General features: G+C 39.6%; 1 protein-coding gene across 4 annotated transcripts; it reads right to left on the bottom strand.

Moving 5' to 3' along the window:
* Positions 1–68,517: 68,517 nt before the first annotated feature.
* ERCC6L2 (ERCC excision repair 6 like 2) lies at positions 68,518–126,146 on the bottom strand (the record flags this gene model as incomplete). Of its 4 annotated transcripts, XM_082074916.1 has the most annotated exons (19): positions 125,673–126,146; positions 121,782–122,206; positions 118,695–118,814; positions 117,000–117,193; positions 114,742–114,903; positions 113,305–113,512; positions 111,719–111,859; positions 109,977–110,090; positions 108,345–108,464; positions 103,839–103,910; positions 102,558–102,703; positions 93,924–94,019; positions 92,477–92,576; positions 91,242–91,394; positions 90,024–90,104; positions 87,074–88,271; positions 86,220–86,374; positions 71,828–72,015; positions 68,518–69,749 (listed from the first exon to the last, which is right to left on the bottom strand). In XM_082074916.1, exons 1-19 carry the CDS (start codon positions 125,689–125,691, stop codon positions 68,813–68,815), a joined length of 4,629 nt encoding a protein of 1,542 aa, XP_081931042.1. In that variant the 5' UTR covers positions 125,692–126,146. The 4 variants fall into 4 exon arrangements, with proteins under 4 accessions (XP_081931042.1, XP_081931043.1, XP_081931044.1 ...); XM_082074917.1 differs by lacking the exons at positions 68,518–69,749; positions 71,828–72,015 and adding an exon at positions 85,574–85,776; XM_082074918.1 differs by lacking the exons at positions 68,518–69,749; positions 71,828–72,015; positions 86,220–86,374; positions 87,074–88,271; positions 90,024–90,104 and adding an exon at positions 90,196–90,290.
* Between the last annotated feature and the right edge of the window lie 18,033 nt (positions 126,147–144,179).

Genomic DNA, 144,179 nt, shown 5'->3' with positions numbered 1-144,179 from the left:
AATCGTGTGTTTATGTGGTCAGAATACAGAGAATCAGCTCTGTCTGTCCTTAGTTGTGGAACTCAGTTTTTCCATTTATTTGAATAGTTCAGTCTATTTCATCTAAAGTTGTAGTTCTCGCATGTAAAGAAGCTGGTTCACAACTGCACGTCTACATAGGTGCACAGAAATCTGGCCTTCCTTGCTTCAAAAACTTCATTCTCTGTAGCTTACAACCCTCCTGTTAAACTCTGAATATTACATGAATCAGTGAAGCTTGTTGGAGGAGATGTAACAAGTGTTCATTAGCTTGCTGCAGTGTTTTGTGGGAAAATCAGGAAGAGAAGTGCCCTTCTCTGAGAAGGCTGGTGAGTTGTGCTCTGAAGCCACTTCAGAGCTTCACTGGTCCCCTAAACACATGGGGCACAAGTTGGGGTTGCTGCTTCTGTTCTAGTAGATTTCAAAACTGACCAAGGATGTGTGCTTTGAGAATCAGCTTTAGTTTGTCTACTTCTCGCAAGAATAAGGAACAGAAGGCAATGCCTGCGTATGGTTTTCTATAAAGCCGAGGCTGACTGGTCAATAGTGGATGAGATAGACTGTGACTTGGGATAGTAAAGTCCAGGTCCAGAAAGATATTTCAATGCTTTGTGGGTATAATACAGCTAACCACTGCTGTTGATCCCAACCTATGGGTTGTGGCTAAAAAGAACACAGCATCAGGAAGCAGTCATAAACATTTTGGGAAAAAATATGTACTGCAGAACAGTATTTAAGTTAACAGGGAATGGTGAAAAAAAAAATAGTTTGTGTAACCCACTGTCTGATATTTATCTGTTTAAGTTTATGTAGGTTATTGAGTTTCAGATGCATATGAATATTTGCTGACACTTTCTTTAACCAGTGAAAAGGGAAGTTCTATGTCCTCTAATCCCATGGCAGATGTTTAAGTAAGTCACAGAAATTCCTCCCCACTGACTGCTGAATAAGTCCAGTTTAATAGTTCATATCATCTAATGTTTAGATTCAGCAATTATAAGTGAAAAGAACTAATTAATTAGATTACAAATGTTGATGTCTAAATTCCAGACCCCTGAACTTAAAAGATATTAATTTCATTTCCTGTGATTGAGAAAATGAATCTCTCAAATGCTGTGGAAACTGAATTGCAGTTGGTACTTCATTGCCAGTGTCCAAGTAGTAAAAAACTCTCTATTAGAGCGTTGATGAGTTGGTATTTAGAAGACCCAGGGCAAAACTTGATTCCCTGGTCCTCTTTCAAGTGTGCATCAGGTTTATGACAGGATTCAGGAAATTGTTTGCTCTTTTGCAAGCTTTTCTCATGATCAGGGTTCATGAGAATATGTTGGAGTGGGTATAGAGGAGTTTATGACATCTATCAGGCATCCTTAATGAGAAACTGCTCTCACCACTCTCTTAAACAGAGTGTCTGGGGCACCTCTGTTGGTCACAGATAGCAGGAGGAGAAAATTGAGTAGGGAAGTCCAAAGCCATTTAGGTATTTGTAGGTCAAAGTCAACACCTTCACTTCAATCTGGAAAAGCAGCAGGAGAGCAGCAGAGATCACAGAGCACTGGTGTCACACGTTGCCATGCTGAGGAGCTGTCAGCAGAAATCCAATTCAAGGCTTACTAGAAAAACAACACATAGTAAAAAAGTTTCTTTTGCTTCATTTCAGCTGAGTTCTGAGGTTACCAGCCATTTGTAGAATGACAATGACAATGTACATTTTTATAGTCCAGCAGAGTTCAGAGCCCTGGTAAGAAAGCAAAGCACTGCTTGGTCAGCTCCACACAGGCACAACAGTTCAAGGGTTCGTGTTTATTCCCCTCTCAGCTAAGCTGTTTTCCCAAGAACATCTTTGTTACTTTTTGCCATAAAACAAAAGGTCGGGTTTGATGTTGCTCCTAGAAATGTTCTTGTTGTTCTGTTTGTTTATACAACCCCCTTCTCCTTCCATCTGATGGAGAATGAGCTCTGCTGCTTAATGCCAGCTGCACACAGGATGGTGAGAAGAATGACAGCCCCCCAAAAGGGGGCCAGGGGAGGGGGAAACAGAGGGGTGAAGGAAATAAAGGGAAAACAAGCAGAGTTTTGCCTCTGGCCATTTGCAAACAGCTTGTGAGATCTTCACATCACACACATTGCTGGGTAGCCTGTGACGTTTCTGAACACACAAGCTGTCATTTCCTCCCAAGGAGTCAGCACCACTAAACCCTTTCAGGCAACGTGGGTGGGCGCTTTAGAAGACATACTGTCTCATCCCATTCAGGAACTGCCCTCTGTCACTGCTCTTCTGGCATGCTGGATGTTTGTTGTTTAAGTAAATAAACTGGCCAGTGTCTAAGGCTCGCTGTGAATGCTGTGTTCTCCCACCACAACCCTTTCCTGGCCACTCCAGGGAACGGATGGAAAAAACCCCAACCAAACAAATGAACAACGACAAAAAAAAAAAAAACCAAACACCAAACCCAACAACAAAACAGCCAAAAGCAACAACAAGATGAAAAAGTTCACAGAAACCTCCAATGCCACCCACTAAGCTGCAGCCTACAAATAATCAATGACCAAATGGTGTCATTAGAGACCCCAACATCCTGTCAGCACTCGGCCTTCCGATGGGAAGTCAATGGCAGAGGCGGTTTCGAAACCATCTTTCCTGTCTCTTTCAAAACAAAGATTCTGTGAAATGGCCATCACAAGATACTTTGGTTTTCCTTGCTTCTTCCAAATGAACCTTTCACCTTCCAAGTCAGTGCTCAGCTTTAGCAAAACTGAAGGAATATTGTTTGAAGCCCTGTTGTCAGCTTGCCTCCTTTCTAGGCTAAAGGATGTATTCAATGTAGAAGGGAGATACAAGATCATGAATTTCCACCTGTTTTATCAAGGGTGTACAAACAGATTGCAAACAGGTTTAATTTGTTTTATTGCATTTCCACTGCCTCTTTTTTCTATCTTGATGTTAAGCTGCAACAAGGAAAACAAATGTCTGCTACAATACAGATTCTCTCTAGAGTTAATAGGAACTTTCCATATTGGCTGGCACAGCATATAGTTTTTCATATACTTCAGTTGCTGAATCCCTGGGTATTCACATCACTCAAATGCAGAAACCTCATTGACTAAATCAGCTGGGTAGCCACCCTTAACTCCATGTGTCAGTAAGAAAAAAACAGGATAAATTACAATAATTCTAGTAAATCCTCTTTGAAATCACCATCTGCATAATTTTACCCTCTCTCCTTCCTTCTCCCTTCTCCCTCTCCACTGCCTCTGCACTGCTGGATTTGCAAAGTGACAGTGATTTAATAAATTAAATTACTGCTTCGCACATTAGTCTTTTTGTCTACCTGCTGCCTGGGAAGAAAGTTTCGCACTGCAACACTGCTTCTGGAGAAATCACTTGTCTATTCATTGTGCAAACAAAGTTAATTGAAGGAAAAATGTTGAAAGAAGACTGGTCACAAGGGATTTTTCTGCTGGTTCTGCTTTCCTCCTTAAACTTGTTCACCTGATTTGAGGGAGGGCTGATGAACCTCAACCACAATAGGAGTTAAGGCATAGATTAACTCTGTCACTAGATGCATCTTGCAGATGCAGGGTGGCTAAACTGAATGTTTTTGTAGGGTGCCTGGCAAAACTGGCTTCCAGAAGTGCTTGATTCAGTGAAGATGTCATAAATCCTGACTTAGCCGCAGCGAGCTATGGTGATGGTTCATTGATTTCCCCAGTCTCTCAATACAATTGCTCATAAATAATCTGAAAAAGACACTTGTCACAGTTATCAGAGCCTCTCAATTAGACAAGCCTGAGCCCACAGTCTGGGAGGGATCAGTCCCTGGAATTTGTCAAGAGAGTCAGCTGTGAACACCAACAGGTTACTGGAAATCTCTCTGAATCCCAGGCCCACACAAATCGCCCTGTGTCTCATCATACCACTTTTATCTCTTGTTCCCAAAAGGGCGAGTTTCAAACCTTGAAGGCAGATTCTCAGATCTGAGTTGCTCCCGAGTTCAGCATCGTATGCCACCATATGAACTCTGTCAGTTTGCATCTGAAACTCATACAAAAAGCAAAAAAGCCACCACCAAACCCTGGAAGCCCAACACTTAGAAGTAAGACTCATTTTTATCCTTCAACTTCTTTCCCACAATCCCCAACAGAGTGTCTTGTGACCGTGGAAGTGTTCTTCACTTCTACAAATAAGCAAAATGAAAGAAAATCAGTTTAATGCCAAATTTAGGACACATAGTGAGTAAGCAGAAAGAGAGAGTGTAAACAGAGTCACAAGTGCTTGATAGCAGTATCTTTAGCAGTTGCTGGGGGCCTGCTTTCAACTTTGCAAAGTCCTAGCTGTATAATCAATTATGAAACTGAAGTACATCCTGCATTTTCCAAAGATTCCAGTAAATTTTAGCCAAGCTTTGACATCACAGGAAGGAAAATCTATTGCTCCCAGGGAGAAATAAAGGGGCTTAATGAGATCACACTTCTCCTTCCTTCTTCCCTTCGAATCAAATTAATGTTTCAGTTGCACTCAGTTGTCTGAAACAAAAAAACAGAGCAAATGGGATCCACACACACAAAAAATCTTAACTTCATTTAATACAGAACTTCTAATGAAAGGTACAAAGAAAATCTTAGCTGTCAGATGTCCTCATGCAGGAAAAGAACCCTCAGGTGGTAGGTTAAACCACTACTGGCATAATTGAAGGAGTCTAAATAAGTGAAAGCATACCAAATAATGTGGCCCAAAGCCTTTTGGAATCATACTGGCTATGGGAGTCAGGGTACCACTGCTGCAATTACAAATAAGTGGGTTCAACATCCTTGCCAATGCAATAGGCAAAGAGCTGGTTTGGTTTCAAGACAGCCACTATCCTTCCTTTTAATAAATCATCCATATAAAAGTCATTAACTGGATGCTCAGTGTCTTTAGCAAGAGACCACATGTGCATTGATGCAGCTGTAAGAAGCTGAGAAAAATGTAGTTTTAGATCAAGTATGTCATGTTTTGCAGACAGCTTTTGTTCTGTGTTTTGTACTCAGCTTCAGTGGACAGTCAGTTCAGGAATGACAAGGTGCAGCTGGCCATTGACACCCATTCTCCAACCCCTTCAGAGTGGGAAGACACTGCTCTTCCCAGTGGCCAGGTCCTCTCTATAGAACTGGAGAGTGCTTCTGGTCCCTGTTATTGGCCAAGTTCCTGTCTTAGTGGCACTGCGGATTTCCTCTCCTGATCAAGCGTGGAAACATCTCTTCCCTTCCCCACCTGGTTTGAAGACTTGGCAGGAGGCAGAAGACCTTGGTCTTCTCAGAGGCCAGATCCTCCACCACCTCCCAACTCCTTCTTGCTTTACAGCACTGTCAGAGCCATAGAGTGATCTTGCTGGTCTGGAGCGTCTTGCTGTAGTGATAGGTAGGACAGTGGTGAAGCCAGATTTTCTAGCCTGCTGTGTGAACCCTGGCTTTGGCTGCAACACTTCAGAGCAGGATAAGTCCCACAACTCCCTATATAGCCCTCCTCACAGCCAAACCAGACACAAAGGATGTTAAAGACAAAGCAGTGCTGGTCATCTCATAGCCTAAACGCCATCTTTCTCTCTATTGGAGCAACATATTTCTGTTTCTTTGCTATTTTTTCAGTAAGCATAGGGTTTTTTTTTATCAGGTTCAGCTCCGCTTTAGAGAATGACTTTAAAATGGAAATGTGCTTTTTGTGTATCTCATGGATTGAAGTCAAATATGCTGTGTATATCCTTTGGCCTTGCAAGCACAGACTGGTAGCAGTGCACCAGGCAGAAGGCCTGTTCTGTGTGTGTATCACTGAACTAACTTTACATAGATTGACTTAGAAACACAGAATCTGTTCAATGCTGTGTTCAAACTAATATTTTATAGAGTAGAGCTGCAATTGAAGGCTGCAGTGTTGATGCTGAATACCAATTTAATCCCAGCTGAAATTTGGAGCTGTTCTTTGTAGGAATCATACCTTTTAATTTAGCTAAACCCCAAGTTTTACTGGCAATGTAACTATTCTATATGACTCCTTATACAATTTCAGGTGAAAAAGCCAAGCTGAGGTATGTTTAACGTAAGAACTACAATAATATTCCAGACTGTGAATTGTCTTCTTGTGATTTGCACCATGCATGCAGAAAAGGCGGGAGTGTTAAGAAACTGTGCTTAAACTGTCCCACATATGCACAAAAGGAATGTCTCTCCTCTTTCCCTCCTATCCCTGAAACAGTTTTATAGAAAAGCAAACCAGCACAGAAAGTATGCCTGTGAATTCATGTCAACTTAACACTATGCTAGTTACAAATGCAAACAGGTTCCCAAGAACACACTTTAGCTGCCCCTCTGCTCTGTAGATTCAAGTTTGACTCCTTGCTTTGTTCTAACAGAACAAAGAGAGCAAAGAACAATGTGACCCTGACCCTTCTTTACCCCTTCACACAAAAATGATCCCTTTTAATATTCAGATGAGCTGTGACATGAAGAGGTCCCATGAGAACAAACACCTGCCATTTCTCCAGACAGCACTTTGACCAGACATTGCCTATCTAGTTTTTGAACAACTTTCACATTCCTGTGGCTGTTTTGTAAAGAAGATAGCAACACCTGCATTCTTGGGACACAGGCTGTATTTCAAGGCGGAACCGCACAATGCACGGTCCCTTCACACTGTACCACACAAACATGACCCACCTGCAACCTCACAGCAATTTTCTTGCCTGGAGGACCAACAAGATAGCCTTGGAGGCAGGGATAGTCTGATACCCCAGCTGCATTTGAACGTGTATGCACACACGTGTTTGGCCTGAGATAGACATCCCCAGGCTCTACACATATCTCTCCCCCTTCAGACTAAGTCCAGGTCCAGCATGGAAGGAGGGTGTTAGGAAGGTGTGGGGACCGTCTAGGCCAAAGGTGCCTTTTTGTTCCTTACGTGTAGATAATAATGATAACACAGAGAGCGTTGCTGGTTCTTGCCCTGGTGAGAGCTGCGGACACTCATGGGCAGTGCGGGAGGCTGGTCCCCTGCCCTCTGCACAAAATGCAGCAGTCTGGCTTCTGTCTCTGCTCCAGCAGCACTGGGAGATGGGCTCTCATGATGCTGGAAGCTGGTATGAGGCTGACAGGATTTGTTGTGTCGTGATTAGAGGATACCCTTCCTCCCCAAAAGCCGTAGTGCTTCCCTGCCTAGCTCTACAGAGCAAACGAGATTTTTACCTGGGTTGTTTCTGAAAAGCTTAGTCATAGGCAGAGAAGCCTTATAAGACCCAGATATCTCCCTGAATTATGTTATTCCTGACTGACATTTGCCAAACCCACTCTTAAAACCCTCTGGCTCTAGGAATTCCTAGTCTCCCCTGCTGATCTATGCCAGTGCTTCACCAGCCCTACCATTAGAGATGCTTTCTTAAAATCATGTACAAATCTCTTGCTATGATTCATACCCAGTTGTGTCCTATCCATCATGGACACTGAAAGAAGATTGTTTAGAAGAAAGATGTCATACTGGATGGAAATTTTGCCCTCCTCAGTGCTGTGGCAGTGTATCTGCTCTATAACTCTTGCATCCAGTGACGCCTCAAATCTTTTTCCACCATTCGAGTTCAGAATAAGAGTTGGCTTTATGTTCAAACTTTCTTAAAAAAAAAAAAAAAGTTCTGCTGTATCTTTTATGGACAGAAAGCATGCAAAACAGGGTCAAAGACAAAGGGAAGAAAGACAAGCCTAACTCAAACAGTAGTGGGCTTTGAGCTTGATGTAGTCTGGACAAGATGGTTTCTTCCACAGTTCTCTCCATCTGATGGAAAGCAACAGTCCAGGCAGGGCAGGGCAGGTCAACAGAGGTGTGTAGGCTGCTGTTTGTTCTGAAAACCACTGTGTGTGTCATTGAGACTTGTCAGTCAGTCTTGGCTCTGGATTTTGACTAACAGTTGCAGGAATGTTCACAGTCCTTGCTGGGGATGGCAGCAAAAAAGCCAAACCAAAGTACTTAGGTCAAAACAGTTCTTGATGCCTCATATTCTGTTGAAGGCTCAGGCTGCAAGGAAGGTAGGCCAGTTCCTCAAAAAAAAAAAAAAAGAAAAAGTCATTGAAAACAACGAAAGTTTGGTACTAAGCACTTATGAGTAGCTGAGCACCAATCAATATTCTTCCCAGACAAAACCTGTAAGGTTTTCACTTTGTTTTCCTTCTTGAAACAATGAAATTTTGATATTTTTCCCATTACTTTGGATCCCAGCAAGAGATACAGACTTTTCCAGGTTAGGTGGTATGACAGCCAAACACTTATCTCATTGTGTAAGCCAAGTCAGAACTTTTCAATAAATGAATATATTTTCAGAATATTTAGACACAGCTCGCTGCTTGTCCTCACGTCAGAAATGAGCTCTCACCCATGATCTAACACTGAAAAGGAGCAACAGTTTTATCATTTTTCCCACTGTGAATGAGCAAGTTCCCAGCAACCCATGTACTATTGGCTGGGGTTCCGTATGGGCATGAGATGTCCAGCCGCATCTGACAGAGGAGGCAATCGAACATTCAAGCACCGTACCTGTGACTGTGTAGGGAACGTGTAGGAGACAAGGCTGTTTGCTCAGGAGTGGAAGTGACCACTCTATACCAACTTCCTTCCACGCAGGTACCCAGAGCCAAATATTTTGTAATGTTTGAAGAGCATGTTGCACGGGGCACACTTTCATATCTCCAGTGAGGGTGAGTGCCTCTCTGACAAGAATATTCCTGAAGAGAACAGTCACATCTAGAAATTAGAATATGTCTTTTGTCTATACTTGTTTCTCCAATCAGGTTTTCACTAACAAACGTATTCTCCAAGGCATTTGCAACATGCCACTAATTGTTTGTACATTCAAAAGGAAGGTAGCAGTTCTACTAGTCTTTACTTCAGTTCTGTTTGTGCTTTGTATTTTCTGCTTCCAGAGAAACTGGAAACCACACAGAAGAACGCTTATCATTCAACCAAGTTCCATAAGCCTCCACACAGATATCAGTAACATTGAAGACTTTTAAAGCTGTGCTTTATATTATGTTTTTGTGTAATTCATAGGCCTATATGAATGGCAATTAGTCCTTTTTTCATTTGGCAGATCAGAGAGCCAAGAGGAGGAAAAACGAGTGGCACTGGTGGTTGTGTCTTCAAGGTCTGAGTTTCTGAGATGGAGAAGATGTATGCATCTCCAGCTCTGCAGAGATGCACAAAACCACAATGTGCAAATAATCATCTCCTTACCTGGCTTGTGACATGATGTTTGACCATCAACTGTCACAAAGTGAAGAATGCAACTAAAATAGCCGTGACAGAGGCTAAGTTAGAATTGAGAGTGTCTGGTTCTCATTCCTCCTCACCCAAAAACTTCTCCTGAGCTTAGAACAGAGGCTGAGACTTCACAGTCTTCCTGTGAAGGAAGGGAGATCATGCTTTGAGCGTTAAAAGACAAGCAAAAGGAGCTTGGGACTGAAAAGACACCACAGTTACTCCTGGGCTGTGTTTTCAAATGTCCACTTAAATATGGCTGACAGACATTTGATGTTCGTGGCGATAATGGGCAACAGATCCTGGGTGGCAGTAAGACCGATATATACATTCCATCAGAAATCTAAAACATGTAAACAGACAGACAGAAATTGTCAGAGGGATGTGAGAAACTTGTAAATTAACAACAAATGCAGAGAGAGGAAGTCCAGAACAAAAACATTGATGCTTTTCACAACCATGGAAGAGTTTAATCCACTCATTTAAAAAACATATGGTACACTAAACATTAGATGGGTAACAGGCTGAGAGATACTTGGCAGTGGCCCATGGAAATATAAACACAAGGCATTTGTTTCATTGTGTTTCTTTTTCTTTAAATATTTATTTTCTGTGTTTTTCCAGGATGCAGTTTTTCATCCCATATGCATTTTCAAAAGCAGACTTGGGAGGTATCAGAGTCAGGGTCATCGGTTTGATTCCAGTGGCTCTTTGTTGGGATTTAGCCTGTTTTCTGAAGGAAAAATAGCCATATCCAACTTCCCTCCCCCACCCCCACGTTTACTGTATTTGATAGCCTTTTCGGCACAAACTGTCAAAAATGAGGACTGATTTGGTTTGGAAAACAGCAGCTGCTTGCTCCTCCCCTTTTGCAAGGGCTGGAGCATCTAGAAAGCACTTAAGCTTAAATTCCATGGCTGCATGAAGTAGGAAAGTAGGTACATGTCCTTTTCTCACTTCACTGCAATACTGTCCCTTAGGCCTTGGAGACAGCTTGGATGGTGCTCAGCCCAGTAAAATTTCATGGCATGTAACGGCACTGAGAAACTGGAAAAGGTACCTTTTCATTTCCACCATTGGCACACACTGTAAATTGTAAATCCTGCTCTGCGGAGTTTTAGTGCCATGCAGAAAGACTGGATTGATGTCTACGTGTTTGCAAGGATGGCATTCATGATTCTGAATATGTCAGGAAGCGTGGAAGTTGGAGGCCGGGTAAGGGAACTATAAGAGGCGGCGATGCTACCTAGAAGACAGGAACCCACACAAGGTCCTTCTTTGTAGTCCTGAGCCTCCATAGCTTTTGTTAACCCTTTGTTTTCCTGAAATGCTTCATTCTGGGAAGAATTCACCATTTGTTTTTTTAAGTGCCCACCCCTACCTTTTGGCCCCAGCACAGGAGTCTCAAGCAGCCATAGGACCATTTACTTTTACAATATTCTTAAATTGAGGGGAGTTGTCATGAGTCAGAATTAAGCATAAGACAGAATTCAGAGCAGACAGGGAGAAATTATTTTGCTCTGCTTCCTGTGGGATTTTGTGAATATTATCGATCTTCGTTTTCTCTCTACCCTAAGAAAGCGTCCCGTGACTGCAGTGATGTACCTGTGTGTACCCCAGCAGGGAGACTCCCTGTATGGCCTTGGAAGGAGGTATTTCTGACAGACCAACAGACCAGGAATGTTTAAGAGAAGAGGTTAGAGGGACTGTGGACAGGCTGGGTTTTGTAAAAATGTATCTGTTTTACAGTTCTTGCATTTTCTTTGAGATTGATCTGTGCTATAACCAGAAAAACAGTTTAATACCATGAGACACATCTGAGTTAAGTTTAAACTTACTAGCTCTGATAGTGCTGACAGTGTAACACCACCAGAACCATGTTCAGTGTTGCTGAATAGTTTCATCAGGAAACTGCAGCTGCCCCAGATGAGGACCATGTCCTTGGCTGCATTTCCACAGCTTTCCATGGAGCAATGTAACTGTGCCTCTGCAGATTCTGGACCTGCCTGCAAATGCATCCAATTTGAGATACACTGCAAATGTCTGTGAACATAACAGAATATTTAATGAGATTTCTAAAGATTCCTTAATGTAACAGAGAGGCAAATCTGGAGCAAGACTGGGTGTCAGGAATGATGAGAGGACGAACATTCATTTTGTCTGTCCAATGATTCCCTTCATATCAGCAAATCTTTGATTAGCACACTCTTCTGCAGGGCTATTTGACATTTTTCAGTGCAACAAATTCTTCCTTTGTATATATAATTTATTTTTTACTTCTAGGGAAGTAATTTTTTTTTTTTTTTTTTTTTTTACTTCTATTACTCAGTTGAACAATAAAATACTGGTTGTATGCAGGCTGGAAAATAAGTGGATGACGAATAAACACAGGAGAAGTAGATTCGTTCATATTTATTCCAGTATTCTCCATCCATCTCACATCTTGCAGAGGGGAAAACAAATAGTTAAAAGAAAGTACTACAAACACATTTAACTCCACAGGGGGGATTTCTTCTTCCTTGTTCCTCATTTCATCTGCATCTGATAAAAGCTGCAAGATAATCTAGTCCTTTCTTCTATTAAATTTATGACAATTGGAGAAGTCATGGCAAAAGTGGTTTAGATGACAGAAAGCTAAACACTGTAATGTTCAGAGACAGAAGAAGCATGCAGAAATGTTTCCCAGAAACACCCATGAACATTCATTTACCAGCACTTCAATAACTCACTCAATTTTTTGACCCTTTCTCTTTTTGGATCCTTTCTTGATTAGTGAAGCATGTTGTCCGTCACAAAAAAAAAAAATGTCTGTGGCAGGAAGAGTAAAATGACATTGTAACATTGCATTTGATATAATATAATATTCTGATATTGAATAAAACATTTTTAATACAAACAATGAAAAATGAAAAGCAGGTATGTTTCTGTTATTTTTATGTATCTATTAGCTTGCTTCTCACTAGGATACCTACCTTATTATAAATTTTAGGCACATTGTAAGAATATGTCTTACTATAGCTTGAACTTGTGTGTCTAGATTTTTACCAGTAAGGTGTCTTCCAGCAAAAAGTGCAAAGGAGGATGGCTGGTTTAGGGCAATTTCAAGTTTAATTCTTCTCAAATACTTTTTTTTCCCTGAGATTCAGAGAGTAATTTTACCTAGTGGCAGCATGTGGCAGGGTGCTGGTTCTGTTTCCACCAGATCACTTGCCCGTTGTATGCAATGTTCATAGCAGAGATGCATGAAGAGGAGATCAGGCTTCCCAAGGACATGAGGAGAAAGGTTAGAGCCATGAAAACACCTCATGTATGGGATTTTAGCATGGTCTGGGCAAAACTGCTCTTTGCTCCTGATAAAAATCAGAGTCAACCCTTTAATCAGAGACATGGTAAACTGTCTGTTTTCATGCCAGCCCTCCTTGGTGAGATGTGTTGCCACTGTAATCTCTAGTTGGGAGGACCTGCTGCCACCCGAATGGACACCCCAACAGCGTGGTGGGGCACACTGAATACGCAGAGTAATAATCAACTCTTTCATCTCTCACGACCATGCCTTCAGGGCAGGGCCAAGGCACCCTGGTTGCTGATGTGGTTTTTTGGGCTACCACCCAAATTCACAGTCTGATCATCTGATGAAAAACTTGTTCATAACAGATAAACCCCTTGTTCCGCAGTTTCTAGAGAAATACAAAGAGGTTGGGCATTTCAGTGTCTAGGCCCAGCATACATTGCCATGCTGCCAAATTACAGTGTTTTTCTTTCCTTATACAAATGACACCAGATCTATAAACTGGTAAGACACACAGTATAAAACTATGTTGCAGGAAAAAATTTGAAGTATAGGTTAAAAATTTGGCTGTCACTTTGAAGGACACTAAATAAATAATTCCTAATTCTTGTTTCTTAAAGAACTGTGAACTCTGCTCAGAGCTTATTTTGCGCTACATGCTGAGTATACGTTTAAACATCTCTGCAGCACTAATTGAATCATTATTTATATGTCTGTGGAAGCTGGAACTGTACATCCAAACCAAAACTCAGTTTTACTTTGTATGCAAATGATGCAACTTGTAGCGTAACTTGAATGTTATTTTTTTTCTTTGATTGTTGCTGAGATGTATTTGGACCATATGTAGGGAGCCTACTGCATCCTAAATATAAACCCTATAGACACTGAAAGGAGGAAGGATTGAAGAATGTGCCAATAGGCATGAGAAGACTAATCACTGTCAGGACCAGAAATAACAAAAAAGTTTACAGAACCAGCCTCGTCTACTTTTTCCCATAATAAATTGAGTCAGTCTCCCAGGCTGCCATCCACGTCTTCTATCTTCCTCCATGGGAAATTGTCTCTGGGAAAATGAATTTTTCTTTAAGCAAGTTATAAAAGCCATCAAGAAAATAATTTCACTCTTAGCCGTCATTGACAGGCAGTTGCTTTTCTGGGGGCTGCTCATGCAGCATTTGTAGATGCCGTTTGCATGCTGGTGTTGCCAAACCATCTGCATTCTGATACAGGCAGCTTGTGAATGTCAAGCTAATTAGCCAAGGCTAATGTCTGGTTTCCTGTAGAGAGCTTTTGTGGAGTAATTACCTTCCTCGAGGTCAAACTGCTGTAATTACAGGTCTTTAACTAATCGAGATAAACAGCCTTTGAATTCTTGCTGTGAGTCAGCCAACCACTCTAATGGACTTTTATCTTAACCTACACAATAGAGAGTATTATGACAGGTGATAGCAATGGTTTTTATTTATATGGGATCTAAACAATAACAGCTTTCACTAAAGCCATATAAATTATTAACATCTATTAAAGTCTCTCCCTAGGCTTATGAGCAAAGTCATTGTTACATGTTGTCCACCATTGACATTCATATTTAAATACACCAGAAAGTAAGTATTTTCACAGGAGTAGATAACATGAGTAAAAGAAAGAGGAAACTATTCTCGCCCTAATTTCTCACTCTTTGCCTGTTTTTATTATTTGCTTTTAATAGTAACACTGAATTGATCTTTGAAGCATAGTATAGAGACCATTGTAAATAACAATCTTCCAAACAGCCTGTTTCCTCTATTTGTGTATTTTCCTTCCTCTGTGTTCCCTTTGCTTCTCACACCTCTCCTTAAGACTCAGATATTTTGGCCAGCTATGGGACGTTAGCAAATGTTTCTCCACCTAACTTCATTATTTCTAAGGTTGATTCTCTGTAGGACTTCCCTCTTCAGAAACTGTTGTTTGTCTTACTCCCTCTCTGCATGCACTTGGGTGAATAAAACCTCTAATGCAACACCCCCTTTCATTAAAAAAAAACCCCAACATCCTACTTCTAGTATACTAAGGGTGTACCCTGATGAATGAAATGAAACTGAGTGTGAAAGCAAATTAATGGAGGCTTGACACCCATCAACTTCTGTAGGCTTCAGCTTAGCTTTGGAGTGCATAAAAAGTTTAGGTAACATATTTCCCTATTTAAGTAATCACTGTACTGCTACATTACTAGAAACACATGTAGTTTAGTTTGGATTCCTGCCACAGATCAAAACCAATATTTGGGAACAACCTTCAGAGCAATCCAAACTATTAGCCAACTGCCCAACAAGGAAGAAAAGAATATTCATAGTGCTGCTACCACTGAACTGATTTTCTAGATCTAATCAGATAAGTTTGCACATTTCTGGGGTTTTTCTCGAGGATGGGTAGGGTTTTTTTGTTTGTTTGCTGTGTGGGTATGTTTTAGTTTTTATTTTTGCTTGTTTGTTTGTGTTGGTTTTGTTCTTTGGTTTGTTTTGGTTGGTTGGGGTTTTTTGGCAAATAATCTAGGAGTATAATATAATACAATATAATTAAGTCTTTACAGTAAATTAACAAGGGACTGAAATACAGCACGATGAACCATAGAAAGGCAACTCATGACCAAGCCATATTCAGTGTCAGAAAGGAATACGCCTCGCATAAGGAACTAGTTTAGCAGAAATTGGGTAGTCATGTATGTAAAGTGACAAGAAACAGCACTTCCATTTTATTAATTTTACATGCATGCCACTCAGTGTGGATGTACTCTTCTTGCTTTTTGTGACCCTTGTCTCACATTGGGTCCATGTGAAGTTGTGCAGTGCTAACACTGTGCCACATCCCCGAGGTAATGACAGCCATAAGGATTAGTAAGGGATAATTACCTCTTATGAATCCAGTACCTGCACATTTACAACTCTTTTTCAAATCTCAAAACAAAATCTGACTTTTCATCTGCATATCTGTACATATAAATGTTTGTGTGTGTGTATGTATTTTATAAAAATGTGAGTATGTGTATATTTTTTCATTCAACCTCTGCCACTGGACTATCTGTGCATGAAGACCAATGGAAAGGGCTTGGAGCCCAGTCCAAAGACCTCAAGGAATACAGAAATTACTATTAATATTTGCCATGATGGCATTAAGGGCTCACCCTGTGTAAGGACTTAGGGAGGTCAAGGAGTGTATGAAGCAGTGCTAGAAGATGTCCCTGCAGTGTTGAGTTATTTTGGGTGGGATTTTATCTGACAAATTACAGTCAGGTGAAGTTTGCAATGCAGACATCTGCCTCTGAGCTAGTCACTCCAGAGTCTTTTTATAGTCCGTAGCTATCACATCAATATACAGTGTGGTGTAAGGATTGATTTATTCCTTTTTAAAGTAGGTTCTAAGACAGTCTAGTATTTCCCACAGAGTGCTGATTTCTCTCCATTATCTATAAAAGGTCAGTAGAGAAAACATTCTCAACATATATGGGGGCAGGGATGGTACAGGAGCGTAATTTCCTCCCTCTATCAACCCTACCCTACCTGCATTTGCAACAACCAAGCACCCTCTGTGACTGCTTTTCATAGGTTCTGTGTTCAATGAAATCTTGGGAACTTTTCTGCATTTACCCTTTGGCAGTACTTCTCCATTGCAGTACTCTGGCGGAGTAGTGCAGCATCACGCTGGGGACATATTATATCCACACCACTTAAAAGCTCCTTAAAGTTGCCAGCACAGGCTCTGTGCCTTTCTAAATGTGCATTGTTCAACAGCAGTCATCCTGTTCCAGCCTTTCACAAGCTATACAATGTGGTGACTCTTCTGCTGTCTTTCCCCTTCCCACCCTGTGTATACGCTTTCAATCACTGACAATATAGATATATATATAAAAAAAAAAAAAAGTATTCAAGAAATTAAAACCAGAATGAGATCCTTAAGGTCAGGATTCAGAACTCGGCTGCAAATGAAACCTCTAGTTGCCTTTAGACTATTGATGTGGTAAATATGAGTTCTAGCTTAAAGAGTGATTCATGTGCCAGGGCAGACCAGAGGGACATGCACAGTGATACAATTTGACTAGACTGTAAAGTGCTAAAATGTTCCAGTCTTAGACACTTGCAGGAGTTCAGCTCCCTGTGACAAGTTAGTTGGGACTTTTAAAGAAGCAGGGATCTGAGGCAGCTGGTGAAGCAGAGGAGACAATACTGACGCATCCATGCCAACAAGAAATGGGCTTCATTATGAACATATGCCAAGAGCAAGACTTCTGTGCATGACAAATTTGACTCATCCATGGCAGAAAATTTCTCTTGTCCTTTGGTGACAGGGAATGAAGCGCTGACCATAGTCAGTGCAATTGTAAAAGCAAAATTAATTCCAGCATTTTCCAGTATAAAGGCAAATTCCCAGAGTATTTCATCCTGAAGCTGCCACAAAGTTCATACAGTGACTGAATAAACTCTTTGATTTCTACCCATCTGCCTGCTGGCAAAACCAAGAGTCCCACGAAATGTATAGACCCATGAATATCACACAGTATTTGGGTTTTCTTCTTTTAAACTGCCTATGCCAATTCCAAAGGAAACCTGTGAGTCTATTGTTCTCCAGAGCACCCTCGGAAAACAAAGAAAAAGCATATTTCCAAGTAGATCCACTCAATGGGCAGGTAAATCTCCACTGACTTACTGTTATTAATATGAATAAAGTAAGGTTTAATAGTTACAGCAACACATTAGCAGAGGGATGAACTGGAATTGATTCTTTACATCTGCTCTGCCTTTCTCTAGGTCACTGGGAATCTAACACCTTCTCTCCTCCTCATTTCACACTTTCTAGTCTCCCAAAGGTATATGGAGATTTTTCCCCCTTCTGGAAATTTAGGTGGAAGGTGTTATATGTGCAAATTATTCTTTATAAAGGAAAAAGATGTTGATTCACTTCCTGGAAGCAGAAGAAATTGCTTTTGTTTGACATTGAAACGGGTGTCCAGGCAGTGCATTTATAGGCTGCTACACACTTTTGGTCATAGTTCACAGTAGAAAACATGTCTTTGTAATTTAAGGACATCGAAATCAAGAGTTCAGTTGAAAAGATGCTCATGGTCATGTGACAGTGTATTTGAAATTGTCAAATTGAGTCACATTTGCATTAAATTTTGTATTGCATCAAATATTTGTCTTGTACCAACAATTTACATAAGGCTGTTTCTCTTTAAGTTTGGGACTCTTTTAAAGTCATTTGAAGTTAGGATTTTTTTCTTCTCAGTGAAAAGATAGCTAAATCACAAGCCTCTTCCTGCTGATAAGATAGTTCCTCAATATGTTTTTGAGTAAACAAGATATTTTTCTAGATATTGGACTAACATTTTTGTAGTTTGTTTGTTTGTTGTTTTGTGGTTGGTTTGTTTTTGTTTTTTTTAACCACATTTTTGGTTGTGAAGCATGTATTTGTTGGCAGAAGTAGTAAATGACTAAACATTATGGTCAGTGCCTAGTGAATTGTAAATTTCTCAGAGTCTTTCCTGAACGTCCGTAAGCCCTAAGACAATTTGCTTTGCTCAAAGGTAGTGAGTTGTGAAAATTGTATGTGTTGTCTTCCTGGAGTCAGTAGTTATTTGGGAGCTAACAATTTATGTATAGTCACACCTGCCAGAATGACCCTCTGAAATTCACACCACCCCAGAGTGGAGTGTGTTTGAAAGCCTTCCAGAGTTTGACCAAGGACTCTATCAATCATGGGAATGACAGTGTGTTTGGATAAGAGAGCTGACAGGCTTGCTCGCCCCTTCTGGTTTTCCCTTCTCTCATCTTAAACCAGAGCCCTTGAAAATGCACCAGCTGTTACTGGGGAGAGGGACCTGAAAAGTATTTTCCAACTGTTGTTTTGAGAATGGGCTAGAGATTTAGAAGGCACCATCACTAGTGAAACACATGGAGCATATCTCTGTTTCTCTCACAATCAAAGAAAAAATAAAAAAACAAAATCAAAAACAAAAACCCCCAAACCGAAAAACCCTGCTGCAATCAAAGTCAAAAGCTGAAACAAAAGCTTTGGGCAAATGTGCTGTTGTCACCAAACATCGTACTTTGCAAGAAGCAGTCCACATGAAGTGGGACAGTAATGAAAGGTCTCAAATCAGAGACAATGCTGAGCACAGGGTGCTGCTCTGGCTGGGATAGTCCCGGCCAGCCTGGAGCAGGGAGGGGAGAGAGAAGCAGTGTTGACACAGAGATTCTACCATAGCGTTTTCACAGTAGCTTGCCATAGGGAAGTGGAAGACAGCTTCCAAGAAATATCTCACTCTCTGGGTGGGCGAGCCCAGCACCACACATAAGTTTATTGCATAGGGCTGCAAAGTTCAAAGGAAGCTCTGGGAAAAGGAGAACTGTGGCTCACAGTGCTGAGCCCAATCTGCTGCACCACACATGGCTAAAGTACACACTATCAGCAATCAAGGGAAGGACCTCCCTGAAGCACAAATGGCAGTGGGGGTACCCTTCTATAAATATCCTGAGAAATAGCAGTTTCCCTTTCCAGTTGCCTGAGTGACTCCACCTCCTTTGATAGCTTGCAAATGTTCCCTTGGTTTTAGTAGTCACCACTGTCACGTGTGCTGTAGATCAAAAACAAGTGCATGGGAAAAGGCAGCTGAACACAATAGGCATGGGTTGAATTGCATGCAGTCGGAGTTGCGGGTTGTGGTTGTGTCCCTTCCCTTTTTTCCATCTTCCTAATCCCTTTCCTGTTTCAGTTACATTCTGATTTCCTAAATTCAATCAGAGAAACCCAATACCAGCTACAGTTCTCAGCCCTAAGGAATTAAAAGCATACCTACAAACTAGTAAAGGACAGTTTCAGCTTTCTCTCCTGCTGCAGACAGCAGGAATGTAGAATCCAAGAAAAGCCTCCAAGCCAACTCAATACCACCCCAAAACCTCATTGGCATTTTAGAGATCTTTGTAAGTCTGAGTATTCAGTTCTGAGATCTGGGACTGGATGACAATGACCACAGTCCATATGCGAATTTGCCCTAATACCTTTCCACAAATCATTGGAAAATCTGATTTAGACTTCACGGAATTTTGTGAACTTGAATCTGTTTAAAATGATGCAATGCACCCCAAAAGCATGAATTGTGAAACAGTTTTGACTAAATACATACTTGGTTTCTTTAGAAGAAGAAACAGCAAGAAGTTCTCCTGGAAAATGGGATCTTTGTTCCATCATGTAAAGAGAGGTAGGAAAATTCAGTAATTATATTGCATCTGAGACCACTGAAGACCAGTGATGAGTGGCATTCTTTAGGGATCGGTACTGGGACCGGCACTGTTTAACATCTTTGTTGGCGAGATGGTCAGTGGGATCAAGTGCACACTCAGCAAGTTTGCTGATGGCACCAAGCTGTGTGGTGCGGTCGACACGCTGGAGGGAAGGAATGCCATCCAGAGGGACCTTAACAGGCTTGAGAGGTGGACCCATGCAAACCTCATGAAGTTCAACAAGGCCAAGTGCAAGGTCCTGCATATGGGTCAGGGCAATCCCAAGCACAAATACAGGCTGGGCAGAGAATGGATTGAGAGCAGCGCTGAGGAGAAGGACTCAGGGGTGTTGGTTGATGAGAAGCTTGATATGAGCTGGCAATGTGCTCTTGCAGCCCTGAAAGCTGACCCAATCCTGGGCTACATCAAAAGAAGCGTGATCAGCAGGTTGAGGGAGGTGATTCTGTTTCTCCACTCTGTTCTCGTGAGATCCCATCTGGAGTGCTGCGTCCGGCTCTAGGACCCCCAACATAAGAAGGACATGAATGTACTGGAGTGAGTCCAGAGGTGGGCCACCATGTTCAGAGGACTGGAGCACCTCTCCTACAAAGACAGGCTGATAGTGTTGGGGTTGTTCAGCCTGGAGAAGAGAAGGCTCCAGGGACACCTTATAGCGGCCTTGCAAGACCTAAAGGAGGACCTACAAGAAAGATGGAGAGGGACTTTTTACAGGGTCATGTCATGATAGGACAAGGGTTAATGGCTTTAAACTGAAAGAGGATAGATTTAGGTTAGATATAAGGAAGAAAATATTGACCATGACAGCGGTGACACACTGGAACAGGTTTCCCAGAGAAGTTCTGGATGCTCCATCCCTGAAAGTGCTCAAGGCCAGGTTGGATGGGGCTTTGAGCAATCTGTTCTAGTGAAAGATGTCCCTACTCATGGCAGGAAGGTTGGAACTAGATGATCTTTGAAGGTGTCTTCCAACCCAAACCATTCTATGACCCTGTGATCTATAGTATGAATTTGAAATGTCATGGCTCAAGTTAGAAACCAGAAAAAAACAAAAAAACCCCTTCTTGTTGTTCGTGTGCCTGGAAGTGGTTCAGTTGAGGAGTAGAACTTACAAATAGCTATAGGAGATGGCTTGTTGTATAGGATATGACATGAATACTGGTATTTCTTTACCAGTGTGACTTAACACAGACTAGTCACTTCTAGAAGTAGTGTTCAGGCCTTACACAATCCTAAGAGCTGACATATACCTGAATGAAAAGGGAGCCGCTTAGTACTATATACAGGATTAGTCTCTTGTGATCTGGATTTAAACCATTTAAAAGGCCAGTGATGACTATGAGAAAAGTTTTTATTTTGCGAAATGGCTGGCTTCTTCCTCCTATTCTAGGTCAGATTTAAATGAAGGCACTGGAGATCACTGCAGGTCATGCAAACCATCCAGTTAATTTTAAGTAATTTGAGGGACGGACTCGATTTGGAGCCATATAGCATTTCTGTAGGGGAAAAGAGGGAAGAGACCACACTTTTCTGGAAAGCTGCTATAAAATTTAGTAGAAGCCTTTGTGAGTTATCCGCTAGTAATATTGGATTATATCCTTGTTACAGAACAGGAATATGCAGGAGTCTTATGAAAGAATATTATCCCTTTCCATATAATCATATCATGTCACTGTAGAACCAAGGTCCTACTCAGCACAACAGATAATTTCTGACTTGAGGATTAGGTGGAAGAGTCAGTTGTTTCTCAGATCAGAAACTCCCCCACAGGTTTGTTTGGCATCTGAAATCTGAAAGGGCTGCTTCTTCTACATGGGGCAAAAGTACAAGTAGAATTTCTTGAAGGTAGTTTTACTTCTGAAGTTTTGGGGACAAGCAGTGGACGGCCACAAGGATGACTGTTAACAAGTGAGATTTCCAGTATTAATAACTTACAAGAAGAGTAATCTCATGCTTTCTGCATGCTCTATCGATGTGAAGTTCTGCAAGAACAGAAAAGGCGATTTTAGTCTGACCTTGAATTTACCTCTGAATCCAAGCTCAAATTTTGCCCAAAATATTGTGCTGAACCTACTCCGAGTTTGCCTATTTGGGCCCCACATCTTCCACATGGTATGCATATGTGGTAGATCGTTAGGTAGAAGCAGTGATAAAAATAGACCTGTTAAATATCCCTTTCATTTGGTACATCCTACTGAACAATCACATGGACATATTAAAGTTATTACAGAAGATATTATATACTTGCACAATAAATACTACTTACACAAAGTATAAGTTAAATACTCTTTATTATTACTCTTTGAGCAAGCTTTCTAACAAAGCCAAAGCCTGTTCTCATACCCACAAACCTCCCTTCATATTTAGCAGAAAAAAAAAAAAAAAAAGTGGCAGATGCCAGATATCTCTTCCTAGGAAAACAGTTCTCCTTGGCTCTATTTTTACCATCAAGCTATAATACTTAGACACACATTTACAAACTCTACCCATTGCCATATTTATCTACACCAGAATTATCTATGTTAATACTGTAATTTATTCAGGGTCATATGGTTGCCAAAAAGTAATTTTTCAAATATATTCAGAAGACAGCATTGATAATGTGGATACTAGCTACCCAAATGTCTCTTCTACGTGTTTCACAAAAAAATCAGGCTAACATGTGAATTCATTATCAGACTTCTATTCCTCCATTACAAGAATGTGATTCTCCTGATTAGAGCCCATCTTTATGTACACATTTCACTCAGATGTCCAAGGTACAAATTCTTTTTTTCTATTATAGAAATTAACACAACTTTTAGGCAGGCTTCTCAAGGCGCAACTCGCTTCTATGTATATACTCAAAATACTTTTTGCTGAAGAAAATTGAAGTACAGACAGAAAATACATTTAAATACCCGAGAGTGCTTGAAATTATGTACACTATTAGGCTTGTTGAACTTGATGGGATACTGTCACATTAGATGGTATGTAAATGTCGGATAAGGTACTTATGCTTCATACTTAAGATAATGTGCCTCCAAAGCCTCTAAGGCTTTGGTTGCACTTATATTTTTAAAATAAATTTGGCCTGGGTCATTTCTGGTGTATTTCTATGTGACTCATGGCCTTGAAAGAAATACTGTAAAGAAACTGAAATTCTATAACCATTTCCCCCTGCTTTTATATCACTGAAGTTCTTAGAAAAGATAGAGTTGATAAAAACATAGAGGCCTTCTAAGGTTTCCTTCAGACATACTTTAGAGGTTTGATCATGATGTATTTTTCAGGTACAGTTACTCTTTCGCTCAATGACTCTGATGTTATCTTCATCCTGTTGTGGACTCGTATCGCTGAGGGATGAAATATCAGTTGATCTCCTTGCAAGAATTACATGCTCTGCCTTTCCATGGAGTGAACCCGGTTATGACTTATACCTTGTGAGTGACCTTCTAACATGGAAACAGCATGTGGGAAGCAAGTGGAATTAAAAGGGTTATCTTCAATTAATGCTAATAAAAGAAAATAAATTAGATGCACCAACTGATGTAGTCAAGCTACCTTAACTCTAATATTACTACCTAGCAGGCTTTTTTTGAGGAAATTATTGTAGTTTGAAAATATAAGTTCCCTTTGAAAGTATAAATTTATAGAGAAGACTTTAACTGCACCACAAAAGCTATATCAAGAAGAAGAATCAAGCTGCACAAAACTTGTTTAGTTGATGTTCTGCAGTGATGGTACTTCTCTGACCTCAGTATTGATTTCACTGGCATGAGTGAAACTGGATTGTATTAATTGCTCAGATGGGAAAAAAAAAGAAAAAAAATGAGCTACACAGAGAACTTACTAGTTTTAAAATTTTTCTCACTTCCACAATTTAGGATATATTTAGAAATTCAGGAAGAATTTATCTTATTTCTATTTGCCCAATAACCTCTTCAGTATTTTTTTTTAATGTGTTATTTTTGTTATATTCTGCCAAGAGCACATCAGAACAGCAACAAACACCCCGATCAAAGTGCTTTAACATGGGCATTTCACATGAGTAGTGTAGAAGAGCGTAGGGGAGGATACAGATTTTATTTGGGGCAGGACACAGGAATCCTATGCAGAGTCTGGATATCACTGGACAGATACAGAACTAATAACACAAGTTAATTTTTGCCGTTTCGGGCTCAGGTCCCTCCCTTTCGCCTGTGTGCCACCTTAGGCCACTCAGTCCCCTTTGAGCTCTCTCCCTGCTGCTTCCTACTCGTGGCATTTTTCACTGGACGACAGTTCTCCAACATAATTTTGGTTTAGAAAAATGCAGAAAAATATAGCTAAGGAAAGCAGTGCAGGTTCCAAGCCAGCACACACTTCTATGCTCTCAGCAGAAGCAACACCGCTTCCCAAAGCACATCCAAGAAGCAGGCTCAGCAAAGGGAGTGACTTGTGGGAATTGCCTGGTCTGTGATAGCCTGGAGACAGCATAGATGCTGTAACAATCTCTTTGGACTTTAAAAGATCTGGATTTATTGATTAAAAGAGGAATGGTGCCTTTTTATTGCTTGGATTGGAGTGACAGGCCTTTCTGTGTCTAATGCAGTCCCTCAGGATCGCTGCAAGACCCTTGGACAAGAAGTGCTAAATACGCAGTAATTATTCTTGCTGTGACAGTCATACAACTGCAGCCTCAGTAGCTGATAATGTCTTCTGTGAAACGCCTTTCCAACAGGGGGCTCATTTAAAATCTCTACTTTTGCTGCAGTGTTTTAAAATGTATATAGATTTCTTTCTTGGCACATCATCCCTAGTTAGGTAAGGGCAACATAACTCCAAATTTGTGTTGATTTTTTCCGTACCTTCCATGTACATGTTGCCAAGTATACAACTTGCCATAACAGAGCTTAATACTTCTGAGTCATCAAAAAGAAATCTCTTGGAAAACAAACAAAAGCAGCCTCCAGTATGTTCATATGAACTCAGTTTTACCTGTATCGTTATTGTTATTGTTACTGTTATTGTTATTGCTATATTCTGACAATGATAAGAAAGATGTTTTTTCTGAGAGCCATCAAGGGAATTGTTGCAGCCATATCCCCCTGGGCTGTAATTTTCTGAGATTTGAAAAACAAAGCAGCCTGAGATTACTCAGCACTTAGTCTTTCATGAAATAATATTACACAGTTGTGCTTAGAAGTTGATTATCCACTTGGTTCTTTTCTTCCTTTCTATATAGCTTTAGGATAATTTCCTGCTAGAGGTCCTGGTTTTCTCTCTGATAAGTCATAAGCTGCTAGCCGGACTGCATGCTAAAATTAAATGCCTTTTTGCACTTGGGGCAAGAGCTGGGGATGTTCTTTCGGTCAAATTACAGTTTGAAAAATTACATCCTACCTTCTTAAATTCCAGCCGCACATTCAGCTGGATACAGTACTTATCACTTTCCAGCTTAAAGTGTAACAATGCTGGGTGCTTTTAAGCAGCTGCTGCTCTCCACTCTCCCTTCCCTCCAGGTGGCTGCACTTCGTTGATGGGTAAAGTGATTTCTGTTTACAGAAAAAGCAGCTTTTATAGTTTGTAAATGGTTTTAGGATCCTTTGGGAGGAAAGGCATGGTGCAGGAATGTAAGCTATTCTGATTCTTGTTAAGAGAGGGGGACAAAACCCCACAGGAGTTAGACGAAAACTAAACTCCTGTAAAAATCTCCAGGTGTGCAGCCTCTCAGAGTAGAAACACTGGGCCAATAAAATGATCAGTTTTGTTGTGGTTTTAATTGAAAGTTCTAAAGGGGAAAAAAAAATAATAAAAAAAGGTTAGCAGTAAATAATGTGGGAATTTTTTTTTTTTGGGAGGGGGCGGGCAGGGGCTGGTTGATAAGGAAAAGATCCCACCCTCAAGTATGTATACAAAAGCAAGAAACTTGTCTAAAGTGCTGATAACATGACCAGAAACAATCCACTTTGCAGCCAGAAGCTGGTTTTCTGCAAGCTCATGCAAACTGCACTATGTCACGTTTTCTTTTCAGGATCAAGGAGGGATCCACTAAATTGTGATCCATAGGGATTTGTTGCACTGAAGATGTTAATCAATGTCTGATTAACCGTGCATGCAAACACAGACAGCCCCCACAACTGCTGGCTTTGGGCTTTAAACTCAACCCAGCACCAAAGGCGAGCTTTAAATCCTGTCAGCAGCACTCTGAAGAGTCTCTCTGAGACAGAGCCAAGATGCAGGCAGCGCGTTGGGAACATTACCAAGCGGGAACTAGACTCTCCTTTCAGTACAGAATGTTTTCTTCAATTAAAAAAAAAAAAAAAAAAAAAAAAAGTGATTCGGGATTTGAACAAACTTGTTAGATTTTGATCTGCAAGCTTATGTCATGTTTTCCATGCTTCCCCTCAGAGAAATAGATTCCACAATTAAAAAAAAAAAAAAAAGTTCCATTTTCTTGTAAAAATATTGACATTGACAACATATCCCAGAATCCTCCCACAAGCCCCCCCAGCTGCTCCATGGTTGTTGGAACGGGCATTGCCGCAGCTGGAGCCTGCAGGGACCAGGGGGACCGCAGGAAGCTGCCCTGGGGGACCAGCTGTCAGCACAGACTCCCCGAGTGCTGGGGCAGGTAGGAACAGCACAGCGTGGAGCCCCTTCCCTGCCACCCGAAGTGGATCACACTTTACACGTCTTCAACAGGTTCACAATGAACAGACATTGAGTGAGTTGGGTTTAACAGGGAAGCTTACCGGTGGGGTCTGAAAAGGGTTTAACTTAGTGTTGTATCACTACCAGGGTATTTTCAAGACTAAACGCACACATTTTTCTTGATATACTTGTCTCAGTCTGCTTGAAATACATTAGCACGCTGTTGCCCAAAGGGATTGGACTCAAGTATACATGTTACTGCTCCTAGCCACAGGTTATCACCCTTCAGCAGAGCTGGTGGGATGGATGATCTAACCTGCTTCCATTGTTCGCAGCCCAGCTACTAGCGTTCACTGCAACAAGCTCATTAATTGGGTTTGCAGGGACATGGTGGGATGTGAAGCGTGGTGGTTCAGACAGCTCATTCTGCTCCTTGGCAGCAGGGCTGGCAGAGGGCAGGGGAGAAACAGGGCTGTCAGCTGGTACGTGTCCTGCCACTGCGAAATCAGGCAGAGGAGCATGAGCTGGGGTGCAGCAGGTACCTGCAGGGCAGAGCCTGGCCCCAGTGGTGGTGGCTGCTTGGTGCGACAGCTCCTGAGCAACTGAAACCAGAGCTGTAAAACCAGGGAACTGAGGAGATCAATCCCACTCTAATGACAAGTTTTAACGTGCGTGAGTGAGCCTGGCTTCAAAGCAGCATTTAGGCAGCTCAGTGCCGTCCTGGAGGAAGAGAATCTGAGAGCAATCGTTTGACAGTGGTTCAGAGGGCAAGTGCAGCTAACAAGAAATTTGGCACGTTTGCAAGGAAATGTGCAATTGCGTGGTTCGAAGAGCAAATTCTGTTCATCTGGCTGCATGATGTTTAGCTGTGTTTATTCACTGTACAAGACCAGGTTAAGGATATAAAAAGAGGTGATTGGCTGAATTATTTGATGCAGCCTTAGCAAGGCTTGCAGCAGCCTGTATACATTTCTGTTTTGTTACTGCTCACTGTGGCCTTTGAGGTTCTGTGCTATGCAGGTATAGCTGACGTACACCCTGGTGTTGATGTAATGTTGACACATCCCCAAAGGTCCCTTGTCATGGATGGATCCAGGAAAGAAGAAGATGAAATTTAATAAGCAACCTTCATGTCTGCAGGGGCTCTTCCCACCAGCCAGGTTCCCAGGAAAGGTCTTGAAAAAGGTTGCCACTATCTGATAAGTAGCAGAAGTGCCCTGACCTCACGCTGGACAGATGGTCTCAGAATCTGGTTCGAAGCAAACCCAATTAGGAAAAAAATTATCAAAGGAAAAAGTGACAAATGGTAGTTGAGCAAAATTTGTTCTTTGCTCACGATTTTCACGTAAGTCAGAATTGTAACAGTGCCATTCTTATGTCCTCTACAGAGACTGGGTTTGTTTAGGTATGAGCAACCATAATCCTAAGAGTGAAAGCTAACCAAGATGAGGTTAGATAGGAACTAAGCCTAGGTGGAGACTTTCAGACTTATTTTTCCTACAGATAATTCAGGTTTGGGTTGAGAATTCACTGCTCCAAGCTGAATGTGTTAAACAGTGTCAAAGCAGAAAAGAACGATGAGAAATTCTACACACAAAGAGGCACTGGCTCTGAGATTCTGAAATGTTTTTTTTTTTTTTTTTTTAAGAGATGTTTTATTACAAAATACACCTAGTTTTAAAGGAAGTAAAGATGTTGTGAAAGTACTCATGCTGCAGGGGTAGCACAGCGCTCCTCTCTGTGCCCAGGTCCCCACAGCCCAACTTGTTTAATGCTCAGGGCCCCCCGCAGCATCCTGGGTTCCCTCTGGCACAGAAGACATCACTCAGAGGGGAACCCATGTGCTACAGTGGAATGGGAAAAATGGAGGTTTGATCCCAAAGGCAGGTGGTAAAGAGCTGGGACACAGGATCTGTAACTGGTGCTGGTGGCCAAATGCTGGCTGGTATGCAGCTTTGCCCTTTTCTGCCTGAAATGCTCCCATGTGAAAGAGGGATAGCAAGTACTTCCCTACCGCATAGCAGCCTTGCAAGTGTAAGTGAACACATTTTTCAGAGCCCTGATGGTACTTAGGAAAACACTGCCAGTGTTATGAAATGTCCCGTGTCTTTCTAGCCAGGGCAGACTTGCAGGAAGAGGCCGGGGGCTGCAGCCGTCCCGCCAGCCACCGCTCGGTGTGGTGCAAGTGCTCCTGCTCGCAGTCCGGCAGCATGGCCACCGCCTCTTCCCAGCGTCGTGTGGCAGCCACATCCCCCTTGTTTATGGTGCCATATAAACAACAAATAATGGTATCAGTGGGTTGGTTATAAATTAAGCAAACGATATTAAAATTGATTTTGCATTGTGGGGAAAAACTAAATTATGAGGTGTTACAGTTGCAAGCATTTTGTTTTATACGTTACTTCCAAGAAGAAAAATATTATGCCAAATGAAAAAGAGGTGTTGGCCAATCGGATCTCCTGATGCCTGTCCTTTCCTCCAGTAGTAATAGTCCCGTCATGCTGTTTTACAAGGCAGTAAGCCAGTCACCAAGTGGAGAAACGACCAGACTAAAGTTCTTCGGGTCTATGCCAGGGAGGGAACCAAATTATGGCCTTGTAAAACAGTGTGACAGTGCTATTATTGTGCTGGTGCTACGAATTGCTTAAAATAGAGTTTTGAATAAGTTTTAAAAAATATTCTCAGGAGCTGGTCAGGTGAGAAAGTCCGTGACGTCAAGTAGTGTAAAGCAGAGCAGGAGACCTTGAAGTAACGTACGTCTGCTCAGGAAAGGCATCCATGAACCAGGACCTAGTGTGATGCTGCATGTCATTCCTCATGGAGGGCTGGGCCAGTAACAGGCTGGGGCTTGCCCACTTTCCTCATGGGATCTTTAGTCCTTTCTCACATTCTGACAGAATAGGAAATGGTCATTTCACAAGAAAAACTGTTATCTCAATTTTATGAGGATGAATTGGGGGTGTCAAGGTCAAAGACAGTTTGACTCATTTTGAGCACTACTACAAAATGTCCCACCTTGGCTTTTGCAGTCTACAGGGCCTCCCTACAAAATTAATGCTAGAAGGAGATGTTTTCCTGAAGTTCACCAAGGTGCTAACAATGATAAAGGCATGTTTGAGCTCCCTAGCCAAAAGATAAAGACTGGTTTAGTACAAATCACAAGAACAGTGTTTAAAACTAATTGGGTCAGAGAGCAGAGCAATGATAGCTCAGGGGACTTCTGCTCAAAGCTCAATTGGAGGAAAAATTAAGTTTCGACCAACAAATGTCTGCTTCCAGAAGAAAACATTGAATAATTTCTATTAGAAATAATAAAAATGTCTGCCTGACAAACCAAAACATCTGGGTTGATGGGAAGTACTCCCATTTTGGAAATGCTATGATAGCATGAATGCTGAAATGAGGTTGTCTCATGGCCCATGAGGCAGGAGTCCCCAGTACGTTTTCTCTCCCATGATGCAATATAGCCAGGGATTTTTAGTGTTTACAATTGTGCCTCATCAAGAAAGAGGCTGGTATGCAGGAGGGAAAACATGGCTTACAGCAGCAGCGTGTGCTCAGGTGAGAAATCCTTGCTAGCAGGATCAGGTCAGTGGAAAATGTGGAATGTGAGCATGGCAGCTCACCAGTTACTCAGGAGGAGACCTGCAAATGACATCCAGGTACCCCCTGAAATGCACCAGGCACATGCATCTCTCTGAAGCCTGGAGGCAGTGGACAGGACAGACTAGAGCTCTTGAGGTTGTAAGTTGGCACTGACTTAACCTCTGAAAGATCTGGGTTGCAAAGGAACTGGAAAAAAAAATAAAAAAGGAAATAAAGATCGCAACCCTCACTCTACTCTTGCAACCATGACTTATGCTCTTGTAGGCAAGCAAAACCACAATGGAATCAGGCTGGCATTGAAGCAGAGGTGAAGGCAGATTTAATGTGTCTAGTATTTGTAAATACACCACAGAGGAAATCTCATTGCATTTAATTCTAGTCTCTTCTTGTTTGTTGCCACCAGTAAATAAAATTTCCAGATAAAATTACCAATGGGCAAAGTTATTTTTAATGACATAATTACATAATGAATCTGGAAGAGCTTCAAATCAAATAAACAATTCACAAGGAAATCTATTGATTTTAATAGCTTGAATGCATCCATGGATGATGATAGGGAACGTAAAGCTTTGGTGTTTAGAAGCTCAGCAATACTTTTCCAAAAGAAGGCATAAACAAGGCCTACTCACATTGTCTGAAAAAGGGTAAGAATGAACTAAGAAGTGGAATTTTGTTCAAGGCCTCGGTGTAATTATATATTTTACATCTCTTTCAACACAACACTTTGTTTAAGCATGGGAACGTTCTAGCAGACTTGTAACAATATTTCCATACTGTACATTTATTGTAGCTACTCATTAAGTCAAATTGCTAGCACATGAAGTCATGTGGAAAAAAGGGGGATTTAAGACATAACATTTGCAGGATGCAAACATGAGAAGTGAAGACTTTTCATCAAACTCTGGTTCGCAGTCAAAGCAAAATTCCAACGACCATGCAGAGGCGAGCTAAAGGAAGGGAAATTACTATCAATTTGAAAATGATTTTGTGTTCAGTTTCTTAGAAAACTGCAACTCTTGCCTGGCTGGCTGCAACATATTTATGTGTTGCTACTCACGTGAAAACAAATAAAATCACATTAGGAAGCTAAGCTTTAAATCTTAAAAAAAAAAAAAAAAAAACCAAAAAAAAAAACCAAACCAAAACCAAACCAAACCAAAAAACACAGAAAAAAAAAAGAGAAGAAAAAGATAGAAAAGAAAGCAAAAGAAGCACTACTGAAACCAATTTGTTGATAATTACCAAAGTGTTGTTATCCTCACTCTAACAAAGATCCATGTAGAAACTCCATATTAAAGTTTTCTGAAAAAAAAAATATAAAACATGATGTAATTAAGCAAAAGAAGTACTTGGGGTGTGAAGGAAACCTCAGTGATGTTTTTCCCTCTTGAAGCCACCTGTGTGTGTGCTGCACATAATACTTTCACCTCGATTCGTTCTTCAGCTACACCACATTCGCACTGCCTTTCCCTGCTGATTTTTGGATCTTAGTGTTTCGTTAGTCAGTGTTCGTTGCACGCGGCCATATTTCACAAGTTATGCACACACAAAGCTGCAAGCTGTGCTGCTTGGTATCCACCTTCTCCTTAGCTGTATTCATCTCCCCTTTGCAGACGGATCTTTGCCAGGGTCCGAGAGCAGGCACGGGAAGGGCTGGCTCCCAGCCCTGCCAGTGAGCCCCCAGCACGGCCAGCTTGTCTGCCCTGAGCATGGCAGCTTCTCCAAGCGGGAGTCACCCCCCAGGCCAGCCAGAAACCTGCCCTTCGTGAACGCTATTGCTAAGCTGTGGACCAAGAAAACCAGCTCCAGACAGGTGAAGAGGAAAGAAAGTGGGGGAAGTATCACTGGACTTGAGGAGGAGCAGAAGGAAAGGCAAACTATGGGAACTATATATTTCTGTGTCTATGTGCACGTTATGTACATTTATCAGAGAAAGTGAGACTTGTGTAACTGATGGAGTTAAAATATTGGCAGCGTATCCCTGTTGGGGAACAACAGCTGTAGCAACACCAAAAGAAACAACAGCAGCCACCCTCCTGCCTAGCACCTGGGGTGGTCAGTAGTCAGACATTTCTCCTGTTCATCTCATTACAGCGTGACCAAAATATGTAGCTGTAAAAAGGCCCTTTCCACTCCCTGGTGCATATTACTTGTTATTCAGTACAGCAGAAGGGGGAGGCAATAACAGCTGCAGCAGAAATAGCTAAGTGTGAGGGTGAAACAGAGTTTCTGAGAGGTGAGTCCCTATCTCTGGCAATACTATGTTGCCCCAACACGGACAAATGTAGGAGTGAAAGAATTGTATATTGCAGGGGCAAACAGAGGTTAAGTATAGAAAGGAGACCGTGTTATTGAGAAGACAGCAGTTAAAAAGAAATTGGAGACTCCCCACCACTCCCACACTCCTGCTCGGGTAGGACAGAAGCTACTGAGGTCCCTGAACCACACCAGCTGAAAACCTCAGATGATGCACACAGAAAGAAATAACAGAGCATGAAGGTCTACCTGCCTTCCTCCCATCCAAGCAGTGTCACACAATCTGTCACCTGCCTACTTGGGGCAACACAGCGGGGAGTAGGCAAGCATTCCTCAGGTCTTTAGTGCGGGAAGAGTTCCTTGGTGTCCTGCCTCACTCCATTTTGCCTCTTCCTCTTCTTGCCCTAGCCTGCCAAAATTCTTCTACTGTTTTATTAAGAGTTTCACTCTAGAAGCTCATGATGTATCTCAAAAGTTTAATCATATGTTCCCTGCAAAGTAAAAAATGTGTGCTCTTTTCCACTACATCATCAGTGGATTTACTCACTCAGAATAGGGGTGGGGATTATATGCTGAGTGGGATGTGACAGTCTCAGGAGGCTCGGATTTTAATCTTGTACTTTTTATTAGTCAGTTATAGAAAGCCCAACTAGATGCCCAGGTGCTGCTCTGTTCACCCTTCTTTCCTCTACCTGTTAAAGAAAGGACACTCGCTTACCTAAACTGACCTGGTAAGTGTGTGTATTGCTGGTACACTTCCTCACTGTTCACTACTGAAACCAGCTCTGCTCCAGGTAACCTTCACAAGCGACTTCCAGACCATGCTGCAGTTTCCCCACCTGTACAATGACTTCTTTGTGAACTACCCCAATGCCTACTGTATCGCAGCTAGGTATTCGTAATATTACAGTTGATTTGTTTTCAAATGGAATGACTACATTTCAGACAGCATTTCTTCAAAGCATTGATGTATTATTTCTTTTTATCCCTGGAACGTATAAGCACAGTGGATTGCAAATTTAAAAAATCTCAAAGAGTAATTTTATTAGCTGCTGAAATACGTTACTGTTCCTGGACTTTGAACTAGGAATAATGATAATGGCCTTTGCTGAGAGTGGAATTTCTGGCAGATTTTTTTCTGATGTTAGATTAAATTATCTTTGTATTGCTTTAGCTTTAGTGGTACATAAATGGCTCTTTCTTAGTCTGACTTTATGTGAGAGGACAGTAAATACTGCTCGCTTTTTGATCTAAGTTACTTATTGCACAGTGATGTTTAGCCAGATGATGGCTGTTGTTGGGCAAGCTCAAGAACGAATCCAAGTCTGTGATCTTTCCTCTTGCTTAAGAGGCCTAATTTTTTATGATGGCTGCTAGACCTGGAAGGCCTGTAAGGAATCATGGAGAGGCAGAGGAAACTGGAATTGGAGGAATCACTGATGAATTTGTTGATATTTCTTGTTTCTGTCAGTGCTCTGTGTAAAACCTTCATGGCTAGTGTTCACTGTCTGTGGTCACTGAGTCCTGGTGCTACTGTACCAGCACTTAGGGAGAGCAAAGTAATGGAAACATAGGGCAGATTTTCATTCACATGCACCTCTGTGCTTAATATCAAGGCACTGAATACCTTTTACTTCTGTTGACTCTGAAGCAAGCTCAGACGTTCTCAGTGCTATAGAAGGAGGGTTTTCATTGTACAAGCTCCTTGTCCCATTTGAGGTGCTATACACCACCCTGGTAACTGTGCAGTTTGGAAAGAAACTGTCTGGGTCCCAGTTGCCTGGGATTGCAACTCTTTTGTATAGTACTTTCACACAGGGTCTCACCCAACCTCCATATGTAAAACCAAGATGCAATTCTTCTCGTGCTGGTGAGAGTGAATTCTGAGTTGCACACACATAGCCAAGTGCATAGAAGACTTTTTATTCTATAAGCATTCAAGTGCTCATTTAAATTCTTTCCCTCCCTCTCACGAGGGGTAAGAAGTTGTTTTTCTTAAGCTTGAACATTCAATATTTGTGGACACCAAAGGTTCACAGACATTCAGAATTCAATTTAGTTGGAATCTCATCAAATAGCAACAGTGAAAAATACCACAGTTAGTTTCACAGATCTGAGTCTTCCAGACTCAAACAAAAAAATTCAGAATTAAGAAAAGCCTGTGAATCAGCATGTATGAGAAGATCAAATAATGCTTCTTTAGAAATGCATTCATGACTCCTGATGGTACAAATAGCTGTTTTCCTGGACGCTTAAATGTACATCGCATAAAGCTATTCTAGCTGAATAATCAGGGGCCAGAGAAGAAAGCAGAAAAGAAAAAGAGAGGAACAATTACCACCAGGATGTAAAAAACCAAACCAAACCAAATCAAACCAAACCAAACCAACCAAACCAAACCAAATCAAACCAAACCAACACCAACACCAACAACAACACCAACACCAACATCAACACCAACACCAACAAAACAAAACAAAAACCCCAAACCGAAACAAAACAAAAAAAACCCTCAAACATAATTGTGGTTACTTTTACATGAATTTGAATCTGTATGTAATCACTACTCCCAAAATTGATCAAAATTAGGATTATCAAGAAGGTATACTGAAAAATCAACTCACACCACAGTATCTGGAAAGACAAAGAACTTTCTGGTGGTCAGTAGACCATAAGTTAGTAGCCCTAACTCTTATGGAAATGTTTTTGATGTCTTTATGATCTTATCACAGGCTTCCTGTGATCTGAATTTCAGAAATACGGAATTCTGCAGACCAGGAGCTGAGCATCACTCTCATGAGCATCCTCCCCATGGCAGCTGGTGTGAAGAAAACTGCCCGCGGAGATGAGACTGCACTGCACCTGAGTGGCCCCATATGCAATGACCTGGACACTTTGGTCACTACTTGGCCTGTTGGCTAGTCAAACAAAAAAACTGTGTAGAGGCAAGAGGCAGAATTTTGTCATCGGCACGGTGAGCAGCGTTCAGGCAAGTCAGTAAGGTCTTAGTCCGTGTGTCAGCGGTGGGGAGCAGCGTGGCTGGGTGTAAACTCAGGAAAATCCTTACCCATTTGAAGAAACCTTAACACCTGCTTAGTCCCAAGGAAGCTAAAGGAACCACTTGGGATTTTAAAGCATGCATGAAAGTCCCCTGTTAACCAGTGAGAGTGGGATTTCTAGGATGAAACTCTGACATTGGGCCTTCATATATGCAAATGACAAGTGGAGGTTCACATTAATGTTGATTTCCCCCCCCCCCCTTTTTTTTTACAGTCCTATACTGCTTCTGACTCTTCAATATTTCATTTTAAATCTTGGTCATATTCATTTTCAGTCTTACAAGATGCAATTTTTCAGCTGGAGACATATTTTGCATGCCTTTATTTTGTACTTAGCATTAGAAGGCAAGCTAATACTAAATCATTTGAACATTTACTCTCCGTCTGAATAAAAGACATTAAAAGAGCAAGTACTAAATAGTCCCAAATTTGGAACAAGACCTCACTCTGTAGCTGAACATCATCTGTGCATCCGTCGCATGGCAAATAGGAAAACACTCACAAAAATTAGCCTAAAAGCCCTGTATTTCCTCATGTTCTCCTGCTTCTCCAGCTGTAGCTCCAGCCTTCCCATCTTCCTGATTGAAGACTTTATTCAAAGCCTTCTCTGAGGCTGATGGCAATCATTACATTGTTCTACCAATGATTTCAGCAGGTGCTGGGTCACACATAAAGACTGAGAAGAACAGGGACTCCGTCCTTTTTTTTTATACAACTATGCAGAGACTGCATAATTGCTATTAAATCAGTTGGGTCACTGATGCATTTCCAGGTATTTTAAAGCTCGTTTTTATCTTTTTAGAGTTGCTGATGCATGATGTCATCCAGTGCCTCAGGATATTTCAAATCTCTTTCTTAAAGCTTCAAGCAGCTAAATTGCTGAATCAAGTGTTTTTTGTGACTAGGATATAGACTCCCTAACTAAAGTTCGAAGTCTCTGGTGCAGCCGTAAGCCTCAAAGAAAGAAGAATAGAAAGAACGTGACTTTCATAATTACATGTTGTTTAACTCTTTATTTAAGGCAGTTTCACAAATTTTTGTGGCTTAACCCATTACCATTAAATTTTTGAATAGGCAAACCCCATAATTTCTTCTCCAAACTTCTCTAAATTGCAATACTAGTAATAAATGTTCCCTAACTACTCACTCTAAACAATATCACGCTTAGTGTCTTTTCTGCTGATATCAAGCATCCATATTTCTTCTTCATATCTTCTCAAGGGGGCTCTCAAACTGGGCACTGACTGCTGACATCCTAACTCTGTCATGTAAGCAGCGTAAGCTATAAGTATTAAGCACTTGTGAAAAGGTGGTATATTGATATACATGTAAGTCAGAGCATCGTGTTAACCAATGTAGGGAACGCTTGTGAAAGGAGAAGGGAAAAAAAAAAAAAAAAAAAAAAGAGAATATATTCTAATTGGCAGTAGCTGCTTGACCACAGGCCATTTTATATTACAAGTGTGTAACAGAGAAACATTATCAAGAAACTCCACCATCTCCCAGCATCATACACAGAATGCAAAGGTTAGTAGCAGTGGATAGAGGAGGGTTACAGATGTACTAAATTTGGTTTATTAAACTGTCACAGACTATTTATACAGGATACTCAGGGGAAAACAGAATCTAGTATCTAAAGTCACAATGAACACACTGATTGCACAACAGAAACTGGTGAATTTAGATAATATTTTTATATATCATAGCCATTTCAGTATTTCCCAGTAACACAAAGGGCTCTGTTCTCATCTTCCTTATATCTCATCTGCCACAGAAGTAGATACAGAAACAGCATGTGTCTTTTCTGCTCAGTCAGTAGTAGACTAAATACAAGAAGACAAATCGCTTTTATTTTTGTGACTTTCATTAAACTAATGTGATGCTCAAAAAACACATTCTTGAAGGCCATTTGATAAACAGCAACCATTCTAAGCTATTGCTTTGCCAGTGAGATTTAAAGTCTACCCATCTTCATTGGGAGGCTCAGCGAAATTTGGTTCCATCTGTATGGCTACCGGAAAGGGCATCTGTTTAACATCCCATGCAGAACATGACCTTTAATAGAAAAAGACCTGTCTACAGCTACACTTCAGAGTCAGTGCAGATAGGAGCCCAGCTCCTAACATACAATCTCAGCTACACTGCCAGGTGGCCCAGAGTACCGTGCATGAACACATTCCCCCGTTTAAAAGAAGTTGGGTTTTTTTTCATAATGATGCAAGTGATACATTAACACAGCTTCTGCCCATGCTGAGCGCTAAGTTTAGGACAGTCACACAGAGACAAACACAGCAGGAAACTCTGTCAGGTTCCACATTAACACAGGATGATTGGTTTGAGTCTCTTAACGAAGAAGTAGGACACCTGGTCTGTGAGACTTTACACACCGTCATAACAGATAAATAAAGACCCTTTGGAGCAAAACCAAGGCAGCCTAGCCTTTCCACACTCTCCAACCAGTTAGGAAGATTTCAGAGCTGTGGGTGCAAAATGTATAAGGAACAGAGGAAGGGGACAAGAGACTAGGAAGAAGAGATAAACTAATTAGAAAAATATCAGAAGCAGAGACTCATATGTGAATATTAGTTTTGGGAAAAATATTTAGTTAAAGATTTTTTTTTTTTAATAAATGGAAAATGTTTCAAGTTCTAGTCATGCTTAAAAGCATAACCATACGGGACAAGAGAGCAACAGCTGCACTCAAATATTTTCTTAAGAGATGAACATTCATACTCACTCTGTGCTATATCAAAATAACATTTCTGTATATCAGCTTCGTTCACAAGTGGGTTTGAAAGGGAGTCATTGTTTGTCCTTTCCAAAACCATTTTTAGCTGGAGTCATCATTGCTCACTCTTCCCTGATGACTCACAGTATGCTGGATCCTCATACGCAGAGTAAAATATCCCTTTTCTGGCAGTAGAGAGGGCATTGGTCCCTCAATATCACCTGAAGAAGGAGAAATTAAAGGAATACATTCTGCCCACATTATTTAAATATTTATACATCCTTGAAATAAACACTCAAGTATAACATGTTAAAAATAAAATGTTCAAGATCTTGCTCATAAGTACTTTATTTATGGCTTTAAAAACATAAGCTGGAATGTCAAACTGAAATATGTTCTGCATTTACAATCATAAATTACACAGCACCATGAATTTACTGGACATTTTACAAATACAGATATTTCCTCTGTCCCAAAGAATTTAAATCTAAATCAGGCATGACAAACAGAAGGCATGGCAGAGGACAATGGTTCAAGACAGGAATGATGAGAAAAGAGTAAACATTGTCTGAAGTGATGGGTTTAAAGGAGAGAGAAGATGAGGTAAAAATCTCCTTCTTGGTGCAGGAGAATTTCAATTTTAAATTTTAAATGCACCTCTGTTGGCTGGAGTAGGATAAAATACAGCTCTGGACGTCTCCATTTACATGCTTACTGATAAGTTTACTTGCTGAGTTTTGAAGGTTTAGTTGGAACTTGTTTATGTTTTGATTGTTAATAGATTATTATTCTAAGTATACTTACAGAAGGACACTGAATTCACAAGTGACAGCTTTTGGCTTAGTAACAAAGTTAAAAAGCTCAGCCAGAGGTGGCAGGGGGCTTTGTTTTGCTCTGTGTTTCCAACCGGGAGAGCCTGTGCCAAGCATGGAGAGGAGCCACAAACATGGTGCAGAGCTGAGCTCACGGCAAGTATGGACACAGCAGCATCTGCAGGAACCCGGCTGGGGGCAGCCACCCGAAGCCAAACTCGTTGCAGTTTCTGACCGGCAGACACAGGGTTGGTACCACTAGACTGTGTGGGTGTACTGTGGGGTGGGATGCAGTAAACGGGGGCTGGTAGATCTCAGCGGATCTGCAGAGGGATGTGCCACTTCCATGGTCCCTTTTCTACCAAGGAGGCAAAAATGTGCTTTTAGTGAGGTGGTGGATGAGTGTTGTGGTGGGATTAAGCAATCTGGACCTCAGAAAGGTGGGCGATAGATACTTGCAGCTTGAGGCTGAACAAACCCTATGTGCAATGCTTTGAAGCATTCATTTTCCCAAATGTGAGCTAGAAGCATGGAGAATTATCCAGTTTTCTTTGTCAGTATTTTCATCCCTCTGCAATAATACATGAATTTCACCTTCCTAATAAATGCTTAGGACTGGTAATAAGCCAGAGCTATTCCTCTATACCATAGCAGCAGTGTTATAGCTAAGGAACCTCATGGGAGAGATATTCCAACAGCAGCAAAAAAGCCAATTGCAGTTGCTTTGATGCAGGAGCCCACTATGATCTGAGCCATCCTCAGACACATGAAAGGACTTGTGGGAACTCTGCAGACAGCTGGAACCACAGCTGTCCGTAAAGTGTGATACCTCATAGCACCTAAAATGAGGCTAGACATCTAAGTTTAAGCATCTGAATTTCTCTTGTTGTGTCAAACAAAAGCAAAAGAAAGGTAAAACAAAAAATACTTTAATATATGGAACTGAAATAAAACTTCACTTCAGAAACTGTTTCCTGATTACCTTGAAGCAGTGATAAATCTAGGTGAATTCTCAGGCTACAAAATACCCTATTTATCTACTGGCAGAATCTTTTGAAAGAGCTTCTTGTGTCATCATACCCACTTCAGCTTTAGATAAAACCAGTCTCATTTTGCTGGTCTTCAGAACTGAGTAGAGCAAGTGATGAAAGGGATATCAAGTTGCCAGAGGTGTACAGACCAGCCTGAGCCTTGGTGGTCTGATATGTCTCAGGGAGGTGCTGGACAGACTTGGAGCAGGACACACGATAAGATATCGTGTAAGGAGCTCTGGCAACTGATAGATTTTGGCAGCGGAGAAATGGCTCACCTTTGCTGTCCGACTGCATTTCATAGGCTGTCAAAGAGGTCAAAGCTCTCCCAACACTACTTGTTCTTCTTCCCAGAAGGGCAGCTGTACAGTGCTGTCAGTGTATAGCGTGGATTTCATCTGCTTTTAGTGCAGGGGACACTTACCCCTCTTGGTGGCAACAGATAGCCATGGCTACTGTTGACCTGATTACATGTCCTCATCTGTAATCTGCATGTTAAGGGCTCTGTTCACATTGGTGGATACATACCAATGCAATGGTTCACTTCTACCAAGAAAAACATGTTGGATGATTTTTTTGAGATATACAGATCTCAGTGATACCTTGTGATTTCCATTGCGAGACCACAGCCATTTATGGCATATGTCCCTTTTAAAAATGACATTGAGTACACAATTACCAGCACAAACGTGAGCTCCAGTTGCAGATCAGGCTAACTTTTCAGTCCTGAAAGGACAGAATGTATTTATACCTGGTTGATGAAATCTCTGTTTCCTGAGTTACTGTCTTGTTTAGACACAGAGACTATGCTTGAAGCTGTTTCAATGGTTTATCTGGGTCTCTATCTTTTCTGTTTAGTTTTAACCAAAGATTAGGACAAATGCACTGATCTCTCAGTACTGTCTGCTGGGAATGCAAACTAGCCAGTTTGCTAGAAGTCATGAAGCTGAAGCATCACAGCCCTACAAATATGTCTTTTTAGAAAACCATGGTTTTTGTTTTCCTGATCGCTGGATTCAGCTCCTGCTTTTGGAAGAGATGCACCAAGGTGCCCTTGGGCAAATCAGGGAAGAACTGTGTCTTGCATGAAATTTTCATTATGGATTGTACAGCAATATTTTAAAAACGTATCAGGGACATCTGAATTGCTGTTCTGGAGATATTTCAAAAATTAGAAGTTATGATAAATTACCTTTGCCTGTGACAGTGTTGGTGCTGTCTACAAGTGCTGTACCGAGGAACAAGCAGATGGGAAAAAGCCACTTCTTTCTGCTGAGATGGAGAGATGAAGCAGATGTCTGATCAGGCAGTAGTGCCATGGAAACTGCCCAGAACTCAGCACTTTGGTTTAACAAGCTGAAGAGAAGGAAATTCATAAGAAAACTGCTAATATGCTAAACCCTGCTCTATCAACTTCAATATGTGGGCTTAGCACAATAGTGCTGGATCAGTGCTATCAGGACAGCTCTTGACCTCCTATGGAGAGCAGCAAAGGAATTGCTTCCATTGGGCCACAGCTGTAAGATGATGGGTGCTGATGCTCCCACTTAGACGAGATAAAAACATGCCGTTTGTCAGAATGAGAAAGCTTTGTGGGAACGGGTTAGCTTCCACAAATTTGTCAGGAAGTGCTTGGAATATGTAGTTTACATTTCTCCATTTTGATTAACCTTTAGTTGTTCAGACTGTAACAAATATCAAGTTTATATAATACTGCAATCTATGTTAAATAGTTACACATTATGGACATTATCCATTACATGGGCTGATTTAACTTTCAAAGTTCCATAGGACTAAAACACTGATATTGAAATATTTTTTTTTCAGTAGTACCACAGTAATCAAACCCTGTCAGACTTTAGTTTGATGGGAGCATGTTAGCATTTTGCTCGGTTTTGGAATAAGCTTTGTTTCAAACCATTGGAATTTCCTTCAGAACAGAAATCCCAATTTCCAAACAATTTGTTCTCATTGTTCCTGCATTCCAGATCCCAGCACCCAGAGGCTAAACTTCTTTTCCAGTGCATGTCCCCGTTCCACCTCCCTGTGCCCGCATGTCCTGCTGTGTAGAGTCTCATAGGCTCTCTTTTGGACAAACAGGCTCTGCCGATAGCACGGGCACACAGCCCACTCTTTGGACTGCAGTTGTATTGTGTTAGGTTCCTGTGCCCAGGGCTGTTCGTAGCATCATCTCCCACAGTACTAACATGAACCATCTGGCAACGTTTACTCCAAGGAGAGACCTCATGGACTACATTACCCAGAATCCTTGACAGGATAGTTGATGAGCAGTTAATGAGTGAAGAATAAATCATGCTCAGTCTCAAAGTCAGGCTCTTTTTTCTTGCATAAAAGCTACCGCTCAGATGTACACAAGGGAGGATGGTGGTGGTGGGTAAAAATGTGAGCCAGAAATAGGTTGCATCTCAATAAAAAGTGAAAAATTCAGACCCAGTCTTTCTGTTCAGATCTGTTTCGCCAGCCATAATGTGAAAAAACTTACTTTTATTCTGTCCTCATAGAAATATCCAAAAAGTCACGATCATTGTAAAATCATAGTAAAAAGCCACAAGTTCTAACAACAAAATGCCTAATGAGATTAACCAGAGTTAACTCCACTAGGATAATGGGAGGCAGTGGTTAAACACAGATGACTCTCCAGATGCTGTAGCAAGACATCCATAATGATTTCATCACAGGCACAGCTGGGGAGATGCCAAACTTGCTCACTGCAACTGGAGCAGGTGACAGCGGATCTCTGGTTCTCCCCTAAGTGGCCACACCACCGACAGCTTGGCATTTGCACCCTCTGCTACCAGCTCTTCCAGATCAGAGCACTGCTGCTTCCAATGCTGACAGCAGGCATCCAGTTTCAGAGATGGATCACTACACTTTAAAAAAGCTTCCTTAAAGTTTACGATGGTGGAGATGTCACATAACATTTGGCTTTTGATGTGATGCAGTGTAAATGCTGTAATCATATTTACAAGACATGATTGATAACATGCTGTGCATGAACTCCTTCCTTTAAACTTTCCCATAAAACACATTCATCTGCCATTTCCCAATCTCAACTACCACAGGATCTCAGTGGAAAAAGAAAAATCAAATATGTCCAAGCAGGGCAAATAGGCCCTGAATGACTGTTCAGGAGCAGGAGAGAAAAGTTCAGCTCCAAATTTGAGTTTGCAGAATTATTATTATGCCCTTACTTTAAAAGCCTGTGCAAATTGGGTGTTCGGGATTTGTTTGTTTGTTTTTTTTTGCTTGAACGAACCAGACTTATACCCCATGTAAGATTAACGTGAGATCCCAGTGAATACTAAGTCCCACGGCAAAACCGTTCACTTGATTACCAGTTCAAGTAATCTTTTTTTTTTCAGCAGTGTGATCTCACTGTTACAGAAAGTTACTCCTGAGCTCCACTGCTGTATAGAGATCTATGGGAGATGCTGTGGAGGGAGCTATGGAGTTCCTGAGCTGCTTTTCTACCTGATAATACTCTCCCCTCAACTGCAAACCACAGAAAAATTACCTTAAGTGATTTATTAACCTAGGTTAATACAGTTGGCTCTGCTGGCAGGGAATTAGGGAGCACTCTGTTATCATTCTGGCTCGGGAGCTGGGAGGTGATAATCTCTGACATGGGGCAATCACAGATGGTGACAGGGAGCAGGCCTGATAGCTGCTAAAGGCTTCCACCGCAGCCGTAGGCAGCACAGCCTGTGTCTGGGGATGGAACACTTCACAACTGAGTCAATCAGTTGAGCTCCCTTACATTGCTTGAAACTCCCCTTCAACACCCACACAGGCAAAGTTTGACTCCTGTAGGAGATCATGAATGTGACCAGCTCAAGCAATTGGAAAGGAATTGAATTCTTGTAACTAGATTGTGATGGAAAAACTAAACCACCAGTAAAAATGCAAATTTGTCCTAGTAAAGGAAGAACATGGCAAATAAGCCTAAGTGAAATGGAAGAGCTTAAAATACAGTTATGTTGCATTAGGCTTTCTGAGATTAAGGCAACCAAACACAATGTATTAAAAAACTCCAGCTGCAAAATAATCAAATTCAATTTTTGTGTCATACAGAAATGTATTATCTTTGCTATAACAAGTTTGAATATACAGCCAAGTATGTCTAAAACATGCTAGAAACCTTTGGGCAAATAGGAGATGAGGTTAAAGTTGAAGAAAAATCATCCTCCGAGAAGTCTGGCAGGCGGTAAGGTCGTGCTGGAATCATTTAAGATTATCTTGTGTAGTAGTGGGAGACACTTTGAATGGTAGGACATCCAGTCCTCCAGATGTTCAGATAACAAATGTTTTCAAGGCACTTTGAAGATGAAGCACATAAATAGAAGGTTTCATTATTAGATATTAGGAAGAGTAATAAAAATAAATACAGTTCATACTAAAGAACATCTGAAGGCTCTTTTACGAGACACAACACAGGAGTCTTTTCAAAGTAGTGATTTATTTTTTTCACATTACTCCTTTTCATTAGCAGAGTTCAGAAATTAATTTGAAAATTTCTATTTCATTCAATCCAGCAGTGTCAAACATTTTTGCCAAAGAAAGACACAACTACTCAGACAGCGTAAAGAAGCTTGTAAAAAGCTACTAGACAGAGTAGTTCACTCAACCACTAGCAGCACTGATTGGATCCAGAGCCTCAATAAAAATGGACAGACAATATATGCCCTTACCTTAAACCATCTCAAATACCACACAAAGGAAGGGGTGACAAAGGAGCAAAAGAACGTACTGTAGAAAAACAAAATGAAAGCCATACACCCAACATCTCAATTTCGAACAGTTGTGTAAAAACATCTGGAAGTTGCAAATCTTGAAGAACCCAGCATTCCCCTGATTGCCTGCTTCACTCGAGGATACCATATTTGGTCTCTACGAACTGAAGAACAGGAACAAAAAGAAGCATAGCATGTCAAATAAGGCACATGCACAAGCTAGAGATTTGTTGTCTTTGTTACAAATTAATCCATCTTCTGAATGATGAATGAGAAATCTCCTATAGACTCAGGCTGTGAGAGCAGTATACTGCAAAAATTCCTTTGTGATATGGATGGGCACTGGAAGGGGATCTTGCACCCTGAGGCTGACACTCATAAATGTGATCTTTCAGCCATGTACCTACGGTCATTGTAAATGTATACTGTATCTAGTCACCTTTTTGATTTTCCAGTGATGATTATACGTAATGACAATTTTTATGGATATATCTTCAAGAAGGGAAATTCCAGTAAGATCGTAGAAGTACCTTTGAAGTAAGGAGTACACTGAATGATAGCCATTAAAAATTTATGAGGTTTCTTTTACTGGTAGAAGAGAAAGCTCTGTGGTATTTGATAGACCTAAAGTGAGACATACTGCAAATTTAAGTACCACTTACAAGAAAAGTTGAGAAAGCAACTCATACTGTGCTGGGAAAAGAATGTACTACCTTGTGCATAATACGAGGCAATTTTTGTGAATGTTAGTATTATCAGAGAAATCCTTTCATTGAAATATCAGACAGGACATCCTCAGAAAAAATAGGGCAGGGAGTAGGCAAACAGAAACAAAGCAGATGCTAAATAGTTGTCAAATGGATCAGTAAATGACCACTTACAGAACTGAGAACCAAATCAGGTAAGGACATGACAGTCCTACAGAATGCAAAGCTCTTGATTTTCTTTGTGATTCTGGAGGATGAAGGGTTGGTGTGTGGACAAATAAATATTTATTTCTCTGATTTAAACATAAAAGCCGACATGAGGTAAAAAACCCACGAACAGTTTTCTAGTGAAAGAGAAGCCTAGGAATATAAGGAATATTTAGGAACCTCCAATTGCAGTTAGGACTATAAGGATCCTGAAAAGCAAAGCCATTAGAGACAACAGCATTCTGCATGTGTGGTGCACACATGTAGAACTAAAAATACACAATGAAGCTGCAGATACAATTCTTTAAAGTGAAGAACACCAGAACTTCCCTCGCCCATAAAATCTTCCTTGGGTTCAGTTGTGTGTGTGCCTCAGGGTATGGTAAGGGTTTACAGACTGGGCTGCTAGTCATCAGCTTGTCCCATCCCCAGTGTTCTGCATAATTCAGAGACAGCTTTGAAGACAGAAGAGTTAAGTTCCTTGCAGGTCTCTCTGTTTTCCTTTGTATTATAATACTTGAGTGCTTCACAGACTGCATTTATAACAAGCCTATGAAATGAGGGACTACTATAAAAGATGGGAATTGAAGCACAAACAGATTAATGTCCAAGGGGCCCACCTCTTTTGTGTGCCTAAATTGAGGCTCCTGGGATTATATTTTTTTTTCAGACTTTTCGGCACTAGCAGGCACTTTACATTTTCCAGACACCACTTCCATTGACTTCCATGGCTCTTATGAGTGCTCTGCAGTTCTGCAAGTGAGACCCCTGCACACAGTGAGCAATTACCTGCTAAATTCTTGGCGTTATAGCTGCACGCTAAATGTGTTAGAGAGAGAATTCAGTTGTCAGTGGCAGCGTTTCCCCACTCCAGCTCTGCTTGATTCAGTAAATACCTTCTAGTTTCCTCAACAATAAAGGCTAAAAAAAAAAGAGAGATAACAAAGTCTCTCATTAAAGAGTCCCGTCCTTTGTGCTACTGCATTCAGTGTGCTGAATAGGTCCTCTCAGACTGTTGCCAGAAAGAGTCTCCACTGCAAACTGAAAGTAGCGGTTTTCTCCTGTTATTCCAATGAGGTGCTTCCCTTTCCTGGAGAATTTCTAAAATCTCCCTGAGAAAAAAGAGTATAGTCATGAACGGTGAACTCCATATTGGAGTTGCCACTGGAAATCCTGTTCAGCAATTTCAAACTCAAGCGAGGAAGTGGGATGGGGTCTGGAAAACATAAATCCAGCGTAGGTCCCTGTATTCCTGTATCCAGGAAAGAGAAAACAAAAACAAAAACAAAAACAAAAACAAAAACAAACTGGTTTACTGGAAATCGGTTTTCTTGGTTTTGACAGTTAGTGCAGATGAATAAGAATGGATGATGGAATGGTTCCCCTCATATATTGTGCTCTTGATAAAGCAAAATAATGTGGAAAACTGGTTTGCTTTCAGATACTCAGATTTGCTAATTAAAATGAACATCTGAACGCTATCTATGCACATGTTGCTTTGGCCAGTCTTGAAAGTATAAAGCACAGTGAAAGCTGTTTAAAGTGCCTATACTGTTAGTATACTTAATGCCCTAACATAAAGCAAATGACATTAAATGTTTGTGAAAGAAGCTAATGGTCCCTTCTGAACTCTACGAATCTATTAAAAAGTTACAGAAACATTAGTATTAATAAAACAAAATAAATTTCCCCCCTTAGTTGTATATGAATACCTGGTTACCTCTTTGAAAGACTTTTGATTCAGCATCTTCCCAACACCCTGACACTGCTCGGAGCATAAAAGAACTGCAACTTCAGAACAATTCTCTGAAATACAAATTAGCTACTCTAATTTGTTTCCAACTAAAAAGGCTACAAACAGTTTTTTCTCTACATGAGTCAGTCCTTTTGCCATAATACACTACAGTTTAGCCAATGTGGGGTCATACTAGATATTGCCCCATCATATCAGATTATGCCATGAAATGACTGTCCTTGTCCCCCACTATTGATACCTCCTGCTTCCATTGGCAAGCAACTAACACTTGCACTTAATTGATAGCTTAAAATTAATATCATAATAGCCGGTGTCATAAATGGCCACATTTATCTGGCATTTTCATAAGACCATTGCATGTACTCCCAGGGCAAGATTTAGAAGTTCATTACTTGCAACAGGAGAAAAAGATGTCTTACCCATCAGCCCTTAGTATCTGCTAAGTTCCTGTCAACATGAGCACAGTGACGTTGTGTTGATGTGGAAGACTGAAATGCAAGGACAGGAAAGACTTCCAGCACACGGCACACCTCTATTACATGTGCGAAATATCTACCACCGGCTTCTTTGGCATCCCAGTTTTGATCCAACACTGACACATCTGAAACTGAAGCACCATTTTTATTTAGTCAGGAATTTTCTTTTTTGCCTCTTTCTTTCTAAGCCCTCAGGCACTCTGGGCTATATTCACTGATATTGCATGCCTGTTACGACTTCCAAACTCAGGAGCATAATGAGTGATTTAGACCAAAGGCTGAGCGGGGGAAGGCGGTGAGATTCAGCACCTAAGTTAGGCTCCATAGTAAGCCATCTGGATATTCAGATGAATATCCTTTTGCCCCACTCTGCCAAAGACCACAACACTCCTGTGCTTCACAAGACAGAGTTTTAGCTTCAGCATTTTATAACTACCTGTGAACTTTACTGCAATAATGCTGAAGAGAAAGAGGTGCATTTCCCCTGTTTAAGTTGCTCATAGCATCAAAGATTTTTTGCATATTCATACCTCTAGGTTGCCTGTGATAGTCTAGCTGTGAAGTTAGAGGAAGCTCAGAGGTTTTACCAAGCTCTGTTTTAACTCTCATTTAATAACATCAGTGTTGTGTCATGTAGCAGTTGCAGAATTGCTACAACATTTTCAGCCTGTCTGTGCTGTCACCTCAGACCTTATGAATCCAAAATACTCCAGCATTGTCTTCCTTCCTGAAAGGCTTGCACTGACCTGCATATTTGTTGAATTTGTCCCAATTTCCAGCAGTTTCTTCAAGGTTTGTTCAAACGAATAAGCATTTGCATTGTGAGGCTGTTTCCCACAACAAAAGGACACAGTCTCTGAATGTGGTCTTTGTGCTTTCTCTTTGACCCCAGTTATTTGTTGCACAGACGACATGTCGCTGTTGCAGTTCCCTGGCATCTGTAGTTACTGTCACCACTAATCCAGTAATTTCTAGTGCACAGTTTTGGGCCAAGCCAGCCAATCGCTGTTTTGTAATTTCCTCCTTTTGCACACCACACACTAACCAAGCCTGCAAAACAACACTGAAACTCAGAAGCTCTACGCAGCTCCATTTTCTTAATTGAATCATAACAGTCAGAATTTCCTTTGTTTCATTTGTTCTCCATTTGGAGGTATTTTTCACTAGTAGTACATACAAACTGCATAGATTGAACGCCGTCTTTGATAATTGCAAATATACAGCCTCCTGAAGATTAGCTTTATACTGGTTACCTCATCTAGCTACCCAAGTGGGACACAGCAAGTGTCAATAGTCATGCAGATAATTTTAAAAGTTCTCACAAAATGTTTATATGTCACTACACTACACTTCAGTCTTTGGACCTGATTGCTTCCTATATGTGCTGAATAGTACATACAAATTTTCATAAATAACTCAATTTGCAGGACTTTGATGACGTATATGCAGAACAGCACAGAGAAGGAATGAGAGGAAATCTTTCCACTGGCTGCAGGCACACTGGAGTGATGTGGGATCTTTTGTTTTTTCCACACAAGACTGGAAGCCTAGCCCTCCTGGAGTCAAAATGAATTTTGCTGTAGCTTACAGCTGCAGGTCTTGATTATTACAGCATTTTGCTTCCCTCAGGGTTTTACTAGAATAAGGCTTAAGAGAAGCAAATCCCACGACAGATGTCTGTCCTACCGCAGAGGCTCTACTTGACTTTTCACTGTACTCAATAATATTTCCCATACATGGTTAAATGTTGCAAGGACTTTGTGGGAAAAACTGGTCAACAAGTATGTCAACTTAAACACTAAAATAGTGTTTGAGGTCAGGATGGTCCCTAGACAAGGCACCTCCCTACACTGAATGCCCCTGATAGTCACCTCAAAGAGAAAAGGAGAAGCTAATATAAGCATATTCTACAACTATCGTATCATTAGGCATAGAGGAATTAAAAATTAGTTCGAGTTGGTGTCCAGCGAGCTGACCTCACTCCAAGTGCAAAACTGACAATTGGGAGATGATGGAGTTATCCTGAGGAGACACAAGACATTTCAATTGGGAGAGAACTGGCCATCAGGAGTGGAGGCAAAGGACCAGGATGGAGCTGAGGACCTGGAAGATGTACACTATTGGTGCTGGATAAAGGGTATAGATGATTTTGGAGGAGTAACTCAGGCCTTCACATAGAAGTACCAAGATGCCTGCTGTGCTCTGAAGTTACAGAAAGTGCACTTTAAACATTAAGAATATAGGTACTTAATATTGAACAAAGCCACAAGATTCCCTGAAAGCAGTTACTGCTTACAGACCATTACCTACCTGTGGCAGAAAACTGTCAAACTTTCTGTTCAGTGTTTTTCCCAAATTTAATACATATATTCTGAAAAAAAAAAAAAAACAAAAGGTGGGGTCTGGGAATGAAGTAGAGAATACAGCAAACCCTTGCAGTGTGTAGAGAAACAGAATGCACAAAAAGCCAAAGAAGATGAGCTGTCTTTCAGGGATTTCAAACCTGTGATGGTTTTTGTTGGTGATGGTTTTCTTTTTTTTTTCATGATGTATTTATGCTTTCCAGTGAATATGACAGGATTCATGAGAGTTATTCTCAGTGTTTAGGAGATTTTAAATTATGGATACACAGTATACATAAAACACTGCATTCTCTTTTCAGCACTTCTCTCTTTCACTCACTCCTCTGGCACATTTTCCTCAGAGCTTCTCACTTCAGCAGTTGAAAGGCGTTTATTGCCAGGATCTTTTACCCTTATTTATTTGAGCAGAAGAAACACACCTTACATCTATTGCCCGGAGAGAAGGAAAACCACGGAAGTGTTTCCAAAGAGCTACAAAGCCTCACTGCCTGAAAGTCTTGCAAAACAGAAAATAACTACCTGGCATGAAGATCGAAGAGTAGGCAGTAACGCTTAAAATCCCTAGGTTACCGCTTCAGTCTGTGTATAAATTATCCCTCTAGAGGCCAGTAGAGTATAAAAAAACAGTTAGCATGAACTAGACTGTAATACCATTGTAGACCCAACTTTTCCCCAAATTACTGACATTTAAAACTTCTTCCAGTGTCCACAGGCTGCCTTTTGCATTGAGACTGAACTGTCCTGGAATTAGAGTAGGAATGTAAAAAAGCATGCCACAGTGTTGCCTTTATCATGGATCTAAATTCCTTACGTGGTGTCACGGATATTAGAAGAGTGCTCGCTAAAACAGATGCATCGCCTTCATTCATATAGGGAAGATCTGCTAATTTAAGCGCTTTGTTTGAGATTAGCGCATACTTAGCAGAAACAGCGTGTATTGCGGTCGGAGCCAGGAATGGGACTCTACCATACTCCAGCACTGATATGCTGTCTCTGAACTTTGTGTCTTGGTTTTGTCATCTGTAAAACCAACGCTGCACAGCCGACCTGGGAGAAACACCTCCTGCCTCACAGAAGTGACGGCAAAATTAATTACTGTAATCAATTACATGGAAAAGCCTCAAAAAAAGTGAAGTAGGAATGCAAAGCAATGAGACATTTGGCAAATGAAGCAGGTATACACATGCCTTAGTGTTTTTTTCTAATGAGTGCACTGATCTGATGGTTTCACTTTGAGCAGGTCTTACTTTAAGGCTTGTTCCTGCAGCCCTCACGCAGCCACATTCCCACAGAAGTTTGCTTGAGGAAGTCCTTGAGATTCAGCTTTGTGTGTTTTGTCTTGGTGCCAGGAAATATTATCCTTTTAATTAGCAGGTCCATTTCTTTGATAAGTGTTTAAGTGGCTTCACTGCAATTTCATCTCTTCAGTTGTCATCCAGCACCTGGGAGGTAAGGAAAAAGGAAGGAAGCACTGAATTTTTCCATCATTTCTACAGAGGGATATTTGTGAGACACTGTGCTTGTGTGGGTGGGCGGATGGATGGATAGACAGACGGAAAAGGGAGTTTCCTTTATGGGATTCCAATAATTGGTATGTGGTTTACATTCCATTCATCTGAAGGACTCTTATTTTAATCAGAAACAGGCTTGGGCTACTAAACTACCTCTAGTGTTTAAAACATGCCCTTGCCTTCAGCTAGTGAGTTTTCTCACATGCATCTTTGCTTTGGCACCCACAGGCCCCAAGGAGTAATGTGGTCATTTACCATCAAGAAGTCAGCATCAGGTCCTATAACAAGAGTTGGTTCAGAGCCCTCTGGTTTTCTGATTGCTGGCTTCACAAGCAGAAGCACTTTGCAGTGCATTATTTGAAATTGGCATTGATTTCTCAAAGAGGGTTTTGGTTTTGCCTTTTTTTTTTTTTTTCCTAGGCTCATCCAAGTCTGGGAAAGCCTTGTCTGGACAGTGTCATGGAGGTCTGGCAGCACAGCTTGGTCTTAGTAGCCAGACGCTAATGCAGACAACTGCAGAGAAAAGCCCCATATTCAGCAGCTGGACTCACTGCTGTGCATTAAGCACAAATGAACGAGGGGCTAACACCTTGTCCAGAACTAGTCAGACTAAATAAACAACAACACAAGACAAATTTCAGCTTTGGAGCTGTTGAGAATGTGGAGAATTTCAACATCAACTGCTGTCATCCAAGGGCACAGAACACATTAATGACTTTTGTACTGCATTGGTATGCTGTTATTCAGAACTCTCTCTGGACCATTTGTGATAGGCCTGTAGTAAACCCTAAAAATTTCTTTAAATCCCACCTTTGCTTATCAGCTAAGTTCTTCTGCTGTCCAGATTTGTTTACCCTTAACTTTTAGTTATGCATGCCCAGACACATTTATCTTTTCTGGGCATGAGTAACCTGTCTAGATTGTAACTGCATGCACTTTGGATATTTCTATATCATCCATCCTTGACCACACAAATGGCTTCTTGCCACAACCCCCTCCAGGGCTCACCATCCAGGCAGGTCTGTCAACCAGCCCAGCAGAATATCTGCTGCAGGATGCTCCGCAATGTAAGAAAGGAAGAACAGTTTTGCAGCTCATGTCCACAGCAATCTGGGTCCATCACAGATGTTTTGCATATGCCATTTACCTGTCTTATGCCTCAGTTTCGCCATGGGGAGAGGGTAACTAGGGACAGATTCAAATCCAGCATCGAAGGGAAGGCTACTCACACCCTCTCCTTCTCACAGGGAAGATGTGATGAGGGAGGTCTGTGGCGCTGGGTTGTGGACAGAGACGAGAACTGCATGGTCTCACGAGTTTGTTCTGGCTCTGTGCATCCTGCAAAGACAACACATGACATGGCTTCAGCAATTCATCAGTCTTTGGCCTGCACTGGGCAGGTAAGAATTGCTAATGTGATGAAGAAAGCAAAACCATCAAATTCCTCTTACTTCTCCCTTGTGATTCAATAGCCTCTTGGCAACATTCATTTATCCACTGTTTATTCAGAATGTGAGATTCTTGGGACCCAGTTTAACATTGGCATTGGCAGGTAAGAAGTATTCAGAGTTGCATTCTGGGTTGCAAAAGTCTCAGCAAAACCTTCCATCTAGAAGCTGAGTGTTTCTTCTCTCACACCACAATGAAGCAGGAACTTCTTTCCTTGGGCAAAGGCCTTTAGCCCTGCACTCTGTTAGACCTCCAAGAAGTGTGTGTCCATCCTGTGCATACCTGCCACAGGATGCCTTAACCAAATTATGTTACTGCATTTTGCCTCGCCTGGGCTTTCAGACATCCTGATCTCACAGGCTCCAAGATGTCTGTCTGAGATTCACTTTGAAAAAGATTCTTCCACCTTGATTTAGCATTAACAAAATTAATATTGTAAATACATGGGACGGACAGTTGGGGTGTCGGCTTCATTGCTAATTTGGAGTAAATCTATCAAGATCTGTGATATTCTGATCACTGAACACTGGATTGAAAACAGAATTTGCTGTAACTCAACCCTGTTCTGGCCACATCATTTCCAACTAGTTGAACAGATGAATAGCAACATTTTGTAAGGCTCCCTAGTGCTGTCCTGTCATTTGAGTTTCACCCACAGTTGCTGGTTTGGTTTATTAACATCCTGACTGCATTAGGCGATATTTTTTTTCCTGCCATGAAATGAACCATAATTTATTTTGGGTGCTGAGATTCAGTACAGAGATAGCATTTGCTACAATAATGCTTTGCTGATGGACACTGATGGTTTTCCAGGGTAGGGCCATTTACTTACGTTGGAGATCAAAACAGCTTGATACAAGGAGTCTTTGGATAATCTTTTTGGGGGTGACTATAATGAGTTTGCACCATATTCGATTAAAGGAAGATGAAATGCTGAATAAACTATGACTAGCACACCACAGGGGACTCCTAGCAGCACAGTCAGTTCATTTAATCATTCCCCAGTGCTCTCCCTGAACTGATCAGACAGCACCTTCACACACCAACAGCTATAATCCAGCCTTTAATGTTAATTAAGGTGTGACTGCTTAAACTTCTGTGTGTTTTGTTGGTTTTTTTCCCTTCTCTTCCCTTGGCTGGCCACAACTGTTCAAGTGTTGCTGAAGGTTATTCTGTTTAAGTATTAAAAAATGCTTAGCTAAATAGGTTAGCTTATTTGCTTTTGCTGATAGTAGCAGTCCACCCACAGAGCCCTTTCAAATCTCTTCAGTGTTTTGGAAACTGGATAAGGGACTTATTCAGTGACGTGCAAGTTTTGCCTGAGCCAGGAATGAAGCGTGCATTTCATGAAATGAGAAATAACCTCAGACCACACACACAGTGTAATTCCTGAACTCCAGCTCAGGCTCTCTTCCCCTTGTCCCCGCACACACATACACACGCTCCTGCTAAAAAACAAGATGATGACTGACATCCCTTAATCCTTTAAGCATTCTTTTACAGCTAAGAGCAGAGGCAGGTTTTTGGAGCTTAGGTGGCTCATTATTAGCAACAAGCTGGTGAAAAAATGGATTACTACAGTATGTGCATACCATGCCAAAGAGAAATAGCAAAAAGCCTATGCCATCCAAACACAGTTTTTGAGGGGAGAAAATGCTGATGCAAACATATTAAAGCTATTTTTACTGCACAGGGAGATGTGGAAAAGACCTCCCTACAATTTTCCTAAAGAATAACATTGGTTCTGTCACTCCTTGTTTAGTTAAGCTAAAATCACTGAGTGTCTCAAATATTATTTTCCATTATAATCCAGTGAAGTAGAAGAGACAGGTATGTTTAGTGCATATACAAAACTCACATTCTTTCCTCTCCCAAGCACAGGAATCATGCTGCATGGCTGGTGAGAACAAACTACACTCAGAATAGGCAAAGGGCAAACTTTTCCACAGCTGCACCTCCAGAGCTTAATTCTCACAACCTTACAGCAAGTGAGTGCACTTAAACACTGAAACACTGGCCAAACTCCTGCTCAGCTCTCCTTAAATAGTTCCTTTATGCTGGTCTAAAAGAAGTAGCTTCATTGTGTTCAGCAGGTAAAGAAGTTCTCCTGCATTGCAATTGTAGCACCCTTGCTGAATTGCTCCTGCAGAGCTTAAAATGAGCAAGTAAAGATGCTTACAAATTAACTTCTGTACCTCATTCACGGCTTTGCACCTGATTAAAAATACCATCATCCAACCAAACCACTGATATCTATCATCCTGCATACTCTATATCTGCTAATGTATACAAATGTACATCTATGCTTGTATCATACACACTGCTCTTACTTCCACCAATAGTTAACCTTGCTTAATACTTTCCATTATAAGACCTTGTTTTTAGTTGTTTATAACTTTGCCAAACTCTAAGTGCTCAAGCTGAAATTTTCCACGCTGAATGTATGCGTCAGGCTGAATTTTTCTGGTAAGTTTAAACTAAAATAGTACAGCTGTTCTGAATATGGGGTTAAAGGAGAGCAATCTCCCTTTTCTCTGTTTTTTTCTTACAGCTATTTCACTGAGAATCTGTTTTTTTCTGCATGCTTTGGGAGAGATACTGTGGGTGAGAAAAGGGGTTAACTTACTGTAAAGCATAGCCTGTCAGGGTCATGCCTGGTACTAGCCAAATTCTGAACAAGTTACAAAGTTCTCAAAACTGTGTTTTATTCGTGCTCCATGTAAGTCTCCTAGAGAGTAGTACCATTACTTTCTGAACACTTCGCTGAAATAGAAGATGACCCTGACCTTCCACACCCCCTCTACCTCCATCACCAGACTGTGTGCACATCCTTCCCACAGATGCACTGAGCATCCTCCCAATTAAAAAAGGGATCTTTGTGCAGTTGGGACTTTTAATGAACTTTCTGGTCCTGGCCCCCTGTGATACCAAAACTGACTGCTGAGAAATTCTGCCCTTTGTACCATCACTACTCGTTGGTGGTGCCCATAAAGTACACTAGAGGAAGCTCGTTAGCTTGGATACAAGACAAAGAGTTTGGGATAACAAGAAAGAATTGGAAAAGCAGAGCAGATTCAAAGAGACAGATGTGACATAGCCAGGGCTTAAAGATCCATTGTGTTAAATACATGAGCACTGTCCCCACGCTATAGAATAGAACCAAGAATTCACAGATGCCAGAACTCTCTTGTTTTCAACCAGTTTCTGTGACGTGTACAAGCAGCTACACCTTTCTTCACCTAACTGGCTGGTCCACAGAAGAGACTGTAACCTACTGCTTCCTGCTATTTCACTCCAGTCTGTCAAGTAACAGAAATTGTGATTCTAAATGTTGATGATGATCTGTATGAGGATCAATCACTACCAAGAGAATTCCTTTTACTTCTTGGTTTTATATGGAAGTTCTCAAAAAGCACATTGCCAAAACCACACTAGAAATACTGACATTATAAAAATACTCAAAATTTAGAAAATACCAGTATTAAAAACACTAATGCAAACTGGTATAAACACATTATTGTATAGTCTCCAACTGCATGCTCACTGATACTAACTTCTCCCCAAGCACATCACCCTTCTTCTGTGCAGAGGACACCACCTTTCTGGAAAGATCCTTCTATTTCTTTCCCTTTCTGATTTGTAGTTTTCCCTATGACTGTCCCAGCACAAAGCCAAGAATGAAGAAATTCAGGTCACACCCCAGATCAGCTGCAGCCTTTGTGGCTGTGAAGAGGCCACAGCTGCACAGGGGCTACCACTTCAACTCATCCAAAACAAGCTACTGGGCAGCTATAATCCCTTCCAGTTAATTTCCAGCTCCCTGCCTGAACAAAAACAAAAGGTGAAGCCAGACACATATCACAGACTTCATATTTGTCACCCTGTAATCCTGCAAGGCTAAAAATGGAAGCTCTCTGCCATCAGGAGGAATGGACTCACTGCAGCTTCCCAGAGGTCCTGAGCACCCATGTCTTGCCTCTGAAAGAATGAAACAACAAAAGATAAACCTGTAACATGCTTAAATGATTGTAATTCAATTACAGAGGGTTTCACTGCTCACTCCAAGTCTTAAACACAATGTCTTGTATCAAGATGACTCTTGGGATTTCCTTGGTAAGGAAAGTAAAATAAAAATGTGTCATTCTATTTTTTTAAGCTCTCTTTACCTTTCTAAAAGTATTTTCTTACCACGATATTTTTTTTTCAGACATATCATTCCCAAGACTACCAGGAGACAGCTGTCTCTTCTCACGGTAGAGGCTAGGACTTCATGTATGAGATGAAAAACTGTAACCACACTGCATATACCACCACAGTCTAAATACCTAACCATGCAGAGAAAACACTGCAGCAATGTAAAAAGGCCTAAACCTTTACCTTTCTTGGGGTAATGGTGGCAGGACAGTCTGACATTCTGGACATCGGTGTTCTCCAGTTGCAAACAAGTTCCATGTCTGTGGCTTTTTCAGTCACTAACTAGGATATTTCTGCTTTCAAGGGTGTTCACAAATGTTAATATGTAAGGTACCTGAACCAAAGGGTAAAGGAAAAGATTGTTTTAAAAAAAACCAACTTTAAACAGCTTTCCTCATTATTACTGAGGATTTTAAGCTGTTCATTCCAAAACAACAGCAAGACCAACTTTTCTATTTAAGTGCCTTCCTACAGCTTCTGTCTCTTTTAATGAAGTGGAATTTATTAAGAGAATCCCTTCATGCATATCCAGAAATGTTTCAAAACAAATACTACAGTCTAGGCCAAGCATATTTGCCTATTTATTCTCTTCTTCCTTGTTCATGTGTGCAGCTCACAAAGAATCAGAGACATCACAAAATCATAGAACAGTCTGGGCTGGAAGGGACCCTCAAAGTTCATTTAGTCCACCCCCCCTGCAATGAGTAGGGACATCTTCAACTCGATGAGGTTGCTCAGAGTCCTGTCTGACCTGGCCTTGAATGTCTCCAGCGATAGGGCATCTAACACCTCTCTAGGCAACCTGTTCCAAAGTTTCACCACCCTCAGTGTAAAACTTTTTTCCTGCTGTCTAGTCTGAATCTCCTCTCTTTTAGTTTAAAACCATTACCCCTTGTCCTGTCACTACAGAACCTGCTACTAAAGTCTGTCTCAATCTTTTTCATAGGTTGAAAGGCTGCAATAAGGTCTACATGGAGCCTTTCTTCTCCAGGCTGAACGATAACCAACTCTCTCAGCCTGTCCTCACAGCAGAGCTGTTCCAGTCCTCTGATCATTTTTGTGGCCTCCTCTGGCCCCTCTCCAACAGGTCCATGTCTTTCCTGTGCTGAGGGCTCCAGAGCTGGACACAGGACTCCAGGTGGGGTCTCACCAGAGCAGAGCAGAGGGGCAGAATCACCTCTGTAATCTGCTGGCCAAGCTGCTTTTGATGCAGCCTAGGATATGGTTGGACTTCTGGGCTGCAACTGCATATTGCTGGCTCATGTCCAATCTGTCATCCACCAATGCACCCAAGTCCTTCTCCACAGGGCTGCTCTCAATCCCTTCATCCCCCAGCCTGTATTGATACCTGTGATTGCCCTGACTTGGGTGCAGGACCTTGCACTTGGCCTTGTTGAACCTCATGAGGTTCACATGAGCTCACTTCTCGAGCTTGTCCAGGTCCCTCTGGACGGCACCTTGTCCCTCAGGCATGTCAACTGCACCACTCAGCTTGGTATCATCCACAAACTTACTGAGGGTTCATTTCATCCCACTGTCTATGTCACTGATGAAGATATTAAACAATACTGGTCCCAGTACAGACCCCTGAGGGACTCACTTGCCACTGCTGTCCATCCAGATATTTTGCCATTGACCGCTACCCTCTGGGAGCAATCATCCAGCCATTTCCTCATCCACTGAACAGTTCACCCTCAAACTAACATATCTCTCCAATTTAGAGAGAAGGATGTCAAAGGCTTTACAGAAGTCCAGATAGTCATCGTCCATAGCTCTTCCTTTGTCCACTGATGTAGTTACTCCATCGTACAAGGCCACTAGGTTGGTCAGGTAGGACTTGCCCTTGGCGAAGTCCTCATAGCTGTCTCAAATCACCTCCCTGTCCTTCATGTGCCTTAGCACAGCTTCTAGAAGGATTCATTCCGTCATCTTCCCATGCACAGATGTGAGGCTGACAGGTCGGTAGTTCCCAGGGTCCTCCTTTCTACTCTTTCCAAAAACAGGCGTGATGTTTCCCTCTTTCCAGTCACTAGAGACTTCACCATGACTTCTCAAATATCATGGAGAGTGGCTTGGCAGCTACATCAGCCAATTACCTCAGGACTCTGGGACTTGTATGATCAGGTCCCATAGACTTACATGTGTTTAGGCTCCTCAGCTGGTCTCAGACCTGATCTTCTCTTACACTGGGAGGGACTTTGCTCCCCCAGTCCCTGTCTTGTAGTTCATCCACTGGAGAGGTGTGGGAAGAGAGCTCGCCAGTGAAGGCTGAGGCAAAGATATTACCAAGTACCTCAGCCTTCTCACCGTGTGTTGTTACCACTTTTCCAGTCTTGCTCATCTGGGGGGTTACGCTTCCTTTGACCTTTTCTGTTTGACACATCTGTAGGAGCCCTTCTTGTTATTCTTTGTGTCCCTTGCCAAGTTCAGCTCCAGCTGCACCTTGGCCTTCCCGACCCCATCTCTGCACAACCTGGCAGTGTCTCTATGCTCTTCCCAGGACATCTGTCCCTGCTTCCACCGCCTGTGCATTTCCTTCTTGCTCTTTAGTTTCACCAGCAGGTCTCCACTCAGCCATGTTGGCCTCTTGCCCTCCTTACCCCATTTCTGAAACTTGGGGATCGAGAGCTCTTGTGCTCGATGGAAAGCAATGAATACTCTATAAAAGCAATGATGAATGCTGCTGATTTCTGGCATTTGCTGTGGATGGAAGTTATGATTTTTCAGTGTCCTCTTAGCAGCCTGAGGTTTCTGAGTTTGAAATTAAGTGCTGTCAGATGGTGAATTACCCAATTACAACAATTTGATAGAACCACAAAATTCTAAACTACAAAACTATTCTACATTCCCAAGGTTTAACCAACGATATGTAGGTAAAGCCTACATGTAGGTAAAGTACCTATTTGTTTTGCCACAGGCCTAAAATATGCATTTCATACAATCATAATTTCTTTCCACATATGCTAGAAGTCAACTATATTGTATAGATAATCTATAATACAACTCTAATTTATACTATTATATATATATAAAATATGTATAGTATATAATATAGAGTATCTATATTACATATAAGTGTATATATAAGTGTAGATATAGGTAAGTAGATATATATAAGTATATTATCTACCTCTAATGATTAGGACATGTAGTAATGTAAAGTAAAAATGTCCATTACAGGGTAACTTAGATTCTGGTTTTGTCAAATACTGCATAGAGTATCACATCAAAAGCAGAACAGAACATTAATACTTGATTAAACATAAGATATTCCTCAATATTCCCTCCAAGTATAAGACTCTAAAATTAGAAGTAGTGTATTGTAATCCAGCAATATATACAACCACAGCTACAAAACAGTGGAGGGCAGAGATGGGAAGAGGAGTCTGAATTACTCTAGCTATGCTGGTGCGGCATCTGCACATGAAAGGACCAAGCCAAGTTCACATCTGAGTCTACTGCGGATGTGATGAGACCAAAGAACAAAAGAGAAGTTTTAGAAAAACTGCTTTCTCAGCGGTACTTAAATTACATTCCCAATTAGACCACAGTATGAATTTGTTTTCTTTGCCATTGAATTATAAACCAGAAGGACTAGGAACTGTGCTGGAACTTCCATCACTGCCTGAATCATGGAGAGGCCAGTGCTGCCAACGGTTGTGAGCATTTACCTCAAACAATATAAACAGACATCTGGTATTTGTTTTTAAAGTAATTGGCATAGAATGATTTTCAGGGTGATATAGGAGATCATGTTTACATGAGTGTTCACTTGGTGGAAACAACCTAATATCAAACCATAGGGGAAGAAAATCTCTTTAGTATAAACAGTTCTGTTGAAGTAAAACACAGATTCATTCTGAGTTGAGCTGGTTTAGCATCCAAGCTATCCTCACTGCTTTGCCATTGTCTTTAATGGGTGCAGCATCAGGGATTGCTAACGTTGATATCAGATATACAGCCAATATTCATCCATTGGAACGTGCTACAACAGACCAGTGCAAATTCTAATGTAATTATGCTGTGTGTGTGCATTTTCAGAAAACAATGCTTTAGTGCAGCAGGCCTACTCATGCTCCAGTCTGTGTCAGTTATGTGTGCAATCTCAATTCAGTCATACTGCATGTGAACACACAGACAGAAGGTCAGGTTCTGGCTGTTCGATTCTATCCTCTCAGCTCAAGCAAACTCAAAGAACAACTGAGATAATCTGTCCTCAACTATCATGCACATAAGACATACCTAGACTCTATTACTTCTTTCATTTTAGGCCACAGTCCTCACCAAGCAAACAACTCTGAAGCTCTACAATCATCCTGCTTGGATGTGCTTTCCTTCTCTTTCAGAATTACCTGGCAGAATCACAGAAGAGACACAGACACAGTTAGCATCACAAGGACCCTCCTATAATCCACATGAGATCTATAGCAAAAGAGGTATACCTCTTAAATACTCTGAATCACTGCCTACCTCTCTCATCTGCACATATAGAGGTCCAATTTAGATTGTATACGTTTAGTTTCCTGACTTACCTTAAGTCATTTATGTACTTTCCAGTTGCCTTAATCAGGATGGTAGATTCCGGCACCATGTCTGCTTGGATGGTCATTACTCTTTTTCTGTAGGATGCATTCAGTCAGGAGGTACTGAATTGTGGAATGGGCAAACACAAGGAGAGAGAGTTTTCGTAAGGATATTACCTCATTTGTTGCATAAGCTGGAAGGTATGCAGTGAATAAAATATGCAGGGCACTGCAGGAGCAGAAAAATATGTAGCAGCAAAGGCAGTTAAATGCTTCCTTGGAAGAACATAATTCTCTCCTCCTTCTACTGTTAAGATTTGTGAGGAAGTAACTTAAACCATTTTTTTCATACATAGTAGCTGCATTATCATATGTAGAGAATCGACTGATACCTTGATTATGCTGTTACCAATTTCCCTTGCCTCCTATTAATGCTGCAGCCATGGCACTGGCGTCAGTCTGCCTTTCAGTGCTTGAAGTCATGACCTGCTAAAGCTGAGCCAATACATCCTTTCAAACTGCCTTACTGTGTTCACAAAATGTTTGTATGCACACTCTGACTTTCTCAAACATAGTCATTATCTGAAATTATTCATTCTCCCTCGTCCAGACCAAATATTAAATCTGTGTACCACATGGCTACTTCAAAATGTAGTTATAAGCACAGCTCCACTTTGCAAAACATGCTTAAGATCCTAACTACACTGCAAATCAGACCCAGGACACACACAGCGTTTTTAACTAGGTCTGGTGACAGTTTTGTAAACAGGTTGCTGACAGAGCCGCATTTGTTAGTGTAGGCAGGGTCAGATTTCTTAGTATTTCACTGGCAACCTATTTTTTTTTTCCAGTCAAAGAGTTTCCACTGAGGGCAACAGGAACTAGTGGTACCCCCTGTTAGGTCAGGGACCCAGAGCCGGACCCATAGGAACCCCATTGAGTAAAAGAACAAGGAAACTGCAGTAGGGAACAGTAAAAACCTAGCAAGCCATTTACAGCTGAAAGCAATGACAAAAAAGACACCCTTCTCCTCCTGGCTGATTTGTAGTGAGATTAGGTGATAACTACCACGAAGCTATTCCCCTATGCTGGGAGGCTGCTACGGTTTTCCTGTAGTCTGTGCCTCCCTGCAACCATGCAGGAACCTGTGTGCAGAAGCTGTATGAACTCTACTCTCCCACAATCCTAAATACAGCGTACCCCAGAGACTCCTTCATTAGCAAAGCTGATTTGAAGCATATGCCTTCAAATATAGGTCAAATCATTCCTTTTTGAATTTGTTCAGATTTTTTTTTTTTTAAATCATACAGACATCTTCTTAATGACAATAATACTTTATACACAGATCCCTAGAGCACTAAGTTGCACTATTTATGTCTTAGGTGATATTCCCTAGTAAAATACATTAAATTTGCCCAGGAGGCTATGGAGTGACATAAATCTCACTTCAAGACATCTTCCCGTAGCTCAGTTCAATTGCAGATAACAAATGTGTTTCCACAAATTTATCACCAGTACTTGGCATACATGTGAATAAAGCATGCACTTCTATGGAGGTTTTGATTTATGCATATCATCACCTTACAGATGAGAAACATAATTTCCTGATTACTTCAGGAAAATGATGAAGGCTTCATACTTGGCAACCAGCCCTGCAGTTCAGCGTTCTATCCACACAGTTCCACTGCTCTGAGGTTCTTCTAAAAGAAGTAAAATGAGAAATCTTAACTAACTCGATCAGATTTTGCCCTCCCTGGTATTTACTGGTTCAGACCATGACTGACAAACCAGTGGTACCTCTCTCTAGTGTCCTGCTATCAGCTGAAATCAACAAGGGTATTTAGCCTCTTCTGGCCCTCAGATGAGAAATTACCAGTCCCTCCTTCTGGCCTAAAAAATGGTCGGTTTTACCTATGCAACTTCTAACAGATAGTTGTCTCATCTATTCTTGATGACGTCCAATATTGGTGCTACCCAGCCCATTACACAACACCCACCCTTTCAGTGTTTCCCTGTTATCTAACTTCACTTATCTTTGGTCTGGTTTAACTCTTCTGTTTTGCTGTGGACATGAGGGGACTATTCCCTTTCTCAGTGCAGCAGCCTTTTAGTGTATTTGGTGGCTGCATTCTTTATTCCACCAAATCTTCTCTTCTTTAGCTAAGCAGCAGCTTGCTTCTCTAAGCAGAAGAATGCTAATCTGTACATGAAATAAATACTGATGCCACCAATAAAAGGCCATAATTTATGCCCTATTTATTAACATTAACAAGAAAGGTGCAGATATTCCTTGTCTCAAGTCGACTTCTTCAGCTGTACACAATTCAAATGTACCAATAACTAAAAGAGCTTATGCTTCTTTTATTTTCTTAGTAGACTATTTTTTTAAAAGCTGCTCCAACTGACTGTCCTAAATTTCACTTTATATTTTAAATATTATTTAGTATACTACTGTCACAACAGCATAGATTCAGGGGGACAAAAGCAGTTAGTGAACACAATCATTTTACTTACGTTATCTGCTTTTAAGGACCAAGGCTCTTACTATTTTATCATATATGTTAAATACTGAGCTCATTGTCCCAGGTAGTTAAGTTAGATTTCCCAATTAAGTTTTTAGATGGCTTCCACTTACAAAAAGCACATAATGGTTAACACAGAGACAGAGCAAAGTCTACAACAGCTTCCCATGACCTAAAGTAGAATCTGCTCCAGATCAAATTTAAGCTTATTTTCCAATGGGCAGTCATCCAGACCACAAAAACTACCACCATTCACAGGCTGCTGCTGTGCAGCTTCAGCGTCCAAGGTTTTAAAATTTCATAACATTTACTCTTCACATTAAACAATTTATACAATATACTCAATGTAAAACCCTATACTAATACAGTATTACATCTGAGATGTCGAAGCTTGCAAAAATCAAAGATTAAGGGTTCAGGTTTCCAGAGCAATAGGAAGCCCTGGCCTCTTTTGGTTACGTGTTATGATAAGGTACTCCTTTGTGTGATCTCAAAGCATTGAGAAATACAACAGATTATTTGGCAAATGAGATATGTTCCTTGTCTTATAACCACTCCTCCAATCTGTGAAGAACAGTTTTCATATGGAAATTTCATTACAGCCAGCATTTCAGGAATAATGTGATAACTTGTCAGTTTGTAGAAATTCCTTATTCCATACATACTGGATGGCATATTCCCAACAACTGTCAAAGTGAACTGTTCCTTTCTGAAATACTGGTAGTATATTAAGTATTGGAATAAAAATGAGATCCAGTAGCTTTTTCTCGCCCCCCCCAAGCACACCTTGGGAAGTATTTATGTTCTCAGAGATACCTAGATTTATCTATGTTTTGCATCCAAAATGCTAAGTAGAACCCTGAGGTCATATTCCTCACCATATTAGGAGGAAGAATGAATGTGTCCTGTTAGAGAAGTAGTTGAATGGGGTGCAGGCTGTTTATATTCACAACTGGGTAAAAAGCAACATTATTCTCTGTCATTCTATTTGATAACCACATGTAGGTGATACCTACAACAGAGAAGAGTTAAGGTTGTATTACAAATTTGATGTTGTAAGAAATGCTCACAAACCAGGCCCATTCCAATTCCAGTGAAGAGGATAAAGTCAAATGTGGAGGACACATGTAAACACATTTGTTTTGGTTGCAACACAGCAGCCAGAACAGGAACCCAGCAGCTGTCATGCCAAAACCAGAGGACCACACAATACCCACCGCTGCAGACAGAAATCTGCCTATGAAGCATAAAGCAGGGACTGACACCACAGCCCTCCTCAAGCATAGACTGCTGGATACACAGGTTCAAAGGGCAATGGAGTTAAATAGTTGGGACCAGGAACACAGATGATGTGTTCAATGGTAAAGGGATGCATGGTGTGCACATTCAGTGGGCTTATAGAACCATAGAATCATAGAATGTCCGGAGTTGGAAGGGACTCACAAGGATCATCGAGTCCAACTCCTGTCCCTGTATAGACCATCCCCAAAGTTCACACCATCTGTCTGATGGGGTTGTCTAAATGTTTCTTGAACACTGTCAGGCTTGGGGCTGTGACACCTCCCTGGGGAGCCTGTTCCAGTGCTCCACCACCCTCTGGGTAAAGAACCTTTTCCTAATGTCCAACTCAAACCTCCCCTGGCACATCTCCCCACCATTCCCTTGGGTCCTGTCATTGGTCACCAGAGAGAAGAGATCAGCACCTGCCCCTCCTCCTCCTCTTGTGAGGAAGCTGTAGCCACCATGAGGTCTCCCCTCAGTCTCCTGCAGGCTGAACAAACCAAGTGACTTTATCCACTACTCATACGGCTTCCCCTCCAAACACTTCACCAAGTTCGTGCCCTCTTCTGGACACTCTCCAGTAGCTTTATGTACTTTTTATCCTGTGTTGCCCAGAACTGCACACAGTGCTCCAGGTGAGGCCGCACCAGTGCAGAGCAGAGCAGGACAATCACCTCCCTCGCCCGGCTGGCAATGCTGTGCTTCACGCACCCCAGGACACGGGTAGCCCTCTTGCCTGCCAGGGCACACTGTTGGCTCATGTTCAACCAAAAACCCCAGATCCCTCTCCACAGAGCTGCTCTCCAGCATCTTGATCCACAGTCTGTATGTACAGCCAGAGTTGCCATGTTCCAGGTGTAAAATCTGGCACTTGCCCTGTTAAACTTCAGGCAGTTGGTGATTGCCCAGTCCTCCAATGTGTCCAGATCCCTCTGCAGGGCCTCTCTACCCTCTGGAGTGTCAACAGCTCCTCCCAGCTGGGTCATCTATTCCTTAAACTACTGGCCGTCTGCATAGATGAGACAAAGGAGTGGCTTGAGACAATGGCCTGACTTGAAAATGGGTGATCAACTGAACCTTCACAACTAAGTGTGACTGATCACTACAGGAGTTCTCTAGGTCGCAATCTGGGACAATAATCCTCTTCTGCACTTCACTCTCAGCGAGACCCCACCTGGGGCACCGCAGCCAGATTTGGGGTCCCCTGTACAAGACATGGACCTGTTGGAGCAGATCCAGAGCAGGGCCACAAAAATGGTCAGAGGGCTGGACTGAGAGTTGGGTTTGTTCAGCCTCAAAAAGAGAAGGCTCTGGGGAGACCTCATTGTGGGCTTTCAATACTTAAAGGGTGCTTATAAGAAAGACTGAGAAAGACATTTTACATGTCCTGTAGTGACATGACAAGGGGTAACGGTCTTAAACTGAGGATAGATTCAGATTAGACATGAGGAGGAATTTTTGTTTTTTATGATGCAGGTCGTGAGACACTGGAACAGGTTGCCCAGGGAAGTTGTGGATGCTCCAGCCCAAGAAGTATTCAAGGCCAGGTTGGACAGGGCTATGAGCAACCTGATCTACGGAAATACATCCCTGGTGACAGCAGGTGGGCTGGACTAGATGATATTTGAAGGTCCCTTCCAACTCAAACCACTCCATGATACTATGATCCTACAGTTCTAGAAATTCCATTAGGCAGCCAACTGCTGTACCTGCTCTAATTTATGTACTTCAAATGCAGAAAACAAAATCCTTGGTGAAATGACCCTAAGACACTCATAGCTTGTTCCTGCTGCAGAAATAACTCAGCTATCATACTGGAGCAAACTCATGTAGCATGGTAAGAATTACAATTATGTAAGCCTAATATGACTTGACAAACCTTCTGACTATCAGCAGAGCTGAATTCAAGCTGCAATACACTCAACAGTAATATTCAGTGTCAACAGCAGACTAATTAAACAGAAGATTACAGTTAATTTCCTCAAAAAGTTATGTCATTGGGTTTTAAGATTATGTATGTCAGAGTTTGAAAAATCTGGCCACACAAATGCCCATAAAATTGCTCATACTATGTATTTATGTTTTAAATAACTAAAGAAAAAAAAAATCAGCAATCTCCAAGCAAGAAATAAGTTCTCCTAGTATAAACCATATTTTTTTTTTTCCTATCAGATACTCAAAAGTATGAAATAAATGGAGACAATAGTGACTCTGAATTACGGAATGGCATTAGGTTCTTCCTGAAATTCACTAGGAAACAGGCTATTTTTTTATTATTTTATTTTAAAAGACTATTCCCTCTCTTCTTTCCTTGCATAGAAAAGTGAGTAATACAAATGTATTGTCCAGACCACATAATCTCAGAGACATGACAGACGTCTATAAAAATAAAATAGGCAGATGAAAGCATAATGAGAGATTAAATTTGACACCTAGCATCATTTAATGTGCTGCAGGTCTTGCACTGAAAAAGAGTGTATAATCAAAACTTGGTGATTCTTCACATCAACCAAGCTGAGAAACTCATTGCCACAGGATACTGAAGATAATTGGAAGCTCCACAGCAAAATCACATAAGGGGAAAAAGTCTCCATCAAAGGCTTACTAGACACAAGACACCATCCCTGTCTCATGAAATCCTTGAGTCTCTAGTAGCTCAGAAAATAAGTGGAATATCACTGTCGAATTCTGTTAATATCACGAGGTTCTGCCAAGATGACTGAGGGTGTCCAAATCTAAGTAAAGGGGAAAAATTACTTGGTACTCCTACTGAGTTCAGGAATATAATCAGAATTCAAGACAGCAAAATACACTCAGAACTATTTAAAAAGTTTAATTTAAAATTAATACATCATAGCTTACAACATATAGTACTTAGGCACTATTATGCACATATGTACTATGTATTACATACATAATTACATATATATTCACATCTGTAAAATGTAAATCTGTATCATCATAAATACGAATTCATCCCTTTGCTTTGATTTCATGGAGGTGTCACATTTTGCTGCACACTGCTGAAGTTGTAGATATTTTAATGTTCAACTACAATAACTGCAGTGCAGTCATTTTACTAGATTACAGGATGTAGCAGTGGATGGTTCACCTCAATCATCTGGACTGTATTTTTTCCATAGAAAATTTTCATTTTTTGTCCACAGAGAACTTTCACATACTTCTTTCTCTCCTGCCACTTGGGGATGAGCTGCTTGTTCACATAGCTTCTCTATGACTGCTACGTCTGTGAGCTTTCTGAGGCTCTCCTGACTCTGCTCATTCAGCATGTCCCAGAAATCTTTTGGTCTCTCCTTTGATTTTTCTACTTGCCCTGAAGTGAATCTCCTTGGTGATTCTGCAGGCCCACTTCCATCATTTCTGAAGAGGTCATTGAGAATAGAGGTATCTCCAAGTAAGTCCACAAAAGACTTTTTCTTGTAAGTCTGAGCTTTTCTCTCCTCATTTTCTGACTGAGACAGGGCTCTTTTTCTTGGCAGTTGTGTTCCTTCTGAGTCCTGCTGTCCTTCACAACCTTTTACAGGCAGCACCTCAATTATTTCTGATTTACTGCTTAATGACCCAGATGCCATAAAGTCTTTGAATGCCTGACTGTTTCTCCTTTCGATATGTTGAGTAGCAACAGTGGGTGATTGTTTATAATTTGCATCAACACACACATCTTGCAAGTAGGAGTCATTGTGAAGCTGCTCTACTTCTTCTTTACGGCTCCACCGGCTCTGTGCTTCTGTAGTTCCACTCAGAAGCAGCTGACCGTTAGCTGGTGAAGATCTAGATTGAGATTTTCCAAAATTAGCAATGGGTTTTCTTTTTCTGGAGTGTGTTGTACCCGCTTCTCCTTCCTCGTAGTCATGTGAAGCTTGTGCTGGCATTTCAACTGGGAAGAAAGGCTCCATCTCCGGATGCTTGGAAACATAGAATGCCTTCAATAACTTCTGCCTTGTTTCTGATGTAGCTCTTGTAATATGTTCTGCAAGTTCTTCCACTGATCTCATGTTAAAGTGGGATACCATTTCCTCAAATTGTCTCCTGTAATTATCAGGAAGGAAAATCGTGTTATTTTGACACCTTTAACTAGAAACAAAAGTAGATTTCAAGCAATTCATTCAATTCACCTGCTTCACATAGCCCAAAGAGTAATCACCGGAAGTAACTTCCTTATTAGGAACACTGGGGTTTTTTACCAGCAAAGAGAAGAAAGAATAGTGAACTTAGAAGAACTGGAGTGACTTCTGAATCCCAAACTCCAGTGTGATTTCCCCAGCTTATGATCCAAAGCCTTACTGACTTTCAGTGAAGGTAAGATATTGTACCAAAGGAACAGATTTCAGAAGGTATTTAGCTACCAAAAAGATACAGATGGATAGATGGCAGATTTTTTTTTTTCTTTTTAAAAAAACAATATTCAAACTCCTTTTAAAAGACATACTAGACAAAAGCTGGATAAACATATTCACAATAGACATGGACTCACCCTGCCATCCTATCCAGTAAACTATGGAATATTTTTTTTCTGCTAAGAGGCTGTCCTGATTTTATCTGGGATAGAGTTAATTTTCATTCTAGTAGCTGGTATAGTGATACATTTTTGGGTTTTGTGTGAGAAGAATGTTGATAAAACACACATATTTTGGCTGTTGTTAAGCAACGCTTACACCAAGTCCAGGACTTTTCAGTGAGAAGGCTGGACATGCACAAGAACCTGGGAAGGACACCACCAGGACAGCTGACCCAAACTGACCAAAAGGGATATTCCGAACCATATGACGTCATAGTCAGTATATAAACTAGGAAAAAATTAGCCAGGGGATCACTGCCCGGGAACAGGTTGGGCACTGATCTGCAGGTGGTGAGCAATTACACTGCACATCACTTGTTTTGTATATTCTATTATTATTATTGTTATTTTTATCTTCCTTTGATGAACATTTTTTACCTTAGCCCATGAGTTTTGTGCTTTTTTTTCCAATTCTCCTCCACATCCCACTGGGAGAAGGGAGGAGTGAGTGAGCAGCTGCATGGTGCTTAGTTGCCAGCTGGGGTTAAACCATGACATAAAGCCAAGCTCTGACTAAAGAAGATCACCCTGAGCTAGTCACAGTTTGTGGTCCAGTAACCTATATGGAAGACTGGAGAGATGGGTTTATACTCCCTTTGCAGAGAGAGGATGTGAAATGTGTTGACTTTCCTGTATGATGGCTCCAACAGGCAGCAAGATTTAACCCTATGTGGCCTCAAATGCCACTTGACTGGCTAGCTCCAACTACGCCCTGTGTGGTAGCTGCAGACAGCCTCTCACTCCACCTTACAGCAACACAGAGGCACCTACCTCATCATCCTCATTCATTGCACAGCACACCCAGATGTACTACAAAGCCTAGCTGTAAGCCCAGGTGCTAACAGATTACTTGCTTGACATTTAAGAGTGAATGTGCTTCAGCTTTTTCCTAGATACAGCTTTAGGATCTTCAAATAACAACCTTTATCACTTCATTGCCTTTGAAAATTTTACCTCAACAAATTACTGACAACTACGATTATGATCTTTTTTTTAGCATGAAGGCTTCTCCTCTACCTGCCTCTTTAACATTTAGAATTTTCAGTACCTATAATAGTAAGCAAGTGTGGCACTTCAACAATAACAGTTTGGATAGCTGAGGCCAGCTGGCTAACATGACAGATGCTGAACAGTTACAGGTATTAACTACACACCAACTCCTATGTAGTAATTTAATTGCCTCAACCAGTAGGCAGTAAGAAACTCATAGATAAAAAATTCTTGTTTCTATACAGTTTAAACAACGGTTTGTAGTACTGCATGATGCACATACCATGAATACTTGCAGTGATGACATCTGCACAGTTATGTAATACATGACACATTGAATCAACATGTTAAAGTAATTTGTGGGTTTAATTCATTATATTAATCAATTATGGTACACTTTGCATAGTGTGAGTGGAAATTTCCCATTAGTTCTGCTCTTGCCATGAAAAATAATCAGTATTCCCTGAGTATGGCTGAAACAAAGACAAAAGCAAGTACCCAGAGGGAAATTAATTTCAACCTTAGAATTTTACTTTCATCTCACCAGAAAGAGTCTCACCTGCGGATTCCTTTGGGCGTCTTTCCAACTAAGAAGGTGGTTGAACCTACTCTGTGCACTTGTTTGTTTTTCTGGGTCACAGGATGTGTAACATACAGGTAATGTTGATTCCTGCTCACTGATACTTCTTGCCCTCCCTTAACAATGTTCTTCTCTGCTGTGTCATCTTCTGGGTTTTCTTCATTTTTCTAGTAAAATGAGAAGTGGAAATTGTCAACAAAGCTGTGTCTGACATAATTCTGTCACTCTTAGCTAGCACTCAGTGGTTTGAATGCTAAAGACTGGGATTCAGAGCCACAGTGTAGACCCCCTGCTTGGTCACAGGAACAGAAAAAAAAAATTACACTTTACACTTTCATTATAATACTGATGGGATCAAAACACTAAAAAAATCACATGATGCTTCATAAATGGAGAAACACAATTTAAAATGTAATAGTCATAAAAAGCTAATGTTTTAATCAAACTCAAGAAGAGTGTGCTACAGATCAACACATCATGCACTGACAGTCAATGTTTTGCACAAAAATACAATCCTATTTACACCTTAGTTATTTTTCTGAAATCCTAATCAAAATTTCCCCTTTGCCAAAAGGCAAGCCAAGGGAAATATGAACATGAAAGAATATGTTTGAAGAGTGGGGAAGAACAGAAAAACAAACAAACTAAAACCAAAAAAGCAACATTACAATTTTTTTTTTCCCCAAGTGAGATCAGTAGAAAGAATAACCGCTTAGCGACGTCCTCAGTCCCCCTGCTAATACTGCTTTAGAGATGAAAACACAAACTGTGTTCACACCTTGTCATATGCAGTTCAAAATTTGGTTTTGGATCTACAGTGTTTCTTCCCAATGCGTTTCTATTTGATCCATGCCCACTTCCTCTATTTCCATGGGCTGTTCACAACATTCTCAAGCTTTAGGATCTCACATCTGTTCTCAATCCATTACTTTGGCAAGTAACCTCAAACTAGCAAACAGAGAGAGATGTTAATATTAAGGGACCTACAGGCATATATTTTCACTCCTTAAGCTAAATGCACAACTCTAAAGAATAGAATTTCACTGGACTATTAAAAGTTACACTATACAAAACTGAAACCAAGGCCCCAATTCACATAAAAATGCTATTCTCCCAATAATGTTATGATAATGGTAATGAAATTAACATTGAATTAGCAGATTTTATCTACAACATAAATATTCTACAGTTATCTTGCTAATGTGTATACATTTGTTTACATTTTAAAAAAATACATGGGTAACACAAAACTTTACTTGGAAAATTTTTTTTAATAGAAGAAAGCAATGATAGTTTTAAAATACATTTATCTTGATGCAATTTTTGCATGAAAAATATTAACAGTATTCAGATCTCACTATGATAAGACCTAGAGTATTTGTCACTCCGTCAGGAAATCAGGATTGTATAATTTAATTTAAGCAAGCATAACTTGCATAGAATACAAGCCTAACCATGTCAATGCCTGTCTTAAAAGTATTTAAAACCCTCATAAATGTGCATCCATTTACCTCTTATTAAACAAGACCAAAGTATATAAGGCAGCAATACTTTGGTTTGCACATCTGTTTAAACACAGAAGATTAAAAATCTTTTTGGGAAAAAAGCCAAGTGTTGTAAACACACTGAAAGTCGTAAAATTGCTTGTCTTTGCAGAGAACTAGAATGAATGTAAAAAGTCCTGCTAATTGCAAATAAACTCACGAATGGTATACTTAGTTCTGGGAGTACAACTACATTGACCCACACTGCCAAACCCAGAAGAACAACTCCAGAATACCACCATATATACACAAAGAGCTCCTCTTCTTCTGCCTAAATTAGCTGCTCAAAGTTTTTTCCATATAGTAGAAAAAGTTACTCTAAACAAGTTACCCCAAGAGCTGCAGGAGCTAATGCCAGTGAAACCTCATGGCCATTCTGAGTTGCTCCTGAAAACTCAGCTCCCTGGAGCGAAGCCAACTGGTTAAAATGGCACCCAGTTAGGTTGAAACACAATAACTGGCTGTGTTGAACTTGCGAACATTTTTGAAAGTTTGCCAACTTAAATTCAGCCCCCAACTCCCAAACCTACTGATTTATTAAAAACAAAACAACCCAAAACCCAAACCAAACCAAAACACCAACAACAAAAAAAACAACACACCAAAACACCCACAAACATTTTGTCAGTAAAACACTTATTTCATTTTTTCTTTGTATATCTCCATGTTCACTGAAGGTCAAATCTGAAGTTTGTTACTCTAAGTATCACAGTATCACAGTATGTTTGGGATTGGAAGGGACCTCAAAAGATCATCTAGTCCAATCCCCCTGCTGGAGCAGGAACGCCTAGGTGAGGTCGCACAGGAACATGTCCAGGCGGGTTTTGAATGTCTCCAGAGAAGGAGACTCCACCACCTCCCTGGGCAGCCTGTTCCAGTGCTCTGTCACCCTTACTGAGAAGAAGTTTCTTCTCAAATTTAAGTGGAACCTCTTGTGTTCCAGCTTGATCCCATTACCCCTTGTCCTATCATTGTTTGTCACCGAGAAGAGCCTGGCTCCATCCCCATGGCACTCACCCTTTATATATTTATAAACATTAATAAGGTCCCCCCTTAGTCTCCTCTTCTCCAAACTAAAGAGACCCAGCTCCCTCAGCCTTTCTTCATAAGGGAGGTGCTCCACTCCCTTAATCATCTTGGTTGCCCTACGCTGGACCCTCTCCAGCAGTTCCCTGTCCTTCTTGAACTGAGGGGCCCAGAACTGGACACAATATTCCAGATGTGGTCTCACCAGGGCGGAGCAGAGGGGAAGGAGGACCTCTCTCGATCTACTAACCACCCCCCTTCTAATACACCCCAGGATGCCATTGGCCTTCCTGGCCACAAGGGCACAGTGCTGGCTCATGGTCATCCTGGACCCCCAGGTCCCTTTCCCCTACACTGCTCTCTAATATGTAATCTCCCAACCTATACTGGAACCTGGGGTTGTTCCTGCCCAGGTGCAGGACTCTACACTTGCCCTTGTTAAATTTCATTAGGTTATTCCCTGCCCAACTCTCCAGCCTGTCCAGGTCCCGCTGGATGGCAGCACAGCCCTCCGGCATGTCAGCCACTCCTCCCAGCTTGGTGTCATCAGCAAACTTGCTGATAGTACACTCAATTCCCTCGTCCAAATCGTTAATGAATATATTGAATAATATTGGCCCCAGCACTGACCCCTGAGGCACTCCACTAGATACTGGCCTCCAACCAGACTCTGCACCATTGACTACCACTCTCTGGCTTCTCTCCCTAAGCCAGTTTGCAACCCACCTCACTACTCTATTGTCCAGACCACACCTCCTCAACTTAGCTGTGAGGATGCTGTGGGAGACTGTGTCAAAGGCTTTACTGAAGTCAAGGTAGACCACATCCACCGCTCTGCCATCATCCATCCACCTTGTTACATTCTCATAAAAGGCTATGAGGTTGGTCAAGCATGACCTACCCTTGGTAAAGCCAGGCTGACTGCCCCTAATAACCCTCTTATCCTTGATGTGCCTTGAGATGGCACCAAGGATAAGCTGTTCCATTACTTTCCCAGGGACAGAGGTGAGGCTGACCGGTCTATAATTACCCGGGTCCTCCTTCTTGCCCTTTTTGAAGACTGGAGTGACATTTGCTTTCCTCCAATCCTCGGGCACCTCTCCCGTTTCCCAAGACTTGGCAAAGATGATGGAGAGCGGTCCAGCAATGTTTCAGCCAGCTCCCTCAGCACCCGCGGATGCATCCCATCTGGACCCATGGATTTATGAATGTCCAGACTATTTAATTGCTCCCTAACCCAGTCCTCATCAACTAAAGCAAACTCCTCCATTGACCTGGCTTCATCCGGGGTCTCAGGGGTACGGGGCTCCCCAGGACAGCCTCCGGCAGAGTAGACAGAGACAAAGAAGGCATTCAGTAATTCTGCCTTCTCTGTATCTTCTGCCACCAGGGCACCCACCCCATTCATCAGTGGGCCTACATTGCCTCTGGTATTAGTTTTATCTGCTATGTATTTGAAAAAGTTCTTTTTGCTGTCCTTGACCCCTCTCGCCAGCTGTAATTCTAAGGAGGCCTTGGCTATCCTAGCTGCCTTCCTACATCCTCTAACAGCAGCCTTATATTCCTCCCAAGTGGCCAGCCCCTGCTTCCATGACCTGTAAACTCTCCTCTTCTGCTTGAGCATACCCAACAGATCCCTATTCAACCACGCAGGCCTCCTGGCTCCCTTCCTTGACTTCCTACGTGTGGGGATGCTCTGATCCTGAGCGTGGAAGAAGCAATCTCTGAATGCCAGCCAGCTATCTTGGGCCCCTTTTCCTTCAAGCAGTCTTGCCCATGGGATTTCCCCCAGCAATTGCTTGAAAAGGCCAAAGTTAGCCCTGCTGAAGTCCAGGGTTGCAATTCTACTTGCTATTCTGTTCCTGCCACACGAGATGCTGAACTCCACCATCTCGTGGTCACTGCAACCCAGGCAGCCCTCAACCTTTACTGCTTCGACCAGACCCTCCTTGTTAGTGAGGATGAGATCCAGCAGTGCACCTCTCCTAGTCGGCTCCTCCACCATCTGCATGAGGAAGTTCTCATCAATGCACTGGAGGAACCTCCTGGACTGTGGCTGGCTGGCTGAATGGTCCTTCCAGCAAACATCAGGGAAGTTAAAATCACCCACAACAACCAGGGCCTGTGACTGTGAGGCCACTCTCAGCTGCCCATAGAAGGCCTCATCAACTTCCTCAGCCTGATCTGGTGGCCTGTAACAGACGCCCACAACAGTGTCAGCCCTGCCAGCCTGCCCCTTGATCCTGACCCATACACTCTCAACTCGCTCGTCATCCGCTCCTGGGCAGAATTTAGTACATTGTAGTTGCTCTCTCACATAGAGACTGAGATGACTGGCCACCTTAAGCCTGTGATTTCCCTCTACCCCTCTTTAGCCCCTTCAAGTAAGGGAAAAGAGAACAATGTTCATCTTTTTTAAGCACAGCAGGATGAAAATGTATGGTAAAGTAAGTGAACACAAGCTAGAAGTAGGATGAGTAGAGAAAAAAAGAAACAGATTCAGGGACACTTGTTTTTTAAGCTGTTTCACATTTGTTGCAATTGCTCAAGTCACCAGACTTTGAAGATGATCATCCTTCAAAACCTGAATCTGAAGTTGAAAATATGTTTGCATAATTATTCTTCAGCCATAGTTGTACTGTGCCTGAGCATCTTCCTCTCTTTTATTGTCTGACTACCCAAAATCTCACTATAAAAGCGCCTTGCTAGATACTGAGTTCTAGTCAGCAACAATCCTCTCTCACTTCCCCACTCACAGCTGAAACTGTTAACAGGCTTTTCTCTTCAGGTATGCATGAAAGCACTGCTGCCAGATATCCAAGATACTTTCCATTGCACAGTTCCATTGTTTATTTTCATTTCTAAAACAAACAAAAAAAGGCATTCTCAAATCTCTAGCTGCCTTGCAGTCACCTAAATCATACAAAAGCATGAAGCACAGTGAATTCAGTATGACTGTCCTCTTAAAACATAGCTTGGAAGCAAATAACAAACCCTCACGCCATGTTCTACTTTATATTTTCCCACTCCCCTCAAAACTTTCCAGATATATTGTGAGTTGCAGCTGGATTTGGCTGATTGCTATTATTTAGATGAGGTGATACTTACTGCATCTTGGTGAATTTATCTACCCTAATTACAACTCTAGACTATTTCAGATCATCTTTTTCCCCTTTGTAGTTTTTCTTGCTTTTCCCTGGGAGCTTTTCCCATAATAAGTACGAATGACTATGACTTTTCTATATGCTTTTCTTGAAGATATGCGATTCCTAGATTTTTTTGTCTTACCTATGTCTTCCCTACTTGTCAGGACACAGATAAATACTCCGAAATGTTTGCTGCCCGACTGTTTGTTCTTGGTATCGTTTCTTTTTCTCTTCTACACTTACACACATACACGTCAACCAACAATTTCTTCTGCATGCCAAGGAAGACAAAGTATAATAGTAACTACATAAAACTTCATTGTTTTCTCTAAAATTGAGGTCCACACGGTCAAGATAATTAAAAAGTTATCAAATAGTGGGACTGTCTCAGACTGCATTTGTCTACTGCATTCAGCTCTGGAGCCCTCAGCACAGGAAAGACATGGACCTGTTGGAGAGGGTCCAAAGGAGGCCACAAAAATGATTAGAGGCTGGAACAGCTCTGCTGTGAGGACAGGCTGAGAGAGTTGGGGTTCTTTAGCCCAGAGAAGACAGGTCTCCAGGGTGACCTTATTGCAGCCTTTCAGTACTTAGAAGGAGCCCATAAGAAAGATGGGGACAGACTTTTTAGCAGGCCCTGTTACAACAGGACAAAGGATGATGGTTTTAAACTAAAAGAGGGGAGATTCAGACTAGATGTGAGGAAGAAGTTTTTACAGTGAAGGTGTTGAAACAGTGGAACAGGTTGCCCAGAGAGGTGGCAGATGTCCCATCCCTGGAAACATTTAAGGTCAGGCTGGACAGGGCTCTGAGCAACCTGATCTAGTTGAAGATGTCCCTGCTCATGGCAGGGGGATTGGACTAGGTGACCTTTGAAGGTCCCTTTCAGCCAAGGAATTCTATGATTCTATGATGCTGTTCTAACAAAACAGGATTGTAGAATGAGAATTAGAGGCAACTGTATACCTAACAGTCAGTAGAAAACAAAGCTAACCAGCTTAAAATTTTAGAATAGGACAACCACATTTATATTCAAACTTTCTGAAATAAACAAAGCTACTCAGGATGTTGGCTATGACTACAAAGGCATCTAATATTTGATAGTATCACAGTAGATTAATATTCTTAAAGCTATGAAAAGTGTTAGACTTATTCTGGGTCCAAATGACTCCTCCAAAATACTCTGCCAACACCAAGAGACCAGTATTTAGCTATACCTGCTGCTAAAAGTAAAGAAATTTTACCGGAGTTATACGTAATCATTTTCCCCTGGTTGGCATATCTAGATTTTCTGCTTGTGCAATCTGAGACCAAAGACATTCCTTAAACTCTAATATTTTGCTTGGTAGCAGAGAATTGACTACTAAGTCAATTGAGGACAGCTTTTGTTCTCTCTATTTCGACTTCTGTTTCTTCTGCAATCAGACAACAAAGCAAGAATTTCTCACTGGGATCAGTTTTATTTCATTTGTAGACTCTTTTAACAAAAAAAATTCGTATAAGCTACATCACTGTACCAAAAACCTGATCATAAGTCAATATAGTTATTACCAGTTTAGAGTGAGAGAAGATAATCAGCCTGTATCAGAATTCAAAGGTAAGGGAACTGCTTATTCCAGCAGGAGCCGGTGGCCTGGCACCTACCTTCTTTCACTCTCTCACCCCTCCATCTGCAGGAGTAAAACCGAAAGCCATGTGCATACACCACAATGAAAATACAATGGAAAGCCATACTGAAATGGTTAATTACACTGCAAACTGAAACAGTAAACTCAATAAAGCATCATTGCAGGCTAATCATTTGAGAACAATTATTTTAAAGTTGAATAGCATTCCCCATCCTAGACAGGCAAGGATAATAGAACGCTATCTCTCAAAAGCCTACTCTTTGCAGCAGCTATCTAAACTTGTTGAATCTGAAAGCTGTGCAAACACGCTTCGATCAGAGTTACTATAACTGATAGAAAGTCTTTGTTTAAATAATCTACAAAATGTTAATGTAATACAAATAAGATAAAGAGGAGTTCTTAATGACACAACTTTTGTATTTACAGTATTCTCTACAGCCCTTAAATCTGCATTGGAGATACAAAGGGTACGTTTTTTCCTAGGCTGACAGCATGCTTAGTTCTCTCATTTACACCACATTGCAATAACATAAAGAGGGGTTTACCATTAATCCAGGTTTTACTACAAAGCATCCCGTTATTTCTCTGTCAAACACCAGCAAGAGTGCCAAATGTCTGTCATCCAATTCAGAAGATTAAGTCTTCTTTTATAGTGTGATTCTTGTACAAATTTATAAAAATACAGATACAGTTTCTTAGAGCTGGTCACAGTCTATATTTTGGCCTGAATTCATGCCACAGAGGTTGAATATGACAGCTGGCAGGAAGCTGAGGGGAGAATACATCCTCCCCCTTTTCAGTCACCACATTTCTGTTGCCATAGTGATTAATCCTCAATTGAATGGCTGTCTTTGTACATTTCTTTTCAGTAAAACTTTAAGTAAACTTAAGTTGAAAACATGCAGCTGACTAAAAAAAAAAAAGACTCCACATATTCAACAGGTACAGTACAAGTTCTTGTGACTAATACTTTGCCAAGTATTAAAATGTGCATATTAGCTCTAATGTGGGATACCATCAGTTTTTCAAATTATTTAGTATGTCCTGTTCCCATTTTTTGTATTTTTTTGTGAAACCTTGAACCCTTCTACAAAGTTGTCCTCATGCTCCAACCCCCCCACCAAGAGTCCTATTGAAGAAACACTACACAAATTCAGCTTTAAAGAAACTAGAGAAAGCCTATTGCAGACTTCTGTACTTGTGTAAGACGTCTCACATAGGCCGTTTTTGCCAATTAACACAGAAATTAATTAGAAAATTAATTAAGGAATGCAGTCATTTAATTCAGAAGAGACTAGAAACATTAGAAGAAGATATTCAATCTTGCCTCTGGAAGACTTATATTTCTTACAGTAGCTAACAAAAAGCTTCGCAAATAACAGTGCAAGTTATCCAAAAACCAAAGTAAGTAAAAGGCTCCTGCACTGAAGATCAGCCAGGTTGCTTTGAAACCTGGAACCCACAAGAAAAAAGAAGGATCAAAAAATCAAAAACTCTAAAAATACTTAAGTGATGAAGGTCTTAGAGAAGTTGTTAACACTTTCATTTTTTTCTCCCAAATTAACAATGTCAGAAAAAATTTGAGCAAAATATGTGAATGACTCGAGACTGTTTTTTTATTTCCCCCTAAAAGGCTGTAGGTCTGCTCAGAAAGTTATAGTCTGGCTTTATATATCCACCATATCCATTCTACAGGTTCATTTCACATGTTTTCTTTTACAAGCTTCTGTTTTCAATATCCTTCTTTCTCTATTTATACAAGATAGTACTTCATTTTGATATTCAGCTATCTTCTTTACATGTTGTTATGGGTTAACAGAGAAAATAATCCTCCACTTGTTTCATTAAAACTACAGTGAATTTTTAACCAAGTCTACTTGCACACACGTGTAAACAAAAGACTTGGATTGAAACTAAAATGCAGAACACAGATAACTCAATGTCATTAAATCACACTAAACCAAACAAAATAGTGCAGGAAAAAGCAAGTTATTTATTCCAGTAGAGTAACTTTTAATATAATCTTCTTCTCTCACACTTGTACATGAAAGACCGGAAAACCCTTCTTACATGTACTCTTCCATGAAATAGCTTATCAAGTGTATGCTGTGGTCATATGCATAAGGAAGCAACAAAGACCAGCTCTCAGCAATCTATACTGGAGCGGATATGTGCCACACTAAATCATGTCAATTTTCTACCCTCAGATGTTTAGAATACGGAAGTCTGGTGTGATCCTCCCTGCATCACAGCATCACAGATCTGACTGCAATTTCTGCCTTAACACTTACGACTGGCTATGAGAGATTACAAAGATGCAGAGATCTTTGATTGCATAAAGACATGGGACTGCTTGAAACAGTCAGGTTCTGGGATGTAAAATACATTTTTAGAACTACAGAGGAGGTTGAGGTGTATTATTAACCTATAATACAGTATAATCTGTATCTGCAAAATTTCTTCAAGAACAGCTGACACATTTATGCATGGAACTACAATCCCTGGCTTTGTTTTGACTACTGAGGCTCTTAAACACCTCTAATTATTGACACTTCAGTGCATCCTACATAAGCAGCATGATCAGAAACATCAACTGTTTGAGGGAAGACTATCATACTGCTTTTATGTCCTTTCTTCTCAAAATCTACATTGATCTGGCACTGCCAGTTGTGGTCAATGGTCAGAATATGGACAATCTTCAGACATAAGATAATACGTGCAATTCAGGAACTGCTGGTAGTAAATTAAACTATTTTTACTGTTATTCTAAATATACTACATTTAAGGCATATCAAGTATATAAATGCCATGCCTATCTAAAAAAATAATGTTTAAGTACCTCTCTGATTATACCTGCAAAATAAAGCATAACCAGATCTCCACTGCTGCAGATGACTATGAAAGCCCCCTTCATAACAAGATAAAAGTATCTCTTTTAATTGGAAATGGTACTCCAGCTCATGTAACACCTACAGAATGTTCTTCTACTTTTATGCAACCCCATGTACTTTTGTGATAAAGGGAATATGTTCCGCCAAACACAATTTATTTTCCTCTTTTCAGGATCACGTGATAAAAAACATTTCACATTTGTTTGCTTCTCCTATTGTCATACACAATATTCAATCTTTCTTCTAATTTGGATACTGGAAAAGATTTGGGCTAATGATATTCAAGCAAAATATGGTTTATTCTCTTGCATACTTTAATGCATACTTTATACTGTTACTTTTAATACTTTTGGATTTCATGTCACATCTCATAGCTGACAGGTTGTGAGAGATCTCTCATGATGTCTTGTTTTTATTTCTAGACCAGAGACTTCATATCCTGGTTGCTGTTACTGAACTGTATTTTCAATAGTCATATAAAATTTATGGAAATACACACTAAACAAGCATTCAGTACTATAAACATGAACATTCTAGCTACACTAGTCAGTTTTCACAATTACTTTTAAAACAAACAAAAAATAGAGAGTATAACTGCTCTCCCTACTACCTCTGGAGAAAGAAGAGTCAAAGGCTCTGGAGCAGTCTTGAAGTCAAGCATCAGGACTGTTCTGGAACCTGGAGCACAAAGCATGTAAGAACAGATGAAATAGTAGCAAGGTCTATTTCTCATAAAGAGAAGCAAGATTTTGTTCCCTTAAGTCTTTAAAGGTACAGAATAATAGCAGGTTAAAATAATTTGTTCTATGAATTCAGAGAAAAAGTAGCTGGGGAATATGAATACTAGCACAGGTAACACTAAGGATAGACCGACTACTTACTACTGAGTAAAAAAACAGGCTTGATTGAAACCTACAGTTTAAAAAGTTAAGAGAGATTTGACTGTGAATTACATCGTGCCAACCATCCAGATCCAATACAGACCTTCTGAACTCAAACTGAGGAAAGAAACTACCATAAAGACAAACACCTTTTCTTATCCCAAAGTTCAAAGTTTACATTCTCTATAACCAATTTAAATCCAAGCTTATTTATTTGTTTAAGAACATGAGTAACTAACAAGATGTTCTATATACCTTTAAAGTTCTCTTTTGAGGAATAAAACTCCCTGCCCCCTGTCCCTTCTACCTTGGCTCTCAAGAATCTTCTTTCCACACAACCTCTCACTTTGAAGGCAGAGTCCTCACAGGTTTTACAGTCCGCTCCAGCTTTAAGCAGTTTCTACAACTTAAGTGACTACATTAGTCTCCATCCTTCAGCAATAAAGGAAAGATTAATACACCTAGTTTATACTCCTTTCAGTTTCTGCAGGCAGAAAACCTGGAAGAAGACATTTTTTTATACTGCTTTCCAGTAACTTATTTTTGCTGTTACTCATTCACCTAATTACCATAAATTAGCTACTGAAACTAAAGAGCTTAACCTGACATGCAAAAGTTCATGGGAATATAGTAAAGCCAAAATGTGTTTAGATGACTAGTCAACAGCAAGAAATCAACAAAATACCAATGTTCTCACAAGGGGCTGTCTTAATTAATCACTTTTGCTTATTGTTTGTTACATTTTCCTTACATCTTATTGTTTATTATAACATTGTTTTTTACGCCTATCGCTTTAGATTCATTTGTAAGCAGGAAGCAAAAACATTTCAATCAGTCTTCAATCAAGATTTGCAGGAAAAGCTGTATTTCCCAACTTATAACTCATCTACTTCAACAGAATACTATGTTAGTTTTTAAGTATTCCTGCATCCCTTTCCCAGAGATATTAGTAATGTCTTGAAAAATTTACTCGAACTTCATTAAGTCAGAAATGCGTTATTACAGACAGATTGCAGAGCAAACCTACAAAACAGGAAGACAGATTTGGCATAGGGAAGATTTTTTACTTTTGTCCTAGGAGGTCTATCTATGACATGAAAGGAAGAGATTATTTTTTGATCACTCCTACTTAGAAATAAGGCATTTAGATGGTGTGCTTGAAAAGGAGCATAAATATTATCAGGGCATTATTCAGAAGACTTCATAATGCAATCAAATAAAGCTTCAATATAGATACACCATTAAAAAAGCTTCTAATTAAGAATGTGATAATTGATACCCAGAGCGAACAGAAACAGCTACCGACAATTTCTGAGAAACACCGTTACACCAATGATGCTAAAAAGCAACATCAGTGAGAAACTGCAGCTGACAAAAATGTTCCTTTTTTTTATTCCAACGGCTACCAGTTTATGATTAACATTCCAGGATTTAATACTACTATTTACCTAAAATATGATGGAAATTTAAACTGTTCAGCTGTGTTTTTAAAATTACTTAGAATACTACTTCAATCTGTTGAAAAACTTTTTTATTAAATTTCACTTGAAATCAGCATTCTCTTTAAGATAACACAATCAGTTGCTCTGACAGTGTATGTCCTAACTTAAACTGATGGCAAATAAGTGAAAAATGACCAGTAATTACTGATGGCCAGTAAACCAACAATGATCATGTTTTTTTGCAGACCTACTATTTCCAAAGGGAAATAGTAGCAGTAACATTCTACATACATCATATTTCAAAGTTGTCTGTGAAGCTCTGGCAGCTCTTTTTTTAAGCAGAGCACAAAAAATTCAAAGCTCCACATTTAAGAATAGGTAGCCATCTAGGGATTATTTCTAGATTAGTGCCTCTGTGTAAAAGGAAAAACAGGAAGCAAAGGAAGCAGCAGTCTTCTCATAATTACTGACGGTTTTCTTCCCACTTGGATCTCCAAGGGAACTGATGCTACTGTTGCTTCTGAGTGAAAAAATAGATACCGCAGAAAAACAGACTGACAAGGTAATAAACATAAATTCATTTGTAATACTTGCAGTCACACAAACTCTAAATAATAAGAGGTAAGTTACATGAACAACACTAATGAACTCCCACAAACTAGTTTTGAACATAGGTGAATCAACAGTTACTCAAAGTTCCCTCTTCAAAAATTTCTGTCATTTATATTAAGTTTTAATAGTGTTGTCAGCCACTGCCATTAAATAACTACCTTTCCATGGTATTCTTGAGTATTTTTGACCAACTTTTCCGTTAATAAATGACATTCTAATGCAAATACGTTAGAATTGAAAAGACCTCACTTTTACTGGTTGTCCTGGTTTGATTTTCTCAACGTAAAATTTCTTCGGTGTCCCTGGTAATGCTTCGATTAAATACATCAACAACACTGTAAGAAACTCTTCTAGCCACTGAGGATGTTCAACATCCCAGAACAACATAGTCTGATGTCTACAATTTCTGTAGTGATTGCTAAAATGTTTGTAAAGACTAAACTGCACATTCACCGATTACTTACTCTATGCGTGTGGTTTATCTTAAGAATCGGTCTTGGAAACTGCACGTTTATTACAAGGCAAACAACAAAGTGTCCAGATAATCAGCGTAGATTAAAACCACTGTGTAATAAAAACAAAAATCTGGAACCTGTACCTGAATTTGTTCCAGATTTGTATGTATTCCAAATGCAATCAAACAAGATGCATGACCGACAAAGGCATAAAACGTACCTGTTACTGCAAATGAGTACTCCCAGCAAACTCTAATTTTATGTTTCAGACATTAAGCATAGACAATAACTGCATGTGTCCACCTCCAAAAAAAAAAAAAAATCTGTAAACTGATGTATATTTGACTTTCTGAACTACACAGATTCCAGCAACTGGATTTTTCTTAACTGGATCCAGGACAAGCTAAAGTTTTTTCAAGACTCAAATGAGAAAAACGTGGCACAGAATTTCGTTTCAAACACCCAATCTTTAATTGTACCTCTTCCCTCACAGAAAAATCCCAAAGAGGGTGCTGCACTGCTTAATTCCTAACTCTTTCAGAACTGGCCAATGTAAAAACCACCCCAAAAAACAAAACACAAAAGTAATTTATTAGACCTCCATTTGAGCCTCCTCCTCCCATCCTCAGCAGCTTTGATCATTCACGGTGGCCATTAGCAGAAAAACAAGTTTGTTAGAGCTTTTTAAGATGAAAAATGAGGATAAAAAAAAGTAAAGACAACATTTCCCAAACATTTCTCTTTACCTTGGCACTACAGACTGCGACATTAGCAGGGAGCTGGGAAAACTGCTTCAACTCAAATACATCTCGCACCGCCCATCGGCTCAAGCGATTCTCAGCCTTGCTGGATCCAACCACATTCTGATTCGAATGAATATAAGCCACTTCTTGAACACCATCTAACAGAAGAAAGATATAACCAAAGATGTTACTCCAAAACCCTGAAGGTACACAGTTGCACTGAAGAAGGATATTGTAATTTAAAAAAAAAAGTTTTACATGGAAGTTGTAAAATTTGTTAAGATTTCACTCAACACCAAGATTATCAACTCTATGAAATTAACAACAATCATTAGACTTATTCAGATATATCCAGACAGTTTAATACTGCCTTTTTCTTTTCCAGATGGACAAAGTAGTTTCAAAGCATCTATGATTTAATGCCTGCAATATTAATGTTTAAAGTTAAGTTTCTAACAGAATCAAATCTTCTAGACAGTATTTCAACATCCTGGATCACATAACTTTTCATGTACCTACATTTTTATTTAACAGCTGTGTCAAGACTTTTACGGTTTTACAGTTCAAATATTTAGATTTGCAAATGCTTAATAAATTCTTCATTCTTAGCATTTTTCAAAAGAAAGAGTTTAACAAAATATTACAAAGCAGCCAATCACCCCAGAAGACAGGAAAGCAAGATTAATAGGTAAAAAGAGAGATGCAAAAGGACATCACTAAATAATTTAGCAGAGCACTTATTAGTATCTTGTAACAAAAACATGTACAGCAGGAGGGACTCAAAATCTGCCAACAATGATATATTATACATATATTACTAATTCAGCTGCAATAAAATAAAATAAATTATTAGCTACCTAAATATCTGTCCATTGATTCCACTTCTTGCTCTTGATGTTCAAATTCAGTTTTACTTGCAGAAGTTCTATGCACAGCATAACTGCTAGACTTCATTTGTGCAACAGAGGTATCTTTAACAGGATGAAATGTTTTAGGCCCAAAACGAACTCTGACTCTCTGGCTTTTACACGTATAGCTTTGCTTTCTGGCACGATTTTTCTCAACTGGGAAGTTATCTTCAGAGGATGAAAATTCATCTATATTCTGAGAATCACTTTCCTTTTCTTTTTTATTGGTCTTCTTTGCTTGTAGCAGAGATTTGGAGATGTTACCTAGTCCACTGTTATGTGCATGTCTTTCTTTCCATTTTGGAAAGCTGAAAGTTCTTAACTTTCTTGTTTCAGAATTGTGGGAAATTTCAATATCATCAGACTCATCACTTACGTCGTTTGCTTCTTTTAAATCTTTTGTGCTTTTCTTGATATCTTCAAAAGACCTGACTGTGCTGAAATTTGACTCAGTACTATGGAATCCAAATTGCCTACTGTCTCCCTTAAATACAAACCCATCTTTTTCTTCTGCTAACTCTTTACCATTTTCAGATGTCGACTTGTCTATTTCAACTTCTTTACTAAGCATTGGTTGCTGGCATGATGGAACTTGGGTAGGAAAGATGATGTCATCATCCTCTTCAGAACTGCTTTCAGTTTCCATGACTATATCACTTTGCTTTGAAACACCTTGATCGTCACTTTCTCTGTCCACTTCCTCCTCAGAGCCCGATAAAATGAGCCAATCTGTCCTAGGCATATCTTGTTTATCAGTTACATCTGGTGACTGAGCAGCTTCTCCATGTGGCAAATCAGGCACATGGCTTTGACAGTTCCGAAAATCACCGTGCTTGCTATTTATAGTTGTTCTTATAGTCTCATCATCAGAACTTGAATTATGAGAGTTATAACTATTGTGTCCTTCCTTCATAGTTTCAACTTCTTTCTGCAACAACTTAGAGAATCCACATTGCATTAGGGAAAGCTGTCCCTTTGTTAACATTAAATTATTTGCATTAGAAGACTTCCTTCTGTCACATTTTTTCACGGCAGCCTCCAGAATATCATCGTCACTAAAGTCCTCACAAAAATCCATTTCTTCTTTCTTCAATTGTGCCTGAATGCTTTGTGGATCTCTATCTTCTTTACAGTCTGTTTGTTCACACTAAAAAGAAAAATAATTTACAGTAAAGGTATTTAAAGCATAAATATTATACAAAACATACACATTTCAAAGCTATATGAAAAGATGGATTTTCACTACATTAGCCATTCAAAAAATATACGAAATAATATTACAACACAAAAATAGAAAGCAAATACAAAACAAATCATAAAGAGAAATTATACTAAAATCTTTGGCAGAAAAAAATTTTTAGCAGAACAACGATGCTAAATAAAAATATTGCATATTTGAGGCAAGATATGCTGCATGATGCTAAAACAATTTATGGCTTCAAAATCCATACTCATGTTTTTTTTGTTGCAACTTTTCATCTTTCAAAAGTATTTTGAAAAGCCACTTCATGATTCAAACCTTAATACTGTGTTAAAAAAAATCTCACAGCAGTTGTCAACCTTCTTGTATATGTGGGCTAACACAGTTTAAATGAGCTATGAGTACATAACATTCTGCTCTAAAATTAGTTGAGGCCTACTGTAAGCAAACAAATTTACCCCAGACAAGCTTCAAACATTCTGAAGATACAGAATTCCAGGATATACCTCCAAAACTGTGTACTACTGCGACAAGTATTATGACAATATGTAAACGGAAAGTCAGAAGGGTAAACACAAGCTAAAGAAGTTACTGTTTGTCACCAAGTCCAATGTGAGATCATGATCATACAGTGAAGTTTCAGCAATGTGAGGTTATGAGCAATGTGATGGCATACTAATTTAAATTAATGCTGTCATTTACCCACAAAAATCTCCAAAAAGCATAAGATACAGTGGCTAATTTTCAGTGCCGTTCAGTGTGATTTAATCTAATGATATGTTCATACTTAGAGACCATATTGTACACCTAACTGGTGATTTCTCAGATCACCTGAACACAGTGTTAAGTCAAAAACATTCTTAAAAATGCTCCCACTAAACACAAGCTCTTCAGGGAAAAGAAAATATTCTAGAAGGAAAATATTAGCTACATTATTAAAAAAAACAAACAAAAAAAGAACATTGAAGAGACCACTGATTTGGTGGGAATCACTATCTGATTACAGCAAATAAATAGCCCATGTCTTCCACAGAGGTCCACAAAATCTGAAGCAAATTTTCAGTCTTCTAAACCAGGGGTGTCAAACTCATTTTCAGTGGGGGCCACATCAGCCTCGTGAATGTGATTTTAAGGCTGTATTTGGCCCTTTGAATGCAACCACGAGGCTGACGTGGCCCCCACTGAAAATGAGTTTGACACCCCTGCTCTAAACCAATGGCACTCCTTTCCACCATTCACTGATCAAAATAATCTAAACAACAGTAGGTGTCTGATTTTCTACTGACTTTTTGATCAGAAAGCTTTCATATCATATCATGTTATGTCATATGATAAGACACTACTGAGCAATGTTTCAGTAAAAAATATTGCTCTGTAGTAAAAGCATGGTACTAAATACCTTCATTCATACTGAGGATATCCAAGTGTTGTAAAGGTCACAGAATACCATATTACCAGATGTTCAAAATCTTGCATTTTAAATGCAGAAATACTTACAGTATGACATTAAATAATGCTTTATTATATGTAAAACCCGGGGCAAGCAGACGATAAAAGACAGCAATTGCAGCAATGGTAAAAGTATTATATTATCACTCTAACAACATACTGTCCATATTTGCCACTGTAGTAGCAGGAACCAGAGGGACTGTCATGCTCTGGTCTGTAGTTCAAAAACTACAAAAGCTACTACCTCACCTTTTCTGAGTTGCATGGAAGAGTCTCTTCCTTTAGCCATGTAGCTGCTGTCATGACTCCTGCTTCTACTCGCCCTTCCCTCTAAAACAACAAAGACTGTATGTAATAAAAACTGTATCTGTTCAAGTTAACCAATGCAAGCTCAGAAAAAAATAGTTTTTCTTTCTACCTACAGAGGTGTAAGCACCAGAAATACAGTCGGCCAAGTCCAAACTAACACTTACATTTTGGCAATACACTTAACTGCTCTTTGATCTAAGGCATAACCTGCAAGAAAAGTAACATACTGCATAAGTTGGGAGGATCTTATGCAAATACTGTTTCAATAATTTTAAACTTTTTTCAAAAGCAGAATAACTCATACAATGATCAAATTACACACCATGTTTTAATTTAATTTAGAGAAGTTTTGAGCTTAATATGCCCAAAATACATGTTCTTACACCACATTACTCTTCTGGCTATGCAACCTTTATACTTCACATTCAGTAGCCTCTTCCTAGTATAAGCAAAATAATGAAATAAAGGAACATACAGAAAGAAACCTATAATAAAGCTGCAACAAATTCCAAGAGGTAAGTTATTTGCAGCAAACATGCTGGACAGAAAAAAGTGTAATACTGCATATATGTAAAATCAGTTTGCACTATAAGCTATGGAACTGGGCCAACAGTTTTTTTAGAGTAACTAAGAAATGAATCTTAAAATATGAAGTGTCAGTGATTTACTTTCACCCTGTAACATTTTTAAATACAGCATTATAAAGTAAATTTTATTAAACTGTTTTGATATCTCAAAATGTACTATAAAAGGGTTACTATGATCATAAAAGACATTTTTATTATCAGAATTCTGGCTTAAAAAGTCACTCTAAGCTAGTGATGAATAAACGGTGCACAAAGTTGACAATACATTTAAGTATCACAAACATAAGCTACAACATTTTTATTAGGAAAATAAATATACTACCAAACCTTTGAAAATCGTAATCCAAACTCTTCCCAGTTTTTTATTTGACTTAAGGAAATGTATCTGGGCTACATCAAAGTGATAAATTAGCATGCCTATTTCATTTAAGGCACTTCATAGACAGGTACTTCCTAAGTGTTATCAGTCTGTTTTATAAAGTGATTCCACTCAAAATTATGACAAAATTTCTCATGAGTAAAGGAAAAATGTAAAACTTGTATCTAAAAGTAAAAGGGTAGGACTTCACACCTCCAGGATCTCTTTGGTAAGACAGGACCCATGAGTCCTAAGTTTGAAAAGGTTATGGATCCCAAAAAGCTCTCCTTGATGCTCCTTTGATCCTTGCACTGCCTCAAAATACCGCTTGGCATTTTCACTTCCAACCACTGCACAGTGAAGTTGCTAAAACAGAACAACACAAGAGATTTCAGAAGTGTTTTCTTGAACAACATGTCAGAATTTCCTGGCATCTACATTATATAAACAGCTTTAGTTGGAGCAGGCAGAAATTCCTAAGGGAGGATATTTTGTTTTCATTTCCTCAGCAGATGTTGATATAATAGATTGTGGTACAATATGAATTTGCTTGGGTTTACTGAATTTAAAAAAATTCAAGACTTTTACTTCATTGTTGTCTAACATCAGGCACCTACTACAAACGCTACTGACACTCATCTGTATTTTGACTGCTCCTCTTTCCTCAATATTCAAATCTTACAACTTTTTCATATTTCATTGCATTGTATGTTTACTTAGGACAAAATAAAGCCACAAGATTATTCCTACTGATCTCTGAATATTTTAATTATCATGCACTCTTGCTAAGTAGACTTAGCAAAAGTGACTTAAAAATCTTCCAGGTGAAAAGGAGAGTAAACAGTAAGGCAGAATTAAAACATTTTTGAAGTCAAACAGGCTTAGCTGCATTCCAATGACTGCAAATTTTCAATACTTACACAATTGGTCTATTTGATTTTAAGTGGAAGAATGTGAAAACCATGGTTTTATGGATACCAGACCTGTAATAGTTTTTGTAACTGTGTCTAAGCAGTTTGTGGTTCTTCAGTTCTATTCATGACCAGTCCTAGCACTGAACGGGCATGTTCCTAGAAAGCACTGGTTTACATAATTCAAGGGATGTAACTATACAGTCATATTCTAGTTTAACTATAGCTAAACATAGTTTACATCTTCCTTGAATTATGCATAGTATTTACAGAATTATACTTTGGGATACATATAGAACTTATAGAGGCTACTATTATGTTAGATTTCAATTTTATTTATATCAGATTCTTCAATCACGTATAACTACGTCAGACACCTGAACACTACTAATTTTAAAAAAATCAGCAAAGTTTAAATCAAATAGATCCTTCAATAAGAATGCACTACAAATATGATAAAGCATTTTCACATAGTTTCATGAAAAGTATGGATGACAACATTTAGGTCTCTGACAGCACATTTGTATAGATCTCTACCTGCTTATAAACTTGTCGCAAGTACATCATCTCCTCCACGGTTCCCAAGGATATCAGTCTAAACACTTTAACAGCTTTGTATTGGCCAATCCTATAAGCTCTGCAAGGACAGTGGCATATTAAAAACATTTTTAACAGTAAAAAAATGAGAGCACTTTTAGGTGTGTAAAGCAAACAAATAAAAGCATTCCAATAAAACAGGAGTACTCTAAATCATTATTGCTTGGGGTTTGATTTTTGTTTTGATTTTTACTTTCCAAAATTTTCCTCAGTATTTCTTTCTCTTTTCCTTTACCCTTAGTTTTCTATGTTTCTTCCCAGGCCAATACAGTAGAAATATCTTTCTCCTCAGTTTGTATCACAAGGCCTGTCTCCCACCTCTCTTGAAAACACATCTCCCACTATGTTTTTGTTTGTTTGTTTCCCTCTTTGTCTCTATCTGCTCTCACACAAGACATTCTCCTATTTGCATTATTTAGGAGTTAGATCATGGATTACTTGGGGCACTCTGTTCTTTCCTAACTTTATAAAGTACTTTGCAAGATACACCATCACAAAAACAACTAATGAACAAACAATATTCTACCTAAGCGGTAAATTCTGAGACTTCTAATAGATTATACTCTAAAAATTCAGGAGAAGTCAAACCAATTTATAGAAATGTGATCTTACAAAGATTTTTAAAAGACAGTCCCTTTCAACAATACACATTTCTGACACATATTTCTCTAGAACAGGTGCACATAAACACATCTTAGAAGTCAGAAAGACCCTTAAAACAGAGGTAGATAATTGGATGGGAAAACAGATACAAGTTAATTTCTGCTCACGAAAATATATAAATCGACTAAATTTTGAAGGCTTCCAATATTCTTTATGTCAGCTATTCAAAAATCTGTCCTGAATTCCCAGGGAAACATCCTATGGTCAAAAAGCCCTAAAAGAAAAATCCAGATTCCTGGAAATACTCCAATGGCATAATATCAGAGACAGAACTGAGTGCTGAAAAGACACTAATCTCCACAAGGGTAAAGCAGAAAAGAACATAAATGTTTTTCTTTAAGGATTCTGGAATTCAAAACATCACTTGAACTAGGGTCAACTACAATATAGTGTGTCCTGACAAACACAGGAAAAATGCCATCCAGCTACACACACACGTTCCAGAGATCATAAAAAGTTGCAGAAATTATGTGCATGTTTGTTTCTTTTTTAGTAAGCCAACCATAAAAATAAAATGGAAAATAAGAATTAAAATTCTGGGTTAAAAATAAGAACATTAAAACTACAAAATAATTCAGCTGGAAATTTCTTACTATCCTGTGGACAAGTCAGACTATGTAAATAATTTCTTCCCTGAGGAAAATTTTAGTTGGACAATCATATTACAGATTCAAAGCAAAAGAAGACTACAACATGGATCAAGGTCTGTGTTTTGAGAGTGTACCTGTCAATAGCTTGAAGATCATTTGCTGGGTTCCATGTAGGATCAAACAATATAACAACATTGGCACCAACAAAATTAAGACCCAGTCCACCAGCCCTAAAAATGAAAAATGAGAACAGTAAGAAAAACAGAATTTAAAAAATATTTTTAGTGTATTAGGTCCATATCAGTCTACACTTCCCCAATAAAATAATAACAAAAAAGACCCCAATATTGATATTGAAAACAATAGGCTACAGCTTTGTGTTACTGTCAATAACCACCAAGAACTCAAATAACCACTGCATAAAATCTAATCTTCTCACCTAAGTATAAAAATTACAAAATGTATAAGGAACTGCTATCACCTCACTATAGTAAAAATCCTCATTGCTACTTCATACCCACTAAGGCTTACACAGGTCAACTCCCCCGATGACGATACTGAAATTCATAATCACCTTTATACAATTTAACATTACAGAAGTAGGAAAACCTTAAATAAAGAGTCTGCATACAGTTTTACTCCCTGTAATCCCAGTACATGGCTTTGACAACAATACCACACAGCTTCCACTAAAATGGTTACAGTTTAGGATAAGTTGTATCTGTAAGAATTAACAACTATCACAAGTATGTAAGTCAACTATTAAAAATACAGCTTGCCATACAGCTGCTTATGAGCAATATTTATATTGCTCATTATAAGGAAAAAAGTCAATGTAAGAAAATTGTCTGCTGTGGAGGTTAGGAGTCACAGTGGTACCAGTTATGTCATCTTAAAATATTTAACAGCTCTAGTGTGCTTTCAGGTAAAGCCTGCAAGCCAGTAAAGAATTTGACCATTTGCCTCATCTGAGATAGCTAACTAATGCCCTGCTGAATCCAACAAAACTGTTCAGTTACTTGAAGTTTGGCATGTGCATAGCTGAATGATCTGATGGGAACAAAAGTGAGGAAAAATTCACTTCTCATTCAGCTGCAAAACAAGGAAATACTGAGAATTCTTTTCAGCTGGCTTAACCAACATTCCTACAAAAAGAGACAAGTTCCTCTAAAAGCACATGCTAAGTACTATTATTAATTAAACTATTAAAGCAATTATTCACACTGGCATAGGCAACACGAATTTCAAGTGTGTTTTTTCCTGAAAAACTGCAAAATTGAAAAAGTCAATACCACTTAACTTACCTAGCACCTCATTTTAACAGATTCCTTCATATTCTCCTTGTTTAAAGCAGTGGGAAAGGTAAAGTTTCCAGGTATAAGAATGAATGGAAACAGAAAGCAAAAGCTTATGGAACCCCACCACTTTTTGGTCATCATGGAATCCTTGTCCATGTAAATACAGTTGTGGCCTCTTCCAGGTGTGGTGTGGTGGTGGGCTAGTTAAATCTGGAAAGGGAGAGGATGCGGGGAACCTGCCAATATTAACAGAGGTTTCTGGAGGATGAGTGTTCTCAAAGTTTGAAATGCTGAATAAAAATCTTTGTATTTTTCAGAATACCTTACTGTATTTTGGAATTTTAGTGTATTTCTTTTTCGTGAGGATAGAATTCAGCCTCTCATCTTACCAAACCAACATTGCAGTCAGACTGACACATCAGTCAATATGTTTTTCCAAATGCTTTCACATAAAAAATTGCAATATTTGGAACTGAAATATGAATTAAACCTCAGTGCAAAGCCTTAGTGTAAGTAAATCAGACTGACTATAAAAACTAATTAAACAGAATATTTAGCTTTATAACAATTTTGCTTTTCAATATTTTTAGGTATACCACAAAAATTCAGATACTCCAAAACAGAAAAAGAATGACTCCTATTATCCTTCATGGAGAGAATGAATGCAGCAGTTAGTTTGTGTACTGTAAAGAATATCTTCCATTTTAAATATCATTTTAACTAGCATTTGGTCAATACCGCAAAATGGTCTATGTAAATGAAGATTCGTGCATGAGAGGTCTTATTACAGTTCTGTTACAGTTTTCAAAATATCACTTTATTTAAAAACTGTACACCGTGTTAAATAGATAGCTTGTTATTACATACTGTTGCAGACAACTTAAGAGTTCAATGTTCAGAAGTTACAAAGCAATAATGCATTAGGAAACTTTCCAAGAAAGCTCTGACTACATAATTTCATTTACTGAGGTGAGTTTTTTATAGTTTATTAAGTTCTCTGTTTTAGTGAGATCCTCCGACTGAGAGTTCCTTTAATATGATTACATGCACATTAAAAATTACTTGCAACATAAGTTCTGAATAATTCCACTTAAATGAAGCCTTGTAAAAATAAAAACTAATCGGCAACAGCCCAGTAGTAGAGAGGAACAGAGAATGCTGTAGGTAGAATGGAAGTGCATATGGTGACTTTTCATGATAAACTGTCTACGTATTTCTGCAACCATCATCTCTTCATCATCTAAGCGCTTCTCTCTACATGATAAACTGAGAAGCAGAAGTAGATTTTCATTTATAACTATTCTGAAGGAACAAATCTGGAAAAAGATTAGTGTGGAAAACCAAAATCCAGTGATTTAGCTCTAAAGGTGGGAATACTCCCTGCTCTGATTTCTTCCAGAACAGTACAATGGAACAGGACTGTACAGACTTCAGTATTGTACATGTAAACTTCCCTTTCTTTTGGTTAAGCAGCATCAACAAAGTTGCAAGCTCTGACGTTTTCCTATCAAGTTATAGCAACTCCAGCAATTATTTTAATGTTTCTAAGCATGTGCAAAAATCCCCTTTTCTTCTTCCAAATAACTATACATTTTCACAGTAACCCAAGCACAGGACTGAAGGATTCTGAAACAGATTTTACTTCATGAACCTTAGAAGTTCCAAGAGATTTATAGCTATTCTTCCACAGAGTTCAAGGTTGAAATTCATGATGTATACCTAATGGTTCTGAGGCGAAGAAGGAGAAGGGTCTCTGCTGTGACTACCCCACCTTTCCAAGTTCCCCTGCAACACAGGTATGAGGTTCTGCAAGTGGAACCAAACTACAGTATTGAAAAAGGTGATTTAACTAAGTTGGAGGTGGTGCAGAGGATAAGTCAACCTGTACCCTCCATCAAAATAGCTCCCACAAAGAAAAAAAAAAATGGCAGGTAGTGGAAATAGGAGACTCCCTTCCAAAGTGAACAGAAGGCCCTATAGGCAGGCCTGATCCACTTCTTAGGACTGTTCGCTGCCTCCCTGGGGCCAGGGTTAAAGAGGTGAAAACTTCTTGCCCTGGTTAGGCCCTCAGATTATTAACCTCCAGCAATTTTTCAGGTAGGCATTGATGAGCCTGAAAAGGGAAATCCAAAAGTAATCAAAAGGGACTTCAGAGCCTTGGGATGACTGGTTAAGGGATCAGGAGCACAAGTAGTGTTCTCATCTGTCCCCTCAGTTGCAGGGTATGATGAGGGAAACTGCAGGAAGACCCGGCAGATCAGTACCTGGCTGTGGGACCGGTGTCACAAGCAGAATTTGGGTTTTTTTGATCATGCGTCAGCTTACATGACACCTGGCCTGCTAGCAACAAATACAACATACCTGTCTCAAAGGGTGAAAAGGATCCTTGGGCAGGAGTTAGCAGGGCTCATTGAAAGAGCTTGAAACTGGATTCGAAGCGGGAGGGGGAAAACACCAGGTGCAGCAGAGACAAACCCAAGAGCGGCATGCCAGCCTTTGAGGGAAAGGGTGATAGAGAGGCCCCTCGGTCTGCTGTCTCTGTGGAGGCAGGGGATGGAGAGCCATGTGGTTAGAAGAGACACAAAAGTTATAGATGGAAACCATGGGAGCTCCTGAGAACATCCACAAAGGAAATAGGGCTTCTCACTGCAAAAGATGAAGTGCATCTATAGGAATGCACACAGCATGGACAACAAACAGGAGCTGGAAGCCATTGTGCAACAGAAAAACTGCAATGTAGTTACCATCACAGAAACATGGTGGGATGACTCACACAACTGGAATGTTGCATTGGATGGCATCAACTCTTCAGAAGGGACAGGCAAGAAAGGAGAAGAGGTTGGGTAAACCTGTATGTGAGCGAGTGTTTTCATTGTCTGGAGCTTGACAAGGGTGATGATAGGGTTGAGTGTTTATGGGGAAGAACCAAGGGGAAGGCCAACAAGGCGGACCTCCTGGTAGGGTTCTGTTACAGACCACCCAATCAGGATGAAGAGGTAGACGAAATATTTTGCAGGCAGCTCAGAGAAGTCTCACAGTCGCTAGCCCTTGTTCTTGTGGGGGACCTCAACCTATCACATGTCTGCTGGAAATACAACACAACAGAGAAGAAGTGGTCTATGAGGCTCCTGGAGTGTATGGAACACAACTTCTTGACACAGCTGGTCAGTGAACTGACCAGGGAAGGTACCCCACTGGATCTGTTGTTTGTGGATAGAGAAGGACTAGTGGGTAGCATGTCGGCTGGAGGTTGTCTTTGGCATAGCAATCATGAAATGACAGAGTTTTCGATTCTTGAACAAGTAAGGGGGGTGGTCCGCAAAACTGATACTCTGGACTTCTGAAGGGTGCACTTTGATCTATTCAGAAGGCTGGCTGGCACAGTCCCTTGGAAGGCAGCCCTGAAGGACAAAGGAATCCAGGAAGGCCGGTCACTCTCCAAGAAGGAAATCTTAGAGGTGCAGGAGCAGCTGTCCCCACATACTGAAAGATAAGACAGCAGGGAAGAAGACCAGCCTAGTTGAATACAGAGCTTTGGCTGGAACTCAAGAATAAAAGGAAAATTTATAACCTCTGAAAGAAGGGGCAGGTAAGTCAGGAGGACTACAAGGATGCTGTGAAGTTATGCAGGGAGAAAATTAGAAAGGCCAAAGCCTAACTAGAGCTGTGCCTGCCTACTGCTGTAAAAGGGAACAAAAAACGCTTCTATAAATAAATTTGCAACAAAAGAAGGGCTAAGGAGAATCTCGACCCTCTGGTGGATGCAGGGGGAGACAGTAACAGAGGATGAGGGAAAGGCTGAGGCACTAAATGCCTTCTTTGCTTCAGTCTTTAACAGTCAGAACAGTTGTGTTCCAGGTACACAGCCCCCTGATATGGAAGACAGGGATTGGGAGCAAAATGAAGCCCAAATAATTCAAGGGGAAATGGTTAGTGACCTGCTACACCACTTGGACAGACACAAGGTCTATGGGGCCAGACGGGATCCATCCAAGGGTGCTGAGGGAGCTGGCATGGATGCTAATCAAACCACTTTCTATCATTTATCAGCAGTCCTGGCTAACTTGAGAGGTCCCAGTTGATTGGAAGTTGGCAAATGTGACACCCACCTTCAATAAAGGCCAGAAGAAGGATCTGGAGAATTACAGGCCTGTCAGTCTGACCTCAGTGCCCGCGAGGGTCATGAAGCAGATCATCCTGAGTGACATCATGTGGCACATACAACACAACAAAGTGATCAGGACAGCCAGCATGGGTTTATGAAAGGCACGTCCTGCTTGACCAACCTGATCTCCTTCTATGAAAAGGTGACCCACTTAGTGGATGAGGGAAAGGCTGTGGATGTTGGCTACTTGGACTTCAGTAAAGCCTTTGACACAGTTTCCCACAGAATTATCCTGGAGAACCTGGCAGCTCATGGCCTGGATGAGCATCCTCTTCACTGAATTAAGAACTGGCTGGATGGACAGGACCAAAGAGTTGTGGTGAATGGAGTCAAAACCAGTTGGCAGCCAATCATGAGTGGTGTTCCCCAGGGCTCAGTATCGGGGCCAGTTCTGTTTAACATCTTTATCAATGATCTGGATGAGGGGATCAAGTGCACCCTCAGTAAGTTTGCAGATGACACCAAGACAGGTTGGAGTGTTGATCTACTTGAGGGCAGGAAGGCCATACAGAGAGATGTGGACTGGCTGGATCATTGGGCTGAGGCCAGTTGTATGAAGTTCAACAAGGCCAAGTGCCAGGTCCTGCACTTGGGTCACAACAACCCCAGGCAGCGCTACAGGCTCAGGGAAGAGTGGCTGGAAAGCTGCTTGGGGGAAAAGGAGCTGGGGGTGTTGGTTAACAGTCAGCTGAATATGAGCCAGCAGTGTGCCCAGGTGGCCAAAAAGGCCAACAACACTGTGGCCAGCAGGCCTGGGGAAGTGACTGTTATCCTGTACCCAGCACTGGCGAAGCACCACCTCAAATCCTGTGTTCAGTTTTGGCCCCCTCACTACAAGAAAGACACTGAGGTGCTGGGGAGAGTTCAGAGAAGGGCAACGAAGCTGGTGAGGGGCCTGGAGCATAAGTCTTCTGAGGAGCAGCTGAGGGAAGTGGTGCTGTTTAGGCTGGAGAAAAGGAGACTGAGGGGAGAACTTAATGCTCTATGACCATCTGACAGGAGATCGTAGGAGAAGAGACCAATACCCTCCATGCTAAGTAACAAGTGATAGGGCGAGAGGAAATGAGCTTAAGTTGCACCAGGGGAGGTTTAGGTTGCATATTAGGAAAAATTTCTTAATGGAAAGTGTTGTCAAGCACCAGAGTAGCCTGCCTATGGAAGTGGTTGAGGTACCATCCCTGGAGGTGTTTAGAAGGTTCTAAATAGATGAGGTTCTTAAGCACATGGTTTACTGCCAGGGTTAGGTTATGGTTGGACTTAGTTGAATCTTGAGGGTCCCTTCCAAGCAAAACGATGCTACGATATTAACAAGCTCTGAAAAAAATAAATCGTATTTTCTCTCAACACCTATAAAATATATTTATCCATATAGCTATATTAATCATAGCTATCAATAAAAGCATTCTGGATAGCTATATGACTGTGTTTGATACGTACATAAACTGCAACACTTGAGGTCAAGCTACGTAGATACAGATAGATTTTTTTTTTTTTTAACTTTATTGTTTAAGGCCCCTTTTCTCAAAACTCTCCAACCAATTAAAATCAGAATTTCAAAATGTCTGTAGGCTATACATAGGCAATTCCAGTCAGAAACAACATTTTGCTGATATTAAAAAAAAAGGAATATAAAACTGGACCATTATAATGTTAATAGTGAAGTCATCACCATTGTATGTACTGTAAGCTGCTAATTTAAAGATTGAAGCTTCCTGTTTAAAGTTGAGTGTTGACTGTGCCAGTGGAAGATAATGGTAAATTCAAGATCACTATGCAGGGAATTTATCATTTGCAGAATGCACTTCTGCAGCCAAAAGACTGTGCAAGTATTTTCAGTAAAAATCAACATTTGGCTCTCCGAGCAATGGGACTTTCAGAAGACATACAAGTTGACTACACATAACAGACAGCCAAAAACTTTGCAAGGAAGTACAGACAGAAGAGTATGACCCAATTCTGTCAACTGACTAAGTGCTGAGAAATAAAGAATATACTGTAAAGTTCTAATACCTGAAATCTGAGTAAGAGGAAAGATTAATCTCTTGTAGAGTAGAACGAGGATAAATAACTTTCTGATTTTTAAAGGATTACAAAATTAAAGCTGCTTCCATTACTGTATGTCAAGCAAGCAAAAATATCACTTCTTGTTATCTGCAATAAACTACACACACAATTGCACCTTCTGTTTTGCTTAGTAAACACTGGTTATATTGACTGCAATTCCATCATTGTTGTCTCCTTCCATCTACTCAGTAATATGAGAAACACTAAAAGTAACAGAATCAAGACTCTCTTCTCAAGCACTATCAGCAGGCATGGAAAGTTTACCAGTCTCTGTATTTACAAGTTCTCACAACAGAGAGGAGAAAGTCCATCTCTGTTTACCTGACCTTCATTTTTATTTCTATGTAAATGTGTAGAATCATAGAATACCAAGTTGGAAGAGATCTCAAGGACCACCTGGTCCACCCTTTCTCAGCAAAAGCACAGCCAAGAAAAGATGGCCTAAAACCCTGTCCAGCTGAATCTTAAAAGTGTCCAATGTTGGGGAATCCACCACTTCCCTGGGGAGATCATTTCAATGGCTGATTGTTCTCATAGTGAAAAATTTCCCTCTTGTGTCCAAATTAACAGAAAAGATCTGAAAAGCTTATAATTAAGCAACTAAACTAGACTGATAGAAGCACAAACTAGGGAGTGTTTCCTAATGCTATGCATGCAGTAATTCCCTGCTGTCTTCAGAGACAATGACTGGGGACTCATGAAGGTCAGAGGAAGCTGATGGCCAGATTCCACAGTTGACGGAAATTAAAAAAAAAAAAAAATGCATAGCCAACACCACAAATCTCTTGACACCCTGCCCACATTCATCAGAGACTATCCGAAGACAGTTCTGACATACACTTGCAATAGTCTTTTAAGATTATGTCTAACTTCTAACAGCCCCTTTGTATGTGGCATCAAGTTTCACTGAATTTTTCTCTGGGCAGGAAGAAAAAGTTTCTTTGTTCCCTTTCTGCCCTTGCCTGGTAACAAACTCCACCCAAGATGAAACACGGAAGTATCAAGAATTGAGATCATAATAGTTTTCGTTCAACATATTGCTCCATTTTAAAACAATTCACTATCCATCATAAATACATAAGCAAATCTGATAGGTAAATATATATTTTTAAAGACAATCAAGGATTGTTCAAAGTATTTTAAATAGACATATGCAAGGTCAGCAAGCAAAATGCAGAGTAACCTATTTACTAAACACTAGAAAGGCAGAATAAAACAGACTATGAGTCAAATTTTCTTACATTGTAGATACAAGACATATGTTAATTTCTTGAGTGCTGTTGAACTCTCTTACAATTCTGGTCCTATCTTCTGATTTTGTATTTCCATCAAGTCTCCGGTAGTCTAGCCCAGATGCCATACAGTATTGTTCCAGCACATCTAGCAACTGGGCAGAAAAATGAAAGAAAAATATTAAGTGCTTACTGTTATCTTTATCATTAAATATAATCACAAAGGCCATGTTTCTGAAATGTACTGTCAATAGGCCAAGCATTCAAAATGAGAGTAAATCTTTGCTGTTTTGAAATCATCATCATTGACTCTCTTTAGCTATGATTCTATGGCACTCGAGGTGACTGATGTTGGTCTGCTGTGGTCTCACTCAGTCCTCCAACCCTGGTTGGCTGTCCCACTTCTAAATGATGCTGATCAGTTAAATACAATAATGTGGGCAGGCAACCTACAATGACTTGAAATGTAGTAAATGAGCACCAGAGCCAGCACAAAGAAAGACACTGGTATGCTCAGAGGGTTGAAGTTAAACACACTGCAGTAACCAGCAATCAATCTGGTCTCAAACACTGTCAAGCACAGCTGAAGACACATGAGCACTGCACTACTGCATTTAAATATTAAACTTGCAGTCTTCCTTTAAGCTGCAAATGTATTACATATTTAAGACTCTGAACTGTTATTCACACTATTGTATTTTAATACTGTTAAGTGCCATCATTACAAATATTTAAGAAAAGAAAACCATGTTATAGACAGCACAATTTCAAGAAACATTACTCCCTAACAAGAAAATCAAGGAGCAAGTCCCTTAAAAGCAAAAAACACATACACCTCTTACTCCAATTAAACACTGTTTTAAGTTCAAACCACCTGGTGTAGCAAGTCTCAGCATTGAAGTTTCATCCCTGCTGATGGTCAATGTCAGTAGAGCAGAGGAAATTTAACTACTTTCAGTGCTAACACAAAGGTTATATGATACTTAAGTCATCCTTTGCTGTGACATCACTCTAACCCAGGACATACAGGCTGAACTCAGTATGAGCTATCTACAGCTGAAGTAATGCAACAATTTTTAAAAGGAAGGTAGCAGAGTGTTAGATTTGTTTTGCCATCACCATTTTTATTATAACATAAGGTTTCAAAACACTTCTGGAGTACGCCACACTGTCATCATTATTTCCCATAGTACAGAGAGAAAGGAAATATGGTTAACAGCTGCCACCTCACTGGTTCATGCTTCAGAACCTCCTGCTGCAGTTAATTGATAAAAATCATATGGAGCTCACCTTTGTGGAAAAGGAGAAAAGAAGAACTTTATCTCTGTTTTTTCGGAAGTGATTTAAAAGCTGCTGAAGGACCTGTAAACAAATCCCAAAACAAATGAGGATATGTTATCAACAGGCCATCTCAAATACACTTACTTGTGTTTTCAACCTTTAAACAGGCTACACTGTAATTAGTTGTTTGCAAAGCCAAACAGAGGAATAAAAACACTAGAAACATAATAAATGTGCCAAAGGTAATGGAGATGCTGGACCTATGCATTTTTCAGTGATCTACATGGAAATCCTGCCGTAAAAAGGCAATCATACCACTAACGTGTAAATTCAGAAGCTATTTCTGTCTGCATAGACACTGCACTTATCTCTTGCACTAGCTCAGCTTGCGAATTTTTGCATTTAACAAATGCACACAGTTACCCTGAAAACACAAAGGTCTGTTTAAATTTTCTGTAGCACATCTGAGTTCAGAACTTCTTGGTTCTTGTCTTCTTAAAATAATCAGTGAGATGTATGCCCCTCCCCGCTTCCACTCTCATCCGTTGCTCTGTTTACAGTAGGATCCAGCTTCCCAGACTCTGCACAGGCCTTGAAATGCCAATAATCTGCCCACACACACTGTTCTTCTGGTGGGGAAGCAAATAATCCAGAGCCTTGTGTATAATAGTGATACTGTTATTTTCAAAAGAAGCATGTCCACATCTGGCAATGGCAGCTCCAGAGTACCGTGCAGAAGCAATACACAAAGGGGAAAGAGGAATTTTCTGTACCACGTCTGTAGCTTTCTCCCACTAGGCAATAACTACTTTAAAAAATCCTATTTATTCAGTGATAAATACATAAATGGTTAATCAACACTGATTTCACAAAAAGGCTAACAAACTTTTGACAACCAAATAATGATGAAAGTTTATATTAATTTTACAGTTCTGGATAATATCTAGAATATAAAATAGTAATCATACATCACTTAAATCCTTCCGGACATGTTAGCCAGCCAGTTACAAGTGAAAACAAGGTACAAACAAGGTAATTTTTGCCTGGTTCCATCATACAAGGACATATAAACCAGGGTTTATTTTACTGGGAAAAAAATTCACATCAGGTAATTTAACAAGAGCTAAATGATTTGCATTTGCATTTTATTTAGCCACATTAAGAAAAAGAAATAGAAGAAAAACAGTAACATGCTTTTAGAGTAGAAGGAATTTGGCTACTGTATTATTGTTTTTATTAATTAAGTATAGGTCAAATAATGAATTTCCTACAGGACAACACACAAACAAATCCACTCAGTTTGTTTAAATAAAACGCATCAACATCACAGACATTGTGATTTTAGGTATTTTGGAATAATGAACAGCTCTGATGACCTGGGAAAAGTAATGAATGGTTTTGCACCAAAAAGAAATAAATTCTATGCTTGCACACCAGAGTATTATCCTAGAAGTTGTCAGTCTGAAAAAGATCATGCTCAAGCAAAAGTAATATGTTCTTTGTAAGAGTCCGCATGGATTTAAATGCATATTTCCCCATTACTACACATTGTGAGTTGTCTGACTATGATGAAATTGTCCCTCTCACATATGAGAATACCTTGCTTATATACCGATGTCTGAGTTAGCCTACAGTGTTTTAAGCCTTCTAAACCACACCAGCCTGGGTTTAGGGTTATGTTTAACAGTGGAGGCTACTATTATTTCCAAAGTGCTCTGATAGACTTTCATTTCCCTACTGAAATAATGATAGTATGCCAGGCAAAAATAGGAATAACTATGTTGGATTGATTGATTTAAGATAATTATAGTTAATAACAGTATTCCAAAATTCCACAAATGGATGTCTGTGGAAATATTATAGATGTAATTAAAAAAAAAAAGTTATTTCAAGTGTCCAGATACTCAACAGCCCTTTTCATTTAGAAAGCATATAGAGTGTCTCTGAGCCAAAATTTTAGCAAAACAGTAGAAATAATCAGACAAGGTAGTAATGAGAACTAATGCAGGCTTTTAAAACTACCCTCATTCATCTTACTTCTTTTCCAAGCAGTCCCGGATACTTTTGCATGGACAATTTGCAATCCCTGTGTTTCAAAAGTAATGGAATCTCTTGCCCTTACACTTTGCAGGTCCCCACTGTCTTACTTCATGACAGAAAAATGGTGGTTTCCAATTAAGACAGTACACTCCTTTCATCTCAATTCTCACATATTCAACTACTTTAAGTTAAAAATCTAGGCATGAAGTTCACCTTGCAATAGCAAGTGTAAGCCAAGTATTCTGAAAACAGAATTTCTACAGAAATTTATATTGCACATCTCATCTCTCATCTACCAAACATACCGAAGAAATATTTTTCAACATAAATATTAGTTCAAAACCACAAGATCGGATTTGAAAATCCAGTTTCCCATGATATACACTGCACTGGTTTTAAAAAATTGAAATTCTCCACACCAAGGCTCTTCTCAATAATATGTGCTTATTTAGGGTTTTGGGTTTGCTTTTGAGGGGGATTGTGTGTTTGTCTGGGTTTTTTGTTTGGTTTGGTTCTCTTTTTTTTGTTTTGTTTTGTTTGTTGATGGGTTGTTGTTTTCTTTGTTTTTTTTTTTTTTTCTTCTGCAGTTACCAACAATCTATATTAAAAATACCGCAAAATACAGGAGTATCAATCAATACAGACTGATAACAAGCTAAAAGCTCAAAAATTAAATGAAAAGCACAATATACCAGAAAAGTCTCTAGTGAGATAGAATTAAGACAAGAATTAGATGATTCACTAACAAAAAAACAAAACAAAACAGGACTAACCATCATGCTAGTAGCTGTTTTTAATCACATTTCTCATCTCATTCTACTTATGTTTGGAAAATTTATCCAGAAATGTAAACTGGTCAGCCACTTATGTACTGGTAGCTCAGAGATTCATTTTTCTTACCATGTGAGTCTCCTCAATGTTCCAAGTAAACATTCAACCTGTCTGACATCTCATCAGTATCAAGCCATCAGCACAAGCTCAGTATACTTAAGATCACAGCCACCTTGGTTATGTTCTTACTCTGGCACTGCCACGGCAGAACCTTCTTGCCACTCCAGGCCACTGAACACAGCCAAGGTTACAACCAACACACACAGCCACAGCCAGCTGCACACCTGAGAAGACACTGCAATCTACAGTGTCCCAGAAACAATTCAGACTTCTGGCCACAGTTTGCAAGAGGTTCCTCCAAACAGGCAGCTTTGTAAGCTGCAGGCTGTAAAGCCACATGATGTTTGAACCGCTGCCTTAACTCAACCTTTTTTGCTTGCCTGTGTTGTTGACTGCTCTGTCAAAACACACAGAACGAAAATGTTGTAAGGCAATGCTGGAGCAAAGTATAAATAGCCCCAAAATACAAATTTCAAGAGAAAGAAAAATTAGTTTCAACCAATAAAAGAGATTCATAAGCACCACTGAAGACCATGGACTTAGTTTTCACATGTATGTATTAAGTATTTGCTGGTAGTTAATTAACAATAAAATTGACTTTCATGAGATAATTAAGAGTACATAACAAAACAAATATGCAGGCCTCTCACAGGTATGCAATAATAGAAAATAAATTGCTTGCATAAAAACTAATCAATAAAATGACAACACCCATTGCTGTAAGAAAAAAGTGGTCCTACCACTGCCCCCCAACCAGTCCCAACCAGCAATTGTGAATATCCAAGTTCATAGGGAACAAAAATAGAGCTCCTCACCCTCCAGTTACTCTCAGCTCAGGAACTCCTAAACCTAGTATGGTTCTCTTTTTAATTAGCTACATTAGACATCTTTGTCAGTTATTCATCCTGCTCCCCTCTGAAATCAGAGAAATTCACAGTTTCTCAGGTAAGGAGTTTAAACAGGTTTACATTAAACATCTTTATTTTGTTAATCTTTAGTGTGGCTCCGATTGGATTCATTTGGTGTCACATTCATCCTAAGACTTTTTTCCAGGCTGGAGAGTCCCCGCCTGCTTGGCTGCTTTTGTCCCACAGGACTGATCACCTTTGTGGCCATTCTCTGAACCTTGGAAGGTCTAACATAAGCTTTTTGAGAAGAGGGACTGGAACTACCCACAATACTGAAGGTGTGCACAAATCATTAACTCCATAACAATTTTGGTTTGCTCTCTTTTGACTTTCTCAAATGTTCCTGACTGTCACTGAGTCCATGGTTTCATGGAATTATGTGGCATAGTATTGCGACCCTAACCCCTTTGACTGTAAGAGTCATTTCTATGCCTTGCACTGCATATGTGAAGCTAACATCTTAGGATACCTTAGCATCAGAGACCACTCTTACCCTGTCTCTGACCAGAGGCACCCTAAGCCATGACAGGAGATACCTGCTGTGGCACCCACCACCATAAACAGAATGATTAAAAAACTGCAACTATTAGATGTACATTTTCTTACACCCATTTACTACAGCAACAGATCTATTACTATTACTAATACTTATTTTTCTTCTAAAGAACAGGTTTACCTTCATTTTTCCACTGTACTTTGGATCTGAAATTGTTTCAAAGGCTGCATCTTTGCTTAACTGCACAAAATCTGGAAAACTGGAAAATACCTGGGCGCACACCCGTCTGATATGTGCTTCCTGAAACAAAACCAGAAAGTTTGAATAGCCATTAAAAATTAGAGCTACATTGGGATACCAGTAAGCCATACAAGCAGTTAAACAGGTTGAAACAAGTGATGTGTTGAAGTAACTCAAGCAGGAAGAGTTACGTGTTTTTACTCAGTTCACTAGAGAAGCAATGGATAAAACATCTCCTGTGTGTTTTGATTTGTTTCATTGAAAAAAGAAAGAGGATCTCAAACTGAAATTGTGGATTTGAGATACTAGAGTAAGACATGTCAAAAATTTATTCTGAGCAGAGACTGATATAGGACTAGCCAGAATTGTCAAACACAAGCACTTTGTTGGCTCAAAGTCTGCATTATCCAACAGTTACATACTGGCACTTCTCTTGACCGTCTGGGATGATAAGACAATATGGGAATTACACACTGTCCCACTGATACAACAAAACATAATATAAGAAATGCATTTAAACTTTCAAAAGCAACATGAAGCTCCACTGTTAGAATTTGGGTAGCTCTGAACTTGAATGGGACCTCACACTTCAGGTCTGCTTTTCCAGAGGAGCAGAAAAGATCTCATCTCTCACCTAAGAATAACACATGTGATGGACTTTAGTACTACGGGTAAGAAATATTACAAAATATCATGGGTTTTTTACAGTAGATTTTTGAGAGGTTACTAATGCTGTATGCGGTAGAAGACAGTAAGTCTCAAAATACTTACATGCTGTTATTTCAGTTGCTATTTTAACACTCAAAAGTTATTACAACAAAAACTACATACACAATATACAAAAAACCCCCAATGAAAACATTTGGGTATACACTGCCTAGAAGGGCCCAGACACTACCAGTAACATTTCCTAAAAAGTAAAACTGCTTTAATGGAACCAACTTGCCAAAATTAGCTGGGATTTTCTCTTTTCCATTCTTTTGCGGTGTTTGAGAGGAAGTGGTAACATCCCTACAACACTTTGCTCTTTCTTGAATCCGAAAGATCAAATATAAGCATTTTTTAAAACATTGCAATTTGTGGGTCTTGTAGCTTACTTGCCACAGTAACGAGACAAAATTATACTATTCTCTTGTTAAACATTTTCTACTAAAACATATTTGTCATTATTTAAAGAAGCTCATCCCTGCATATAAGGTACAAGAGGGAAAAAAACCCATGTTCTCGTTGCCTATTATTTATTTACAAAAAGATATTTCTCCTACCAGGTACTTGTGATAAATCAAACAGAAAAGTCACTATTGGAAATCACTGAAAATTACTCCCCCCACAAAGATCTTCAGCATTTCTATTGCATTTATTTTCAGATATGTATCAACTAAATTAATATACTGGTGCATAACATTTGTATCTGTAAGGGCTGTACACTGCACTATTGAATGGAAAAGGAATTCTGCAAAACATCTTCATTTCAGTTAGTTAAAATTAAAAAGGAGGCCAGCAGCATCTTTTATTCGAGAATTTTCATCCCATTTTCTGTAAGTCCATTATTTAGATACTTGTGAAACTAACCTGCTGCTTGCTAGTGTTGTCCGTCTGCAGGAGTGCAGCGTGATTTGCAACCTTCCGTAGGATTGTCAGGTAACTGAAGCGCAGTGACTTAATTGTTTCACCATGAGCATTTACCTACAAAAGGAAAAACAAAAAAGAATGTTTATGTAAACAAATGCTCCCTAAACAGAGAAATAATCTAAAATAAATTCTCTTCTTAAAAAATCTAATGCATTAGCAATTCTAAGTAGTACCATAATTGATCCCAAAGAGATGCATAGTGGGTTTTTAACAAAAATACATCAAGTTATATTATTCCTCAGCTTTGTAATCCTATTAATAAGAAACATTTTGTCAAAAAGAAAAAAAAAAAAACCAAGAGTTATAGTTTGCTAAACATTTCAGATAGTGTGATAGCTACAGAAATTACTAAGATAACTAAGAATTCCTTGGTAGACAAAAAGACAGTAACTTTATAACTGCTTTAAATGTAAATCAAACCAGAGCTGTTCAAATGACTTCATACCCTACAACTGCTAACTTTACTTTTCTCTACAGCAAAAATGTATAAAGTTTTATAAACATCTCAAGTAACATAATTCAACCAACTTCAAACATTATACAATGCAGCAGCAGCAACAGCAGCAGCTATTTTTCTCATATGGTTGGCTGATTTGACCAACATTAATTTTCCTTTCCCTTACCAAGTGACTAATTTTCATGGTTAACTTTGGAACAGAGCAGTCCATAAGAACCACTTAAGTATCTGCAGGCTTGCCTACTGCCCTTTGTGAAGCAAGTTCAACAGCATTTTATATTTTCTACAAAATGTCATGAGAAGCAGAAGCAAGCAAAGAACTAATGCTAGTATCCATGGAATATTAGACAGGGTGATACACAGATCGTTTTTAAAGAAAGATGCAGAAGAATGAATAAGCTACATCATTTGGAAGGAAAAAAATACACAATCAAAAAACCCCACCAATGAACAAAACAAAACAAACAAAAAATAAAACCAAACAAAAAAAACCCCACAACCACCACCACCACACTATACAGGAATCAAAACAGGCCAAAAGTAAAATAGGGAGAAGCAAGTATGACACATACGCTTCTAAATCTTTAAAAGCCATGTTTAATCTGAGCCTACTGAGTAACACAAAACAAATACAAAGCTAGACTAACCAAGTGTTAAAGAAATCCAGAGAAGAGAGAAAAAAAAATCTGCAAATCTGTTAATTGTCAACAAAATTCTGCTTAGGCTCTATGGCTACTGTCACAGTTCTCCCTTCAGTGAAGCAAAGCAACGAGCATGTTTAGTGGCAAAGAAAGACACAATACAACTGCAGTTTTAGCACAAGAAAAACCCAGACAAACTGCTGGGTCCGGGATGTCTCCTATTTGCAGCTTCTGCATGGACTACCTCAGGCACACAGGAGCAGCACACCTGCCACATACTGAACATCCCAATGCAACCCTCGCCAACATAAACTATATCACAGGTGCAGTTATTAATACAACACATCTAGAACTTGCTGAATAAAAAACAACCACCTGCCCAGTGCATGCAAAGCAGCTTTGCTGTAGTCCCAAAGTGTCTAATTCCCTCACACCTGTGATGCAGCCACCCAAGTGTCCAGTTGGGATTTCCCAAACATGTGGCTTACAAACACACAGCCATTTCAATCAGCTCTTCATCGGCAGAGCTTCTCAAGAAAACCAGGAGGACTATGTTCTAAAATCCAAACAGTGCAAGTTCTTACTTTGTAACAACAGTTCTTCCTCCTACGGCCACTGTTGCAGCTACAGGGCTCTCCTGCTCGTAATACTAAACTTACATCCTCTGTCTCTAGCACAGCCTGGTATACAGCTTTCTGGAATTCGGTCAGGGAACAGTACACCATCTGCCAAAGAGAGAGTCCCAAAAACATAATTATGTGCAGTACACAGTGAAAAGCAAAAGAACACTGCAGCAAAAAACATAAAACATAGAACATTGAAAAAAATGTAGAAAATATGAATAGATTTTCTTAAAAGATTACAGGAAATTATTCTACCACCAAATGAAAAAATGTGGATCTTGACATCAAAGTAGCATGAAACTGTAGCCAAAATATATGTATACTTATTTCATCCCCTCCAAAAATTCTACGAAGAATATCAATGGCAAGCCACAAGAACCTGCTGTTAGGTTTCTGTAAACCTTTCAGTATGACTTTTGTGGAGGTGTAGGAGGAAGAAGGAAAAGTGAGAGAAATAAATGCATAATTGTAATTACGGGTTCCCCTCTGCTTTGCCAGTTGCTTAATGTGCCCTTTCCTCTTTTAGGCACTAGCTTTTGTAGGGCACTGCCACAAGCAGGACAAACAAAATATGCAATGAAAAGGCAGAGATCTACACAGTGCTACAGCCAAAACTCTTATCCCTCTTCTTACAGACCATGGGTGGCATCTCCATGACATCTTTAGTCTTAAGCAGCAGGAGACAGAAATCCCAAGATCATTCCTTAACCTAGGCCACCCACACAGCAGCAGCACCATGCTGAGCTATAATAATACAGCAGTAACTTGAACATATACTCACATCAACAAGAGAATAAAAAGAAAAAAAACTGCAAGATTTAGAAAAGCAACTGACTGACGTTTGTTTTAATCTTTCCTTCAGAAGACAGTTTAGATATTATTATACACTAAAGATAAGGAATAAATATCAAATTTTGAAAAAAAAAAAGTGCAAAATAATGTATTTGCCTACTTAGAAGGAAAGCATGAATATAGGTAAAAAGAATTTCTCAGAACTCTTAGCTATAGCCAAAGTATTATAATTTCATATAATGTTGACAATAGCATTAGATGAACAGGATTACAGACCTATCAACAATCAGCTTTAGGTTTGAAGGGTTTTCTTTTATTTAGTGATTGAAAATGAGGGAGTTAAAAATGAAAAGCATACTGTTCCATGCACAAAGTATCAAGCTGCAAATTCAGAAGTCCTACACAATTTCAAGAGATTTACATACATTGCATTGGGTTTGCACACATTAAGTACAAACGTGCACATAAAACAGATGTGTAAATCACTAGTCAGAAGTCTAGCTGAGCGTTTTCATGCTTGATTAACTCCATTTCAACATGCAATCATAGTAATTATGTGAACAAAGCACACTACTGCATGTGCATTTTTTCCAAGGCTCTGGATTCTTCTGAAGTTCATAAGTCCAAAAGGAAACCATACAGTAATACAGGCACAATGAAAGAGAAAGCACACACACACACGCACACACACACACAAAAAAGAAAAAAGAGAGATATTCACTAGCATTGTATTTGAAATGTGCAGGCACTCTTACTCTGTCTTCCTTTTTTGGCAACTGATCACTGATAAGCGCTTTGGTACGTCTCAGAAACCAGCCAGACATTTTTCTTGCTAGCTTCACCATGGCCTTACGACCTGTTGCCAGCTCTCTTTTAGTTGCAGTGTGCCTCTGGCCATGCTCCACTGGATCAGAAAATTTCTTCTTGAAATGTGTTCTGCTACCCAAAAGTCCTGGTACAGCCCTGTTAAAAAACAAAAAGGGGTAGGAGGTATGTGAAGGAATAACAGCATTTTCTTTACTCCAAGTCAGACTATCCTTTTCCACTAATTAAAAGCATACCATAAATTGTTTCTGGCTAACAGCAAGAGATCTTAAAGTAACAATTACTAGAGAAATGGATTTTAAAAGGTGTATATGAATAGAAACATATACTACTTCCTGACATGATATTTTTTCATTTACTTTCTGTGATCCTCAAATGTTAAGAGATTTCCCTTAGGAAACTGGTTGCCATCTCCAGAAAAACAAAAGCTCAGCAAACCAATAGAAGTCACGAGTATACAGAACCTCTAAACTACAAGGCTGCTACTGTTCAGGACCCTAAATTAGAAGCTAAGCAGTCATGTTTTCAATTTTAACTGTTTTTGTTAAAATCAGGTTGGGCAGATATTCCAATTTGCTAAATAAAATCTTAAGAAACCGAATAGCAAAAAAGAATTTAGTAATCATTGGCAACAATACATATTTTAACAACCTATTAACAACATCAGCATACTTTTAATGGACCAAATGCAACACTAAGCTTACTGTTAAAGTATTTTTTTCCTAATATTTCACTTCAATCTGCATATCCTTATATTTCAGGTCCGTTTGATTTGTTCCTCCTCTGTAAAGCACCCATAGTAAGTCTGCTATGTTAAGATTTATATCTAGAGTTATTTCCACCTCTCAATTAAAAGTTTCCCTAGGCAAGACTGTGCTTTGCAAATACATGCACTTGTGCATTTTGAAAAGCAGCAAAACATTATTTCTTTAATCTTCCAAGTCAGAGTGACCTGCACATACTGCACAGAGCAAAGGCACAACATTGTTCAAAGTTGCACAGTGATTTTCTATCTACTGTGCAGCGGACAGAAGAAAAAAGTCTTTAGAAAAGAAAGCTAAATATACTGGGTAAGAAACAAACAAACAAACAAACTTTAACTGTTTCCCAGATTTCCTAAAGAAGCCTGATACCAGGAGCTCCAAACATAACTGCAAAATTCATACCAGGAGCTCACATCCATAGATGTATTGCAAAAACATACTTACATTTTCACAAAACGTTATGGGATTTTTGGAGGGGAGGGTTCTGGTTTGTTGTTTTCATTTTTTTTTGACACAGATGGGTCCGTATCATCCAGCTCTATCCTTGCCCCATTATATGGTTAACATATAGAGGTGTTTAACCACTAAAAAGAAATTATTTACCAGTCCATAACACACCAAAGTTCCTTCATATTGTTTTGAAGAATGGTTCCAGTAAGACCTATGCGAACACTGCACTTTAATGACTTCATGGTTTGAGTTATTTGAGCCTTCGGATTCTTGATTCTATGTGCTTCATCTACTATCACAGCAGACCATTCTACACTGCAAATCAACAAAAAATATTGTATTAACCGAAACTACTTATCATCCCACATGAACGTAAGAAGTGAAGTCACACAAGTAGCTGTGATTATTATAAAATACTTACTTTTTGATTTTCTTGTTTTACATTGTATTATACTACTCCGTTCCTTTGTATTCTGTTTATGCCATAGTTGAATACAATGGCTAAACTACATAGCCAAACAAATGAACTACTGTTAACTATATCAAATGCTTTCTGTGAAGAAAGTAGCTTTCAATCTCCGGAGCAATCAATACAATCCCAGTGGTGCTAATTCTGCTCATAAGATTTAGAAAAATTAAAAAAAAAATCTCCAAAGGTAAACTATTGAAACATGCTTAACACAGGTATGCTTCATTTTCCCAAAAGAACCTATCCAGTCTAACTAGAAGAAGCATTTCAATCTATATGGTTTCCTACGTGAAAGCATCACTCAACTTCTTTAATATCTATACAATACCAATTTGGCACAATTTGTGATTAGGAAGAATATATCTAGAAGCAGGGACCAAAAGATATTTTGTAGCCAACATAAACAAACATAAAACCTGGAGGTAGAATGACCTCTATACTGTGATATTAAGTCATCAAGTCCTTAGGAAGAGATGTATCAACTTTATGAGATGATTTTTTATATATGAAAATTTCAGAACAAAATCATACATCCATTTGGATGACATTTCAAACAGCAAAAAGCTGAAACAGACATGTTTAGAAGGAAAGCTCTTTCCTGAACAGGCTGCATCTAGGTCACTAATGTGAAGACTGATTTTGTCTGCTAAATATATTCATTCATACTTGAGCTCCTTACATTCCTAAAATTTGCTAAGAATTGGAGTTTCTCAAAGGAGCCTAAGAGATGAGCATGAGCTACTTCAACTAAATCTCTCACGCTGATTTACATGTGTAACTGAGCCTGTGTATTCTTATTACTGACAATGAATTATTTAAGACTAGTTTTTGAGGGAAATCCATCATTCTAGCTAAGCAAGACACATAGCCTCTTCCAGTGTCAAGATCATATGCCCAGCCAGTCACATGGTCTGAAGAGAGAGTCTGGTAAATCTGTATGCTGAAGCAATGTACTTGCAAGCAGCAAGTCACACATCAGATCAGCTCTGCACATGCACTTATTTCCTGATCACTGTCTATTCAACAACCAACACTGAAGGGTTCCTCAGAAAGGCCATAGTATGAATTAGGGTACTACTAACGCAACTGCTTCAGCCTTCTCCTATCTGCACTTCTTTTTCAGACCTAATCAGAGAGAGGGATGGAGATCTGATTGTTTTAGTGATGGCTGTCCAGACCACTAGGACTGTCTCTGGGGCCTGAACCTTTCCCAATACCTAAATCAACAAGACCAGCAGATCTGCTATACAACACCACCTGCTAAGGGCAGGCGGCTACTACTAGCTCTTTACACAACTGGTGCCCTACTTCAAGATAGCATAAAGGGACCACCAGGGTCAGATGAAAGGCTAAGTACTCCTGAACACAGCCAAAGGAAAGGTAAAACTTGTAGTTTGAAAATGCTGACAGCTATGGAGTAAAGAAAACAGGATTTCTCATACAATCTGCTGTCAGAAAGACCTTCATTCTAAGCCCATCATGTATTTAAAACTATACACACACACATTTCTTGTATCACAAAGGTTTTAGGACTCATGAATTTCATGAAGCTGGTGAAAAGTTCAAATAAGGAAAATATCTTCTGAACATTTGCTAAAGAATCCAGATTTTTTTTTCCTTTGCACTGTACTGAAAGATAGAAACACCTTCTGCATATCTTTCAGCTACCACCTGTTTTCAGGCAGGCAATTCCTGCATATTTTTGAGAACACTTCATGAAGTGCAAAGTCTAGCTTTATGAAAACTACTCAAACGCTTCTCCCAAGCATCCCACTACAAAGATAGTATAGGGTAACCGTTCTGAAGATAGTTAAATGGGATTCTCCTCTTCCACACAGTGAGTCATTGGATTTAATAAACAGAAAGAGTAAGTAGTTGCAAAGAACAATTTAAATTAGACAGCTGAACTTCTGTGTGTGGAAGAATACATTAAAATCATTACCTGTTAAATTCATCCAAGTATAGGCGCAGTATCTCATATGTTGTAAGGGCAACTTCACATTTCCCTTGCTTGATGCGATTCAAGTCATCATCTTTTTTACTGCCATGTAAGACACAAACCTTAAAGTAGCCCCATGTGTCTAACTCATCCTTCCAGTTGTAAAGCACTGAAAGAGGGGCCACTATGAGGAAAGTCTGAAAACAAACAGATGTATAGTATTACTGGAAAAACTACAACACAGCACTTTCTCAATAAGGAAAGTCAAAATCTTGATATTTATTTCACTGCTTTGAACATTTAACTGTTTCATTCTGCCACTTCAAAGTATAGTATAGAAAATATCTGAAGAGTCAGTATAAATTCAAAAGTAATCAGTTTACTCAGAGGATGTATATAATACAGAACAAAACTACCATAAAACTAAAAAAAAAATACCAAAGTAGTGCTACTTACTCAAATAATACTCTAACAACTGCAATAGGACACGACATACTATCACTTTGTTTTGTTATAGCATCAATATCTGTAAACCGTAAAATGTTTTACAGATGGAGAAAACAAAAAGATGAAGTGGGTAAGCAGCTTCCTCCAATTCATAGGTCTAGTTATTACATAACTTCAGAACAGGAAGACCTGGAAAGTGTTTGAAAATTTAAGATCTCTCATACAACTCATTCAGTATCATAGAATAATAAAATCAGTGAGGTGGGAAGGGACCTCAGGAATTTTGTAGCCCAACTTTCTGGACAAAGCAGGGGCAACACTGAATTTAGATTAAGTCATTCAGGGCCTTCCCAGCTCAGGTCTTCCTGAGGTCCCCCAAAGATCCAGAGTGGTCCACAACCTCCCTCTGTGACCTGGTTGCAATGCTTAATTGTCCTCTGAGTGAAAGAATTATTTTCATATTCCCAGTCAGAAGCATTCCTTTTTATCGTTGTTCGTTTTTGTTTGTTTGTTTTCACATGAAGTACTATCCCTTCACCTCTTCCTCTCTGCCTGTATTTCCTGAGGAACCTGTATCCATTATTCACAGAGCTACAGTCATACGGACCATTCTGCTACTCGAATATTCCAATTAGTCCAATAAAATAAAAACAGTAATGGAAAACAGAAATTGTATGAGACCTGTGATGGGTAAAATTAAAATTATTTCTCTCATTCACATAGAACTTCTACATGTATCTTTACTTGCTGTACTGTATTTGATTACTTAGATTATGAGTCAGACTTATATCTTGACATTATGACAGTCATTCAAGAATATATGCCACATCACAAGAATATTAGAAATAAATTTTCCAAATACATTTGTTTACCCTAATTCTTTAAATATCCTGTTAAAATAGACACGTATACTTTTTGTACTTTAGAAACACAATCACACAAAACCACAGTTTTTCTACTCACTGACATGGGCTTTCCAAAGTACTCTAGCCACAAATCTCATCCAGATATTTCCTGATACTTTGTGTTAGTGCAAATCAACAGTACTAACAGATTAGACTCTGACAGCCAGATAATGCACTATGACACTCTGGAAAACTGAAGGCTCCCCTAACACTACCAGTATGACCATGAACCCCTAATCTACTGAAGTAGCAGAATTTTTTAAAAGAATATAAACTTCTAAAGCAAACAAAAGATCAAGTATTGCCTTTTACAAAAAAAATAAGCTTATATTACTAAAAACTGTACCTTCTTGGGGTTACATTTAGATTCTTTTTTCATTGTCCTCAGTAAAAATTCTGGCATATTGTTTTCAATATCCTCACGTGTTCCCTTTTTGTGCAATACTGCAGCCAAAAACGAAATGACCTTGAAAAATAAAATAATTCTCAGTGATCATGTACAAAAATGCAAACATAAATTGAGTTCCACTGAAAACAAACATTTAGGATGAAATCCTGGATGGGATTTAGTAAGGTGGTTTGTGAGGGGACTGGGTTTTTTGTTTGGGGTGTTTGTTTTAAATAGATCTGTTTTTAAAATGGGAACCCCTCCACTTGGAGAATCCTGAATTCATGACAAGAACAATTAATTGCTCTATTTTACTCTTTCATCCTCTAAGTGGAAAAGTCCCCAAAATAAGGAGGAGACTATGAATGAGCCAGGAAAAAGTAGAGATGAGTTATGCCTTGCAGTTCTTCTCCACTCTCAAGACACCTGAATCTCACACAAGAAAACAGAAAGAAGAGATACTTACTAACTATACTCCCAACACTACTTCTGCAAGAAGAAAGAAAGAAGTTCAAACTAGAGGTTAGATTCTTACTAACATGTCATCTTCCAAATGTTCCATTCCTTCCAGTTCTTGTTGTTAACTTCAAAACCTGTTCGTTCTGTTGTGTTTGAGCTATATTCTCTCATCAACCTCAAATCAGTAAAGGAGATTTCCCTTTGATTATTATGGCACAGATGTCTGACCAGAACATGTAAATCCACAAAATCCACTTAGCGCCATGGATACCATTTATGTCAAGTGGCAGCAAGGACCAGATGCACCACCAGAGAGGTGCCCTTCTTATAAAAACTCTAGAGGCTTCCTTTACTTGGAAGAGGCAGCTCCAGCCACTTCCTTTTTGCAGCTGCTACACAGCTGCTCAGAGCAGGGCAGAGGTAATGCTGTAAAGTGTCGGCTTCTAAAAAAAAAAGGAAATTTCCAGAGCTTTTGCCCTGTAACAACGGAGGAAAAAAAGAGCCAGCCAGGAGTGCAGAAATGCAGGAAAAATACCTGAGAAAAGTAAAGGTAGATGAGCAGAAGAGAGAGGAAACCAACCATATTTGTGGCTGCAGGGCGGGAAAGAGATGTGTAGAAAAGAAAACCGAACATTTTTATACCTAATATTTCATATAAACTGAGGCTAAGGGGAACTGCGAGTTTGCACATGTTGTTTGACTTTAACTTTTTTTAAATCATTTCGAGAATAAGAATAGAATTCAACTGAACATAAAATCTCCATGTGTCTTTCAGATCCTCCATTTTTGGAAGAATTATACATCACAAATTTGTAACAATAGCAAAGGCTGTAAAAGGGCAACTCTGCTGATGAACTTTTGGCTCTTCCACATAAAGAAGGAAGCAACCTAAAGGCCTACATAGGAACCTAACTTACTGCAATCACAAAGAGAAATGACATTATTCTACTTGCCTCCACCTCAACTTCGGCTTGAAATGAAAGAGACATACAGTCAATCCAATTTAAGCAAAGATAAGTTCAGAAGTACAAAGAATATGAAAATGCAAAAGTTTGCTAGCAAAGTCTTTATCTCATAAATAATTCTATAATTCAGAAACAATAAGGTTCAGCGAACTAACAAGCATAACACAAGTTTTCTACAAGACCTTATCAGTTACTTCAAAGTTTAACTAACATTTATGCTTTCATACATACTAATTTGAGTGAAATCCTCTTTTACTTCATATTCACTGAATTGCCTTTCCCATGCTTAACACAAATAAGATAATTACTGTGTTTCATAAAAAAAAAATACACAATGTATTCTTTAAAACCTCCACCTTTCTTTTGCAAACTTGACACTGTGAGGAAAAGAAATAACCATCAGATATGAATTCCACACAGGAAAAACTGTCACTGTGTGACAAACATGATCACGTCACTACAGAATCCACTGAGATTCAAGACATACAAGAGATATAAGGAATACAACGCAACTTTTTACTCTATATTTTACTACTACCTTACATAGATGCTTCTGATCATATGAAAGCAGATTATTTGCAGTTCTGACTAGACACAAACTTCCATATCTCCTGAAATCTTAAACAGCCATACACAAGAAACATGGCCAAACTTAAGTAAAACACAAAGTAAATGAATACAGTTTAATAAAAGTCTGTTAACAGATCAGCAGCAGCTAGACATCGATGATGCGCCTCTGAATACTCTATCCAGAGTTTTGCCAGTTTAGTATACTCACTCCTCAAGTTTGCTACAAAATAGTACTTGTTTGCACTGAAGAGGATCCATTGACATTCTTCTAAATGGAAGGGCAACAGACACTACAGCTAGTATTTGTCAGTGAATGGAGGGAGAAAAGAGAGAAGCACAAAGACAAGCCACCATAGGATTGAAGCTGCTAACTTAAAACCAGAAAAATGAAAGAGAAATTTCAAACATAAGGCCACTCTAGTTTTAGTAAAATAAATAATCCTTTGGGCCACAATGATTCAAAGCATAACGGAAAAATCGAGCTATACTTTGTCCTTTCATCAACCCAAGTTGTGTTTCCAAAAGAGTGATAAACATAACACGGAACGTCTAAGCACTTTTTCCGGAGATAGGAATAAAAGTGTCTGCTCCTTCTTTTTCCCAGTACAGTCAAACTATTTGTTTTCAGGAAAAAAGGAAAAAGACATTTAAAGAGCTACAGTCAGATAAGGACTCTAAGTACTTTTAACATGCTCCAGTGCAAATTTCACAATGCACAGGTAACAATTCTCAAAGTACATTCAACATAAAATGAATACTAACATTTTAACCACTGTAATTACTCATGCTTACACTAAAAGGGGCCACATCCCAGTTTTGTGACCCGTCAGGAGTGAATCTTAAATCAGCAATGGCTCCTGGCTCAAGTCCTGTCCCAGAAAGTCATGTCCTGCCTCCTCCAATTCCACAACAGCAACAGGAGGTTAAGCTCCACTGAAATGGCTTTTCTTAAACAGGGTATTTTTAAAAGAGATTTACAACTCACAGAAAACACATTGCAAAAAAAAAAAAAAAAAATTATCAATCCTCGCACTGTAAAAATCAAGAGTACCTGTATTGTCTTTCCAAGGCCCATATCATCTCCAAGAATACACCCCCTTTTATTAGCATAGTGTCTGTACAGAAATTGGGCTCCTTCTCTTTGATAATCACGCAGATATCTGTTAATTGTATAAGGGATGAAATCACCATTGTCAGATAATTTAAAAGCAACTGCAGGACATGGAAGATTTTGGTCAGGAAAATAAGGCTTTTCCAGATCATCATCATCAAATATTAAGCTTTTGCAGGGTCTTCTACTGGCTTTGACTCTACGAAGTTTAGTTATTAGTATTTGCCTTTCTTCAGACTCCAAGAATGATACAACAGCAAATAATTTTCCATTCTTGTCCTTTTCAATAGAGGATATTGTTCCTTCATGAAGTTTCCCAGTTTCAAGACAAGGGGCAAGGCACTTCTCCCCAATATGCCAATTATCTATAAAAAGAAACAAACACACAGTGATAAACTGGCCCAATGTGCAAAGTATTTCATTTTGTCACACTACTAAAACATTGAATGTAAATTTATTTAACAAACTGCATACATTTTAAGATAAAACATCTTATTGAAGGTCGCACTAGAATCAGGATACTGATTACTGTTTAGAACCAAATCCTGAGCCAGGCATAAAATTACAGTTCACTGAAACACTGCAATTTTATATCTGGGTATCTGAAAATATACCTATTTAAATATCTGGAAGTCTATGTGAAAAAATCTGATGTAAAGGCCAAATTCTACTATATTGTTACACAGTGGCTTCATGCAGTCCAACACTGATATACTGATGTCTGCATGTTTAGTGTCCACTGAATAGACCACATGACCCAGTCAAAAAGGCCTTCCATATTACACACACTTCTGACCTACCTGAACCTCATGTTGCAGTGTTAGTAAATTATTTTAGAATTATAATCACATAGCAAAATGTCAAAATGTCACCTTTCTCCTAATTAAGTCTGGAACAGGTAAAAAACTACTTAAGTTTAAAAACAACAGAAGTGTACTTCAAGAACACACAGTAGCACATAGTTTGCCCATACTGTTCATCCAAGTGGCTAATTAGTCAGTAAACTGCTAACACAGATGTCAAGTCTGGAACTGTTACAGTCTGTTCCTCTGTGTGGCCTCACTACTGCCTTAATACAGGCCTTGATACAGCATGTCAAATACAGCATATAAACAATCACAGAGATGACTGAACTGCTTCATTTTCAGCTATCTCATTTTTAAATTTCATGCACAAAGATTATTTTTAAATGCTGTGTATCCTGCTAACAGAGAAAGATGAAGAACATCAGTGTATCAGAGTCCAAAGAATCCACATCATACTGACAATAAAAACCCAATAAAATACCTCTATCAGAAAAAGCAAGGCCTTCATTCTTCACAGTAAAGACATAAATAATCGTTACATACAGTTTTCCAAATCTGAACTGAGGAAGTGTTGTCCTTCTGAGTTTATGGAAACACTTTCCAATCTTCCCCTGCTCAGCTGTCCCACAACACAAAAAGGGACACGATTCATTTCAGTACTTTTGTTGTTTACCTATCTGTTGGAATATGTTCTGATACTTCTGAGAAAGTCGTAATCAGAAGCAATGAGAGGCACCTAAGGTTTTTATTTGAAGGAGCAAATTGGAGAGAATCTTGGATCAAAGTAATCATACTTCATACCTATGATCAGTGGTAGTACACTTTTCTGGGCATGTTAACTCAGTTACTTTTCAGAGGTAAGGAAAATAAAACAGCAAGTCCTGAAGGCAAGAAACTTCACTTTCCCTCATTTTTATGCCTCAGTGCAAAAATCTCATGGAGCAGACAGGTTGTTCTCACCAATTCTTGAGCTCCTGGAAGTGTACGCTCACAGGATTATTCTCCACAATGTATCAGTTAGATCGGTGATAACTATACTTCCTATTTAATAATTAATTAAACTATATAAACTAAAACAAAAACATCCATGTATCCCACTATGGGGCAACAAGCAGTGACCTTAAGTTGACATCCAAGTAACACCAAAATAGCACAAGCATAGAGAATACCTCTCTTCTAAAATTATTTGGCCTGAAAGTATTCTTTTAGGTAGAGAGATTTCCTGGGTCAGGTGCGGGTTGTCTGTTCAGCAAACCCCAGTGGACTTCTCTCTTTCAAGTAGCTCCATTCCCCCTTCAACAAATGCAGATTTCTTACATTCGGTGTTTTCTGACTACAAATTTAGCAGTTCTGCTCTCTAATACCTGTCAAGTTTTTGCCTTCTATCAACTTGGATCCACAACCTAAATCAATGGCTCGTGAGTTCCTAGACTAACAAAATCATAAACCATGACCCCTGTGTTAAACTCATCATTTTGGAGATCTCCTTCACAATGCCCCCCCTCATCCTCACTTCAGAAGTTCAGTCCCACACCCTGTGACCTGTACGTAAGTCACTTCATACCTTCAGCCATTCCCACTGATCTTCTCAGAAACTTGAAGCTCAAATCTATCTTCTTGAGGCGTGAAGTACAGACAGCATATTCGACAAATCATACATAACTAGTCTCTTAAGGTATTTGTACTGTTTCTTGCACATGCTCAAATCAATTTTAAAAGTACACATGGACTTCTCCCAGTAGCATCTAAGTCTCTGGGCAATTTCTCAAAATCTCGAAGCAAGACTGAAAAAATGAAACCTGCTGTATACAGCACACTGTTAAATATGCAAAACAACGTTTAAAATAAGAAAGCATTTCCACAATTACTTTCTTTTACAGTAATATCTGAAGTGACATGTGACACTAGAGACTCTCAAATTAAAATTACAATTTGACAGTGTCTTTGTTTTTAACCAAGCATTTACTTGAGTTTAATGAGTTGCATATGACTTGTCAGAATGAAAGTCCCAGGTGCAAGGTGGAAAAAATTGCACTGAGCAATACTTTCGGTATTACCAAACTCCCAACCTAGTGAGAAACAAGGAACGAAATGAGTAAAGGGGAAAGAAAAGCAATGGCATTAAGGACACCATTACTACAAAACCCCAGAAAATAATGCGATACAAACCAAAGCAAAAACTGCTACTTTAACTAGCCTGATGCACTAACAACTTGGGGTTTGAACCAGAACTATAATTTATGTAGAATACTAACTTTAGAAGTGAGGAAAATTATCCAGTATGGCTTCCTAGCATGGGTACAGTACACCTGTCATCAGTGAAGAAAGCTGATATTTATGATGCCCCTTCTACCACAGCTGAAAAAAATGTGCCATCATATGTATAAACTGTATGACTGTCACAGAGTAGTTCCTTTCAACACCTACTTCTCTATGATCAATAAAGCAAATCAAACATTAATGCTAACTACTGAGGTTTGATCACTTAATGTAGAGTGCAAAGGATTTCTTACACTCCAATAAATGACTGTAAAAGCAAAACTCAATGATACTATAAAGCACTGCACTTCTTAAGTTGTAATGCTTAGCAACAAAGTTGGTAAATAAGAGGCAAAAAAAACCCTCAAAATGTTCTCTTCCAAAAGATGCCAAAGCAGGATATTTTAAATTCATTTAACCACACGTTTCACCTTGTTGCAAGAAACAAACTCAAAATGCAGGCTCCTGAATAAACAGAAGCCATTTAGACTTTTCCCACTTGATATTTCTAGAACATGTGCACCACCATACTTAGGGCATCAGACGCCTCAGCCCTGTCAGGCGAGGCCTCTCAGGGCCATGGCGCAGCGCTGTGCCAGCCAGACCCCACGGGCCAGCCGCCCCACGGCCCGTGTTGGGGCACCCGCCGTGGGTTACCAAGCACCGTGTAATTCCCACACCTGCTCTCATTCTGCACCTGAGCAAACGTGAAAGAGCGCTAATGAGTGTGAACACCGCTCTGGAGAGATACACGGAGGATGCTTACCTGGGTCACCATCACACATTTTAACCTTTGGCCGTGCAAAGCCCAGCAGGGCCCGCGGGCAGCGGCCCCCGGGCCAAGTGAGGCCCAGACGCCACCGGGCGGCCGCTCTGGGGGCCCGCGGCCGCGGGAGGGGGGCACGGGCCGGCCTGGCGCCCACGGCCGGACACCGCACGCCCCCCGGGCAGATCACAAGCGGGCGGGTGCTGAAGAAACCCGGGGAGCGTCGAGCAGACACCCGGCGGGCACCTCACAGCGCCGCGGGGAAGGAACCCGTCACCGGCGGTTCCCCCCCACCACCGGCGGCCCCACGGCAGCCAGGCCAACCCCTCCGCCAGGGCAGCTTCCCGGCCCCCCAGCCCCTGGCGAGATGCGGGGCAGGAGCCGTGCCCGGGGACGGGGCCAACGGAGCCCTCGCCCCCCGCCGCACGGGGCCTGCTGGCTCCGCCACGGCCGGGTTACCGGGGATGGGGCGGTATCGCGAGAAGAGGGGCGCGGCGGGACGTGCTTCTTAAAGGAGCCGGCGGTGAGACGCGAGGGGTGGGAGGTATCGCGAGGTTGGCCGGCGGTGTTGCGGGAAGCGGGCCGGGAGGTAACAGGGTTCGAGACCCGGCGACGGTGAAGGGAAAGGCGAAGGGGAAGGCGAAGGCGTCGGCGCTGTGGCGAAGCCTTCTGAGGGGACCGGGGGCTGCGGCTGCCAGGGCGGCCGTGGGTGCTGGTGAGGCGAGTCCCCGGGGTAGCTCAGCACAGGGCTGGGAGCAAGTCGGGTCTGTGCAGCAGGGCCGTGCTGCCCACACCAAATGGAGTTTGGTTTTGCACCAGAGCGCACCGTGGGGAGTGTGGTAGCTGTGGTGGTGGTGCACTGGTCTGGGAAGAACACGGCCTTGCCCTGCTGAGCAGAGTGTAGCTTCTCGAGCTGGAATGGTTTGGCGTCTTGACCCATGTAATCTATAGCGTAGCTGAGTCTAGGCCTAATGCAGCCCTTGTTTGTAGCAAAATCTGTAAAGGACTTAAACAAACAAACAAAAAAACAAGCAAACAAACAAAAACCTCTGTGAAGAAATGGCGGCAAGGAAGCAGTAGGAAGAACTAGTGCAGTGGAAGGTCTCTCTAGTGCTGATGGCATGGTGCTGAGAAGAAACCGCAGTGATGTGATCGGAATGTGGTGAGAACCAAATGTGCAGCAAGATCTGGCGTTTGGAGAAAACGCTTGAGAGAGAGGCCCAATTCCTAAAATTATTCCACCTCTGCCCATTACCAGAAGAGCTTAACTGAACGTGCTAACACTTTGCAAATTGTGAACTCAACCAGTAACATCCATGTTATTGCTGAAAAAATTCAGCTCCACCAAGAAATCTATCCAGAGTGCATCATATCTCAGTAGCAATTTTACAGAATGTTAGATGAAGGGCATGACTTCCAGATACTAGCTATTGCTTTGACAAAATTTTTCCATGTACATTTAATAGCTCAATACTAAGTTTCACTTAAAGAAGTTAAGCATATATGTGTAAATATCATGCAAGATCTGTTTCTGAAGCACCTTTAATTACTTTTTTAATGGAGAAGACATCAACTTGGGTTGAAGCTGTCATTGTTTCTAATTATCTTGTAACATCAGTCGTTTTAGTGACATGTTAAGGAGGGTTTAAATATTAGAAGAAGAAAAAGGATCCTTTTGACATATGAAGTAAAATTGCATACAATGAAGATGGATAGACTGGCTAATCAAAGTTCTACATCCTACAATATTTTCAGAAACAAGGCAAGGCAATAAATTTTCTAGTATGTGGGTCTCCGTGCTGTTTCTGCATGCAGCTGACATGCAGGCAGCTACCTGCCTGCTCTAAGAGTAATGAAGGCATTAAACTGCTTCTTTAAGTTGTCTGCTGTTGGCCAGAATTTTGTTAGAAGTTAGAGAAAGATGGATGGTGTTTGATCAGCCAGTTATACTAGACTAATGGGAGAAGAGCAAGCATGAAAGCACTAATACAGTTGCTGCAACAATAAACTACGTGAATATCAGGCTCCATGTATATGGGGGAGGTTGTTCAGAAATAAAACTTATTATAATACCAATAGACTACATTGTTTAAAAAATATATTTTACATGTAGTCATGCACTTAACTGTTCATTCCAAAGCAATGTGACAAGAACTACACCATCATAAAACCAAAGCTGAAAACAGGATGGCATTTCACGTTTTAAAAATCTGGCAAAATAAACTCAGTGCAACTTAACCATGACCTGAGATAATTAATACACCTTGACCCTAAGAGCATCTTAGAAAAATTGGCAAGAACATAGGCTCTGATTTAAGGCAAGGTTTTAAACTGTATCGTGTTTGTAGACAAAGGTGTGTTTATACCACAAGGTGCTTACTTAGTGAATACCATGTTGTACTTAATTCTTTTTTGAGATATTTGTGCTTAATAAGGACTCTTAATGCAGAGTACAGCTGTTACTGTACATCACAAATACATTATTATGACTTCACAATAGAAAGAAGAAACAGATTAAACTCTTGCTTAAACACTTTAATTTTTCTAAGAAACAGGCAGTAAAATTCTGTCCACACTCTGTGGATCCCATTCTGCTTTTATGTCAGCAGTAAACCTCAGTGTCGTAGCTGGAAACAGAATTGCACCTGAAAATCACAATGAAGTCCCTAGGATGAGTCTCCATGACAGTTCAGTACATGCTTGAAGCTCTCCCCTTACAGAGGGAGAACAAAGGAAGGAACACACCTTTTGCAGGAACAGATGGTTAGCTTTATGTCAACAGGTAGTTTTCCTCTTGCCATTAAAATTCCTTTTCACAAATTGCAAGCGGTTTCCCTATCTTTACTTTAAAAGAAAAAAAAAAAATAGAAAAACAAGCAGGCCTGCTGAGATTAGGATTCTTTTCATGCAGTATCTGTATACGACCAGACCCAAAATGAAAACATCTTCATAGGCCAGACAAGTCTTTAGTTCTGTCATGTATCTGCATAAGTTTTTGGAATACAAAATAACCTTTCAGGAATCTTTCTAGCACAAGTTAGAAGTTATTTGCTGGGATGTCAACAATGTCCCATGGCAAGTTGTTTCAGGGAAAGATTTGTGAAAGGATTTCATTTTGAAAAGCTATTGCCATTACTGAGAAGTTGAATATATCCAAACTCCATATTAAAATTTGAACTCTGCTCATATTTGGCTTAGTTTAGATTTCATAAGAGAAGTTTTAGGCTCAGATAGCAACCAAAATGAATAGGAAAATGGGGATAAGCACTTTTAAAATAATGTGCTGTATCCCCGAAAGCATTTCACATGGAAGTTTGTGGCTTTCCTGTTCACTCTGAGAGAGAGAAGAGATAAATTGTTACATTTATAGCATCCTCCACATCAGTATGTCTGAAAACAAAGCAAGCTAGTGATTTTCAGATGCACTCAGCATTTGCAAGTCTAACTGAAACCCATGGAAAGTACAGAATTTTTGAAAATGTCAGTCATTTAATTCTATACTAGAAAAAAGAATAGGTGCATCGATTCACGGGTATTAATTAAGCACGGCAGGATTAAAAGTGCTACAAAGAGGAACTCTAATGTGATATGGACCGAATTAACATTATGGAAGGCTTTCTGTCTCCGGTAGTTCATTTGCCACAGTATTTTACATGTTGCCCATTAAATTGGTCCTGCATCGGGGTGGAATAACCCTGTGCAGCAGTTTAGGCTGGAGATCAACTAGTTGGAAAGCAATTTTGCAGAAAAGGACTTGTGGGTCCTCAGGAACAGAACATTGGCCATGAGCCAGCAATGCACCCCTGTAGCACAGAAGGCCAACTAGATCTTGGGCTAAGCTAGGAAGAGCATTACCCAGCAGATCAAGGGAGGTCATCCTTCCCCTCTGTTCAGCCCAAGTGAGACCACATCTGAAGTGCTATGTCCAGTTCTTGGTTCCCCACAACAAGAAAGACATGGACGTACTGGAGAAGGTCTGGGGTCATGGAGATTAAGAGACTGGAGCATCTGACCATACCAGAAGAGGCTGAGAGCTGGGATTTTGTAGCCTCAAGAAGAGAAGTCTCAAGAGAGATCTTGCCAGTGTGCACAAATACCTGATGGGTGGCTATAAAGAGGATGGGGCCATACTTTTTCTCAGTGGTGCCCAAGGCAAGAGGCAATAGGTGCAAACTGAAACAGGAAAATCCGTTTAAGGATAAGAAAAAGCTCTGCAGCTGTGAGGGTGGCTGAACACTGCCACAGTTTGCTCAGAGAGGTTGTGGAATCCCCATCCTTGGAAATACTCAAAACTCAACTGGACATAGGCAAGAGCAACCTGCTCTAGGTGACCTTACTTTGAGAGAGGGGGTTTGGACTAGATGTTCTGTAAAGCCTTCCAACCTTAGCCATTCCATAGTTCTTTGAAGAAGTCTATGGGACACAGTGAGTTATAGCTAACTGCTTTCGCTATTATTTAAAAAACAAGAGCTGTAGATACCAGGCAGATTGCTTACCCAGAAGCTAGTTTGTCCTGTAGCCCAATGCCAAAAAGACATGGCACCAGTTCTTACCTAGAGATAGGAATATTTCCAATCTCATCTTCTGGTTATTCTTAATGACTCACGAGATCTTCAAGTCATTCTTCTCTTCTGTATCCTCAACCATAAAATAAAAGCCTGAAAATGCTAGCTAAGGATGTCTGGAAATGCTGCATAGCACTTATACGTGTGCACAACACATAAAAAAATAGATAACACCTTGAGTGTTTAACTGGATAAATCAAATATCCCTAGTATTGTTAGCTCAGTCTCTCTCAAGAAGATTCTGGCCAGTCCTAAATCTTACTAACTCTTAGAAGCCAGAGTAGTATAATTCTTACAGCCTGCTGCAAAATTGTCCTTTAAAGTTTGTCTGCCAGATGATGTGTTACTCAGCTTGAATAAACCTGAGAGACTGATTTCACAAGTGTTACGAAGTATTGATTCATTTCCTTTGAGTGTCTGGTTAAAGGGTGACTTGAGGAAAACGTAAAGTTTTGTCCTTAAATAAATATTGTATATAAATGGATCATGTCAGCAACACTCAGATTTCATGATTGCCTGGAGTGGGAACTGGGTAATGAGACTTGTCAGCTCCACTGGATTTGTAACAGGTATTTGTGTAGAACAGTTTTGAATGTTTCAGAAAAATACGTGAACATTTGAAAGGCTTGTGGACCAGTCTCAGTTATGCTCTGGGTCTGGTTAAACCAAATCAGCATAATTGTTCTTCAGAGGACCTTTTATTATGTGTTACACATTTCACTTTACAAATAAAAATTATTTCAGAAATGGAACAGAGCTTTCCATTAGGAGTAGTAGTCATAGAAATGGTTTATGGAGATTACAGTTGAGTTTGGTTCCCGTAATCCCTTTTTTCCTTGAGGAAAAAGTAAAAAGTATTTGCTTCCTCAGGTTTGATTTCACTTTTTTTGAGTTTTGATTGACAGCAAACCATGAAGGGAAAGACTTAAAAGCAGTGCTCACACAGAAGGAGAGTGAAAAAGACTAAAACTGGAAAGCTAGAGTTGTTTTTTGTTTGTTTTGTTTTGTTTTGTTTTGTTTTGATGGGGGTTAGCATGGCAAGGTGTCCTCAAGAGATAAGAAAGTCATCATTTAACATCATTTAAGCAGATGAGATCTAGTGTGGAAGAGTGGGACATGCGGCTTTCATAACTGAAACCACAAAACCTGGAATACACAACCCTTGCAAACAGCCATCTGACTTAATCATCAGATCAAACCTTGCCAAAGCATCTCTAATCAAATGAAACTGTAGGGTGATCTTGGAAATATGATGCCAGCTATGAATTCCTAGGCTGCTACGGTGATCCAAAAATAAATAAAAGCCGTATTTAGTTATCCTCTACAGGTAAAGCTTTTTTTTCCTTTCTGACCTGTTTTAAGCAGTTTACTTCATTAATTGTGTGAGTGATAACCTGATGTGTTATACTTTTGTGGAAACATGCAACAGCATACACACATACACACAGACCCCTCCCATATTATTACACAGCTCTGAAGCTCCATTAAAAGATATGACTCCCGTTTAAACAAAAAAATATTATTCTAATACTGTGAGTAAAATGCAGGGCTTTATGCAAATTATTTCCTGTGTTTTCTCTTTGTGCTATCTATACAACACATCTAGCAAAATAGGGTAGCTTGATGAAGTGGCAGTTTTCATGGCAATATTATAGCAGTGTTCCAATATGCTAAAGATGTAAACTGGAGCTAGACAAGCTAAACTGAGGGCTTGTCAAACAATTCAGCAGTCAGTTCCCCTGAAGCATGTAAGAATGCTGCATGTTCATGTGGAAGGCAGGGATATTTTTGCTCCTGGGGGATTTTCCCCCAACTCTGAAGTCAGTTAACCTCTTTTAGTAGGAGGATCAGACTGTCAGTGGTGCCAGAAACCACAAACGTCTGGGACCAGTATGTCAGAGATTACTTCTGCTGAGTCAGCTCTCAACATAACAAATGTATTAAACCAGTAACTCAAGCACAGAGACATTTCATAAGACGATGGGAACTGCATTGTGAAGCATATCTTTGTTTTAGACAAATTCTGAATCCCTGCCCAATGTTCACCATTACGTAAAAAAAAACAACCAAACTTTTAATGACACCTATCAGTAAAACTACTGGTAGACTTCTTCAAGCCTTTGCTTACGAATAGAATTGAAGATAAAATAGCAGAAAAGCCATTATATGATTTTTAAAGTATCAAAGGAATGACTAAGCCAGTTACATTAAAAGTTGCTTTAGTTTAAAACAATAATAAAAAATACATTATACATTAAAAAGTAAGCTGCCATGCATACCTTTTATTGGGTTAATATAACTTAAAATTGTTGTCAGGTGTTTGATAACTGTAATAGGTAACATCTCTGTTGGGTATATTCAAAACAATATTGGTTTGTACACACAAATGTACATGCATATGCTGTGCCACTGACCCACAAACAAATGGAAGCCCATTCTTAGTTTGTAATTAAGGCTGTCCAAATGCAAGTATCAACAATTAAAGACTAATAAAACCACAAAGTAACAAACTTGATTCATATGCCATAATAGCTGCCATAATAACTATGCAAACCAAACATACATAGCTTCTTCGTCTGTAAGCAAACTCTCAGTTACCTGGAAGTGCACTGTTCCCTTTTTTTCTGATTTACTTTATCTGGTAAATTCTGATTTGATAGCACATTTTTTTCAAGATGTACCATATATTATAGAATAAGTTACTTATAAACCACAGAAATAAAGAATGTAGCTCGCAAAAGGAATCACTGTTAAAAACATACCATTTTTTTCTAGCTTTAGTTTATCTCAAGGACAGGTAGTAGGCTTCCTTATAAAAGAATTATTGAAACAGAAAAAAAAACCCACAAACCAGATATTCAATCTTACTCTGGGATTGGATCCCAACCTAAATGTTTTTTTCTTATTTTAAATAGGACAGATTTTTTTTTTTTTTTTTAATATTTTTTTGGTGTAATATTTACTGTTAAATTAGTTTTAAAATACTGGTTTTGTTACTGCATTTTAATGAACAGACCAAGACCAAAGAAGGGGAGCATTTATAGGAGTTTGGAAGAATACTTTTCTTTCTGAGAATGATTGCTTGCTGGCTTTAAGTGGACTTACAATCAAGTTAGTTGCATTGCCACAGTGCAGACACTGAGCAATGAATCAACCTTCTTCAGCATGGTGCGCTCTCATGCTGACTGCTTCATCTTCCCCAGTAAAACAAGATTCGTGCTTGAAGCACAGTACATAAATAAAGCCAAAAGAAAAAGAAAGCCAGAGATAAAGACAAAAATATAGAGCATTCAATTACTTGTGCTTTCTGTACAGGCCTACCAAGGTCTTCCCCCAACATTCCAGATTTTACTGTCACTCCAGAGCTTACCAACTCCTTTTCACATTCAGCTGTCCATTCTGGTCAGTGCTAGGGGCAAATTATTCCCATGTGAGTCTTTAGTTGTAAGTGTAAGGCACAACTGACTACCTAGGCTGGTTGTCAAATTGACTTTCACACACACACACACGAACAAAACAAAACAAGATATACTAAAAATCCAGATCTGCAGTCACAGGTATAATGAAAAGGGAAAAACAAACAAACAAACAAAACCAACAAAAAACAGGTTCCCAAGAACATTCTTATCACAGCCAGTTACTCATATTGCATGTCTTTTTTTTTTTTTTTTCTTAAGAAGAAATTAACCCAGCTCTGTACGTGTAGGTGGGAGGGAATAATTCTATGTAAGACAGATGTGCTGTTATTATTACCATCTAACAACTGCTGGAACCATAAAAATAACTGGAGTAGCAGCAGCCTCCATAGAAAATGAGGCAGAAGAGAGGTCTTCTAAGCCAAATTCTTGAGGTTCTGTGTGTTCTACGTGGTAGGAATGATGTTTGCATTCGTTTGCATTTGTGTAATATTTTCTTAGAATACTTCAGGCAAAATATAGACAGATTAAAAAAAAATCTCAACTAATACATGGATGTTTTTATTTTTATTTGTATGTATATGAAGTTAGTATAGCTAGTACAAAGTAATCCAGTGAAGCCAGTTTTCTACAGAATCTGGGATGTTCATTTACAACAGAATATCTGCAGAAATATACAAAAGAAAAAAAACCTAAGTGCTTAAACTTTTCCTTACTGCACATTTTCTAATCAGTACCATCTTTTCACAATAAAGAGAGTAAAACAAATTCTTTTAGCTGAATGTGCTTAAGCTTTAGCTTAAATTATTTTCTAAAACAGAATGGGGGGGACAAATGAGAGCCTAGGTTATTACATCAACTCAGAAAGACCACAGAATGCAGAGAGAATTCCACCTTTTTTCTAAAAAGCCACATAATCTTGATTACTTTGGGAAAAATAAATAAAATAAAATAAAATAAAATAAAATAAAATAAAATAAAATAAAATAAAATAAAATAAAATAAAATAAAATAAAATAGAAAAAAGAAGGAAGGCTACTACTGACTCTTGTGAGGTAATAGGTTGTTTTGACAATGTCATTATCCAGATTTACAGATGTATCTTTCAGCTTCACTCAAGATCTAATTCTCCTCAGTCACTCCAAAGGCTTGAGGACTAGTGATTGCTGGAATCCTCCATGGATTATCTCTGATCCTCAAGGACACAAGAGCAATTCCAAATTAACTTCCAAATACATTTATGTAAACCATGTATCCTGCCTCAGAAAGAATAATCCACTACATTCACATATAAACAGAACCTTTAAATATGCAACAGATGTTCCATTTTTTGAAAAGCTCTTGAATTCATTGACAGGCCTTTAGCTAAACTGATGAATTAATTTGTTCGGGGCGGATTTCATAAATCCTCTAATAATTCTTACCCTTACACATCTTGACTTGATTTTGGAGATCTACAGCATGTGTTTTAAATGTTTTAACCTTTACTACTTTAATCAGGTAACATTTATTTCAGGCCTGGATGATGATCGGTCACTGAAAGATATAGTTGACTAGGAAATAAAATCCAATTTGTCAGTTAAACAAACCTCCACATCTGAAATAAGAAAAAATCAGCTCACACTGGAACAAACAGAATTCAGTGTTATTAGAGTTCCTTTAAAGGTTATGATCTGGAGAAGTCAGTCAAAATCTCCCGGTGTACAATTTGTTTCATACATCATATTTGGCACTCTGTTCCCACTTCATAAATGATGAGAAATGGTTGTTCCTGAGAAATGAAGTGCTTTCATCTTACTCAGTAGACAGGATTTCCTACAGGGTAAATCTAGATTACAGTATTCTCAGGGATTGGGATTGATGCTAATGTGCTGCTCACATTGCAATAAGAAAACAAACAGGTATTGTCCCTTAGAGTTGCTCACCAGAAGAAACACCTAGCCACCAGGGAAAAAGCCTAGAGGAATTTTCTAGTTTTTTTGTCTGACACTGCATCTTACAAGTGCCAAACAAACTGCAGTACATTATAGAAACAGCTATGTGATTACCCACTTCACTCCACTATATTACCAACTTTGGAACATACTAGTGCAAAAAAGGTGACAGGATAAACCTATAACTGAAAACCCAATATACCATAAACTGCATGAATTTGTTGCCAATTAAAATACTTAACGTAATAGTAACAATAACTTCTGTCACAGCATCTTTGATACCTAATCACTAACATATTGCAGCATATACTGAGGACAGCAATCAGATATGAGAAGGTTGAGTGTAAGACTTTCCCCAGAGAAAAAAGAATTCTTACAGTATCCAGGAATAAAGTGTGCTTTGATACTTAGTTTCACATTTCTAAACTCCAGATTTGTACTGCTAAAACTCAAACACCAAGACCAACTTTTACTGGTAGTATGTTGTTTTCTGCTAAAAAAAATGAACTGCATGCAGAAGTCAAAGGACCTTAAACTTAACTGCAAGCTTAGCTGCAGAAACACAAAATATACAAATCTGCAGTGAAACGGCATTGTTTATCCCAAGAAAATATTATATAAACACGGAAGTAATTCTTCTGTATCAACTAGAGTCGGTTTGGCCATTTCCATGAGATGACCAGAAAAGACGATATTTCTCAGTGACTGACTCTGCACTCGCTGTTTTGGAATGGATAGGCCTCTAAAATAAGAAATGGGAATACTGTTTTACTAGGCTTACAGATCATTTTAGATGAAAATACACCACCAAACTTAGACACTGTAATTTGATAGAGGCAGCATAATTTGTAAAAACAGCTAGTCTACACGTATACTGAATACTTCTCCCAGTATTGTAATGTAAGTAGTATGATTTCTAACAACACATCTTTACCAAGAAATTACTAAATTCTTTTGTTTAGGTAAATAAAATAAGTTATTCGCCTAAGAGTACTCTATTGCCAGTGTGGGTGGTATTCAAATTAGAAGAGTCCCCAAGTGCAGCTGTATTATATAAATGTGTCAGGAAACATATTCTTCAGCTAGTCTACAATGACCTAGCTTTAAGTTAGCTAATCTGGATATCAAGTTCAGCCACATCAGAGAAGAGCTCTGCAAGGGTGGGCTTTTGTATGTTTTTCTGGTAGGCTTCGCAGCCTGTGTTGTGTTCTTTCTTTTTGAAATGATACTGATAACTGCACCCAAGCAAGCCAGTTTACAGGTAGCTTAGAATATTCAGTATACAGTCATAAGCAAACTTTTAGATGAGTATGCTAATATCTACCTAGTTTGTTGATATTGCTATGTTTTTACATTCAGTTGCACCATAACTATGGCCTCGTAGAGTGAGTGAAGTCCCAGACATTTAGGCAGGGGAAAAGACTTGTCAATGTGGCTACTTCCTACAGAACTCCCATTTTTCCCTGAGAAAAAAATACATTTATTCTAATTGAACAATTGTAACTGTCTACCACTTTAAAACATTGCCTTAATATTGGAGTTGACAAAGAAAAATACTAAAGGCACATGAAAAGTGTTCCAGTTACATTACAAGTCTTCTTCTAACTTTTGAATAATATAAAATAGTTCAGTTAACTGGGATGAAGACATAGATGATAAACTCACTTTTATTTCTTTCTCAATTTACCTTTCACCTGTTTTCCTTCTGACTTCAGGAAGGATTTCTAGGACCAGAAGGAAGCTAAAATTAGAGACATAATTAGTAGACTGTAGGCTTTCAAAAACAGGTACAAGGAATCCCACAGCTGAGACATATATCCATATGTATATTTGCTGACTCACAAAATTATTTATGTCCAAACTTCCTACAGATGGAGCTATAATGCAGTTTGTAGGGCCTGTTTTCTTTCACAGCAGATAAAGGGATGGCATCTTCATGAGTGGGCATCTTGTTTAGATGCCTTATGTTGCGTTTCCAATTTACTTGTCTTTTACTGGAGTAAGTATTTTTCAGAAAAGGTTTGTTTAAAAGGTACAGCTTCTACTAGGCCAAGTTTTATGCAAAAAAAGAGAAAAGTCTTCTGAGGTGGCTGAGCTTTGTTTCTGCCCAATTAATGCTAGTACATTTAGCTTATTACTTCTTTCAATCCTTTCTTCAATATGGCAGTGAATAGAGGGAGATTAAAAATTTAAGAACATTTTTTAAGAAAGCAGACAAAGACACAGGTTCAGTGTCATTGATGTATCATTCTACTCTTGTTGCATGCCTTCTACTATTTTCCCTCTTCTGTTATCTGCCTGTACTGTAGGCTTTTGGGACCAAAGCCACTTTGTCTACATGTGAGACTACACGAGTAGTATTCCAAAGCCTTTCTTTTAGGAAAAAGAACAAACGTCTGCAATTTGATTTTTCTTGAGGTCTTCCACAGGATTAAAGAGACGTCTTAAATTGTGTCTTTCAGACTTTATCCCTACATATTCATACTTTCTGATGTTCTATTCTGCCCAGTTACCTGGCAGACAGTGAGTACCAGAGTGCCTGGGCTGGCACCATGGACAGAGGCCCCCTACGAAGTGGCTAGAGAAACACACAGATCTTACTCATCTATGTAACTACAAGACTTAAATTATTTAATTAGGTTAACTGAATTAGCTGCATTGCTAGATTTTGAGGGTGAATAATTTTTCACTCAAAACTGGACAAAACCATCAGTTGTTCTTCTATGAAACATCTGTAGTCTGGGGGAGTTTCAAATTTACAACTGGCTACTGAAAGATTCTGCAGTTGTGTTCCCTACCACATAATGTGAGAATAACAGTAAACACCATTATGAATCGATAGTCTGATCTTGTAGCATGATACTGGGAAACTTTGTTTTTTGGTAGTGGTCTTCTGCCCTCCAAAATACATTTTGGGCTCCCTGTAGTGTTCTCCACTGCTTCATCTAATAAACACATACAGCTCTAGACCTAGGAGGAGACAATCCAGACACACTCTCAGTGTCATGTGAGGTCTTCTGTTTTTATTTTCCTCATGAGAAATGGATTTGAGCTGGAAGACATTTCCTGCCCCCAAAAGACACTATAATTCAAACACAGCTTCTAGAATTTCAGCACTGCTCTGTAATTAGGCATTTTAACTGACCTAAAAAGGAGAATAAGGGGTGCATGTAGTGTGTATGTCTTAAAATTATTGTTATTATCCATTTCATGTTCAACAGTTTGTCACACAACTGTAGCTGCAGAGCACTTGGTGGCCCACTGGGACTTCTTAATCACATACAGCCCTATATCAGCCACACCTGCCAGATGTGTGCATTTGGGCTCCCAGGACCAGGTAGAGGTAAGGTGGTCCTGAGCCCTGAATCAAAGCACTGGATCTTAACACAGTGCCACTTATCAAAGCTTTTTGCTTATGAGAGTAGTCTCCTTTTCCTTAGTGTTGGTTTATATGAGGTTTTATTTTATTCCTCATGTGCAGCATACAAGCAAGAAAATCTGCCAGAGGCCCTAGGAGTCCGTTTTGGGGGACTGCTAGTTTTGCCTAAAACCTAAGAGCTGAGTAGAGATTCAGAAATAGAGGAGAGATTCTAGCTGATCAGGAATATAGGCATGGGACTTCCAGAATAGCAGGGAGAATAGTTCTAGCTGAATTTTTCGATCCATAGCGATGATAATATTAGGCTGCAGTCGATGCATTTTGTTTTATGGTAAATGCTTCTGTCTTACTGCAGAAGATGATCTATTTGTGGCCAATGTCTATTTATCTGGCACTCTCCAAACTATAGAAATGCTCCTTTTCTGGCAAGGTAGGCCTCAAAAGGTTCCCCTCTAACCAAAAGTAACCAAAATGGTTCTCAGTGGACCACATATGAACCAATTTGGTATGTGGGCCTATTAGTCTTGTGCTCATAGAGCTAAATAGAATAACACTCAGAAATCTTGCAGAACATGGAAGTTATTTTCTGTGGAAAAGCTCTTCAAGATGTGTATCACAAAAGATCTTAGTATCTGAATCATAAGGGGTCCTTGATTGGGAGATTCAGATGCTAATTATGACTTTGTATAATGGTGACTTTGGGAAGTTTGAGGTACTGAGATGACAAATCCTATTTCATATATTCTGTCCCATCTGTTGTGAGTTCAAGCAGTTCTTCTTTTTGACCATACACTGAAGTTTGCACTTGTTGCAAGCTCCAGTGAGCCGTTTCTGACAGATATTATCAAGATGTCCTGGTGTCAGCTGGGACAGAGTTAATTTTCTTCCTAGTAGTTGGTATAGTGCTGTGTTTTGGATTTAGGATAAGAATAATGTTGATAACACACTGATGTTCTATTTGTTGCTGAGCAGTGCTTACACTAAGTCAAGGACTTTTCAGCTTTTCATGCTACCCTGTCAACAAGGTGGCTGGAACAGCACAAGAAGCTGGGAGACGACACAGTTGTGACAGCTCACCCCAGCTGACCAAAAGGATATTCCATACCATATGATGTCATGCTCAGTATATAAACTAGGGGGAAATTTAGCCAGGGGCCACTGCTCATGGACTGGCTGGGCATTGTCAGCAGGCAGTAAGTAATTGCATTCTGCATCACTTGGTTTGTATATTCTTTTGTCATTATTATTGTTGTTGTTGATTTTCCCTTCTGTTTGTGTCCTATTAAACTGTCTTTATCTCAGCCCACAAGTTTAACCTTTTTTCTGATTCTCTCCACGGTCCCACTGGCGGGGGAGTACACAAACAGCTTTTTGGTGCCTAGCTGCCCAACAGGTTAAACCACAACACAAAACTACAAACCAATGATAATTTGATGGTAAAAAAATGATGTGCTTCTTGAAAGGCAGCTTGTGTTGATAACATGTCCTTTTCTGTGAAAATAATGCTAAAATTTTATCCCCCAGGGACATGCTCCTAATGTAGAACTGAGGGCATTCTCAAAAAAAACCAAAACCAAAACAAAAACAAACAAGCAAACAAAAAAAATGATGCTACCTCCCAGCTAAAGGGAAAGCTGTCCAAAAATAAATGGTTATGCAATTGAGATCTTGGCTCTAGAGTTTCTTGTTTCTTGTTTAAGGAATACCTTTTTCTGTGTTACAGGAATGCCTGAATATGATGAAGAAAACATTCTGCCTTTCCTCCTCCTTGCTGCCTGAGGCACTGTTATTTATAATTTCAGAGTTGTATCTTTCAAGTTCATAGGAAGCCTGTACAACCTTAATGTTGTGAGGGCTAGTGAATCAGACTTAGTGGTGAGACTGTGAGCTCTGTCTTGACATTGTACTATGTAGTGGACAGTTAATTTCTGAATAATTGTAGGAAACGCGGTAAAGATTGTAAGCTGCTATGACAGTAGAGTCAGGCTATACCAAGAGAGGATATTAAACTCAGTAATAGAATAGCTGAAACACGAGGAGCAGGGTGCATACAGCTTCTGTGTACTTTGTCCTCATTTTTTGTGTGTGTTAGTTGAGGAAAAGGGCTGCAAACTTCATCAGGATCCTGACTCTGCTACAAGTCTCTTACAACTACTACTTGTGAAGTTTACGCTGTGTGTAAACCAATTAGAAGTTTGAGTCCTGTGAAAAAGTAGACTGTCACAAAACTAAAGTAGCTGTCAGAAGAGAGAGAAGGTTCTGCTGTGCCAGACTCAGCCCCAAGGATTAATTATTTTCCCTCTTGCTGACCTCTTAGCACCACCTTGGTCCCTACAATCTACCAAAGACTTTGTTTGCTCTTTAATTAGAGAGAACTAATATATTAATATTGTCATCTATCCAGCTTACCAGAGTCTGACTATTAACTTTTACAATTCTAACTGCTGTAGTCTTCTGTCTCTCAGCTTGAATGTTGTTCCATAAATTATTTTGGTCTAACACCTTAGCACTTTGCATACAGGTCTTAGTATAGAGGGCTTGAAGCTGCTCTGTGTAGTTAAAATGTAAAATTAAAAGCAGCCTGATAAGACCTGATAGTTAATAACATTTGGTGTCAGTGTAGTTCCAGTTCTTCACAGCTTCCTCAGTAGCTGAGGAGGATTCTTATCTAAAGTTTATTGGAAGTCACAGGGCCAACTCCTACTGATTTCATTTAGGCATGTTTCATTTGAAACCTTATCAGGCCCTAGACCCAAACTTTATACACACTGTTACAATCCCTATGGCTATACAAGTTTATAAAGATGTGCACTCAAGTGTTACAGATAAAGATTTGTTTTCAGATTAGGAACTTAAGACATACAGATTATTTCTGCATCAAATAACTCATCTTTCATATTCTGTGCCACATAGCCTCCAGAAGAATCCAACTCAGCAGCCAAAAGAAATCACTCTGCACTTGCTTGATATTTAACACCAACATCTGGGAGGGTAGCCTAGGTGTCGAGTGAGAGGAAATGGCAACACCCCATTTAGCTAGAGTGCACCATCTGATTTTAGGTCTCTTCTCTGTTTCTTGTCAAGCAAGTTCTCAATTTTGGTTTGAAATGTCTGCTCCTTTTCCTTAATAAGTAACTCCTGCTTGCAAGGTAGAGTGCTAAAGCACAAACCTAGGCCAAGAAGAAAGCCTTCCTATCCTCAGTGAGTTAACGTGGAGAGCATCCAAGTACAGGAAGATAAGGAGAAAAAGCTTGAAAGCAATCCTCCAGTGGATCCATGCCACATTAGTCTTGTGAAAGACACCAGATGATAAACAAACCATGAAAATGGGTGAAAGGGAAAAGTGCAAGGAAAAAAGAAAATCTTCACCTGAAACAGAAGGTACCTGGAATGGAGGATGTAGAGATTGCTCAGATGTGAATGTTCCTCAATCGTACATTCCTTTTAGTCTGATACAGAAATAAAAGTATTATTTTTTAAAATTAACCATATTCTAAACCAACAACCAAGCAGAAGAAAAAAAAAAAAGTAATTGCATAATTTAAGTTTGTTTTCCCTTTTTTCTTTCTCTAGATAGGAGCCTTGCCTTCAGCATGGGCATATTTTCTGTTTCAGCATATTCTTCTGATATTTCTTGTTTCTGCCTGCTTCTTCAAGGGGAAATTGCACATTTAAAACACTTAAATGATTTCAAACTGTCTCCACGAATATCAGTGTCTTTTAGAATAACAACTGAAAATGCTGTCTGTTTCGGAACTGTAATTTCTTCTTGTTTAGATATGAGACCACTGATTCCAGGGAAGAAAAGAGCTTGAATCATTAGGTACATTATATCCAACTGCAGGGTAATCCTGTCACATATGGCCTGCAAGGATAGCATTGTTAGCCACAGAAGGCATGGAAGGCTGAAGCCAGGATCTGTTTCCAGGAGGCGTGTATAACTGAAGAAAAGAAATTATAAACCTGGGCTATTCTGATGTACCAGTTTCCAGGACCTCTTTTGGAAACATAGACTATAAACAGACATAAACTTCTCCTGAGAAATTCATTCAGTTCACTGCATGAACACCAGATCACAGAAGGCAAAGTCTTCATATGTATGTCTTTCCTCAACTGTGCTTAAAACTTCATTGCTATAACCCAATATATTAAGTCATGGGGTTCATATTGCATGCATCTAATTAAATTGAATAAAATATTCAGTAAGCATCAGATAATTACCCTGTTTCTCAAAAAATAAGACAGGGTCTTATATTAATTTTTTGCTCCAAAACTTATTACTTTGTACATGTTTAGCTGCCTGGACACTATTTAAATTGACGTTTTTAATGAACCGTAACTAGGGCTTATTTTTCGAGTAGGGCTTATATTTCAAGCATCCTCAAAAATCCTGAAAAATCATGCTAGAGCTTATATTCGGGGTAGGTCTCATTTTCAGGGAAACAAGGTAGATAGTCTTGATTGGGTTTTGGTCCAAAAGCCATAGGACCCATGCCATCTCTTGCAAAAAAAGGGAAGGTAATAGATTCGTTAGGTAACATAACTGGTCATAATGTACTGTTTCAGTCTCCTTTGAAAAGTGGTGTCTGCAATGGCACAATGTTTGCAATATACACACAGGATGTTGTAAATATGAATTGTAATATTACATTGCACTCCACGTACGGGTGAGGAGCTGTCTTGATCTGTACAAAATATTTCCTTGGCTAAGAATATCCCGAACACTTCATTCTCTGTAAAAGTTTGGGTTGCTTATTTTGTTTTGTTTTGTTTTCTACAGAGATTCTCAAAATGCTTGAAAAGAAGCTGTTCTGTTAGTGAAATTGAGTAACGTTATGATATATTATGATTCACAATTACATCACACATAGGAAGCAGCCAACCAACACTGGAGGGCCATTACTTAAATCTCTGGCGATGTTCTGCTATTTGAAAGATGTGTGTGTCATGTGTGGAACAAGGATAGCTTGGCAAATACGTTTCATAGTAATGTTCCTGGCTTCTCAGAACTTGTTCTTAAAATTGCAATACCTCCAGCTACTGTACCTGTCATTACAGAGTTGTCCACCAAGAGGAACAAGCATATGAGGCATTCAGTTGCATTTAAGAGTCAACAGTGACATAATCCTGTTATCTGCAATGGAGTTGACACCACCAATATTCAGTAAGTCTTTCAGTAAGCAGCAAAATAAACAAAAACATCTATACAATGG

The sequence above is a fragment of the Streptopelia decaocto genome (genome assembly GCF_964273445.1).
Source record: "Streptopelia decaocto genome assembly, chromosome: Z".
In the NCBI taxonomy this organism is placed as follows: domain Eukaryota; kingdom Metazoa; phylum Chordata; class Aves; order Columbiformes; family Columbidae; genus Streptopelia; species Streptopelia decaocto.
The sequence above is the reverse complement of the archived record's forward strand: the minus strand, read 5'-3'. Positions and strand labels throughout refer to the sequence as shown.